Here is a 144,179-nt window from a genome sequence, read left to right as displayed (position 1 = left end):
TTTAGACTTAACCTGATAAATTGGCAAACTACTTGAAAAATTATGAGTTTTAGAGCCATAACTGGTGACATTCATGACAAGTTTCCATAGGAATTGAGAGTAGTACTCCTTGCATAGCATGTTCATCTTTTTTGCACATTTATGACATTCAATTTCTTGTCAAATGCACATATTCGGGTTTGTGGTCGGCGTCACATGCAGGGAGGTGCTTGCAAATTTTCCTTTCTTTATATTTTTCACCCATTTAGCTCCACATTAGCCAAAACTTGCCTTTTTTGACCCATTAGCTACATTCCAAATTAAGCCTGCCTAGTCAAACTAGTTTAGTATGTTCTTTTGGGTATGAGTTTTCATCTGCAGTTTGGCCGTATTTCTTGTATGGAGTTGTTGGAAAATTAAGGAAGGAGAAATAAGAAAAAACAAAGAATCGAAAAGAAAAAAAGAGAAAAACGTGAAAGGAAGAAAAAGAAAAAAAATGAAAAAAAGAGAAAGCTGGAAACGTGAGAGAAAAAGAAAGAAAGACAGTTTGAAAAAAAAAAGTTTGTTTATTTCAGTTAGTTCTTTCAGACGGTATTAAAAGAGGAAAGTTTGTGACCGTCTAACTCCTCCGTTCTTATTCTATATTTTTGAGGAGATTGTGTTTGAGTTTAGTGAGTTTTATGCCAAATGAAGGGCACTTGTACTTAGTTTTTCAGTCAGTTGAGATATGGATGGTTTTTATTATGGTCTTGTTAGGAACTAGCTTGACGCTTTTACCTCCACATTACCATAACATGTTTTTCCCTTTCTCACCTGAACCTCACTATTCCCATATTATTTGTAAGCCCTCGGCTATGACGGACATTATTGGTTGGAGTGTGTGCATTAGTACTTGAATTGTCTTTCATTTTTGTTGCATGCATGCTATGTAGGTCGCAGTTAGGTGAGTGACTGTCCTTTCTTCTCTCTTTTACATATAACATTCACCCTTTGCTTCATGAGAGAAGAGTGACCACGAGAGAGTCCGATTTTATTGGTCTTGCAAGGTCGATAGGTTGGCTATATTTACTCAATGACTTATAACTCGTTTGCGTATTGACTGCTTAGCTTTAACTGTTAGTTTTTGTTGCATTAAATTGGTTCAAGTAGACAAGTTAAGCTAGCTCTGAGTTATCATTTCCGTTCCATTAGCTGCATTTTAGTTTACTCGAGGACGAGTAAAGTTTCGGTTTAGGGAGATTTGATACGTGCATTTTGTATAGTCTTTTTAGCCTATTTCAGCAAGTATTTCTATGCATTTTTTATACTGTTTTTATAGTATTTTGCCCCGAATTGGCTACTTTGGTTCGTTTTGTCCATTTTGTAGAAATGAACGCGAAAGTAGTGGAATCGTACTTTTTTTCGTCCATTTTGCATGCATTTAGAGGAGACGGGATTTTCTAGAGTGAGATATTGCGATGGGAAAAGTGTTGGCACGGATTACGAGGTAGTCGGGCACGGACTTGAGCTGAAATGAAGATAAAGGACTCGATCGAGCAGTTTTACCACTCGATCGAGTGGTTTTTACGTCCTCTATTGCTCGATTGAGTAGTTTTCTACTCGATCCTTAAGTCGCTGAAACACGAGTTACTCGATCGAGTAACTTTCTACTCGATCGATTAGATGCTGCTGAGGGTTCGCTCGATCGAGTGGTTTTATTCCACTCGATCGAGTGGTTTTGCTGTTATGGGCTTTTATTTAGCCCGTGTTATGGTTTATTCGATAAAAGTTAATTATTTTCTATTTAAGCAAGCTTTAGTTAGGTCATTAGGATCAGATTTTACTCACTACTTAGCCTTTTTCAAACTTTACTGCGTAAAACATTCTTCTTCACTGTAACCTTGTTCTCGGATTTACTTTGCTCGGATTTTGTGTTCTTTACGCCGGATTCGCTTGATTGTAATTCCTTCCTCTTCTCTTAATAATAATTAATCTTTTGTTTGCTTTAATTCTTCGTTTCGTTACATTTAATTTCTGCCCTAATTTACTCGTTATGCGATTTTATTATAGTTTTAATATGTTTACTGCTGGAAATTTATTTGCTGATAGTTTTGATAGTTTAATTAGCATTATGAGTAGCTAAACCCCTTTCATGTTGGGATTAGGGGATCTGCGATAAGAATGTGACGATGTAGTAAATGAAATAGATGAATTTATTGTGAGACTGTATCACCATAGCAATTTAATTGTATTTACCGACTTAGTTGAGTGCACGCTTCTCAGTTATTTCTTTAATCTGGCTAAAATTAATCCTAGATCGAAAGATTGGACTAAATAGGCGTGCTATGAACAGTAGACTACCCTGACGAGAATGAAAGTTAAGTTAGCGGTATTTTAGGATAGAAAGTGGACCGAAAGGACCTTTCAACATCCGTCTTACATTAATTCGTCTGAATCATTTACAGCTGAGTCACTGGACTACCGTAGTGAACCGAAATCCCGACATGTCCCTCTCTATCTGATAGTTTAAACTTATTTCCTTGCTTTTACTGCTCTTATCCTTATTTGTCTTCCTTTAAACCTCGTAGTTTAGAAGCCAATTCAAACAACCCCCATTTGTGACCAAATAGAAGGACTTTTACAGATATCTTGCCTCCCTGAGGAGATCGACCCTACTTGCCGCTAGCTTCTGTTAGTTGTATTTAGATTTATTTTTGGTACAGAAACGACCGTATCAACAACCATCACTTTCAAGCCATCACTTCTAATCCCTTAAAACAACCCCTTTTAATCTCAACCATCACCATCAATCCTCAAAACCAACCCACTCAGCCGCAAACTTAATCCTATACCTCTTTACTGTGGGCTCCTTCTTGGAGGCGTCGCCCCATGTTTTCTTTTGCCAAATTACCACCTTCTCACTTTGGGGGCTTCTCTTCTGAGATGCTACCCGTCCTTCATTCTTTGAGTCCAACTAAAGCCCAAAATAAAAAACCTTTGGCCTAGTGCTCTGTCTGGATGATAGCAAGATGTTGGTTCTGCTCTCCGAATCATCACACCTCAAGAAGGGGTCTCAAACAAGAAAACGGTGGCGAGGATGTCCGAAGAAGATATGATTCCTGCTTTTGGAATTCCTCACCTGAGAATATCTACTACCTCAGGGATTTGATGCACGTTATCACCCATTTTTCATTTTTAGCTAGGGGTTGCACCTACATATGCAAAGTTTGTCATAGTCATTCATGTCTCATGTTAAACCTAAGTTTTATCACGTTAACGTGAGCATGTTTGTCACTATGTCAGTCAGCGTTCGTGTGAGCCAATGACATGACAAGTCCCACATCTCGAACCCATCAAATCATAGATTTACGAACAAAAAAAACTCAATCTTAAGCTTCACAACTTTCGAAACTTCCATCTCCTTTCACGCGAGATAGTACGTGCTAGTTTCTTTCATGATTATGTGCTTACATGCTTACGTGCTTATATTCTACGTGCTTGTCTATTAGATTGCAAATCTTTAGGGTCACTAACCATGCAGATAATCTTGAGAAGAAAAACGCACTCCGACTGAGTATTGAGTTCTTCCCAGCAACTGCCGACCCGTCAAGCCCAAGGGCATTGACCGCGTCAATTACTTGTCATAAAATACCTCTTGGCGAGCAGCAATGATGTGACTCATAATTGCGCACATTTAGTCCCCTAATTAAGCCTATCTTTCATACTATTATAACATTCTCTAGCCATTTTATCTATCAAATGCTTTCTATTTTGCTTTCCTAGTGCATTTTGTATGTTTTGTAGGAAAGAAGGTAATTAGGCGGAAATTCCCGTCTCTTGAGCTCATTTGGAAGGACATTGATGAATTTGGCTGAACGAGTATGGAAGGAGAGGCAAGAACTAAGACCAACATTGCAAGAATAAGAAGTATGCGAGAGGAAGAAGCTAAGCACACTGAAGAACAATCCGAGCGTCCAAAGCTCCAAGACGCTCGTCCTCTGCTCCAACAATCCGAGCGTCCAAAGCTCCAAGACGCTCGTCCTCTGCTCCAACAATCCAAGCGTCCTACCCTTTTCTACGAGCGGACCATGGCGTCTTCAGCAAAGATGCTCATCTTTTCGAAATACTTGCATTTCCCTACTTAGAACTTCGAATAGTTAATTACTAAATTAGTCTTAGTTATAGCCTAATGATGCACTACTATATATACCCCATTTTGATGATAATAAAGGGGGGAGAGCCTTCCACATTATAAAATCTTCTTAGAATAGATTAGGAGTAGATTAGAATAGATTATCCTTTAATCTTTCCACAAAAATTACACATTAATCTTTCCCTAATTATTGCTCAAGTTTATTATTGGGTAATTGAAGATTATTGGGTTATTATTGGAGAATTGACAACTCTTCATCAATAAATCAAGTTTTCTTCTATTATTCTTTGCTTTATTATTTGGATCATCTTAAGTTGGTACAATTCCTTTACTCTTTACTCTTTATTGTTTATTTCCTTAAACTCTTATCATGCTTATACTTGTTGTAATGATCGACACCATTAATGACATGTTCCCCATGATAATGAGTGAGTAGTTATTAAACTTGGATTAGTGGGTAATTAGGGGAAAACAACATGGGGAATAATCGTGCTTAATCTAATATGTTTTCATAATAAATTTGCTTGCTTGCTCTGAGGTCAACCTATGCACATGTTATGTTTGATGAAATGCTAAGCCTATGAATCCTTACATTTACAACCATCTCTTATCTATTCAACTTGACTTGTAAGATATAAACCAACTCGAGTCTAGTTAGACCATGCATAGAAGTGATTAGGGGGAAAGTAAGTCGACTTGTAGGTATTGTACAATCTAATCGATTCGGCTCCGGGACCCAACTCTTCCTAAGAACCGTAAGACATACACCAACTCAGTTCCTTTACAACATTAATTGCTTGCATCTTTGTGAACATGTTTGTATGACTAACTCCCATGAAGCCCCTATGAACCCATGATATCCTAGCACTTTTAATCATTTGTTTACATCCTTCCTTTTATTGCTTGTTTACTTTCCATTGCTTGCATTAGTTTAGACTCACCAACTACAAACCCAAATCAATTGTGACACTAGCATAAATTGAGATAGATAGACTTAGAACCCAAAGCGCACCGTCCCATGGATCGACCTCGACTTAACCACTAACTAGTTGTTTGTTGAGAATTATAAATGTGTTTGATTGAGAGCCCCAACGACACTCTTCATCAAAATGGCGTCGTTGCCGAGGACAGTGTTATGTGATTAAGTTCTTACTTATTTGTCTATTTTTATTTTTGCTTTAATCTTGAGGAACTTGTTCCTCAAGGTTTGTTCTTACCGTTGCTAGTAGTTGTTTCCTTGTCTTAGCTATGATGGCCCAAGACTTGACATATGGAGTATACGTTGGATCTTTTGAGTATGACTATGGGTATGGGGAGTTTGAGGATCAAGTCAACACAAACCTACCTTACTATTCATACAATGAAAATCCTAACTACTACCCCAAATTTTCCCACCAAAACTACCACACCCAATATCCACAACAACCACCCACCCAATACCCACTTCAAAATGAATTTCAATTGCCACAATACAACCACTTTCACACCCACCCACAACAAGACGATGAACCCATTCAAAATGTGATTCTCCAAATGATGGGAGATCAACAAAATTTCTTCAAACAAGTGCTAGAGGAGAGCTAAAATAGGGACAATGTTCTTCAAAGCATTGTTACCCATGGTGAGGAGTTAGCAATTCAAATTGCCCAAATAAGAGAAGCCCAAGTAACTACTCCTCACCATTCCCTAGACATTGATTATGAATGCGGGTTTGAAGGAGTTACCTTTGATGAGAAATAGGAAGAGCCAATATCCTTGAGCTCTTGTGAGTATGAAAGTGTGGTAATTGATGAGGAAGATATGAGGTTGAGTAAGCCAAATACTCTTAACCTTTGTGAGTATGAGGGTGTGACTTTTAATGTGAACATTGAGATGGTGGAGGAAGAATTGTTGAGGAGTGAAGCCCCCATTTATGATTCATATGAAGATAGTAATGATGACAAGACCATAAAAGAGGTTTATGAAGAATACGTGTCTTTCAAGGACCTTTGGAATAGGGGAGAAGAATGAACTTGTGATATCACCTTGCTTGAGGAGCATATCCTTGAGAAGTTTGAGGTATGCTTCCGTGAGGAAGATGAATGTCTCTTTCCTATTGACCATGAATACCTTTTAGCACCCACCATGGAGCCAATGATTGTTGGAGATGATATGGTGGACCTTCTTCAAAAAGTCAAAGCATCATACAAAGGGTACTTGGTGGAAAAGCTCAAGAACAAACTTGCAAATGAACTTGCTTGTGGAAATTTGGCACCCACAACATCAATTCCTATGGTATCCGGTCATCAATGTTATGAGAATTATCCTTCTACTCTTGAAGGATTGATAAATCTAAATGCTATCATCATCACCAAAATTGAAGAAAAAGGTAGTGAGTGGAAGTCCCCGGACAACCATGAACCATACTTCCTACCTTACGTTAACAAGAATCATGGGCTAATCGGTTTGAAGCATCGTAAATATTCAAGTGCCAAGAAAAGGAAGAAAACAAGAATGAATGACAAACTTCCTTGGCCAAGCTTCGTCATGAAGTTAAGCAAACCATACTTATGCTTATTTGGAGCTTGTTCACAAGCTTTTGATCTTCGTCTAAGAGCCTTGAGCTCTATGGACAAAGAAATTCTACAATTTGAACTAGTTTGGTGGAGTCCTATCTCAAACCACCATTTGTAAGATATTTCTTGAAACTTTACCATGTATAATATTGTACATTTTCGCACTTCTATTTACAATTTCTCGCATGAGAGTAGTGAGAGAGAGTTTTCTTACATTTTTATTGAGCAAAATCTCAGGAAAAGATAAGGAGGAATAACAAAAGGGTGCAAGGATACGATCTTGCAAAGAAAAGAAATAAAAGTACGAAAAACAACAAGGCACGCTCGTGCCGGGGGCAGGACACTCGTCCTCATCCTCCCTGAGGGTACTGTTTGGCGCTGACTTGATATCCGAGCAGATTATGGGACAAGACGCTCGTCCAGAAAAAAGACGCTCGTATTATCTGTTGGACGCTCGTCCTATAAGACATCTGAAGAAAAATTTCGCACTGGACTTGAATCCGAGCTGATTCTGAAGAGGACGCTCGTCTCAATTCAGCCGCTCGTCTCAAGCCCGATATGCTCGTCTTTTGTCCACCCCAGATGAAGCAGAATCCTTGGATTAAAATTCGAGCGGATTTTTTATAAGACGCTCGAACCACTTGCAGGAAGACGTTCGTCCCGACATGAAAGACGCTCGGATTCCTGCACTTACCACGAATAATCCACCGGAGCGCGACCCTCAGCCGCTTGTCCCACACTACTTTTCTATAAACCCCCCCCCCCCCCCCCCCCACCATCCCTCATTTCCTCACCTTTTCTAAACCTAATCCACTCATCTTCATCTCCAAACACTCCCATCACAACAAAAATCAACCAAACCCTAACTTTCCTAAATCAAAAATGATGAATCTCAAGGGAAAAGCCAAGAAGCTCGTTGAAGCCGCCGCCAAGAAACGCAAAGGCTCATCTTCTTCATCCCCTCAAGAAAGGATGCCGCCAAGAAACTTCTGTCCCGTTATAAGAGGAGCGGTGGAGCAACTTGAGTACTTTCCGGAGGTACTCTTCACATCGAATGACCACCGCATTAAGTTCATCAAGTTGCTAGGTAAGCATTACTAACCGACTCAATTCATTAACACTAAGGTGTTAGAAGTCCTAGGTATAAGGAATCAAACCGAAATGTTCTTTGATGGTTTGGGGATTGGGAAATTATTCCATGCCCATGAAGAGACATACCTTAGCCTTACCTTGGAATTTTTGAGTAGCCTTCGCATTGTTTGGAACACACGAAGCACCGTTGGTATGGAGTTATGGTTGTGCAACCTCGACCATAGTCTAACACTTGACCAATTTGCTCATATTTTTGGTCTTGTTGTACCAACAAGCAACATCAACAAACCCTCCGACTTTGATGTGGACCAAATTTGGAAGGCTATTTCCGGGAGGGATTTCATTCACCAAAAACAATGATATACCTTTGCTATCCAACACCCGGTGATTTGGATCACCGAACGTTTCACAGCCGGCACCAGTAATGGGAGATTCGAGCAAGATAGGTTCACTCTCCTCGATTTGACATTCCTTGAGTCCTATCTAAATGTTCGGGGGACAAGGCGATACAAATTCAATACCCCCCTTGAGATGCTTACAAGATTCTACGACTTCTCTCAAGGGAACTCCCAACTTAAGACCTTCATGATGGGAGGTCAAATTACTATCTTGGCTAACTACCTTTGTCCCGGGTTCAACACCAATGGGACTTATGCACCTCTTGAGGGTAGTACTTTGATTGATGAGGACGCCGTCTTTAACCACCACCGGTGGTGTGCCTACACCCAAAGCAGGAGTGTAGAATGGTTCACAAAAGGGTGTTCCTCTATCATTCTTTCAAAGTGGAATATACCCGGTACCGACCTAAGGTTGAGCCCATATTCACCTAGGCCGAGTTACCTCCTCGACATTGAAATCCACCCTAACCCCCCTCAAACAGAAGAAGTACCCCGCCACCCTCCACAATCTCGCGGGATACTGGCTAGGGCTAATGCCCCACCTTCCTATGTACCTATCCCACCTTACCCCACTTCTCATACGCCCTTCACACCGCGACTGCCCAATGCTCCAAATGTGAATGACTTGGTAGATATTATGAAGAAAGTTTATCTTGTAGTGTATGACGGGAGGGTCGATAACTATTTGGCCCTTTATCCTCAATACTACCAAATGGCACAACAAGGGTATATCGACCCTAATGGCCCTCGACCATCTTGGGCTCAACCACACCTTTTGTTCCCTAATCAAGGGAACCAAGCCGGGAACTTTGATGGTCAAGGTGGAGGATACTTTGGTCAAGGAGGAGGGTATGACCAAGGAGGGAGTTCTAGCGGGTATGGCTTCCACCATGATGATGATGATGACGAGTGAGAGATGTCTACCTCACCACCTCCATTTGTATGATACTCATCTCTGCCTCTCTCTTTTGATAGTGCATTGCATTTAGTTTAGTCTCCACTTGCATTTGTATTATATTTCATATTGCACTTACATTAGTTAGTTCATATAGTATAATTTGCATTGTATTATATCTCACATGATTCATGTAGATAATTGCATATAGATTAGAATTCATGCATAGTCACTAATGACCAATCCTATTCTTTTCTACACTAGAAATAGTGTTTTAATCGGTTTGGGGAGGTTTGATCATAGGTGACTTAAGCATTTATCATGCATCATCTAGTATAGTGTAGATTGTATTCATTTGTTATATATGTCATATAGAATTGCATTTAGTTAGAGCATGCATTCATATCATATCATTGCATTTGTACTTTATTTCAAAAAATCCAAAAATCCAAAAACATGTATTTCCTTTTTATTCCTACTCCTACTTGTACATTGAGGACAATATCCAAAATAAAGTGGGGTATGGGAATTTATATTCCCAAAATGATAAAAATTGAAAATTTTTGAAAAATACAAAAACATGTCTTTTTATTTCATAATCATAAAAACCATAAAAATTTGAAAATTTTGAAAAACCAAAAAACATGCTCATCCCTTTTTAGTATAGAATTGTATATATTGTATATACTTGTTTGTTTCCGTGTTTGTCCATCCTTTCTCACATTAATCGACTACGCCACATCCGAGACATGAGGATATTGAAGACCGCATGGTATGATCTTTCCAATCTCCTTTTTCCTCTTTATGTTGATAACTATGTGGCTTTATTTTGATTGATGCGGTATAAACAATGTGATTATAGGATTGTATTTAGATTATATGGCATAATAGTTTTCTTCTTAAGACTTTGCTTGTTAGAATACTTGTAAAACACCCTAGGATGTGTCATGCTAGTATCCTTTGACCCATGGATTAAGGCCTAGTCAAGAGTACCTTGTGGTGTAATAACTCCTTGGCTACCGTTTATTCCAAGGTGATCCTTGAAACCATGCAACCATCATCCATATTCTACCACATTTTATCATCAAAGGGAATGGGCACAAAAATTGTTCAAGATTTGAGTTCGAGAATTGAAATGAAAGTCAAAAAAGTTCGCAATCGCATCAAAAGAAAAGAGGAGTAACAAAAATGAAAACTCCTATGCTTCAAAAATAAGCACCCTCACTAAAAATGGGGTGACTATGAAAATGTTCAAAAAGAAATGCAAAAAAGTTGAAAAATTGTCAAGTATTGAAATGCCAAACATCAAAGAAATGGCAAAACAAATGTTCTCAAAATGTCAAATACAAGAAATTGGGGGGGGGGGGGGGGAAATAACAACAAAGCAAACTCCCATATGAAACTCAAATACATCGTGATCCCTTTTCCATCGTATCCACTTTTTTGCATGGTAGAGAGGGGACGACCCTTCTTCTTCTCAAGGCAAGAATGGGAATTCCGCGATCCTCCGGTGTTTCTAACACCATAGGGAGTCTACTCTTGACGAAAGCATTTAACAATTGAGGAAAAAGGTACCCTAGCTTGACACAACTTGGAGGTGATTTATTGGTATCCTTCTAGGCTTAGTAGTTTGAAGAAACCATATCTATAATGGAATGTGTACCCTTAGATTGCTTCCCCTTTAGATAATTTCCACCACTTAGATGAGGAAAGTGGCTATTCTTTTGTAGATGCATCCATTACTTGATTTTGTGTGTTTTAATGCTTGGATGTGTCGCCATTTTGGCAAGCCCCTCCTTGCCTTGCAAGAAGGCATCCTACCTCATAATTGTCTTGTTGTGAGTTGAATGGGCAGAGTGAGACCCGCTAATTGTCTCATATCGGTTATATTAGTAGGATAGTTTAAATAAAGGTCTACTTTTAGTCACCTCTTTACTCGGGACGAGTAAAGGTTCGGTTTGGGGATATTTGATGTGACTCATAATTGCGCACATTTAGTCCCCTAATTGAGCATATCTTGCATACTATTATAATATTCTATAGCCATTTTATCCGTCAAATGCTTTCTATTTTGCTTTCCTAGTGCATTTCGTATATTTTGTAGGAAAGAAGGTAATTAGGCAGAAATTCCCGTCTCTTGAGCTCATTTGGAAGGACATTGATGAATTTGGCTGAACGAGTATGGAAGGAGAGGTAAGAACTAAGACCAACATTGCAAGAATAAGAAATATGCGAGAGGAAGAAGCTAAGCACTCTGAAGAACAATCCGAGCGTCCAAAGCTCCAAGACGCTCGTCCTCTGCTCCAACAATCCGAGCATCCAAAGCTCCAAGACGCTCGTCCTCTGCTCCAACAATCCGAGCATCCTACCCTTTTGTACGAGCGAACCGTGGCGTCTTCAGCAAAGATGCTCATCTCTTCGAAATACTTGCATTTCCCTACTTAGAACTTAGAATAGTTAATTACTAATATATATACCCTATTTTGATGATAATCATGGGGGGAGAGCCTTCCACATTAGAAAATCCGCTTAGAATAGATTAGGAGTAGATTAAAATAGATTATCCTTTAATCTTTCCACAAAAATTACACATTAATCTTTCCCTAATTATTGTTCAAGTTTATTATTCAAGTTTATTATTGGGTAATTGAAGATTATTGGGTTATTATTGGAGAATTGACAACTCTTCATCAATAAATCAAGTTTTCTTCTATTATTCTTTGCTTTATTATTTGGATCATCTTAAGTTGGTACAATTCCTTTACTCTTTACTCTTTATTGTTTATTTCCTTAAACTCTTATCATGCTTATACTTGTTGTAATGATTGACACCATTAATGACATGTTCCCCATGATAATGAGTGAGTAGTTACTAAACTAGGATTAGTGGGTAATTAGGGGAAACCAACATGGGGAATAATCGTGCTTAATCTAATATGTTTTCATAATAAATTTGCTTGCTTGTTGTGATGTCAACCTATGCACATGTTATGTTTGATGAAATGCTAAGCCTATGAATCCTTGCATTTACAACTATCTCTTATCTATTCAACTTGACTTGTAAGATATAAACCAACTCGAGTCTAGTTAGACCATGCATAGAAGTGATTAGGGGGAAATTAAGTCGACTTGTTAGTGTTGTACAATCTAATCGATTCGGCTCCGGGACCCAACTCTTCCTAAGAACCGTAAGACATACACCAACTCGGTTCCTTTACAATATTAATTGCTTGCAACTTTGTGAACATATTTGTATGGTTAACTCCCATGAAGCCCCTGTGAACCCATGATATCCTAGCACTTTTAATCATTTGTTTACATCCTTCCTTTTATTGCTTGTTTACTTTCCATTGCTTGCATTAGTTTAGACTCACCAACTACAAACCTAAATCAATTGTGACAGCATAAATTGAGATAGATAGACTTAGAACCCAAAGCACACCGTCCCATGGATCGACCTCGACTTAACCACTAACTAGTTGTTTGTGTTGGAATTTATAAATCTCATTAATTTACATATTCATATATGAATTGATTTATTTAGTCATAAAATAAAACTAGATCTTATGCATGCAAACATAAATAAGATAAGAGAAGAAATCATCAATCTTACTATATGATTTCGGTTTAATGGGCACCAACAAATTCACCTATTTGTTAGTTCTTGAGCTTTCCTTAAAATGGATAAACAAAAGGTCCAAATTAGAACCTCTCCCAAATGTGAATACCCAAGGAAATCTCTTAATAACTAATATTATTTTGTACTAGAAATAATATAAGTCTTACTATAAAATTGACACAAAAATATTGTGTATTTCCTCTTGAAATAATTGGCCAAGAGGAGAGATTTGTGTGTATTTATCTCTCTAAGTTTTCATAAATTATGGAGAGATTAATGTTTATTACACTAGAAAACATGTTATAGAAATGAATGAATAATTTTTAGAATAACCCTTGGCTTCTTGTGAGGGAAAAACCGGTTGGAGGGAGTAAGAGTGCCCAATGCATGGGCTAGTTTTTCTACCCAAGAAATCATAGGCATGCAAGGCTACAAGCAAGGTCTTATCATTGTGTTTTCCACTTAAAAATAATTAACACAATTTTAAAGACCCTAACCCTCCCATTTCGGTACACTTGATAAAATGGGAGCTACATTTTATTTTTTGTCATTTGGCAATTGTAACATATGTGACATGTTATTTGACATACGAAATTGTAATGTATTTTTAACATATTAAAAATCAACATACTCATAAAATATGTCATATACAAAATCGACTAGTAATTCGTAATTACTTGTACCAAAACGGTTTATCAAAATATATATTACAACGTCTTTTATTTATAATAAATTATTCATTCAATTTCAATTTCAATTGTTTCGTAAACAATATTTTTTATCCAAGCAATAAAACAATTCAATTACTTACACCGTATCTAATATAATCGAATTACAATAAGACACGTTAATTTTAATCACAAAATCATCCGTCAATTTTAAGCAATTTAATTAACTCGTATCGGCATACGATTAATTAAATAATCAATTAAGAGTATTTCCCTATAGGTATGACCTGAGGGGATCAACTGATCACCACCGTCGCACGACACTAATGTCAAACTCTAGTCAGCCAATCATTACCGATATGTGTGGACCAGTTGACTGTAAAATATTACATCCCACATGTTCTTAAAATGAGATTTAAACATGTGATCATCATGATCAACAGTTGTGATCGCATTACTGTGGGAGGACACATATTCCAACAATCTCCCACTTGTCCTCGACAAGTGTGCGTCACCAATTCTCTTGTCCTATTACTATCTCCTACTCATTGCAAGGTGTCTTTCAGGTCGTACTTGCAAGTGATCATATCGAGAATGGTTTCCTCGATCTGGAGAATGACTGATTGACCGGAATTATCTACCATAGATACCTTCCGAGCGTGGCCACGCATTTCCAGTTCATTTCTCCTCGAGTGGCCTTGAGATATTGTTATAACCCTGACAAGGGGTGGACAATTCATATCGCACTTATTCCCTTCGACTAGCCACAGCTATCATAACCCAAAATATGCCCATTTGACCCCATTTACGAAGGTCGTAGTAACAAAAATCAAAGTTAATCACAGTGTGCGGGATCCATCCTCTTGCACATCTCATGATTGCAAGTGTACTCAATTTCCGTTGTAAATATCTCTCATTGTTCTTTATTGCCTAGAACGATTCTAGCAAATCTATTTCTTAAATAACATAGCCATAATGGTTCCTTAACCATCTTCACGTGTTTTGAATATGGTTTTGTCTGAAACCTTTCGCAATCTCAATTGTCATTCGTGTAACACCCTTACACAAATTAGTTAATTGCATCAAAAACACTTAACTTTCCATCCTTAATGCTTCTACAAGCACTTAAGGATAATCTATATGGCTACTATGTAACTATTACTTAAATTCGATTTGAAACAATTCATCATACTCAAAGTATATGAAGTGTTATACATCATTACTTATTTAATTGATCCGGCAGCGGAAGCAAATGGAATCAATCAAATATGTTCAACTCGTTGAAGTAATCATGAATCTTATCAACATAAGACTTCTTTTTTGGCGCTAATATCATGTGGATTTATCTCCATAAATCTGGATATTAAAGATGTATTATAATACTCCAAAAGTCTTAAATCATTCCCAATGATCAATATGTCATCCACATATAAGACTAATTAAAATTACCGTAACTCCCACTAAACTCCTTGTATAAACACAACTTCTCGACTTATCGAGAAAAGTTTTATAACATGATCAAAACATTGATTCCAACTCATTGATGTCCTACTTAAGACCCTCTCTTAAGTTTCACATTATCTTAGGATGGCAAGAATCTACAAAACTCAAGACATGTATTGAATACATTCCTTCTAATTGAAGAAGTGGGTTTTAGATTCACTCGCTATATATATCTCATAATGAAACACAATCCCTAAGAAGATCCAAATAGCCTTAAGCATTTCAACTAGTGCAAAACCCTTTGCTACCAATCAAGCTTTGATATCTAACAATTCACTTGGAATTTATTTCTGATTTTCATGGCTCTAAGCCTTGTATTGAGTTGTGACTTAAACACTCTCATGTAAGTCATATGTTCATTACTTTCTAGAAGTAATCAACTTGAATCAAACAATTTCTTTGTAAGTTGCAAGCTCTTTACTTTCTAAAAGTAACATTAATTCATCATCTTCAACAAGTGATGACTTTAACCTCCTAGGTTTTGAAGAAACAACGTCTTACACAAAACGTCTCATGTAGCCAAGAAATACCAGTTTCTTGCGACATAACATTCTTTGTGGCTCTTGAATAATTTCTCCCACTCTGTCTTCTAGAAATAAACTTGTATTCTAGAAAGACAGCTTCACGAGCCACAAACCCGTTGTACTCGTGATTATAGTACGGAAAAATGAGCATTTGTTTCTTTTGAAAACTTACAAACATGGTACCATACCATTTCATATCTCATATGATTCGTTTTAGATTTAGTGGAAAAATAATTTAGACAAAATGATAAAATCCCCAAAAGGATCAAGTAACTCAAAGTAACTTGATTGAAGTCCAAACCATATCGAATAGCGTTTGATTTCTTTATCCAACCACACATTATCCCATAATGCGTATTAAGAGAGATTAATTTATGATACTATATCACATTTCCTTTGGCTTATATCAAAGTCTTCACTTTGATAATCCCATCACGACTAAATCGTGATTCTTTGAACTCTTTGAACTTCTCCAAAGATTTGTCTATTTACCTTATTAAGTGAACACATTAGCGTCAACTTAAATAATTGGTAAAAGAAAATGATCAACCTATTTTAGATCAATGATTTACAACCTCGATCTCCTTTTAAACCAAAAGGCACGAGACATCTTGCTTTGAATACAAGATACGCATATACCATAAGATCTAATGGTTCCAAGAGTACTCGATAACTCTTTGCGTTCATCATTCCATAATCTAAGGTTTAATCTTGGGTTACCAATTTGAGTCTTGCATCATCTACATGATGTATCATTCCAGTTTGGTTTAGAATATATTCACCTTGATAATGGGCTAGCCATACATCAAATCGTGGTGTATAGGGTCACATAAGTGAAACCACTTTTGTATCATAACAAGTTTATATTCTTATTTAGAGTTTATGCTCTTAATAGTCACAATTAAGTACAACTTTACACTCAAAAACTAGATTGTACAATGACTCTATCTCTCAACATCATTGTTGCTAGTCGTCATATTCTAATCATCCTATGTATCAAATACAACGATGAAAACCACCATCGGTTTCTAATATTGACGAAGTAGTATTAGCAAAATTTATGTCAATCAAACAAACATTTAAAGAAGAAGGTCCCATTAGATGTCCCACAACTAACTTGTTGATTGTTCAATAATTTGGGGTAGTTTCCTTTCTAGTGTCCAACAATTAAGACAATGAAAACTTTATCGGTCGGGATTGATAGGTTTAGTATCGTTATTCTCAATAACTTTACTTTTAACATTACCTTATATCAATTCCATTCTAATTTTACTTCTTTAAACCTCACCCTATTCTTAACGGTTTAAGATAATGCACCCACTCATTTCAATGAGTTTTTGCTAAGAGAAGCAAAAATTGAAATTCATGAAGACTACTCTTCATTCGTTTGTTTAGTCTTAAAACTTTCATTGATGTGGTTGCGGTATTTTGGTCAATTTTGATTTCCAACAAATCTAGTTACCAAAATGATATAACGTTTCAAAGTACTTAACTCAATTAAGCATATGAGAAATAATTCATTGTAAGTAGATATGTTAGTCAAGGATAAAAAACCCTCTTGATCACAAATAACTTTTATCTATACTCTTCACAAGAGATCCTTACAATGGATAATATGAGGTTTTAGAAGAAAATTTAAATTTTGTCTTTAGTTACGATGTTTTAATGGAGATTTGAACTAAAATCGAAATGATATCGTATATAATATGAGGTAAAGAAATAGAATAATATGATAACGGAATAATGAAAACAAAACATTTATCGTTATATTAATACTTGTAAATATAATAACAAGTAAAGCATTTACATAGTGACCTCTACCCAACTATGATAAATGATTCCAAGATCCAAATTCATATTAACTTGGGCACGGTAGGGCCGATTCATCCCTTATCAATATAACTCGGTGGATTAACTCTTTAATCGAGTCTACTTTTAGAACTCTTGGTCGATAAAATTACATTAAAATTTATCTTTAGCCCAAAACACATCCGGCAATGGTCGAGAATACTTTTGTTAAGTTCAACCCAAATTTCGAATAAATGTGTCCATGATCCAAATCCACATCAACTTGGGCACGGTAGGGCCGATTCATCCCTTATCAACATGAATTCGGTGGATAGACATTTATCACCCACTTCCCGTACGTAACAAAGTTTTTACCCCGGTAGGGCCGAGCGCACTCCCTCATGAAATAGGTTTTCATGGTTTCTACTTTTTGGTAAGGCTAAGTCTCAATTGTTTATTTTAGCGAGAGGTCATGTCAATTTATTATCTATCACGTTTTAAGTGAACTACGATAATTGTAATCGACTGTAAAACTCGATTTAAAATGCATGTTTAGTTATGGCGATTTAGCGATGCATGTAACATATAAATAAAATACAAAGCATAAAAATCCTAGTATGGCCTTCCTAAAATAGTAAATCTAATAAACTATTACAAATTCGGAAACCAACTCCTTTGGTCCTTGACCTTCGGTCTTAGCACGCATTTCAAGGCAACACTTTCTCTGATGGATCGCCTTCTCGAGTGGCACCGTCTTTAAGAAACTCCGGAATAAATAAATTACAAAATGAATTACATAATTTCCTATTATACATTTGTAATTAAAATAAAATAAATCTATTAAATTACAAAACGGTGATACGAGATCACAATAATTACAACCGAATCGATATTCCCATGCATTTCGGGTAATACCAATTAAAACTAAGGTCATACTAAGTAAAATTACATAATTCAAAAATTACATAAAGTTAAAATATGACAATCATAAATAAAATGCAGCATTATAATATGTATGAACATGCTAGATTTTATGCTAAATCGCCTTTAAAGAGCCAATATCATATATTAATCGGTTTTTACGGATTTGCGTGATTTAACCTTTTAAAATCACAATAATTACATAAATTCATATTTATGTACAAGTTAATTACCCTAACCATCTTAGGACTCAAAATTAGTCTCCACTAACATTTGACAATAATTAAACTTGATTTCTTAATATTGTTCATAAATGGACCCAAAAATACAAAATAATGCTATAAACTTCAAATTAAATTATAAAAATTTCAAATAAATTCGAAATTTGAAATTTAAACTCATGAACATTCTGGAAAAAAATCATGACACTCATAATGTTCAAAACTTAGGTTAAAAATTTCGAAAAAATATCGAGAAAAACAATGTTGCGGTTTATCGGTTTTAACAATTATAACCATAAAAATATGAGAAAAATTATTTTTATCAACTGTTCACTTTTAGATCTGAAATATATGATAAAATTCAATATGTGACGTTTTTCCTTAAGTCATGAAGTATGTTCTAGCATTATTACTAATTTTAGTCACTATTTATGTGATTTTTCATCAAAAATTCATAAATCATGCATAAAGACTTCATTATAGCCAAATATTTTACACACATCTTGTAAAATTGCATGCGACAACATACTAAATTTTCATGACCAGATTCTGGAGTGAAACGTCAAGGACTCGATTTCTGGACAGAATTGGACTCGAAAACAGGTTGTGTTTGTGACTGAAATGGACACAAAAAATAATGAACTAAACAAGGATATGACTTAGGCGAGATCACGAAGCAAGTCTAAGCCTAGGAATCTCGTCCAAAATCACGAAGCAAGGACTATATTCCGCCCCAAAGCACTAAGCAAATGGAGGGTTTTCCGCACTAAGCAAGAAGAATTCTAAGTAGAAAACTCAGTTTTTAAACTCATAATTTTAATTCAACTCAAATCTGAAATTCTCATTAGGTTTACTTGGTTTATATAGACCAAGCCTTACAATATTGACCCTTGATTACAAGCTATATCTAAGGGCCACAAAAGGCCTACAAAATACTACAACAAACAACTAAAGTATCTTACACAAAGTTGAATACAAGACAGGCAAACTAACTAGAAAACAATAAAGCATAAAGTAATAAAGGTGGCTGGTTGTTCTTGTTGTTTTGGGATGTGAGTAGGTGAGGTCCTTTGCAGCACAAGGGCTCTAAGATCATAGAAGTTTTGCGGCTTGGGGCAGGTGCAAACTTAAAGTAAAGGAAAGAAACAACAACCTAAAAGGAGGACCACAAGAGGTCACTTTCAATGTTCAGAAATTGTTGTTTGTTTTTCATATGCAAAAAGTCTTCTTATTCTGAAACAAGACTTCTCTTACTCCACTCCATGACATTAGGACTCTTTTAGGATCATATAATAACTTGGACGTGCCCTTTAAGACAAGGAAAGTGGACTTGCAAGCCCTTGTTGCACACAGGTATAAAACAGTCTTATAAATGACATTTCAGGATTTAGCTCTATATTGTAGAAGCCATAACTCTTAGCTCCTCTTAAGAGAGGATGCCTTCCAGATACCATATGAAAGCTAAAGGAGTTAGATTTTCTCTCCAATTGGAATCACCCATAGACGTAACATAGAACTCCAGATATCCAAGTTTGAGTGACAATAGGTCAATTCTGGATGTTCAGCATTCTTCCCCTAGAAAAGCAGTCAATTTGAACCCTCATATTTCCTAGATGAGGTTGAGTCAAGATGCCAAATATGATTAAAATCAAAGCCAAAAAAGTTAGCTTTTATATCCAAAAAGAATCAACTTTAAACATTGAGTAAATCTTGAGTTATTGAACTTTTAGTGCACATAGGTCATGGGTTGTCCAGTAATGCATAGTCTGTTTGCAACGGCTATAACTCAAGCTATGGACCTGATATGGTGGTGATTCAAAATCCATTATTCAGCTAAGATCCCAAGATTTCGAAAGACATAACAATCAGAAGCTTTGCATGAGCACAACTTGAGATATGAAGCTTCGATATTAGGCCTGCTGGAATGATATTTCTGAAAGCTATATAGAAGCTTGCTTTCTTCCATTGAAATGTACTCAAATGTGGACTACTTCTTGGATTGTTTTCTTTGGAAATTCCATGATAAACCTATGCTTCAACTCCTGTTGCAGATTCGAAATATAACTCATATTAACCTATTTACCCATTTAAATACGATTTTAACTTGAAAAATCCATATTTCGAGCAAAACAACTCATTTTATCATGAACATTTACAGGCTATCAGTAGATAATATATGTAAAAACATATCCAAAAATCACTGAAAATTTCGAAGTTTAGCTATTTTTCGTCCAAAAATGACATTTTTATCATAAAAATCACATTTTCATGCCAATATTATATAAAATGAACAATAAAATCCATAAATAAACCAAAATATCCTAAAAATCACTTAGGAGCAGAAAATTTTAACATGAAAGGTTATTTTTAGGTTTATCTTCATAAAACCAAATTAATTAGTTTTGTATGTTAATCATATAACTCTTAAAAACTATAAACCGATTTGCATGCAAACAACCTAAGGCTCATGATACCACTTGTTGGAATTTATTAATCTCATTAATTTACATATTCATATATGAATTGATTTATTTAGTCATAAAATAAAACTAGATCTTATGCATGCAAACATAAATAAGATAAGAGAAGAAATCATCAATCTTACTATATGATTTCGGTTTTATGGGCACCAACAAATTCACCTATTTGTTAGTTTTTGAGCTTTCCTTAAAATGGATGAACAAAAGGTCTACCCAAGGAAATCTCTTAATAACTAATATTATTTTGTACTAGAAATAATATAAGTCTTACTATAAAATTGACACAAAAATATTGTGTATTTCCTCTTGAAAAAATCGGCCAAGAGGAGAGATTTGTGTGTATTTATCTCTATAAGTTTTCATAAATTATGGAGAGATTAATCTTTCTTACACTAGAAAAATGTTATAAAAATGAATGAATAATTTTTAGAATAACCCTTGGCTTCTTGTGAGGGAAAAACCGGTTGGAGGGAGTAATAGTGCCTAATGCATGGGCTAGTTTTTCTACCCAAGAAATCATAGGCATGCAAGGCTACAAGCAAGGTCTTATCATTGTGTTTTCCACTTAAAAATAATTAACACAATTTTAAAGACCCTAACCCTCCCATTTCAGTACACTTGATAAAATGGGAGGTCCATTTTATTTTTTGTCATTTGTCAATTGTAACATATGTGACATGTTACTTGACATATGAAATTTTAATGTATTTTTAACATATTAAAAATCAACATACTCATAAAATATGTCATATACAAAATCGACTAGTAATTCGTAATTACTGGTACCAAAACGGTTTATCAAATTATAAATTACAACGTCTTGTATTTATAATAAATTATTCATTCAATTTCAATTTCAATTGTTTCGTAAACAATAATTTTTATCCAAGCAATAAAACAATTCAATTACTTAGACCGTATCTAATATAATCGAATTATAATAAGACATGTTAATTTTACTCACAAAATCATCCGTCAATTTTAAGCAATTTAATTAACTCGTATCGGCATACGATTAATTGAATAATCAATTAAGAGTATTTCCCTATAGGTATGACCTAAGGGGATCAACTGATCACCACCGTCGCACGACGTAAATGTCAAACTCTAGTCGACCAATCATTACCGATATGTGTGGACCAGTTGACTGTAAAATATTACATCCCACATGTATTCTTAAAATGAGATTTAAACATGTGATCATCATGATCAACAGTTGTGATCGCATTATTGTCGGAGGACACATATTCCAACATTTTTTTGAGAATTATAAATGTGTTTGATTGAGAGCCCCAACGACACTCTTCATCAAGCAACTAATATCCCCAGTGAGTCCTGGCAAGTTTGTAACTCTCTAGCGTGTGCCGGTTTTCAAATGGATGTCACACGGGTCTTTTAAAGATCCTTGCAACATGATTCATGATCCCGAAGCAGCGTTCTCCCTAAATGGTTTTCCAGAGACCCTTGCTAAGATGATTTATCCCCACCGAGTTTGTTTAGGTCCCCGAGAAAGCTGGAGTTCATTGCTCCTTAGCCAAACCTCTAAACGTCAACATGACAAAGAAGTCAGTACTTTAAAACACCTAGGATATTTATCCCCAACCTAGAACCCAAAGAAACTTTTGGCCACACAGTTAACCCTTAGGTTGTCTAGCCTAGACACTTTATATTCCCCTTAGACTCCTTAGTCTTTGTTTAAACTTCCTAACCTCCTTTGAATTGTTTTAGAGAAACCTCTTTAAGCCCCTTAAGCATATCCAACATCAACCTAAAATTTAAGATCCTTAGTAACCCAAGGTTTTCAAACTTTGAGCTGTTAAGACTTTCCTTGAACACTCTAATTCTAACCCTTTAGACTCTTGAGGTTACCATATATCAGCATATTGCCTAGATTCTTTAGTCTAGATCCACTCGATGTTATCCACTATGCTCCCTACAAAACATCCAACATGAATTCTTTAAGAAATCCATAGCCTTCTCGCAGCACCCTTAGATTATCTAGTCTAACCCTTCGGTAATCAAGTCTCTACTATGCATCCTCAAGAAGGTATCCCATGTATGATCTCTTGTTATTGCTGGCCAGCCTTTATACGTAGTCTAATGGACTTTAAACGGCCCTCATCGGCAGTCGACAGACTTTCAAATGTTCCCGACGGCAGGTTCTTTACTCGAATCCCCGAGCCGCCTCGACATCGCCCTTTCTGATGGTAGGTCCTTGGCTCAAACCCTTTTGAGCCGCCTCAATGTCGCAATAGTCTTCAGGTTGTAACCTTCGATTGACCTGAAGGCTTTACTTTAACTTTTGCCATGTCCAAGCCTCAGTCAAAGTGGGGGCTCTGTAGATACCCGGTATCTTCATCTTCTAAAAAAACACCCGATGATGATCAGACTATAACGTGTTTTGATACGCGTGCGTGGATTGGCTATACATGAGAAACTTTAATGCATTACTCGGATATTAAAAACAATTTCAAAAATGGTTTTCTAACGTCATTTCCATTAAAACAACACTATTTAGACTTAAAACTGACTTCTAACCTAAACTTGACTCAGAAACTCGCAACCCGAATCAACCAGAGTCAACCCAAGTCTCGAACATCTAAAATAATGTCATGAATGGTTTTCTCACACCATTTGCATTAAAATGACACTAATTAGAGTCAAAACCGACACCGGGCCAAAAATCGACTCAAAATTCAAATCCCGACTTAACACGAATCAAGCACAAAATACCCACCCCAAATAACACCTAAATATCACTCCACAACCATCTTGCATGACATCATCGTAAACACCACAAATCAAACCAACCAAATATTAGATAAAGCAAAGGCCACGTCCAAATTGAAAAGGACAGGACACCCCATTGAGGCACTGGGTAGCTCGCGCCTCAAGTGGCTATCCTTAGCCAGCAAGCAAACTTGCTTTCATGACTTTCTAAACATGAACAATTCATAACACGATTAAATACATGGAAAGATCGAGCAAAAACCGAGTTTTGGTCTGAGGCAGAGACTCCTTATGTCGCCCCCTGACTCGCGCCCCAATGGATTCATCCTTAACCCTGAAACAGCTGAAAAAGTATTAAAGGCTCTCAATAACAACATGATGTAATTTGTTTCTCCTCTACCAAAAAGAATTAAGCCATCTGCAAAACAGCAATAAGTAAGCTTAAGTCTCTTGCATAGATAATGGAATTTAAATCCCGCATATTGTTGGATGACATTTAGCACTCAGGTGAGATACTCCATGCACACAGTAAAGAGTAAAGGCGATGAGGGACCCCCTTGCCTCAAACCCCTTTGGACTCTAAAAAACACAAATATATCTCCGTGCCAAAGAGAAATGTGATGTAGTAACACACACCATAATCATCTTTATAAAGAACTCAAGGAAATTCAAAGTCTGCAACATCTCCTCCAGGTAGCTCCACTTAACAGTGTTATAAGCTTTTTGTAAAATTAACTTCATGATCACTCTATAGGAACAAGAAGACCTATTGTAAAGCTCTACTAAATCCTAACAAATCAAAATGTTCTCTACGATAATCCTGCCCCTAATAAAGGCGCTTTGATTTTGACTAATTATCTCAGGTAATACTTCCTCAAGTCTATTGCATAAGAATTTAGCGATGGCCTTGTATATGACATTGCAACATAAAATGGGCCTTAATTGAGATACAAATTTGAGAAAATCCACCTTAGGAATGAGGGTAATAATGGCGTTATTAATCTGCTTTAAGAGTTTACCTGTTGGAAAAAACTTGCACTACTCATATAACCTCATTCCCTATAATAGGCCGGACATCTTTATAAAACTGACTAATAAATCCATCTGGACCAGGTGCCTTAATACCAGGAATTGAAAAGATATATTGCCTCATCTCCTCCCCTGTTACTCGTATAAGAAAAACTGAATGATGTTCAGCTTGTAATATCTTCCCCTTACAAACAGTAGCTCTAAGGACTGGTTTCACAAGTTACTGCAATTTTACTTAACAAAACTCCCCACATTGTACATAAAGACATTATAGAGGCCTTAAATTCATAGAAGGGATTTGGATGTATAATTAAGGGGATATGGACCTGTAAGAAAAACTCATGTATGCCTTTTTTTTTGGAATATATGAGGAATACCTTTTCTTACAAAGTAAATAAAATAATAATAATAGAAATAACAACAAAAACGACAATGACAACGACAATAATAACAAGAAGAACAATAAAACAATAATAATAATAATAATAATAATAATAATAATAATAATAATAATAATAATAATAATAATAATAATAATAATAATAACCGACTCTCTCTCTCTCTTATTTCTCTCTCTAAAAAACCTCTCTATTTGCGATTGCGATAGGTTAGCTTTTTCTCTACGCATCGATGGCCCAAGGCTAGCCGCAAAGGGAAGCAAGGCCTTCTATCCCTCCTGCTTCTATGGATGAGTCACATGTTTCAGTCGAGGATGAGACTGAAGTGTTAGAACCCACACATGTGCAATTGGTTGATTGTGTGGTAGCCGCGACTAGGACGGATATGGGGAAATCTACGGTTTCTCTGGCAACCATTTTGCCTGGCGAGGGTTCTGGTACTAAGATAACTGCGGTCGCTCCACAAAAGAAGACGTTTTCTTAGGTGTTGAAGAACTCCTCGAAAGGTATGAATCTTTCACTTGTGCTTGTGGTTGATTTTTCTGTCACAATTGAGGAAGATTATATTGTTAAGGAGGTTGAGTATTGGAAAACAACATTGGTTGGTACTGTCTTAGGAAGGCAATCTACTTTGGCACAAATAGAAACCCTTGTCTCTAAGTTTTAGACTCATATAACTTCTCCTGAGGTCTTATACTTTTCTAAGGGACGGTACTCCTTTAGGTTTGCGTGTGCTGAGGATATGCAAAAAATTAGGTCTGATATTTGGAATGTAAATGGATTTCCTCTTGTTTTCAAACCTTGGAGCCCTACGGTTATTGATGAACTGTCAATTACCCATGTTCCAGTATGGGTTCTGTGTCCCAATCTAGACCCCTGTTTTTGGTCAAATTCTGGGTTGAGTAAGGTGGCTAGTACAGTGGGAAATCCTATTTGTGTAGATGAATATACCACCAATAAGAGCAAACGAGCTTTGGCTAGGATTTTGGTGGATGTGGGTCTCTTGAAAGAGCTACCTAAGGCAATTCAGATAAATTCCCCTTATCGTGGCACTTTACTGCAAAAGGTGGAGTATTAATGGATCCCTCATTTTTGCTCTTTCTGTAATAAAGTTGGACACACCAAGGATAGATATAACCCTGCTGGAAAGCCTAAGACTAAAGCTGTTTTTCGTCCAAAGAAGCATGCTCAGACGGCTACTGTGGCTGAGAGCAGCAAAGCTAATCCCACTCCTCAGCAGAAGGATAAGGCTCTAGTGCAGACCCATGCAAAGAGTATTGTTGCCACAAAGCTGGCTAATAGATTCTCTGTACTTCAGCACGAGCCTATCTTGGAGCCTGTTGCAGGGAGTTCTACTATTGTGGAGAGTGATCCTGAACCAGGTTAGGATCTTCACTCAGACACTGAAATTGTGGAGACCGTGGTTATTGATATGGATCCGGGTAGGGTTACTCCATCTCATGATCCTCTCCTCTTGGAACATTAGGGGTCTAAATGACCCCTTAAAGCAACAAGAGGCCTTAAGTTTCTTGTTGGCAAAAGTGGATTGTGGGGCACTCATAGAGACTCATATCAAGAATAATGCCATTAGGAGTGTTAGTAGTATTTTCTCTTGATTTCAGTTGGTTCATAATAATGATGTTCATTACCATGGGAGAATATGGATTTTTTTTGGAGCCCCAATGTGCTTTCTCTTACTATACTAGGTAAATCTGCCCAGCATATACATTGTGCCTTACTTTATCATGCTACACAGAGGCATATTGAGGTGACCTTTGTTTATGCTTTCAATGTAAGAAGGGATAGGAAAGAGTTATGGAGGCAGCTTCAAAATATTTCCTCTCAGGTTTCAGTACCTTGGATTTGCATGGGTGATTTTAATGTAGTTCTTAAAATGGAGGAAAGATTGGGTAGTGATCATGTTCATCTGGCTTATATGAATGAATTTGGTCAGTGCTTGGATACTTGTGGAATTGTAGATCATCCTACTATTGGATGTCAGTTTACCTGGAACAACAAGTAGGGCAATGGACTTAGATGGGCTAAACTTAATAGAATTATTGCATCTCAACAATATCTCAGCAGTATCCATTCTACTGAGTCTTTCCTGAATGCTGGAATTTCAGATCATTCCCCCTGTCTAGTCATTATTGCTGATGTCAGTTCTAACAGAAGTTCCTCTTTTAGGTATCTGAATTGTTGGGCTCTCTCCCCCTCTTTCCAGGCATGTATTAAGGATTGGTGGTCCCAGGAGTATTATGGAGGGAAAATTGCTTCTTTATTTTAGAAACTTAAAAGATTGAAGGGTTTTGTCAGAGGGATTCACACTTCTTCTTTCTCAAACCTCTCTACTAGAGTTTCTGGAGCAAAGCAGGGTCTTATGGCTTGTCAAGACCAACTTCAAGCTAATCCTTTGGACCCTGTTATTCATGCTGAGGAGAATATTCTTCTACAAGATTATCTATTGACTAAGAAAGCTGAATTGCAAGCTCTTTCCCAGAGAGCTAAAGTTCATGAGCTTCAATCTAACGATCTGAGCACTAGATTTTCCTATTCTAAGATAGCAACTAGGAGGGCTAGAATTAGCATTGGGAGTATTTTGGATGACTCAAGAAAGCTCTGTACAGGAACTCAGGAGGTTTCTTAGGGGTTTGTGTCCTACTATCAGACCTTGCTGAGCACTTCAAGTCCTGTCATGCCTTTACCTGATGATCTCTTTGAGCATAACTTGGTTCCCTCTGAGTGTTGTGCTGATCTTGTTAAGTCTGTTCTTGTTAGAGAGATTCTGGATGCTCTTAAGTCTATTAATAGGAATAAAAGCTCTGGTATTAATGCGTATTCTTCTGGATTTTTCCTAGATGCTTGGAATGAGGTGGGCCATGACTTTAAAGCTACAGTGATGGAATTCTTTCAAAAGGGAGTGATGCCTAAGGCTTCAAATTTACACTACTTGTTCTAATCCCTAAAATGGACACCCCTTCAACTGTTAGGGATTTTAGGCCTATAGCCTGCTGCACAACTTTCTACAAGGTGGTCAGTAAAATTCTTGCCAACAGATTAAAGCATACCCTGGACACAGTCAAAGGCCCTGAGCAAGCTGCTTTTGTGGCTGATATGGATATTTTTGATAATAAAATGGTGGCTCATGAGCTTGTATCCAAATATGGGAGAGCCTATCTTACCCCTAGATGCCTTCTTAAGGTTGACATTAGGAAGGCCTTTGATTCTGTAAATTGGGATTTTTTTAAAGCCTGTATGCTGAGAATTAGGTTCCCTCCTTCTTTTGTGGACTGGATCATGGCTTGTGTCTCCTCACCTTACTATTCTCTTCATATTAATGATGGGATTGAAGGGTTTTTCCCAAGAAAACGAGGTTTAAGGCAAGGGGATCCTCTCACCCCTTTACCTATTTGTAATTTATATGGAGATGCTGTCAAGAATCCTAAGAAGGCTTCTTACGTTTGATAATTTTTCCTATCATCCTAAATGTGTTCAGCTGAATCTCACTCACCTAATTTTTGCATATGACTTATTAGTTTTTACTAGAGGGGACTTGCCCTGTGTCACTGTTGTAGCCTCTTGTTTGGACACCTTTGATAGGATTTCAGGGCTGTTAGGTTCATATACCTATTATTAGACTTTTCTAATGGTGAACAAATTAACATTTTAATATTAGTTCTTAAGATCTAGTGCATGAATACCTAAATTAGATGTATAATAAGAAAACAATGGTTCTTACATTATTGTTTTTGGATTTTTGGGCACAAGGAAGGTCTCCTACCTTCACTTGTTCTTGAGCTATGAATAGTAGGATGATCTTCCAACCAAGAGCTCAAATAAGAACACCTCCTTTAGAGAACACCCAAGATTAAACACAAAAGTACTACAAGTTTTTAACTAGAAAGTTGTAGTAATAACCCTTATAAAATATTACTACACTAGTAATTTATGAATAATATCACCATATTATTTTAGGGAGTTTATAAGAGAGATATTAGAGAGAGCTTATGAAAAATACAAGTATGAAAAATAGAGCAACAAGTGCTCTATATGAAGAGCACCAAAACCGGCTCCCCTATGTGGATGAGTGGGTTTTGCTTTTCAATTTTTTATTGTATGCATTAGACTACGTGTAAGAGTAGGCTTGTGATAATAGAGAAAGTGCAATAATTATGTTTTCAAGCATCTTTTCCAAACACAAAAGACAAAACCCAATGGAGTCCTAAACACTCCTCATAACAAGTTATGGGGTGTTTACGGGTCCATTTCGGTTTTCGACATTTGTTCCGTAAATGCTTATAAATCGTGCGTTTAATTATCTAGCATAATTAAATATTAATTTGACCAAATAAATATTATGTGATAAATTAATAACCGATAAATATATACTCAACTTGTTGAGTAATATTCTATTATTATCACAACATATAATGGGTATCACAATGCCCATTTTAATTAATTTACAACTTATTGTAAATATAATTAACTTACTACCTTTACCTCAAAATAATTATAAATCTCATTTACAATTAGGAGTTCCAAACTCATATAACTCAATATTTATAAGGGATTAATTAACTTGTATCAAATACAAATAATTACTTTTTCCATTTGTGCGTCATCCTTTAGGTGTGACCGAAGGGATCAACTGATCATCACCGTCAAACGATAGTAATGTTAAACTCTAGTTAGCCAATCATTACCGATTAATGTTGATCAGTTGACAATATAATTGAATCATCCCATCCGTATTCTTATTATGAGATTTAATTATGATTTTAAATCATGCGATCGCACTATTGTTGAGGACACATACTCCAACAATCTCCCACTTGTCCGAGACAAGTTTGCGTCACCAATTCTCTTGTCCTATTACAATCTCCCACTCAATGCAAGTTGTCTTGTTGGTCGTACTTGTATTTGATCATATCTTGAGTGGTTTCCTCGATCTGGAGAGTAACTGTCTGACCGGAATTATCTACCGTAGATACTTTCCGAGCATGGCCACGCATTTTCAGTTCACTACTCCTCGAGTGGCCATGAGATTCCAAACAACCCTGACAAGGGGGTGGACAATTCCTATCACACTATTCCCTTCGTTTAGCCACAGATCATCATGACCCAAAATACACTCATTTGAATTCAGTTACGACAGTCGTAGAGTATAAATTAAAGCCAATCGGAAACTTGTCACGACCAGGCTTTATGAATATCCAGAACTCTATAATCGGTCACTGCCCGACAGAGTGTCTCATACAGTCTGTCTATGTGATCGACTAGTCATCCCATATGACCCTATGGCACTTAAACTTGCCATCAATCGCATCACACTCTAGTCACTTCAAGACGTCACCTCCTATAAGTAACTAGAGGCACATACTATGTCAAACCAGTTCACTTCAATGGGGTTCAATATTATCTCAACAATCCATTTGGATATAACATAGTATTGGGTGAGCTTAAAGTAACTCAAACGATAAATGCGATTATCATATATGAATAGTCAATACCCTATTACTACTTCATATCTTATAATCTATAGTGTACCATTTACAGTAGTTAAAATGCAATAAAAACTTGGTAAGTAGATATACCATGTATCCATACATTCCAACTTTATGAATTGATATTTCCTTCTATTCAATGTTATTTCTAATGACATGAATTTATCTAAGTAAATGTCTAGTCTTATTACTAGATTTGGGTTCTTCTACTTGGAGATGCTCCCACTGTTATCATATAACTTGTGATAAAGACTTTGGTAGAGGGATCTACTCTTACTCCCTATGTTGACCATCTTATCACAATGTACTTAGATTCTATTTGTAGAATTTTCAATGATTGATACTAAAACATCTTTCAAGTCACTTACTCCTAAGTCAATAAAATCAGCTTAGGATTTCAATAAATCCTTATAGGTTTGGAAACTAGAGTTTGTGTAACCCTTCAACACACAACTTAGTATATCATCCAAACATAAGAACGAATCCTCAATTCTCCTCAAGAATCTTAAAGGATGTTCTTTAAGGCTTTCAAAAGACCTTCATTCGAATTAACTTGTTATTGACTTATTTTGCTCCAAGCATATGATTCATCACGGCATGTAAATTTAATGGCATACATAATCGTTCTAATGGCGGAAACATTAGCAATTGATTTCATGTGATCAACAACTTATTAGGTTCAGTGTACGACTATGACTCTATCATAGTAATTCCACTTTCATCAATATGAATAACCTACTCGACCTTGTTGATGTTGAAATATAGGATACTTATCTAAATGCTAATCCGGAATTCCCTATTTCATAATAGATTTAGAATTTTGGAATGCAATATGTCATCTTTCATTGAGAATTGAAAATTTAAACACTCCTTCATCAATGGTAGTGTTAGCTTAATATCTTCAATGAGAAATATGACATCAATATGGAAGACAATTTCTCCCACTGAATTTCATGTCTATACATGGCAATCTTGACTCCCACTCAAATCCATGTCTACATATGGCTTCTCGACAACTCGAGTGAAAACTATCTTCTTAACATATGATTGAAAATATCATTGCAGTCTTAAGTGTTAATTAAAACCGTGTGCTTATGTCACATACACACCCCTTTCTAAATACCTATTTAGAAATTGGTTTTAACATCTAACTTGATCATACACACTATGTGGTGTAGCAATGATGGATCTTAGCATAGTTACACGTTAACTTAGCTTTTGTAGACATCTCTTATGTCTGTCTGTGCAACTTGTAAACAAATTTACCCTTTTGCACATATTTTACTTTGGTTCATTCGGCTCTTATGTAAAATAGAATTGAATTTACTTGATGCAACTACTTTATAATCTAATTGTCTAAAGAACATTTTCTTTTGGTCTCCTCACACGTCTAAAGATTTACCTACGAAAGCTTTATTTTGGTCTCCTCACTAGTTCTCAACTAGTTGTATGTTTGTTGCTATTTTTCTCCCACTCTAACTTTTGAAAAATACATCTATTTTTCTCGAAAGATAGCCTTATAGGCAACAAACAATTTCAGACTCATGTTTGTGAAGGAAGAAAAAAATATCGTATATTGTTACCTTAATTGATGATTCTTATGTAAAGACATTATAATCTAGCTTCAAAGTAGATTAGTCCTTATAGAGTAAAGGATTGGACTCATATCCATGTCAAACACAATCTTAAGGTCTTAAGCCCTCCCATAGCTCGTATGGGGTCTTATAAGTGGTCTCAAGTCACAGTTATAAGTGGTGTAGCCAATTGGTTTACAAAATTTTCCTTTTAGAGTTCAAATAACTCTTTTTGACTTTATAATCATTCTTTCTTATATCAAATAAGATGTGATATTAAGTCACAAAAGCATAAGTGAGAATTAAAGTCATGGCTTATGAACTAATTACAATGATCCCATCGTTGTAATTCTTTTATGATTAATTAAAGTCAACATAATTCATGTTTTGATTGGTAAGGTGTATAATGACAAGTTTTAGAACGAAAAATTTCCACAAACCGAGAACTTTAGATTAAAATTTAGCGAATAAAGATTTTATTACAATTTAACCCAACCAAAATAAACTTAAAATAAAATTAATTACAATTCGCAGCGGAATTAAATAAACTGAAATATTAAAACTATGTGATCTAGACTTCTAGGTAGACTGACCGAAATTCTCATGCATTCCCATAAACTCTCAAGTCAGCTAACTCAAGTACCTGTCAGTCAATCTGCTCTCCAATAATTGGTTCATCACAGGAGTTTAACGAATACACGGTCAATCAAATGGTTGAGTAGAATAACTAACAACAATATAAGATGAAGTCAATGAAAATGTATATTATGATATGAAATGTCAATACAGCTGAGCTCGTCACCCAAAACACATGTTCATCCCGCCAATCCTTGGCCCGGGGAAAACAATGCAATCGTCCTAACCTTAAGTCGGGGTAAACTCATCCCGGAGAGAAGTCTGCAGAACCAGCCATGGGAAACCAATGCAAATGCCATGACATGGTAATAATCATCCTAGAATGAGTCTGAGGTATCCAATGCAAATTATATGCAACAATAATAATAATTCGTCCAAGAACGAGTCTGAGGCAACCAATGCAAATGATGTGCAACAATACTAATAAATAATAATAACCAACCAATTCATCTCAGACACGAAGCTGCGGCATCCAACCGTAATAATACATAATAAATTGCACAAGTCGTTAATAATAAGGCGAGTTGAGTAGTTATCCCACCTAATAAGCAAATACTCCAATTAAAGCAAAGCAATCCAATTAATAATGCTCCTTAACAATTCCGTCACCTAAGTAAATATAATAAATATAATTACTAACTAATTCTAATTATATTACATAATAATTAAACTAATTATAATTATAATTCTTTAATTATATTTTCCGTAAATTATTTAATAATACAAAACCCGAATAACTCAACCAATCCCGTCACCCAATCCCGTCAACACAAACCCATGACACCCCTAGTTAAACACGGTTTTCACCCGTGTTCAAGCCATCCTCAAAACCCGTGTAACAACCTCCCACAGTCTCCCTAGCACCACCAGTTCAACCACCACTAGCCACCACCCTCAGCTCACAAACACTCGCCCTAAACACCCCATTAACCTGACACCACCAACAACACCAACAACACGCAACCCACATAAAACCGCCACCAATTGCTACTAGCAGCCACCACCGTGGTCTTCTCTAACCCACAGTGGAGCCACCAACAGCAACGGTCGAAATCCCTGCATAAAAACACGGCTTTACAGCCAACACCCAACAACAACCAAGAGACAATTTCGGCAACCACCCCACAAACCGCCACCTTAAAGCACCCTACCGCTACCTCTAACGCCGCCCAACCACCACAGGCCCAACCAACTCAGACCCGAGTCAGGTCGAGTCACAACAAAGGGTGTAAATCCGTCTTTCCTCTTTATGCCCTAACCCGACATACCCCCTAAAAACGCCCTATAAACCATCCCCACGGTGGTCAACGACGGTCAAGGGCTATCCTATTAGCGTCGTGGTGGTCCACGGCATATCTATGGTCAACGATGGGTCATACGCTGGTCTAGAACGCGAGTTATAATAGTTATAAAAACAATACATTATATTATAAGACGGTCTTACCTTAAGACGATAACAAAGCTTATTTTTCTTCTTTTCCTCTAGATCTCCCTCTCTCTCTGTAATTGTGAGCTATTGTGTTTATAAATTTTATGAGTAAATAAGGGTCTATGTCTTCTTTTTATAGTGACAAGGTAATCTTATATGAAAGTATTAGAAAAGAGCATATAGAAGGGTATTAGAAAACTATTATTATATTACATATTACTACCAATTATATTACTATTACTATTATTATTATTATTATTATTATTATTATTATTATTATTATTACTACTACTACTCTACTACTACTACTACTATTATTATTATTATGAAATACAATTATTACTATTAATAGTATTACTCGGAAATTCCGAGCACATGGCCCAAGGTATCACACGCCTATCATCACTTCCCGATCCACTTATTATTTTATTATATTATTCCGTGTTATTCACGATTATAAATTACATACTGTTAGAATTAACGCATTAAAATGCCATTAAATTACAGGTATAACAAAACCTGCATCAGTGTCAGGAAGCTATTCAGGGGAATACTGGTTCTGTTACTCTCCTTGAACATGAGACGACTCTTTTGGACCATTATATGAAGTTGAAAAAAGCTAAGAAGAATATTCTTAAGCAGAAGGCAAACCTTGAGCATATCTCTCAAAATGAATTTCTATGTCAGGATACAGGAAAAGAGAACCCAACAAATAATTGGACAAGTAAAGACAGGAATGGGCAAGACAGAATTGGGCTTGATAATGTACGGCATGTTTTTATTGAATACTATGAGTACCTACTTGGCAAAGTTACTTCTATTGATCCCCTGGATATGAATTTCATTCAGCAAGGACCCTGTGTACAAGCTGCTGACTATGAAGGCCTTACCAAGCCAATTGGGCAAGCTGAGATAAGAGAAGCTCTTTTTGAGATAGGATCAGACAAAAGTCCAGGGCCAGATGGTTTTTCTTCTGCTTTCTTCAAAGCCTCTTAGGATTATGTGGGCTTGGACTTCGGTAATGTTGTTCAAGCATTCTTTAAAACTGGGAGGATGTATAAGCAAGCCAATGCTAACACTAATCCCTAAGTAAAAGGTTAGCTCTACTGTGCCTGAGTATAGACCTATCTCTTGCTGCACTACTCTCTATAAGACCATTAGTAAAATCCTCACTAAGAGACTGAGGCCTCTCCTCCCAGACCTCATTGGGCCTGAACAAGCTGGTTTTGTTCAGGACGGGAGTCTCCACGAAAACATTATGCTCTCCCAGTCTTTGGTAAAGGGTTATGGTAAGAAATACTTGACCCCAAGATGCCTTATAAAGGTTGACATAAAGAAAGCCTTTGACTCCTTGCAATGGGAATTCATTGAAAATATGCTCAGTGCCCTGAAATTTGTACCTCAGTTCATTACCTGGATAATGGGATGCATTTCCTCACCCTGGTTCTCTCTGAAAATTATTGGTAGTATTCATGGGTTTTTTCAAGAGGAGTGGAGTTAGGCAAGGTGACACATTATCCCCCTATCTGTTTGTTTTAAGTATGGAAATCCTTTCAAGATATATCAGGAACCTCTACTTGCAATAACATGTATCTTATCATCCTAAATGCTCCAAGCTTCACCTAACACAGCTCATCTTTGCTGATGACCTGATGGTGTTTACTAGAGGAGATGTTCCTTCAGTCAAACTGTACTCAATACACTAGCTAACTTCTCTTCTTGGTATGGACTGCATCCAAATAATGAGAAAACCGACATTTATTTTGGGGGAGTATCTGATAATGTAAAGAAGCAAACTTTTCTAGCTACTGGTTTCTCTGAGGGGGTTTTCCCTTTCAGATATCTTAGGCTTACTCTTAACACTGCCAGAAATACAAATGACAGGTATGGTCGTCTTCTAACCAAACTGCATAACACTGTTCGGCATTGGGCTATTAGATTTCTTTCATTTGCTGGGAAAGCTGAGTTGCTTAATTCTGTTGTGTTTAGCTGAGTCTTTCTAGTGCGGAAATGTTCTGTTGCCTAAGACAATTATTAAGAAGCTTAGCAAAATTAGTAAAAAAAAATCTGGGGTATGGAGGAAGGTCAAAGGAAATGGGTTCACAAGAGTTGGGATAACATTTGTTCACCCTGGCAGGAGGGGGGTTTTGACATTTTTCATGGAATAAAGCTACTCTAGCAAAATGGATTCGGATTTTATATGTGCAGCAGCATGGACTCTGGTATGACTGGACTAAGGCTTATCAGTTCCCTGATACTACATTATGGTCTTTTACTTGCAGAGACAAGTATACTGAAAGTTTCAGGAGCATTCTTGCAGTGAAGTAGGAACTCTTAGAAAGAACAGGTTCAATAGCTAATGCCAAATTATTACCGCAGTCTTGGATTTTTAGAGGTAAATTTAGCATTGTTGCTGCCTATGAGTCCCATGCGCACTTGTTTTTCGAGTGCCTATATGTGGAGGAAGTGTGGCATTGAGTCCTGGATTGGCCGGATATGAATACCAGATCAGATAATTGTGAGACAGAATTGGTATGGAACAATAACAGATCATCCCGTTGCCGTTGGAAAGCAGCTTGGTACACCAGTAGCATAGCTGCTACTGCTTATCACATCTGGCAGAAAAGGAACTACAAGCTCTCTCGTGGGGTTCAGTGCTCTCATAGCCAAGTCCTTCGCAAATTACAATTGTTGGTTAGTAGTAGAATGCTCAGTAAAGCAAAACCTAAACATTATGACCTTCTTGTATCTTGGCTGAACAAAGCCTGGGTTGCTCTAGGCTTGTAGTGGTTATTCTTTGTATGAAATCTTCTATCTTCTATTTTTTTTCCCCTTGGTGGAGGAATAAGAAGATCATGAACTTTCTTGCAAAAAAAATAAAAAATAAATAAAAAAATAATAATAATAATAATAATAACAATGATGATGATGATGATAAAGGTTTTGATTGATCTTAATAAAAGTTCCGATTTATAACAAATAATAATAATAATAATAATAATAATAATAATAATAATAATAGTGATAATAATAGTAGTAATAATAGTGATAATAATAATAATAATAATAATAATAATAATAATAATAATAATAGGCTTAGAGGAGTTTTAGGTACCATTGTTAGCCATGAGCTAGCAGCCTTTGTCCAAGGTAGGGATCTCTTTGACAGTTCTCTGGTTGTCCATGAATTAACGCACAAATATAATAAGAAGTATAACGCACAAATAATAATAACAATGATGATGATGATGATGATGATAAAGGTTGTCCATGAGCGTTTGATTCTTTAAACTGGCAGTTCCTCAAGAATTGCTTAATTGGGTTTGCTTCCCCCACAATATATATTCAATGGGCTATGGGTTGTATCTCTTCTACACATTTTTCTTTTAACATTAATGGCAATGTGGAAGGTTTTTTCCCTCGTCGGAGAAGGCTTAGGCAAGGGGATCCGCTCTCCCCTTACCTTTTTGTGCTTTGTATGGAGGTTGTTTCACGTTTGCTGAGACAGTTGCCTACGTACTTTGGGTTTTCTTACCATACTAAATGTGTAAAATTAAATATCACGCACTTAGTGTTTGCTGACGATCTCCTGGTGTTTACTAGAGGTGGCTGCCTTCGGTAGCTGTTGTGGCTCACTGCTTGGGGGTATTTGCTGGGTTCTCTGGTTTACAGGCTAACCCCTTAAAGGCTTGTCTCTAATTTGGTGGGATGGAAAGTGAATTTATAGAGGATATCTTACTGACTAGTGGTTTCACTCAGGGTGAGTTCCCGTTCAGATATTTAGGCATCCCGTTGTACCCTGCTAGACTTTAATCAAAACATGTTCCAGCCTCTTTTGATCAAGATTGCTAGAAAGCTTTCCCCCTAGGCTAATCACACGCTTAGTTATGCTAGGAAGGCAACTGTTTTAGCAGGATTTCTCACAGAGATAATGTCCTGCCAGGGAAGAATTTCCAGGGTAATCTAACTCAAAACAAATTGCCTGACCGGTACGATAGAATAAATAAAGGAATAAAGTCAAAAGTAAGACACGGAGATTTATACGTGGAAAAACCCTGAGAATAAGGGAAAAAACCACGGGCACCAAGCCACGAGGGATTGTTATTATGACTTTTGATACCCTGACAGGGAATATGTATGTCAGGCAAAATATAGAGTGCGGGTGCTTAGTAGAAATACTAAATATTGTGTTGAATACAAGTACAAAAGTAAAGTGAGAGTGAGTAAGTGTGTGTTAAAAGTGATCCTCTTCTTTTCTTCTTCTCTTCTATTTATAGTAGCTTTGCAACGGGTCTTTCAGGGTAGTTTAGGGTTTCCTGTAAAATAGGACTCGTGCCCTATTTACCCGGGGGTGGTTGTGTAATACTCCGTATTTATAAGTCTTTGGGTACTCTATCGAGTAGGCCTTACTCTGTCGAGTAAGGGTAAGTTGCGAAGTAAAATAGTTTCTGACCTGTTGGGTACTCGATCGAGTAGCTGGGGTACTCGATCGAGTAAGGGGGTACTCGATCGAGTGCCTTGGGTACTCGATCGAGTGTCCGGTTTTACGGGGGAGTTTTCTCGGGTTTTGTTAGAACTTTATGAGTTTATGAGACAACATCGTCAGTTTTTTTTTACGGAATATCCCTTAAAGTTCAAGCTCTTTTTGAAGGTGTTAATTATGTGTACTGATTGTGGAGCTAGAGAAGACAATCTTAAATGTAATACTCCGTATTTATGAGTCTTGGGGTACTCTATCGAGTAGGCCTTACTCTGTCGAGTAAGGGAGTTTTGCGAAATAAAATAGTTTCTGACTTGTTGGGTACTCGATCGAGTAACTAGGGTACTCGATCGAGTAAGGGGGCACTCGATCGAGTACCTTAGCTACTCGATCGAGTAGCCGGTTTACGGGGGCTGTTTTGTCGGGTTTTGTTAATAATGCGATTAAAGTATAAAACACTTCCGTCATTGTTTCCATATCACTTTTCCAAAACCTAAATTTCTGTTTAAGAGAGAAAGCAAACAAGTTCATCTTATTAATCGCATTCTTAGCAATTCCCGGAGTTCAGACGGTCAGTTCTTGTCGTTGTTTATATCGTTGAGTTCCTTGCGTCGAGGGTAAGATCTATGTACCCTTTTTATTGTCTTTCCTTTGATTTGGTTAAACCCTAATTTTGGGATTGGGGGTTTTTATGATTTGTTAAGGTTAGATTGTGATTATGTGATTATGTGATAGGAGAAGGATTTGTAAAGGAGAGGTTTTGAGACAATTTGCTAGATCGTCGATGATTGTGTTGCTTTCGGGTAGGATTCCCTACTCGCATTAGTCCCATAATGGGATGATTGTTGATGTATTGAGATTGATTGTTTGATATAGTAATTGTATTGTGACGGCCGTGATTGTGATTGATTGTTGTTCTCTGGTTCTCGAGATGCGTTCTCGGTACCGAGTGGAGTCACTTGCGGGAGTGACTTCACGCCCTAGTTTCGCCCTTCGTGGAACCCGCCACGGAAGGGATGTGCACATTAATGGACAGGGTTATCGCTCGGTATGATGAGCGGGGCTTAGGTGGGAACGGCCGCGGTCCCCCATCGGCGTGGTAGTCCGGTGGACGATCGGTGATTGAGATGATTGGAGTTGGGTTGGTTGTGTATGTGTGACGCTTAAGTCGTCATGCTTATCTTATTGTGACATGTATGTTAATTGTGTGATTAGTCTGACCCGTTTAAATGTTTTAAAAATCGTGGTGATCCATTCGGGGTGGTGAGTAGTTGCTTGGCGGTATATCTTGGATACGCGTGGGATCTAGTGGGGATGGAGTCATCACATATCGAGTCTTTAGTCTTCCGCCGTGTTTTGTTAGGACAGTTCCTTTCAGTTGGTTTATAGTTTGAGAATAGTTGTATTTTGCTTACAATTGGTTTTGTAATGTAATCACTTAAACTTATTTAATAAAGTATGTTTCTTCATTGTCTTATGATTATCATGCCTCGGGTAACCGAGATGGTGGCATCCTTATACCCGAGTGGTTCCGGTAAGGCACTTGGAGTATGGGGGTGTTACAAATGGTATCGAACGACGATCCCGAAACCTCGTAACCAATGAACCTAATGAACATAGGGAGTCAACTAAAATGAACCCGGGTAAAGGTTGTAGGAGCTAATGCAAAGGCTTGGGAGACGTCCTAAAGTCGCGAACTCGCCCTACGATTTTGAACCGGTCACCATGGGATATGAGTCGGGATCGCTATGTGTTTATTTTGTGAATTGTGTAACAATATGGTGATGTGTGGCATGTATAAGGGTGATTTTGTATGCTGTTGGTTGAAAGCATGTTGGATGATACTTGGTTTACCATGTTGATTGGAATAGTTGGAAAAGTATGTGAGAATGACGAATGATGTGGTGGAAAAAGGAAATAGTTTATATGTGATGAATAATGATGTGTAGGATGAATGATTTATAATGAGGCAATCCTAATAACATGTGGTTAGGGGTGTGAAAAGATTTGTTTTCATAGTTTTGTTTTGCGTAAAGCTATATATTAAGTTCGTATAATTGTCTACTATCGTATCATATGCGCTTGTTAGATGAAGTATGTGATTGAACTAGATGAATTGATTGGAAAAGATGAAGTGGCAATTTCGTAAGGATATGAATTTCTTGATTATGGGAGTGTTTATGTGATGAAGTGGATTTGTAATGTTGTTGTATTAGCAACATGGAAATAGGATTTGTAGTGTAAGGGTGTGGTTTGTGTCATGAAAAGTTATGAAAATTAAAAACATGCGGGTAATACATGATTGAAAATTGAATGTTATATGAGTGATACCTGTCGAAGTGAGTACCAAAAATAATATTTATAAAACCAAACTACTACTAGCAAGCGGTAGTAAGGGTTGATCCTCAGGGAGGTAGGGAGATAATAATTGTTATTAATTCTAGTCTAAGGGTAACAGTTGTGGGGGGTTTTGGAGTGGATTATGTCTAAGTCTAAATGCGTAAATAAAAGGGCAAGTAATAAAAAGAGATGTAAGCAATAATAAAAAGAATGCTAAGACGGTCGGTTCACTGCAGCTGCGACGACGGTATCTAAGTAAGTCTGATAGATCACAATAGGTGGGCAAATAAGAAGTCCTCTCGGTCCATTCTTAACTAGTAGCGCCTCTCAGCCTATGCTACTGGTCCCTAGGTCTCACTAATACTAGCTCTCGCCCTGAAAAGTGATTCCTAATGCCTAAATTACTTATCTTTCGATCTTAGCAATTTAGTCGTCTCAATTTATTAATCTATTTTCCCTCCCCTATCTCTCGATCTTGTGGGTTGGTCAATTCCCAAGTATTTAACAAGTCTCCTCTCGGTCTCGTTGTCAAATATTGCAATTAAAACATTGAAACGGTGCTATTCTATCGCGCGTCAGTCGATCGACCAGCTAAGCTAGTCGATCGACCAACAGGTCCAGTCGATCGACTGACTAATCCAGTCGATCGACCAAAGGCCGACATCAGGTCTACTAATCTACATCGTCTTCGCCGCAGGTCCCCTCACATCTTAGCACGGGGTTTCTAGCTACGCATGATAGAATTGATAACAACAACTAAATTAACAATTAACGGAAACGAATACATAATTAAACTAACTAAGCAATAGAGATGCAAAGGACGAAATATTGATGGCTTTGGGAACTAATCTAATCAATTCTAAACTAACAAAATAATAAACTTAAAGACTGAAATTATGATTGAGCAATACCGAAACTGAAGGCAGAAAGGAAATCCAGATGCAAAATAGCGAACATTATTGAGAAACTAAAATATTTGAATTGAATGTAAACTATGCTAAAATCGAGACCTAATGCCTCTCCTAAAAACTGATGATTATTCTGAAAACATAGGTTAGTTTATATAGGAAAAATCCTGTGTAACCTTTATTCCTAACCTAATCACAATGGGCTTTGGAATTCTCGATCTTTTAAATTTGCGCATCAGACCCGTTGTTCAGTCGATCGACCATAAGCATCAGTCGATCGACTAAGTAGCAGCGAACATTAGCTACTGGAACCCGTGGGGTGGTCGATCGACCACTTGGACCAGTCGATCGACCAACAATACCGCATTGCACTGCATTGCATTCGACGAATTCTGCATCGCGCACCGATCTTAAAACAGCTGCCATTTCTTCGTTCCTTGGTCAAATCAGGCGTTCTACGCGGCGTTGGAAAGCTAAGAGGATAAGCTTTCACCTCCAATTGGAATCACTCGACTATCAGGTCTAGAACTCAAGATATAGCCATCTGAAGCAGGCTGCAATGTCGAGAAGCACTTCTTTGCTTGTTAAACTCGTACGCACCCATGCTTTTGCTATCTTTAGGCCTTGAAATGCGCACCAAGCTCATTCCTCGAGTCAATACTTCATGTCAAATGCAATGTCAATTACTTAGGGATGGATTCGGCTCGATTTCCGCTCAATTCTTCATATTTCTGCAATAATAGACAAAAACACAAAAGTAGAGGAAAATAGGGAAATAATGGCATATATTGCATATTTGAGCTCTGAAATGCGTGTAGAATAAAGTGTGAAACATCATATTTTAGACACGCATCAAATCTCCCCAAACCGAACCTTGCTTGTCCCCAAGCAAGAACTAGACTCGATCCTAAAACCTAATGGAACGAGTTCAATCTCAGAGCGAAATGCAAACCGAATGGCCTAAACCAATTTAATGCGACAACTAACAATCAATTAGTGACGTGAATCATGCAAACGAGTTATGGAGTCGTCAAAGACATGTCAACCGTCAAATCGTAGAGACTTATCAAATTGGACTCTCACGGGTCGCTCAAATCACTCAATAAGCACAGGTGAATAATGTATAAGATAGAAAGAAGTAATTTTGTAGTGACTCTCACCTAACTACGACCTATGAAAACATGCCAGCAATAAAATATGAAAATGACCTCTACGACCGTACATACGCATTCCAACCAAACAGATGACCAATCACACATGCCGAGGTATATATGGGATATGTGAGGTATGGGTAAGAAGAGGCAAAACATTTTATGGTAAAGTGGAGGTACAGGTGATCAAGCTAGTACCAAAACGGAACCAAGTGGCAACATCCAACTTCTTGCTCATAATCAAACGAAACAGTGCTATAGCAAGCACAAATCTCACAATCTCCAAACTAACAAATCAATAAACTCCCCATAGGATATAAATGAAACATGGGAGCAAAAATCGCCAAAAAAATAAGGATTAAATTATGCGAATTGACTTCTTCCTCGAATCTCAGTCGATCGACCATATTTGGCAGTCGATCGACTACTTAAACAGTACAGAACCTCTTTTTTCATTTCTTTTTCGAATCATTTTTTTCATTTTTTTTCTTTCTTTTTCTTTTGTTTCTTTCTTTCCTTTTTCATTTTCCAAACATCATCTCAACAGAGCATATGCCCTCAAAAACGAGTAACAACCCCAAAAACACAGACTACTAGCTTGACAAGGGATAGGCTAAATGTAGGACGTAGTAATGGGACAAAAAGGTCATTTTTTTTGGCGGTGTGAAGCTTATGGGTAAAATGAGAAAAGGGAAACCTCTACCACATGTGTCAACAAACCACAAACCGAATGCATACAGGTATTAAGTAGATCAAATTCATATTCATGCAAATTAAGGAAACATGTCTCATAAGGAGTACTACTCACATTCCTAATTAAACCGGTCATGAATGTCACCAGTTATAGGCTCTAATTCTCAGAAATATGATGTAGTTTGCCAAAAATCAAAGTCAAGTCTCAAGTTCAGCAAGAATGTAACGAAAACTCGTAGATATGCATTTACGATTCTACTAATAACATGTTGATCTAGCAAGGCTCAGGCGAAACAGGTGCAAATGCAAAATCATCATAGAAATACTACCGTTCCGACTCGACCTATATGCTAAAATAAACGTGCATTTTATGGAATTTTTTGAATTTTTTTTCACTTTTTTTGGATTTTCGGTGTATATGAAGAAATAAACAACAATAATGCAAAACAAAAAATAAACGTGAATGCAAACAAATATGCGACGCAAAACCCTTCCCCAAACCAAATCGCACAATGTCCCCATTGTGCAAAATCATGTAATGAAGAAAAGAGAAATGGGAATTTGCGAGAAAATGAAGTAAATAAGACATGAAGTAAAGAAATCAGGAACTCACAAGACTTTAAGCGCGACAAAAAGGAAACCTCCCAAACCAGCGTGAGCTAGGAGGTTTCAAGAGTTAAGGCAATGCTACTAAAAGTACCCGAAAAGACAAACAAAACCACGCATAAAATCGAGAAAACAATTTTGGGACGGTAAAATTACGTGCAAAATGAAGACTATGGAAGAAATCGAAATAAGACGGAAAATAAAGTGGAGGGAAGACTCCTCAATTCCGCAAAACGATCAAACACACAGCAGGGGAATGATCGCGAACAGTCTGACAAGAATAACTTGGTCGATCGACCACATCACCCGGTCGATCGACCAAGGTGAAAGGAACAGAGCTCTCCTGAAACTGCAGACCATCGATCGACTATAGAAGGCGATCGATCGACCGGGAAAACCGAACTTGATTTCTTTCTTCGAATTAGCTTAATTACTCGAGCTAATGAGGTCTACAAGCCTGCAAATGCACAATAATACGCGCCCAAAATTGCGCATAACCCAAAGCAAAAGTCTATAGACGGAAATTAAACTAAGCACACACTAAGAGTTTTTATTTCTAAACAACTATTAGGTTTTATTCAAAACAAAAACAAAACACATCCGGGTTGCCTCCCGGCTAGCGCCTGTTTCGAGACGGTCCCGCTCGACCTCTTTTTCTTGACTCACTCTAATTGAGCCCAATCAAAACAACTCAAGGCTCTCGGAACCTATCATACATCTGCGCATGTGCTACTTTGCAAACTGTAAGTAGCACCATAAGATAGAAATAACATAGGAAATCAAAATGTAAAAATATTTAAGCCTAACAAATTTCCTATGGCGGCTCCTAAAATTGTCCACAAAGTTATTCTCCCTCCACTAAGGGCGGAATATAAAAGCTCAAGTTAACCGCAGTGATAAACAAAGGAGCTCGTAGCATTTGACTCAAAAACAACGCGAGTAGAATCCGGATGCTCGGACGGGTAAGAAATGTGAGGTGGAGGAGTCTGGTCAACTAAGGGAGAAGGTGGATAATCGTCCCAAATGCATGGGGCGGTAAAGTCAAATGGGTCAATCGGGTCCTCTATAATAGGTTCATCTATAATATCGTCATACACATCCCAATTAACCTCAAGACTGTCAAAATTTTCCTCCTCACTCTCCTTATCGCTAGACTCGTCAAGTTGGAGATTCTCAAAGAGATCCTCCAAATCGACCTCACTATCAGTGCAAGAATCATAAAGGGGTTCTAAACTATCCTCATAAAAGGATTGTCAACCACGCTAATGGTCTCCTTTATGTCTCCGTCAAAGATTTTCTAAAACGGTTTCTAAGGTCTCACCCACCCCCTCATCCGAGTCAACATGAAGAGAAAAGTTGGGTTTAAGAGATTCAGAGCAAACCAATTAAAAATTCTAATACCTCAATGACGGGGATTCCTTCGAAATCCCACTTACCTATAGACTCGAGGTATGCTCGCGTAGGGTCATTCATTTGCCGGAAAATGGTCCAAAGATATTTGGAGATCAGAGAAGGCATCTCGTCTGGGCTCAATAAACTCCCAAAGTCTGGCTAAATAAACACCAAAGATTTCGTTCTCTTCCTGCGGAAAACTCAGAAGGAACGACATGAGAACGGTCTCAAGGAACCGAAGTTCCCTGAGACTAAAGAAAGAAAGACTAAAATTAAAGACAACTAAAACTAGCGCTGCCTCCCCGGCAACGGCGCCAAAATTTGATACCTGTCGAAGTGAGTACCAAAAATAATATTTATAAAACCAAACTACTACTAGCAAGCGGTAGTAAGGGTCGATCCGCAGGGAGGTAGGGAGATAATAGTTGTTATTAATTCTAGTCTAAGGGTAACAGTTGTGGGGGGTTTTGGAGTGGATTATGTCTAAGTCTAAATGCGTAAATAAAAGGGCAAGTAATAAAAAGAGATGTAAGCAATAATAAAAAGAATGCTAAGACGGTCGGTTCACTGCAGCTGCGACGACGGTATCTAAGTAAGTCTGATAGATCACGATAGGTGGGCAAATAAGAAGTCCTCTCGGTCCATTCTTAACTAGTAGCGCCTCTCGGCCTATGCTCTTTGGTCCCTAGGTCTCACTAATACTAGCTCTCGCCCTGAAAAGTGATTCCTAATGCCTAAATTACTTATCTTTCGATCTTAGCAATTTAGTCGTCTCAATTTATTAATCTATTTTCCCTCCCCTATCTCTCGATCTTGTGGGTTGGTCAATTCCCAAGTATTTAACAAGTCTCCTCTCGGTCTCGTTGTCAAATATTGCAATTAAAACATTGAAACGGTGCTATTCTATCGCGCGTCAGTCGATCGACCAGCTAAGCTAGTCGATCGACCAACAGGTCCAGTCGATCGACCAAAGGCCGACATCAGGTCTACTAATCTACATCGTCTTCGCCGCAGGTCCCCTCACATCTTAGCACGGGGTTTCTAGCTACGCATGATAGAATTGATAACAACAACTAAATTAACAATTAACGGAAACGAATACATAATTAAACTAACTAAGCAATAGAGATGCAAAGGACGAAATATTGATGGCTTTGGGAACTAATCTAATCAATTCTAAACTAACAAAATAATAAACTTAAAGACTGAAATTATGATTGAGCAATACCGAAACTGAAGGCAGAAAGGAAATCCAGATGCAAAATAGCGAACATTATTGAGAAACTAAAATATTTGAATTGAATGTAAACTATGCTAAAATCGAGACCTAATGCCTCTCCTAAAAACTGATGATTATTCTGAAAACATAGGTTAGTTTATATAGAAAAAATCCTGTGTAACCTTTATTCCTAACCTAATCACAATGGGCTTTGGAATTCTCGATCTTTTAAATTTGCGCATCGTAGACCGTTGTTGATCGATCGACCATAAGCATCGATCGATCGACTAAGTAGCAAATAACATTAGCTATCGGAACCAGGGGTGGTCGATCGACCACTTGGACCAGATCGATCGACCAACAAATGTATCAGAATTGCATTCTGACGAATTCTGCATCGCGCACCGATCTTAAAACAGCTGCCATTTCTTCGTTCCTTGGCCACTTCTTTGCTTGTTAAACTCGTACGCACCCATGCTTTTGCTATCTTTAGGCCTTGAAATGCGCACCAAGATCATTCCTCGAGTCAATAATTCATGTCAAATGCAATGTCAACTACTTAGGGATGGATTCGGCTCGATTTCCGCTCAATTCTTCATATTTCTGCAATAATAGACAAAAACACAAAAGTAGAGGAAAATAGGGAAATAATGGCATATATTGCACATTTGAGCTCTGAAATGCGTGTAGAATAAAGTGTGAAACATCATATTTTAGACACGCATCAATGAGCATGATAGATGGTAATGTTTGGCTTTTGGTAAGTAGTAACATGAAGAATAGAGGTTTAATGATATGTGTTTTGTATAACAAATTGGATGAAAAGCATGATGGTTGTTTATAACGTGGCACTTGATAACACGAAGTAGATTATTATGTTGATTGTATGAGGAGTCGCGCAGATTTGAATGCATAGTTGTAATCATAATGTTGAAATAATAATGAATGCATAGTACGTTGGGGGTATGTGAGATAACATGCGGGTAGTATTCACGAGTCTACATGATTCGATCGAGTGGGTATTTGTCGTTATTTTGACCAGAATCGTGTTTTTGGGCACTCGATCGAGTACCTCGGGCACTCGATCGAGTATGGGGTCACTCGATCGAGTAGCCTGGCTACTCGGTCGAGTAAGTCGAAGATCGAAGGTCTGTTTGGGTTAAGGTCGGGGCACTCGATCGAGCATGTTGGGCACTCGATCGAGTAGCCTCAACTCGATCGAGTAAGTTCAGTACTCGATCGAGTGGGTCTGTGCAGTCATATGCGTGTTTCGGGTCATATGTTTATTTTTTGACATTCGTTGCATATTACGTTTAATCCAAAGGTGTTGTATTACTTCTTTATGCATTGTTTTACGTATGTGTTGGTCCGAAGCGTAAGTTACCCAATCTTATGATGTAAAGAGTGGCACTTATGATGAATATGAGTTCGGTGGGGAGGACATGAGTTATATGTGATTATGATAGATGGTGGAAAAAGAAAAGGAAGATTGGTATAGTTTATTGAGGCATAGAGCACATTTTGCGAGACGGGATGAGTGATATGATTGTGTGTTGAGTAATGTAAAAGTAAGAGAATATGGGCAAGGGATGATGTGAGTATAATGAACGTGAGAATAAAAAGATTGAAAAGTAAGGATGCGGATAGTGGCGGCTTGAGATGTGTAAAGAATTATGGAGGGAGATGGTTAGAAATAGAGTTGAGTAAGGATATATGTAGTGAAAGTGCGTTTTAAAGGAGTTGAGAAGAGTAGTATATAGTGAACTTTGTGGAGACATGTCGCGAGGTGGATTTGGGAGATTTGGTTTATTAAGAGATGAAACTATTGTGTGATTTCCTTGGGCAATTAATGGTACAAAAGGAATTCTGATTTCTAGAGAGGTACAAAGGAGATGCAATTGTTAGAACAGTGAACGTTGATTTTATGGATAAACTAGAGGCAAGGGTGATTAATGGCATAATAAGATAATATTTATGGTAAGAAAGAGTGAGATGATATCGATATGAAATAATGGGATTTGAGTTTTGGAGCAATGAAAAGATAATCGGAGCACTAAAGAGTTAGATAGAAGTAATAAGGAGCTGAGCTATTAATGGTATTTTTGAGTATAACGAGAAAAGAAGGATAAAAGTAAGTTGAGAAAAAGTTCACCGGAGTTATGTGACATAAAGTAAGGAATCGTCGAGATGTATGATACTATCAAGAGTAAGTAAGTTAATAGTTATACAGAAGTTTCGGGACAACATGATTAATCATGAGTTTCGAGGAATTAAGGGAGTATGAAGTTGGTGGAGTATTTGCACGATACGAGATTTTGGTGGAGAGTTAGATGATGATACAATTAAGGATAGTATTGGGAAGAATGTTGAGGTAATTTTGTTAATGGATTGGATGTTCGTTATTTGGGATGTCAACCAAAGATAGGAAACAAATCGTGATGTTTAGAGATGAGTGTAAGAGGTTTGATGCCCGGACAGCGGTAGTGTTATGGTTTGTGACTAGTGGTTAAGGGTAATGGTATATTAGAAAGGTAACAATTCTAAAGAGGTTGATTTTGCGGAGACCGATTGATAAGTACGATTATGAAAGAGTATAAGATGTGGTTATATGAGGCGGTTGTTAGTAGTTGAGTATTAATGGTGTGGCTACATTTGGCAGAGGGTGATGGATATGCGAAAGGGAGAATATGTTATGAGGTGTATACGAGTTAAGCTCGGGCGACAGGTAACCTATGTTGAGTGGTAACTTACGTGATCAGGATTGACTAGTTGGTTGTGATTACGGGTCTATGATATGTGTAAATGTTTGTGTGAGGTTCTGACCTCACAAGAAGTGGTATGGTATGATAATTATAAAGTTGTTTTATGAATGTTCTATAATATATAGGTTGGACACGGTAATTTAATTGAATAATATCCAAAAAGGTAATAACTTGATTAATTTGACATGGCTAGTTATAATTTTATGTGTATTAATAACACATGTGTATTCCGTGAAATGGTAGAGATGATGTTCATGAGATGCTTATCTGTTTATCCATATAATATGTTGCGTGGTGATTTAATAAAGTGGATTTGAGTAAGTTTTCTTGTCTGAGAAGTTATGCTCAGTCAGTGTTTATGGGAATCGTATGCAGTTGTGATGTCTATCGGTGTGGTTGTGGTGCCTCGGGTGGTGATCCGGGCATGGTACATAATGTTGTGATGCGGGTATTTTCGCACTACGGTGTGGCTGTTGGTGGCGGTGTTGTGATGCCGTCACCGGTTGTGGTGGAGTAGGCGGGATGATTATGATTCGAGTTTCGAAAGTGCATACCCGTTATTCATAGTTTGTTGTTTTGTTTGATGTTGCTCCCTGCGAGTTTCAGTTTCTGCAGATAGACAGTTGTCTTGTTTATTGATGTTTTCTTTACCAAGTTAAGTTGGGAATGAGGGTATAGTATGATATGAAATAGAGTCGTATATGTTTTCGTTGTTGTCATGGTATAGTGATGTTCTATTGATGGGACACGGTTGTGAGAGGTTGTTACAGTAATTTTGATCTTGTTCTAGATAAGGCTTTAGTAGACATGGTAATGACAAGTGGTCCGTAGGACGTGTGTGGTAATGATCCGAAAGTCTGCAGTGGTTCATAATCTTTTGTTGGGACAGTGAGTGTAGGGTGTTGGGGGAATTAGTGTCATATTAGGTTATGTATGAGTCTTGCGGTAATGAAGGAAAGAACTGGAGGATCTAGTGTGAGTGTACGTAACGAGTGTGGATCGTGAGTTATGCGTTTGGGGAGATAAGTGCTTTATATAGAGAGGTATGTCATGTTGCGGTAATGTGGAAAAGTGGAAGTTTTGGGTTAAGATAAAGATTCTGAGGTATAGGTTAGGTGGTGTGACGAATGAGTTGAGGTATGAGGAATGTTTAACTAAGAGAGCCTTGGATATATGCATGGCGAGTGTTTAGATTATAAGTGGTTATCTTTGACATGCGGTGGTGATGAGGATAATGACACGATATAGCTAGAATTTAGTATTAGTGAGTTACGAGGACGTAACATTTGTCTTAAGAGGAGTAGGATGCGATAAAAGAGAGTTTCATGGTGGTGCATGTTGTAATATAATTGGAAGTGGAGTGTTAGCGTAGCGTAAAGGAGGGATTTGTTTTGTGGATGATACTTATAAAAGGCCATTGTAATACTCCGTATTTATAAGTCTTGGGGTACTCTATCGAGTAGGCCTTACTCTGTCGAGTAAGGGCAAGTTGCGGAATAAAATAGTTTCTGACCTGTTGGGTACTCGATCGAGTAGCTGGGGCACTCGATCGAGTAGGGGGGTACTCGATCGAGTGCCTTGGGTACTCGATCGAGTGTCCGGTTTTACGGGGGAGTTTTCTCGGGTTTTGTTAATTACGCGATTAAGGTATTTAAACATATTCGTAATTGTTTTAAATCACTTTTTACAAAACCTAAAACCTGTTTAAGAGAGAAAGCAACTAGTTCTTCTTCCTAATCGCGTTCTTGACAATTCCGGAGTTCGGACGGTCGGTTCGTATCGTAGTTCGTGTCGTTGGATTCCTTGCGTCGAGGGTAAGCTTTTAATATAATTTCTATAATGTTTTGTTAAGATTGATGAAACCCTAATTTAGGAATTGGGGGTTTTTATGAGTAGTATTTGAATGGTAGCATCTATGTGTTGTATGGTAGGAGGAGAATTCGTAGAGGAGCGGTTTGATACATTTGTAGATACCGTCTGCGTGTTGTGCTTTCCAGGTAGGATTTCCTACTCGGTATTAGTCCCATAATGGGATATTGGTGATGTGTTGTAGTTAGTTGTTTGATATGATGATTGTGATTGTGATTGTGATTGTGGTTGTGTTTGTTGATGGTTCTCGAGATGCGTTCTCGGTTGAGTGGGGTCACTTGCGGGAGTGATCTCACGCCCTAGTTTCGCCCTTCGTGGAACCCGCCACGAAAGGGGATGTGCACATTAATGGACGGGGTTATCGCTCGTACGATGAGCGGGGCTTAGGTGGGAACGGCTGCGGTCCCCCATGGCGGGTGGTCCAAAGGACGGTCGATATTGAGATGATGGGAGTTGGTGGTGTGTGTATGTGTGTGTGACGGTTCAATTGTATGTTTGTCTTATTATTGTTATTTATATTGATTGTGTGATTAGTACCGACCCGGTGTTGTTTTGTAAACCTGCGGTGATCCATTCGGGGATGGTGAGCGGATATTGAACAGTATAGAGATGAGTCTGGGATAGGCTGGGATGGCCACGCCATGACGATAGAGTCTTCCATTGTAGTTTAGCATTTATTTACGTTTCGATTGAGAACAGATAGTTTGGAATAATGTATTGTACTTTGGTTTGGTTTTGAGGATTGTATTTATCATTAAACTATTTATAATAAATATTGTTTCCGTTTTGTCTATTTGATTATCATACCTCGGGCGACCGAGATGGTGATGTCTTCATACCTGAGTGGTCTTGGTAAGGCACTCGGAGTATGGGGGTGTTACAAATGGTATCAGAGCGACGATCCTGAAACCTGTAACCAATGAATCTAATGAACCTAGGGAGTCTAATTAAAATGAACCCGGGGTAGAAGTTGTAGGAGCTAATGCAAAGACTTGGGAGACGTCCTAAAGTCGCGAACTCGCCTACTACATTTTGAACCGGTCACATGGGATATGAGTCGGGATCGCTATGTGCATACTTTGTGTGTTGTGTATCTATATAGTAAGGTGTTGTATGAATCAATGGATGTATACATGTGGAGGATGTGAGATGTGTAGTGAAGGATAATGATGATATGATTATAATTGTCATTGATTGAATACATGAATTGCAAGACGGTTGGTTTATAATGTTGTTTTGAATTGGTTGAAAAGATGAGTTAAGGAATTGCATGAGAATATGAAATTCATGTGGAGGACATGTTTATGTGATGGAAGTGGATTTTCTACTTTTGCTATGTTAGTAACATGTGAATAGGGGATTTCATGTCGTATATTATGTTATTGTGTACGTGAAGTTATAAAATAAGAGCATGTGGGTAAATCGTGATTGACAAGTTAAATAATCTATGTGCATGATGAATGTTGATGCTTGGCTTTGAACATAGTAACATATGATTAGCAATACTGGTTTTATGAGTACTGAGTCGTTTTGTCTACCTGGTGGTTGTTTACGTCGTTTGGGAAGTAAAAATCAATAGTTGTGTTTTTCGATTATAAAGAGGTTGTCTTTAAACTGTTATAACTTGAGATGCATAAATGATTTTGATGTGATTTCAATTGGAGGTTATAGCTTTTTCTTTTACGATTCTAACGATAGGTCACACGCCCAAATCGACCAAGTAATGAGTGAGTTATGACTGTTTTTCTGAAACCGGACAAAGTCTTGAGAATTGGGGTACTCGATCGAGTAACTAGGATACTCGATCGAGTAAGGGGGCACTCGATCGAGTACCTTAGCTACTCGATCGAGTAGCCCTGGTGATTTGTTTTACGTGCTTCTGATCTTCACCTACTCGATCGAGTAAGTCCCTTACTCGATCGAGTGGCCTGTACTCGATCTAGTGACCCCTGTTTTGGGTCATATGCTTATCTTTTGACATTCGTGCATATTAAGTTTAATTCAAAGTTGTTATTTTACTTCTTATTGCATTGTTTTACATGTAAGTTGGTCTTGATACGTAAGTTACCTAATCTATGGGGTGGTGAGTGGCACCTTATGGTGAGTATGAGTTTGGTGGGAGGAGATGAGCTATATGTGGTTGTGCTGAGAAGTGGAAAAAGAAAAAGAATATTGATGAGCTGATTGAGGCATGGTGCAAGTTTTGGTGAGACGTGGTGAGTGATTTATTCGCGAAATTGAGTGATGTAAAAGTAAGTGAAAGTGGGTAAGGGATGATGTGGGTCTAATGAACATGAGAACGAAAAGATTGAAAGGAAGGTTTGAATAGTGGCAGCTTGAGATGTGTAAAGAATTATGGAGGGAGATAGTTAGGAGTCGTGTGGGTTAAGGATATATGTAGTGAAAGTTCGTTTTAAAGGGGTTGAGAAGAGTGGTATACAGTGAATTTTATGGAGACATGTCGCGAGATAGATTTGTACACAACGAGTAAGTTTGGGAGATTTGGTTTATCAAGAGGTGAAACTACATGTGATTTCTTTGGGCATTTAACAGTATGAAAGGAATTTTGATTTCTAGAGAGGTACAAAGGAGATGCAACTATTTGAACAGTGAACGTTGATTTTATGGATAGATTAGTGGCAAGTGTGAGTGATACCATAATAAGAGAAAATTCATGGTAAGAAAGAGTGAGAAGATATCGATATAAAATAATGAGATGTGAGTTTTGGAGCAATGAGAAAGTAACCGGAACACTAAAGAGTTAGGAAGAAGTAATAAGGAGTTTTATGGTTAATTGTTTCGTCGAGAGTAAAAGAAAAGAATGAGGGGAGTAAAACTAGGAAGATGTTGACCAGAGTTATGTGACATAAAAGTGAGGAATTGTCGAGATGTATGATACTATCAAGAGTAAGTAATTTAATGGTTATACAGGAGTCTCGGGACAACATGATTATTCATGGGCTTTGAGGAATTAAGGGAGTAAGAGGTTGATAGAGTAGCTGCACGATATGAGATATTGGTGGAGAGTTAGATGACGCTACGGTCAAGGATAGTGTTGAAAAGAAGGTTGAGGTAAATTTTGTTGGTGGATTTGATGTCCGTTATTTGGAATGTTAACCAAAGATAGGAAAGAAACCGTGATATTTAGAGATGAGTGTAAGGGGTTTGATGTCCGAACAGTGGTAGTGTTATGGTTTGTGACTAATGGTTAAGAGTGATGGTATATTATAAAGGTAGCAATTCTAAAGAGGTTGATTTGGTAGGGACCTGATTGTTGTGTATGATTGTGAGAGGGTATAAGATTTGGCTAGATGAGGCGGATGTTGATAGTTGAATAGTAATGGTATGGTTATATTTGGCAGGAAGTGAGGGTTATGCGAATGGAAGAATGTGATGAGGGGCATGCGAGTTAAACTCGGGCGACAGGTAACCTTGGTTGAGTGGTAACTTACGTGATCAGGATTGACTGGTTTGATGTGGTTATGGGTCTATGTCATATATAAATGTTTGTGTGAGGTTCTGACCTCACAGAAAAAAAAAAAAAAAAATGGTATGGTGTGATAATTATAAAGTTGTTATCTGAATTTTCTGTAATACATGTTGGATACGAGAACGTAATGGAATGATGTTTTAAAAGGTAATAATTTGACTGTTTTGACATGACTAGTTATGCTTGTCCGTATTCATGGTACATGTCAATCTGTGATATGGTAAGGGGATGATATTCACGAGGTAATTATCTGTTTAATTCATAAAATATGTTGTGTTATGATTTAGTAAAGCGTATTTAAGTAAGTTTTTCTTGTCTGAGAAATTATTCTGAGTCAGTATTTATGGGAGTTGTATGAAGTTGTGATGACTATCGATGTGGTTGTTGTGCCTCGGGTGGTGATCCGGGCACGGTACATAGTGCTGTGATGCGGGTATTTTCGCACTGCGGTGTGGCTGTTGGTGGCGGTGTTGTGATGCCGTCACCGGTTGTGGTGGAGTAGGTGGGATGATTATGATTCGAGTTTCAAAAGTACATACCAGTCATACATAGATTGTTGTTTTGTTTGATGTTGCTTCCTGTGAGTTTCAGTTTGTACAGATAGACAGTTGTTTTGTTATTGATGTTTCTTACCAGGTTAAGTTGGGAATGAGGGTAGAATATGATATGAAATAGAGTGGTATATGTTTTCGCTGTTGTCATGGTATAGTGATATTCTGTTGATGGGACACGGTTGTGAGAGGTTGTTACAGTAATTTTGATCTTGTTCTAGATAAGGCTTTAGTGGACATGGTAATGGCAAGTGATTCGTAGAACATGTGTAGTAATGATCTGATATATGCAGGTGGTTCATAATCCTTTGTTGAGACAGTGAGTGTAGGGCGTTGAGTAATTAGTGTCGTGTTAAGTTATGTATGAGGCTTGCGGTAATAAAAGAAAGGAACTTGAGGATCTAGTGTGAGTGTACGTAACAAGTGTGGATCGTGAGTTATGCTTTTGGCGGTAAGAGTTTTATGTAGTTTATATAGAGAGGTGTGTCATGTTGTGGTAATAGGGAACAAGTGAAGTTTTGGGTTAAATTAAGGATTTTGTGGTATAGGTTAGGTGGTGTGACGAGAGAAGTGAAGTATGAGAGTTGTTTAAGTAAGTGAGCCTTGGGTAGGTGCATGGCGAGTGTTTAGATTATAGGTGGTTATCTTTGACATGCGATGGTGATGAGGATTATGAAAAGATATATCTAGAATTTAGTATTAGTGAGTTACGAGGACGTAACATTTATCTTAAGAGGAGTAGGAGGCGATAAAAGAGAGTTTCATGGTGGTGCATGTTGTAATATAATTGGAAGTAGAGTGTTAGCGTAGTGTAAAGGAGGGATTTGTTTTGTGGATAATACTTATAAAACGCCATGGCCGTGCTTGTAGTAGTGTGATGCTTCGGAGTATGAGAATATTTTATATAATGTTGACAGTTGGAGGATGATGTTATGAGTCTGAGTAAACTTCGAGGACGAAGTTCATTTTAAGGGTGGTAGAATGTAACATTCCGTTTGATGTCTAGGAGTGTCTTGATTTTGGATTTGATAGTGGATGATATTATGGAGCTAGCAGTGTTAGTGGATGGTGGTTGGTTATGTATGAAGTTGGTGTCTTGAGAGATATATATGTGGTGGATACGATATCGTGAGTCATGTTAAGGAAGTAAACATAGTTGGTGGAGTGGGTGTTAAGAGTTCATGTTTTATGTTTGGTCGAGTTTTTGAGTTCTTAGTTATGTTGTTGTGTCTTGGTCGAGTTAGTATGGTTGTTTTTAGAGTATGGGTTGAACTTCGGGGACGAAGTTCTTTTTAAGGAGGGAAGACTGTAATACTCCGTATTTATAAGTCTTGGGGTACTCTATCGAGTAGGCCTTACTCTGTCGAGTAAGGGCAAGTTGCGGAATAAAATAGTTTCTGACCTGTTGGGTACTCGATCGAGTAGCTGGGGCACTCGATCGAGTAGGGGGGTACTCGATCGAGTGCCTTGGGTACTCGATCGAGTGTCCGGTTTTACGGGGGAGTTTTCTCGGGTTTTGTTAATTACGCGATTAAGGTATTTAAACATATTCGTAATTGTTTTAAATCACTTTTTACAAAACCTAAAACCTGTTTAAGAGAGAAAGCAACTAGTTCTTCTTCCTAATCGCGTTCTTGACAATTCCGGAGTTCGGACGGTCGGTTCGTATCGTAGTTCGTGTCGTTGGATTCCTTGCGTCGAGGGTAAGCTTTTAATATAATTTCTATAATGTTTTGTTAAGATTGATGAAACCCTAATTTAGGAATTGGGGTTTTTATGAGTAGTATTTGAATGGTAGCATCTATGTGTTGTATGGTAGGAGGAGAATTCGTAGAGGAGCCGTTTTGATACAAATTTGTAGATACCGTCTGCGTGTTGTGCTTTCCGGGTAGGATTTCCTACTCGGTATTAGACCCATAATGGGATATTGGTGATGTCTTTGTAGTTAGTTGTTTGATATGATGATTATGATTGTGATTGTGATTGTGGTTGTGTTTGTTGATGGTTCTCGAGATGCGTTCTCGGCTGAGTGGGGTCACTTGGGGAGTGATCTCACGCCCTAGTTTCGCCCTTCGTGGAACCCGCCACGAAAGGGGATGTGCACATTAATGGACGGGGTTATCGCTCGTACGATGAGCGGGGCTTAGGTGGGAACGGCTGCGGTCCCCAGCTGGCGGGGTCCAAAGGACGGTCGATATTGAGATGATGGGAGTTGGTGGTGTGTGTATGTGTGTGTGATTTCAAATTTGTATGTTTGTCTTATTATTGATTTATATTGATTGTGTGATTAGTACGACCCCTGTTGTTTTGTAAAACTGCGGTGATCCATTCGGGGATGGTGAGCAGATATTGAACAGGTATAGAGATGAGTACTGGGATAGCTGGGATGGCCACGACATGACGATAGAGTCTTCCGCTGTAGTTTAGCATTTATTTACGTTTCAGTTGAGAACAGATAGTTTGGAATAATGTATTGTACTTTGGTTTGGTTTTGAGGATTGTATTTATCATTAAACTATTTATAATAAATATTGTTTCCGTTTTGTCTATTTGGTTATCATACCTCGGGCGACCGAGATGGTGATGTCTTCATACCTGAGTGGTCCTGGTAAGGCACTCGGAGTATGGGGGTGTTACAGCCATGGTCGTGCTTGTAGTAGTGTGATGCTTCGAAGTGTGAGAATATTTTATATAGTGTTGACAGTTGGAGGATGGTGTTATGAGTTTGAGTAAACTTCGAGGACGAAGTTCCTTTTAAGGGTGGTAGAATGTAACATTCCGTTTGATGTTATGAGTATTTTGGTAGTGTATGGAGTTAGTGTTGAGAGAGATATAATGGAGTGGATACGATATCGTGAGCCATGTTGTGGAGGTAGGAATAGTTAGTGGAGTTGGTGTTACGAGTTCATGTTTGGGTTGGAGTTTTGTTTTGAGTTCTTAGTCACGTTGTTGTGTCTTGATCGAGTTAGTATGTTTGTTTTCATGTATGGGTTGAACTTCGGGGACGAAGTTCTTTTTAAGGAGGGAAGACTGTAATACTCCGTATTTATGAGTCTTGGGGTACTCTATCGAGTAGGCCTTACTCTGTCGAGTAAGGGAGTTTTGCGAAATAAAATAGTTTCTGACCTGTTGGGTACTCGATCGAGTAACTAGGGTACTCGATCGAGTAAGGGGGCACTCGATTGAGTACCTTAGCTACTCGATCGAGTAGCCGGTTTACGGGGGCTGTTTTGTCGGGTTTTGTTAATAATGCGATTAAAGTATAAAACACTTCCGTCATTGTTTCCAAATCACTTTTCCAAAACCTAAATTTCTGTTTAAGAGAGAAAGCAAACAAGTTCATCTTCTTAATCGCATTCTTAGCAATTCCGGAGTTCGACGGTCGAGTTCTTGTCGTTGTTTATACCGTTGAGTTCCTTGCGTCGAGGGTAAGATCTATGTACCCTTTTTATTGTCTTTCCTTTGATTTGGTTAAACCCTAATTTTGGGATTGGGGGTTTTTATGATTTGTTAAGGTTAGATTGTGATTATGTGATTATGTGATAGGAGAAGGATTTGTAAAGGAGAGGTTTTGAGACAGCTGCTAGATCGTCTGATGATTGTGTTGCTTTCCAGGTAGGATTCCCTACTCAGTATTAGTCCCATAATGGGATGATTGTTGATGTATTGAGATTGATTGTTTGATATAGTAATTGTATTGTGACGGCTGTGATTGTGATTGTGATTGTGATTGATTGTTCTCTGGTTCTCGAGATGCGTTCTCGGCTGAGTGGAGTCACTTGCGGGAGTGACTTCACGCCCTAGTTTCGCCCTTCATGGAACCCGCCATGGAAGGGGATGTGCACATTAATGGACAGGGTTATCGCTCGGTATGATGAGCGGGGCTTAGGTGGGAACGGCTGCGGTCCCCCATCGCGTGGTAGTCCAGTGGACGATCGATGATTGAGATGATTGGAGTTGGGTTGGTTGTGTATGTGTGACAGTTAAGTCATCTGCTTATCTTATTGTGACATGTATGTTAATTGTGTGATTAGTATCGACCCGTTTAAATGTTTTAAAAACTGTGGTGAACCATTCGGGGTGGTGAGCGATTGCTTGCGGTATATCTTGGATACGCGTGGGATCTAGTCTTTGGGGATGGAGTCATCACATATCAGAGTCTTTAGTCTTCCGCTGTGTTTGTTAGGACAGTTCCTTTCAGTTGGTTTATAGTTTGAGAACAGTTGTATTTTGCTTACAGTTGGTTTTGTAATGTAATCACTTAAACTTATTTAATAAAGTATGTTTCTTCATTGTCTTATGATTATCATGCCTCGGGTAACCGAGATGGTGGCATCCTTATACCTGAGTGGTTCTGGTAAGGCACTTGGAGTATGGGGGTGTTACATTAAACCTCTAGCAGTTCGATAGACGAGTGCCTTGAAACTTTTAATATTTTTCAATGAAAATTCAACAAAAAATGAATCTCTCTCTCCAGGCCATCACATGTCACCCTCTCCCTTTACCATTGTGTTTGAATTACCTTAATAGTTTTAGCTTAGTTCGTATTTAACTAATCTTTGATTAACTGCAGCTAATTTATATTTAATAGTTGATATGTTTACTGTCTGCATGAGCTGCTCATATTCTAATATTTGCATTTGCACTAATATTTCCTTTTTTTTGCAGGTTGAAAGACTAAAACAAACTTTGCTTACACTATGCTGCTCAGGATGAAAAACGTACATGTAAGATTTTAACGATTTAGATCTAACGATTACCAACATGGATATATAAGAATGATGTTCATTTAAAGCTCGGTTAAGAATTTGTTGGTAGTGGAGTAATAGTAATCAGGCTTGTGATATTTCTAGCCTGATTACCAACATGGATATATAAGAATGCTGTAAAACGGTTATTGAAACATAATACATTGTTTTTCGGTGGGGGGGGGGGGGTGTTAGCTGTTCATTTAAAGTTCTGTTAAAAATTTGTTGATAGTGGAGTAATGGTAATCAGGCTTGTGATATTTCTAGCATTCTTGTATATCCATGTTGGGGATGCAGTATCAAATAATCATAGAACAAGCCTCTGACTGGTAATTTCTCCCTTGCCAGGATGTGTATCAGTTTTCTGAACATCTGAGCCTACTACTTTTCTAGCTAAACTAAAAAGCCTCTGACTGGTTATAAGCAAGAACGTCTTACTGTGTCCTGTGAGTATAGAGTTCAACCCACATGGTTGTCAACATGTCATTGGTTCATCAAACTAAAACCTGTCTTTTACTTGATTCCTTGAAAATGAATTTAGCTTAAGCAGTTTGATACTTTGATGCAGTACACCAAATGAACTCGGATAAGCTTCGTTTATATATTTGAATTAGTTAACTGACATTAACGTCGCACACTAATATTTTAAAAGGTTTCTCATGTGTTAATCTGTTGTCAACATTTGCATTCTTGCAATTATTCTACACTTTTTAAACTAATATAGGCATCTACAGCTGTGGGCGAGTTTAAACTGGCTCATTCCTGGATGTGGCAGCTCCTAATGGTTTATTTGGACTTGGTATGAAGAACATATCAATACCAAGCATACTATCTAGAGAAGGTTTCACATCCGATTCCTTCTCCATGTGTTTTGGGCGTGATGGGGTCGGAAGGATTAGCTTTGGGGACAAAGGCAGTCTTGACCAGTACGAAACTCCGTTCAATGTGAACCCCTTACAGTAAGTGGTAATTTTCCTCATACTTGCAGCTTTTTTTTAAGCGATGACTTGGACTATAGGTCTATCTTTTAATTGCTTAAACGTCATCTCTCTCGGTTTATGCTCTTATATATGTTTTGTTTTGCGACTACTTATAATGTAATCAGAACTCGATTCGGATTGGAACAGTCCTCAGTGACACGAATTTTTCTGCTCTTTTTGATTCCGGGACATCTTTTACATATCTGGTTGAGCCAGCTTACTCTAAGCTCACAGAAAATGTAAGTACTCTCATATGCATTTTTTTATGCTTCCTTTTTTCTCTCTTGATATGTTCTATATGTTCTTCTCTCTTGCGTTGGCAGTGTGATTCACAAGTTGAAGATAAGAGGCTTCCAGCTGATTCAAGAATACCTTTTGAGTATTGCTACGAGATGAAGTTAGTTTCTAGCTTCAAATTTCTAGTTTCTAGTTGTCAAGTTAGATCGTGAATTGTGCTATTTTTCTTATTGCTTACTTTTATTAGTTTTTTTTTTTACACCATCAGCAGTCCAGATGCAAATACTAGTTCAATACCTAGTGTGAGTCTTGCTATGGATGGAGGAAGTCGATTCTGATTTACGATCCTATCATAGTCATCTCGACTCAGGTAAGAGCCTTATTTGGCCCTGTAAACATTATATCAACATTCAAGTTCCAGTAACAAATTCTAAACTATGAAAATATACTGAAGTTGTCTTTTAAGCTACTCCTAATTTTTCCAATTTAAATTTGTTGAATGTAGAAAGAACTTGTATATTGTGAAACCTTCTCTAGATAGTAACAAACATTCTATCAACATTCAAGTTCCAGTAACAAATTCTTTGTTTCAGATACTCAAGGAACCTTCTTGGCTGTGGTTTCTCTGGGACAATAGAAGGTAATATTGTGAAAATTGGCTCATTCCTCCAACAAATATTACTTGTTTCTCTGGGACAAGAATATTGGAGCTAAAATAGAAGGTAATATTGTGAAATTTGGTCACAAAATGGTCGAAATTACCTATTTTGCTCTTTTTATTATTTTGTGAATCATAGACCTTGTTTCGTGAATCCTAGGCCTTATATTGTGAAACATGGTCATAAATGGTCAAAATCGCTTATTTTCCTCTTTTTCTTATTTTGTGAATCATATACCTTATTTTGTGAATCTTAGAGCTTGTTTTGTGAAACTAGAAGGTAATATTGTGAAATTTGGTCACAAACTGGTCGAAATCACGTATTTTGCTCTTTTTATTATTTTGTGAATCATAGTCCTTGTTTCGTGAATCATAAGCCTTATATTGTGAAACTTGGTCATAAATGGTCAAAATCACCTATTTTGCTCCTTTTATTATTTTGTGAATCCTATACCTTATTTTGTGAATCTTAGAGCTTGTTTTGTGAAACTAGAAGGTAATATTGTGAAATTTGGTCATAAAATGGTCGAAATCACCTATGTTGCTCGTTTTATTATTTTGTGAATCATAGACCTTGTTTCGTGAATCCTAGGCCTTATATTGTGAAACTTGGTCATAAATGGTCAAAATCGCCTATTTTTCTTTTTTTCTTATTTTGTGAATCATATACCTTATTTTGTGAATCTTAAAGCTTGTTTTGTGAAACTAGAAGGTAATATTGTGAAATTTGGTCATAAAATGGTCGAAATCACCTATTTTGCTCTTTTTCTTATTTTGTGAATCATAGACCTTGTTTCGTGAATCCTAGGCCTTATATTGTGAAACTTGGTCATAAATGGTCAAAATCACCTATTTTGCTCCTTTTATTATTTTGTGAATCCTATACCTTATTTTGTAAATCTTAGAACTTGTTTTGTGAAAATAGAAGGTAATATTGTGAAATTTGGTCACAAAATGGTCGAAATCACCTATTTTCCTCTTTTTATTATTTTGTGAATCATAGACCTTGTTTCGTGAATCCTAGGCCTTATATTGTGAAACTTGGTCATAAATGGTCAAAATCACCTATTTTCCTCCTTTTATTATTTTGTAAATCATATACCTTATTTTGTGAATCTTAGAGCTTGTTTTGTGAAACTAGAAGGTAATATTGTGAAATATGGTCAAAAAATGGTCGAAATCACCTATTTTGCTCTTTTTCTTATTTTGTGAATCATAGACATTGTTTCGTGAATCCTAGGCCTTATATTGTGAAACTTGGTCATAAATGGTCAAAATCACCTATTTTGCTCCTTTTATTATTTTGTGAATCCTATACCTTATTTTGTGAATTTTAGAGCATGTTTTGTGAAAATAGAAGGTAATATTGTGAAATTTGGTCACAAAATGGTCGAAATCACCTATTTTGCTCTTTTTATTATTCTGTGAATCATAGTCCTTGTTTCGTGAATCCCAGGCCTTATATTGTGAAATCACCTATTTTGCTTTTTTTATTATTTTGTGAATCATAGACCTTGTATTTTCAGTGTTTGTGAAAATTAGAGCTAATATTGTGAACCTTGAAGCTAGTTTTGTGAACTTAGTACCTGATAATGTGAAATCTCGACTTGATTTATGAAAAATGATTTTGTGAAACCTGGATTTCATTTTGTGAAACCTAGATCTGATTTTGTGAAACCTAGACATGATTATGTGAACTCTAGACCTAATTATGTGAAACTTGTTTATGTGAAACCTGAACCTGATTTGTGAACTTTGTACCTTATTATGTGAAATCTCGGCTTGATTTTGTGAAACTTCATTTTGTGAAACCTGGATTTTATTTTGTGAAACCTAGATCTGGTTTTGTGAAACCTAGACATGATTATGTGAACTTTAGACCTATTTTTGTGAAACTTGTTTTTGTGAAACCTGGACCTGATTTTGTGAAGGTAGGACTTAAATTGGTTAATTTCATAGTAAGAAATACTTGTATAAGCCAATGTGTCATGTTTCACATGTACATGAAGTTACTAATGTTTTCATATCTTTGTTACTTGTTGATGCATAATTTAATTTTGGTACAATATCAAATATTAGCTCAAAAGGTAGAGCATTGTGCTATTGCGCAAGGTGTGGGTTCGAGACCCACATAGATGAACAAATATAAATATACGATTATTATATAATAATTACCATTGCCAATGTATGTCTAAAGTCACCTATTCAAGTCTTAGATTCACAAAATAAGGTCTAAGATTCACAAAAACATGCATAGGGTTCACAAAATCAGGTCCAAGCTTAGATAAATCAAGTAGTCTCACAAGCTGTAGCTTAAGAATTTTGTTTGTTATATTTTAGAGACATAGAGTAAAGTATTTGGGCTTTTGTGTGTGAGAAAATATTTGGGCCAAAAGAAAAGTTATGAATGACCCTAAGTTTCCAGCCCAATAAACATTGAAAATCAGTCCATGAAGGAATATGGTGAGGCCGACCTCCTTCTTAGCATAATTAGCGGCCTCACCGGATCCGGCCTATATATATATATATGGGCGAGATCCCGTACGAACTAAAGTTCAGTACGAACCGTACGAACTAACTCAAAACCTTATCTAACAGTTAAACACCAACCCCACCACTCTCTCATTCTCTCTCATCCCGTATCCTCAAATACTGGCTTCTGCTGCGAGCCCAGATTCAGGCGCAATGCCGGCGGCCACCTCCGTCCACCATAAGTCACCTAGCGACCAACTTTCTCCAAATACTTTCTTATCCCCATCCACTACCACCTGACGACAGCCACCATTGCCTGATGTCGGCATCAACCTCGACTACCCAAAAGCCGGAGAATCGACGAGCACCTGCGTCACTACTATTGTCATTGTCGGTCACCGCGCGCTTCTCTTCTTTTCCCATATACATTCCTATTAATTCCTAGATCTAACAATAAAACCGACTTCTATGGGCATGGCGTTTATTAGAGATTGTCGTGGGTTGGTTGGTGGCAGTCTACAACCAGATCTATTTAGGTAAAATGGAACGGTCATCTAAGAAGAAGAAAGTCGACAGGAATGATTGTCTATTACGCTCCAAGTACACATAATTCTACTCTAAGATGCACAAATCGACAAGTGTATCTGAATGTATAGTATATGTATCTAGACTAAGTAATATGTGTATCTAGGTAATAGTAAAAAAGATTGCATCGTTCTGTTAAAAAAGGTATGAAATTTTCAGCTTAAAATAATGCTATTGCTTTGAAGAGATTAATTTGGAAGGGAATTCCTCCTGTTTTAAGGCCTAAGATTTGGTTTGCGTTGTTGGGTGCTGCAAAGAAAAAATGTATTGTGCCTGGGAGTTAGTGTGAGAATTTGATTAAGGCTACTGAGGGCATATCGACGCCTGCGACTAAACTAATTGATAAGTGAGTTATTGTGAGGAGTGACTATCATGGTGTGGATCAGTGATAATATTGGTTAGGATAAGAGCTTTTAGGGAGCTGCATTCTAATAACAATTTAGATTATGATTCTGGCTTTTAGGGAGCTTTTAGCCGTCGTATTTCTTGAACTATTTTAGGACAGACTCCAAATAATTTTTCGGGAGACAATTTAGATTCTGATTCTAGCTTTTCACCATAATAAGGCCAAGTATCGCTGTGAACTATTTTAGGACAGGCTCTAATAGGATCCTTATCAACCACTAAAGCCATAGTAACCTCAGGTTTAGGAGATGTAAGAATGGGATGACGGAGTCTACCCTTCTTCAATTGCATAAGCTGGGATCTGTTTTGGTAGAAGTTTCGTAGAGGTGGTTTGTCCAACACATTCTGGGCGTCGAGTGGTTGGCTATCTTCTGCATCCTTATGATCAGTTTGGGGGACATGAACATCTCCACGAACTATAATTTCCCAATGATTGACCATTAACATCTGAATTCAAGAATGGGATAATGGGTATGATCAAGTGACTTATTGTTTTTCTTTGATTTGAAATGCTTTATAAGTTGTTGGCAGTAGTGTGGAGCACTTAAATAGAAAGAAATCAATGACTTCATCCAATTCCTAATGTGAAATCGATAAATGTATAATATCTTCGAGCAAGTTTAAGCTTGGTTAAGAATTAAATTTTGATACCTTTATTCATTGATTTTTTGTATCTCAATAGGATTTGCCTCGAACGTTTCCTGGCGACCAATGGCTGGATTTGACATACAGCTCTCCGATATGTACTTGTTGAATACTCATGTTGAGTGGCGGTTGCAGAGTTACGAGGCAGTAGCTAGTATTGAATCATCTAGTAGAGGTATGTATCTAGCAACATGAACAATATAGGTTTGGGATAAAAATAGTATGTGTATTGTAACTTATTATTAGACGGCTTTGATTTTCACGAGCAACTTATAGTTCGATATATTTGTGTATTGTAGAGGTATGTATCTAACAACATGAACAATTCGATCCATGTCTGTGTAAGTCTCTTGTATATTCCTTCAAGTAGTATGTGTATTGTAACTTTTTCTGGAAAGTTGGTCTCTAAATGAAAGTGATGGTATGCAGCTGAAAAGATGTCGATAAAAATAGATGGCGTCAAAGAGTTCACCTTCAAAGAAATGGCACGAGCCACCAATAATTTCAATAACTCGTATCAAGTTGGGCGAGGAGGATATGGGAAGGTTTATAAAGGCACATTAGCTGATGATACGGTTATCGCAGTTAAGCGCGCAAAGGAAGGATCTCTTCAGGGAACACGAGAATTTCTTACTGAAATACATATATTGTCAAGGTTACATCACCGCAACCTAGTTTCACTGGTTGGATATTGTGGTGAAAATGGTGAACATGTACTCTTTTTTCCAATTTCGACAACTTTCTTTCAGAAATACAATAATATGAAGATATTTCAATAAAGATTTCCTTTTATTTACCCTCATTTTTGCATTTAGAAAGTGTTCATTAAGTTGCTAGAACTTCTATGAATAAACTAGATCCCCCGATATTCCAAATCGCTCAAGTTGTATGTAATTTGAACAAATCTGTTATTGCTTCAGTGGAATCTGTTTAAACATAATTGAAGGGATCTTATCCGAATCTACGATTGATGATAATAAGGTGTAAATCCTCAATAAAATTTTGATACTCAGACCATAATTGCTGCAGAACAGTAGTAAATGAGCCATACGAAGATTGTTATAAACACTAGAAGTTAAGCATGACTTACACAACAACATGACAATGAGTCATAAAATTGTGACAGTCACTCAGGTGGTCTTGTTGGTGTGTGGTGACGGCAATATGGGTAGTAAGTGGTTGTGCGTGGTGGTAGTCGTGGGAGTAAGCGAAGGCGGTGGTGGACTAGTCATGTGTGGTGATGGGTCATGGGTTCGATGGTGATCGTATGTGGATACATAGATTAGTACTTCTAGATACACTTATTTATTACTCTGGATACATGTATATTTCTAGCAATGACCTATTCAGAAGGCATGACATCCGGATAGGAGATTGTTGGATATCGTCTTTGTTGACCGGAGTATTCAAGATAGTGTGAACCATTTCCGATGGGGAATACCGGAATGGGATCATAATAGGGAGACGGGTATCCTTAACTATAGAAGTAGAGGTATGTATCTAGCAACTTAAAAGAATGTATCTAGCTAATTAGAGGTATGTATCAAGCAACTTAAAGGAATGTATCTAGCTAGCTAGAGGTATGTATCTAGCTAGTTAGAGGTATGTATTTAACAATTTAAAGAAGTGTATCTAGCTAGTTAGAGGTATGTATTTAACAATTTAAAGAAGTGTATCTAGCTAGTTAGAGGTATGTATGTAGGAACTTAAATGAGTGTATCTAGTGGTACTCAATTCCAATATCATCGACGATCTATGAATCTATGATATAATGTTGTATATGTATCCTATGTCACTGTGGCGCGCATCTAGCCTATCCTTTCAAGTTTAACCTTTGCATCCGATGGCATCTAGCCTACTTGGATACACATGTTACTCCCTTCGGATACACATATGAGTACCCTGGATGCACAACCTCAATGTGTGTATCCAACCATATTCATAAGTGTACCCGAAGTCATGTTAAGATAAGCTGCATCATGCTTTCTACTGCTAAGGTAAGCTGCATCATGCACTAAGAATACGTGTTTTTGCTTAAGTTTTGTCTTCAAGACGTTTCAGAATGATAGTCAACTTGTGGACATGCCAATAGATGCCGTGAATTAGGGATAAGAATTGGTAGGAGCTTAGATATCTTTCTGCAGTAATATTAATTTCAGTATTTAGATCGTGTTCACTATATCAGTTAGAAATAGTTTTGACGAGTGACTACAAATCTAAAAGAATGAAGATATATCTAGTTTCCCTTCACGTCTCTTCTACATACGGAGTAGCATTTATAACTCAATTGTCCTGGGAGCAAAGTCCGACCATGGTTTCCGGGATTGGAATGCCGGAAGTCCAAAGTGGTACAACATGAGATGTATGTTGTGTTGCTGAGAAATAAAATATAGCTGCATGCCACATTAGCATCATGGCATTGCGTCTAAAGCAGCTTTTGATTAGAGTAGTAACAATAAAAGGGAGGGGAATTAGCACCATTATATTGTATGAGAAGTAAGTAGTACGAAGTAATATTGAAGCGGTTTTTTATGCGTCCTTGATTAGTAATGCAGCAACTCTGCTCCCTTCGATTTAGAAGTATCTTTTACTTTGTGTATATATGCAAGAATTAAGATGTAAAATTTGAGGTACTAATATTCGTAATTAGCTTTTTTCTTTTTTACCCATTAAGAACTTTAGAAATTGTTGTTAGTGAAAGAACCCTTCAGCTGGTGGCTAGTCCCCCTGCCAACTTTATTATTGTAGGAGTTCAATTGTGTTTGATGAGTGTGCTACCAAGCTGCTTCTATTTTGAACTGGAAAAGTTGCTCTGCTCTGTTAACATTTCTTGGATGTTGGATCATATTTGCTGCATATAGATTAGAATTATATTTACTCAACTAATAAGATGATACTGAAACCTTGGTGTGATATGACAGGAACGAACCTCAACAAAGGTCCATGTTGCTCCTGGCGGCGGATCATCGCTAGGTTACCTTTTCGGTGGTAGCAGCAATTACAGGCTGAAGTCATCGCTCTGGTCACGAAACATCATACCTTCCGACAATTAAAGATGTTTGTTCTGTTGCGCTGTGATGCTATGTAAATCAAGTTTATAGGCGGAGTGTGTATAATACTACTACTAATAAAACAATACTGGATTCCTAGGGTGTAGGTTTGTTAGCCAAGTCGAAGAGGAAAATAAAATACTAATAAACTATTTTTTTGGGTAAACTTATGTTCCGTTCACTCAGTTTACAACCACTTTTCTTTCTTTGCATGCTTTCGACTTTTCGAGCCCTACAAGAAACTAATTGGAAAATTAAACTACAAAAACAAGGAACGAAAATAATAACCGGAAAGAGGAGCTACTCGGTACCGGAGAAGTTAAAAAGTGTTTGTACGCGCTAATAACAAATGGACAATGTTGTGTAACAATCAATCTTTCGTAGTGCAGGGAATACTTATTAACTATGGACGAGGATCATGTTACATTTGATCCAATTAAAATTTGACAAATTTAAGTGTAATTCAGTTAATTCGACCTTTAACCACGCCGTCACCGACTCACAGTTTACACCATCTCCGCCTATAGTCTCTCATACTCTGGTCTATAGCTCAATAACCTTGCCTTTGCTGCTACATTAAATTTTTAGTAGTATTGAACTAATGCCCATTGCAAATTTGCATCTGACGATTAGCTAGATACATTCCCATGGCACTCATCTAGCCTATCCTTTCAAGTGTAACCTTTGCATCCGATGAGAGCTAGTTTACTTGGATACACATGTTACTCTCTTCGGATACACGTATGAGTACCCTGGATACACAACCTCAATGTGTATATCCAACCATATTCATATGTGTACCCGGAGTCATGTTTGATGTATCCACCACACAACCTGAACCACTACTGCCCACCACCACTAACACACCCACCAAATCCACCACCCAACTGAACCCACTACCAATTTCGCCACTGCCCCAACAAGGAGCATAACAAAGATGCCCTCTAAACACAGTATAATACTTTCGGATACACATTGTATTACTACCGGATACACATGTTATACTATCGGATACAGATGTATCTAGTAGTAATGGCATGTGTATCCGGGAGTAATAAAATGTGTATCTGGGGGGTGGTATTTTGTGTATCCACTGCCACCGCCTTTGACCGTCACCACCACAAATCGCAACTACCACCACTGCCACAAGCACCATCACAACCAACCATCAGATCCACCCATTCGACAAACTGAACCACCATCACACACCACCACCATCCACCCGTGACCAACACTACACTACTACCTCCACCACGACCACCAAACACCCCTGAATAACACCATGCCGACCTTCACAACTCGCTTCACACAACCAGCAACCACCACACTCTCCAATGTATTGCCAAATGAAATCTATTTCCTAAAAGAAATGGAGAGGATCCTTGACTCCTTGTGCGTTCGTTAGGTATTTATTATATTGCCAAATTAAATTTTTTCTTGGAAGGACATAACAGAATAAAATCCCTTTCTATATCCTTCAATCACTTGTACAATACATAGAACACAAAGCCCAGTTACAATCAGTTACAATTAAATATGTTCTATATTTTTTTCTCTACAAATTCCTAGCTCTCCTGCATAATAAAATCAAAAACAATGATGTGGTTACACACTGCAAACTAATAGGATACTCTCTACCTATATAAGCTGGAAAGCGAAAGGGAAATGCTAAAAGAACCATATGAGAAGATATTAATGATAGAAGCCGTCAGCACTCAACTGGTGAAGGACAACCTTATACAGGGACTTCGGAAATAGCATCACCAACTTTGGCGGTCTCTATTGACTAGCTTGGCAATACACTTCCTTAAAAGATGTTCCCTCATGGCTACTCAGCTCTGGAATTATGAATATTAACGCAATCCAGCTCACCAACACTATTCCGACTACTAGATACACAAATCGATTTGTGTATCTAGAAGTAATACCATGTGTATCCGGCCTGCTATTTTGTGTATCCACCGTTCCACCATGACCCATCAAGCCCACCATCACCACCACTACTGCCGCCTACCACCACACCACCCATTAACCACCGACAATACCACTATCCAACCCATTAACTACCCATAATACCACTCCCTCACCCATTAACCACCGACAATACCAACTTAATAGGTACGAAAACAAATGTACGATAAAAATTCAGCTTTGAAATCATAGATCTACACATAATAACAAGAAATGTCAAAAATAAATTAGATAGGTGAACTCGTTGCATATTTTCGTACATAGTTTGCCGGGAAATCCATCATTGGCGCCGACAACGAATTCTGCAAGATTAGAGCTTCGCCGGCGTTGTCAAATGTCGCCTGAGCTGTAACCGTCGTGGTGAATGACGGTGTTCTTGAGCATATCAACCGAGTCGCAAATCACTCTCTTCACAACTGCCAACCAATCACTCTCTTCACAACTGCCAACCGAGTCTTCACCGTCGTGGTAAATGCTGCGTGCTCCGGTGGGGTTGCGGACGCCGACAGCATGGGAGGAGTGGTGATGCGAGAGGATAAGGGAGAACGTTGGGGTTAAATGGGAGTAAATGTGTTAACATGAGCAATTTCCGTGTAAAACGGGGACCATCGATTTTTGTAAGATAAGGGTTATAGGGTTATTAATCAGTTCGAAAGTTCGCACTGAACTTTCAGTTCGCACGAGATCCTATATATATATATATATATATATATATATATATATATATATATATATATATATATATATATATATATATATATATATATATATATATATATATATATATATATATATATATAGATTTAGGATCCTATGAGAACGATCACTCGGTGCAAACGGTGAGAACGACCTATAATAGTAGGATTAATGGAATTGTACGGGCTGAGTCTTTATGTCAACGCACCCGATTATTACGCGGGATTATATCACGCGTATTTTTTCATTTCCTCAAAATTCTTTCTCTCTCATCTCATTTTTCCCGTCCACTTTCTCTCTCCACTAACAGAACCCTATTTTTTCCCCCAAATTCATCATCTCGTCAAATTTACTAAAGTCGAAGAAATTCAACGACGATGATAATGGACAACGATTAATAGTCTGTATCTGTATCATTATATCATCTTCAATTGTCATATTTCTTTCAAATTCGTAAGTATTTTTTCGGTGTAAATTAATCATAACTTTCAGTTGTTTTTATCGATTTCTTCTACTTGTTTGTAGTTGAGCTTAATTATTTCCTGTATTTATACTTCCTTGTGATTTTAATCAATAATACAGGTCCAGTTGAGCTTAATTTGTGTTATCGTCGACTGTGGTTGTGATTAGGTAATATTCCCGATGTTTTGCGTTTAATTAATTGTTTAATTTAGTTTTTGTTTGTGATTATATTTTGATTTCAGTTGTGTATGTGATTTGCAGGTTCCTTGTCTGTTTTAATTAACCTGATCGAAATCGTTGATCTGAGGTGCATCGTCGTCTATATTCTTCAGCTAGGTATTGTATTTCTGTATCCATTTGATTTTTACCGTTTCAAATAGTTTTGCATGTAAGCTTAGTTATGTTCATTTCACAGCATTCCATTTCGACTTTCATTTGTTGTGGGATTTCATGTGTATTCTATTTTGTTAGGACTAATTTTGTTGCGTTTTTAGCGAGTTTTTTGTTATCAATGTTGCTGTTCTTGTGATTAAGTCCATTATCTGTATAGTTTGTATGCTTTATTTATACTTTTTGTTGTGTATTGGCTGCTGCTTTACTTATTGTTTTTTGTTTTTCGTTCACTACAACTTGTAGTTCTTCGATTTCGCATAATTTTACTTACCAGTTCATCGATTTCGTTTGTCTATTTCAGTACTGACTCTCTTGTTATGATTAAGAGTTCAACAAACAAACATTCAATATAAAAAAAAACAAAAAAAAAAAATGTGATCATACCTATGTTTTTGGTTGAATTCTTTTTGTTTTTCAACAATTACGGGCCCTTGTTGTCAATAGGTACGTTATTCCGGGATATAGGTACGTTTGTATAGCTACTAGGTACAACTTTGTCATTCGGTCGTGATACGCCATGTATTTTTCAAATAAACTATCAGCTACTGCATTTATTTGATTAATGTGCCATATATTCAGTGTGTGGCATTGTTTGTGTTATGTTGTTTTATCAACACTTAAAGGGGGCTCTTGTTAGATACGTTATACCGGGTTTTAGGCACGCTAATTTAGATACTAGGTACCTATCTGTCATTTAGGTTTTTATATGCTACGTATTTTTCCAAATATACTATCAACCATCACCCTATTTTTTAATGTGTATTTTTATTGTCGAGCTTTTTTAATGTGTGTTTCCACGTTCTGACCATGTGGTATCATCTAAGTACGTCCCAACGGTTATCAGTCACACTAAGTCAGGTGCTAGGTACATTCATGTGTTATGTTTGACGTGACGATATGTGCTATGTTTTTGTGGCATTTTTTGTATGCTTGGCATAAGGTGTTTGATATACGATTATTATGCTTTTTGTATTTCTTCTTTTGTTTTGTTGTGTGTTTTCGGTGGGGATTTTAAGCGTGTGTTGTGTAATCGTGAGTTTTCACTTTTTTTTTATAAACCCAAGGGCTACATATCAGCTAGGTACGTCCCAAGGGACTGTAGTCATGTTAAATTACCTGCTAGGTACGTCCTTATGTTATATGTGGCGTGTTGATTTGTATTTGATGTTGTATGAAACTACCTTTTCATCTGTATTCTGTTGTCCCTTTTTAAAATTATATACCACATTCACTATTTATTTGTATATGGAGTATTACTATTCCGTTTTTTATTTGTATTATCGTATACGTTGCTGCATTTTAGTGATTATTGGGTACGTCATAATTATTTTCAGTTACATCTTACATGAATGCAGGTGTAATAATGAAGCGATCTAGGCCTGAACCATCTACGGTAGATGTAGGTGGCCTAAGTAATCATCAGGAAGCCCCTAGTACAAGTATACAACAGGCTGGTTTAGATGCTACCGATGATTTGCCGGTATTAAAGACAAGAATGAGTCCCAAGCTTCTCTTACAATTTATCAACAAAATGGGTGTCGATAATCGATTTCGATATTCAGGATATGGGATTTGGAGGCATCTTGTGTCTTAAGACCGACATGCTTCGAGGGCGGTGGCGTCGGGCTTGTTTCTCGCTTTGATCCATTCACGTCTTCTCTCTTAAACGGGCAACTCCCTATTCGTGACGAAGATGTTCATCTAGCCACAGGGTTACCCATGGGTGAGATAGCAATCTCACAAGCGACCCGATTTGAGCGACGAGTTTCTTAAACCTGGTTAATGAATGGAAATCCCAATACGAGGGAGTTGACAAAGTGACCAATAGTCATGTCTTGTCTAAGATGGCTGAACAAAGAGAAGGTGGGGCAGATTTCAAGAGAAATTTTATCGTGTTTATCGTCGCGGCTTTACTTATGGGAGTTAAGGGTAACGTCCCAAGTATTCGGATACTTAAGTGTTTGGGGGATGTCTCTCTTATACCACATATGAACTGGTGCGACTTCACCCGAAGAAACTTAATTGCAAGTGTCCAACAGTGGTGGGCTGATAAAGAAAAGGAAGACAACGGTGGGTGCAAGAAGATCTTCAGAGGCCCTATACTGGTTCTAATCCTCATTTATCTGGATAGGTCGGTATTCAAAGCTAGAACAGTCGACCGCGTGTTCCCAACACTTTGCACATGGACAAAGGATGCAATATCTTTTCGTATATCAAAAGAAAAAAAGGAGGCTCGTAGGTTTGGTTCCGGGTTCATCGATAACCAGCTTGTAAAGCATCCCGGGTGCTTTGGTTCTGGGTTTAGGGAACGCAGTACCAGACCACAACCTGATGTTGTGATGGAGCAAGAGGTCGTCGAGAATGAGAATGATGCGCCCAACAACAACGAGCCTGACAATCACGATGATAACGTGACACGTGTTAGTAATTGTATTGTGAGGATGGCAACCACGGCGAAAGCACTTGCTGCTGCGTTTCACAACTTTGCAGATGCAATTAAGAGTGCTAAACTTGTAATGCCGGATTCTAAAGTTGTCGGCCAGCTTTCTGCCATGGCAGATTCTCTACTAGGCGGGTTCCAGTTGACACCACCTGTTATCCCTGAGGCAGGGGTTGGGGCTAATGCAGACCGCGGTAAAGTCGACCCTACTGTTTGTCCCGGTACTGCAAAGAATTCAGATGATCCCGGTACTGCCAAGAATCCAGATGTACATCCTACAGTCCATGTTGCTCACGAGACGGCCGCTACAGTTGGTAGGTCAGAATCTGATAATCACGGTGTTCGGGCCACGTTATCAGCAGAGGGTGTTAATGATGACCCATGCTGGAATGACCCTGCTTTTGTGGCAGCGGCTATCGCGTTAAGTAACGCGTTCAATGAACCTGTTGCACCAAAGAGAAGACGTGTTGCTCCTGAGTGTCCGACATTCAACCTTTTTCAGTCTCAAGACATATCAGATTCCTATGGTTCACAAGGACCTCCCATCAAACCGGTTGCTTCTCCCCAAACAGAAGCTACTCGTGGATTCCCGTTAAACTCTTCTAAGTCGGTTCATAATGTGGCAAAACCAGAGAATAAGAGGGATATCATTGTTCCACAAATATTCAAGTCACCTTATGTTCAACGGAATATATCTATGCTTGCTGAGTTGAGCCAATCTGAGAAGGATTTTTCTGACTTTGTGTTTAGGGATGGATCTGATGAGAGGTACAACTCATATTGGTTCCTTGTATTTACATCTAATGTTGTGTTATCTGTCAAGCGTACCTATAACATTTTATAACGTATATATACCTCTGACTATTGTACCTACCTGTTATCTTTTTGTTTCAGTGAGGTACTATTCCTGAATCACCGTTTTCAGCTAAGACGATGTGATTTTAAGACCTTTATTGCCAACACCAAGATAGCTGCAAATGTAATCAATGTATGGGCTAGTATTTTGAATAAGAGAGAGGAAATAAGAGCTGCCTCCTCCCCTTTACGATTATACGCGTTCGTCACTCACAATGTACGTTGTCTTATGCTCTTTTTTTAGATTGATCAAAGGTGTGTTTGCTTTTCCTTGTGTTTAAATTTTTACCTTTTTGTTTTTTAATTAGGGAATTATATGTGAAGATAGCACTGAGTATGATAAAGTGAAACTGGTGAGCTTGCAATATATTTATTGCATCTAAAGTTAAATTAGCATGTGTATGCCGTTTTTGTGTGTTCACTAAGGTACATATATGTTTTTCCAAACCCAGATGATGTTTGCTTTCACACTTCGTGAGCCGATCCTGATCTGTGTCAACTTTGTTGCCCGTAAGATTGAGGTCATCCACCCAATGCAACCTAAATCAGTAGACTTTGCTGAATATGTCCTTATGGTGGTGAGCATTTTGATTTTACAAACCTTTTTAAGTGTTGAAATGATGATGCCTAATTAGTTCTCCAAATATGTTTGCTAATTTTTGTTTGGCTTTTTTTTTTTTAGAGGGACTTTATTCGACCGTCATGGTCTCTCGTTCGTACATATTCAAGTCGATGCAGGGTTCAAATGTGAAGAGTTCGTGCCAAGTCACATGCGCTTGATATTGTGGATGATGGCATTTACCGATGTGTTACATGGAGATATATTCAGTCGTCGTCAAATGCTCAAGACCCAAGTCATAAACGTAAGTTACATTTTTATGTCGCCTAAATACGCTATATACTTTAGTAGTTACATTATCCATAATAAAAATGTAATATATCTTGCACTTTACAGTTAGGACAAAGAAATTTTGCAGCTTGGCAAGATCCTTTTTAGGCGTGAAGTTGAAATATTGTTTTGCTCTCCTTTCAAGTGCCCGAAATGATCTGTCACAACAAGTTTCAACAAATGCAAGGCGTCTTAATGTCGGGATCCGGTAAGCAAACATTTTTAATTTAGTATAAATGTTCACGATCTCATAGTGTTTTTCGATATCAACCATTTACGTGTTTTCATCCATCTTATAAAGGAAGCAAGCGGTTGAACAACAAGAGGTATTTTCTGATTCGCATCTCTTGGATTACGTGTTCCTTCCATCAAAGGGAGATGCAGCTAAATAGTAATAATATGCTTACAATATCAGCTTTAATTTTTGACTTTTTTTGTTTATTCCACATAATGACTTTTTTTTGTATATACTTTGTATATTTGATTTTGTAGCGATGCGATGAGTTGTGACAAACTTTGGGGAAGCAACAAAAGAAGGCATGTCCTCTTTGAGGCCTCGGCAATGGGTCGCTGACATGGTATATTTTCATGCTATCAAGATCATATTTGTCTCTTAGTATTTTTATTTAGTACAAAACAACATTTCATTTTTATCATTGTAGGTAATTGATATGTTCGGGATCTATTCAACCTTACTCAAGCCAGAATTGTTGTATATCCCAACAACTGCACGAGTTAGTATAATTTTTGTAGCTGTTTATCAATTAACATTTTTTTAACGAATAATGTGTCATAGAATTATGATGATGTTTTTTGTTCATTGCAGCACCTTAATCCAAAGCGAGATCGAACACTTGGCCGCAATTACATTAAAACATCCTATATGCCAAATGATGGGACGTGTGTTAAAGCTGTAAGCACACTATTTGTTTTCTTTGGATATCTAAAAACTGCATTTTGTCTATTTGAATATAACCCATGGTTTTATTCATCTTACACGAATTTTTATTTTGGCTTTCAGATGTTTATACCCATTATAGAAGATAGCCACTGGTTTCTCATCGTGTGTGATATGGAAGAGAAGAAGAACTATATCTTAAACTCACTACGTTCCAAGGATATTCGGCCTGACACAGAGATCGCTGCGGACGTGGTACATATCATTAGTTTCTATCTTTTTGACTATCATTAGTTTCTATCTTAAACTCACTGTTTTCTCCATATATAGTACATACCATTAGTTTCTATCTTTTTTATTCTCCTTTTTCAGGTTAGCAATGTCACTACGATTTTATGCCGTTCCAAAGGGTACAAACACTTTGTAGGTGTTCCCCTCTTTCCATTTGAGACTCTTAATGTTCCTCAACAGACAAACATGTAAGTTCATCATTCTTACTCCTTTCCACTATCGTTATCATCAGTTATTTCCGTTCAAGTCAGCCTTTAATGTTAATTATTGTCGCTATGCTTGTGAAGACACGATTGTGGTGTCTATGTACTTGAAATGGTTGGAGGTGGCGTGACCGATCCTTGTGGACAGTTGCGAGCAATTTCAAGGGTTTGCCTTCATTCCGAAGGGCAGTTGCGTTAAGCTTGTTACGATGGCAAGAAAATCAGAGAGAGGTCTTACATTGGTTTCCTTTATTTGTTACCCTCATTTCTAGTTTTACCTTAAAACAACCATTTAAATTACGGGTTATTAGATTTTAATTATTGTGTTTGACATGCAGATGTTTTAATGGACGACAAGTGTTTGTTCGGAAGATGTGTGGCTACTAGCAATCAACCAAGGAGTATGTGTGGTTCATTTTATGGAAGGCGTAATGGCGTAAAATAGGACTTGGTATTTTGTTGTGTCATGTAAAGGCAAACTGAGCCTATTCAACCGCTATGTCCATTAAACACCAGTTTATGTTATTTGTTGTATGGCATAATTGTCTAGAATATATTCCCACGAATGCTCCGATGTTCTAAACTCGGCAACGTGTAATGCTAGGGCATGGTCCCTCATTTTGACTGTCTTTTTCGTGTTTAATGTTTATGTAGAGGTCTAATGAAAAAATGTAATCTGATCTTTTGTTCAATAGTTGTGCCAAGTGACAGACTTTTATGCCAATTTGATAGACATCATTTTGGATAATCCATCTTTATTGAGTTGGCGTGTGCAAGAATGGTTACACATTCTGTTTTGTTTTAGTTGATGGTTATGTTTCAAAAAGTTTTTGGAGATAAAAAAGGTGTAACTCTGGCTTATAACTTGTAGCGGGAATTATGTTACTAGTTACGCCATCTTATCACTGACACACACCAATTATATTTTCAGATACGTCAAAATCATTTGCATACTCAACTTCGAATCATCGTTTATTAACTCACGGGTTTTTATCTACTCAGAATACTAGTAGATACGCTTTTCACGTAAAACATGTGCAGCAATCATGTTAACATATATGCTTTTTTAAGTTTCCACTCAAACTCACCAATAAGTGTATCCATTTTTGTCGTTGGAAAATTAGACGTCCCCAATATTAATTTTGTCAATCTATTGAACTTTGACATGTAAGTTCATCGTTTACGCTATTTATTTTCATATATAATACTGTCAGGTACGCTTCTAATGTAAAAGAGCTGCAACAATTGTGTTAATATACACGCGCTTTTATTCTCACACAACTGAAATTTTCAGTTAATGGAAACTAGCTGTCAGTTCATGTTTATCAATTCATCATAGCTATAACAAAGATACACAATAACTCTTCCTATCAAAACCTATTAATGATCATCCATGTATTGTATAGGTTAATATGTATAGTTTCCATTCACAACTCCGATAGATACACTTTAAGCCTTGACAGATACACATATAATACTTTTTGAAGTTACGCTCATAAATCATAACAAAAATCAAAATAAAAAATGTTCAATAATCTCATATAACAGCTCAAGAAATGAAGTCTCAAAATCAGCTCAAAAAATGAAGTCTCAAATCCTCCTGCCATTATTCATTATATTTGTGTATGTGATCCGCAACTCTTTTTGTTGTTCATTCCTGAAACGAAAAAAGGCTATAAAACATTAAAGGTTATAAATTTGATTAGATCCAACAATACTATTCCTTAATTATGTACCAACTAAACAAATTCAATCGTCCATCAGTATTCTCTAATAATGAATGCACCAAAATTATTAGCGTACAGTATCATAGAATCATACTCTCCCAGGACAATTCCGACTATCATGGAATCCTAATTCTCCGCAAGCATTGCATTTCCTGCCGCTTTCTTCTTCTTTTTTGTAGCTTGTTCCTTTTGGGACATCATTCTTTTTCCGCCCTTTTGTTTTTGACTGAATAGGAGGTAAGACAACCACTTCCTTTGGTATTTTTGTTCCTAAGAGCATCTCAAGTTCCCTATTTTTCTTTCTCACCTATCACCCGTGTTACTACTACTACTACATTCTCGTCAGACTGGTTTGTGCGCTTATCTTGTCTTTAAAACCTTTCGAATGCCCACAATTCATCAACATACTCGGGTTTTTGTTCAATGAGCGTCACACACGAGAACACCTCGGACCATAAGGTACCAATTTTGTGCCGTCTAACATCTAATGAGTTACAATCTTCAATTAAAGTATGTGGCACATTATTACAAATCGGTGACATGTTGCCAATTTGCTCCACCTACTTAATGATCTTTACGGAACATTGTCAAGGCCTTGTTCTTTCAACACGTAAAGCGCATGACGGCACAAAATTCCATGTCTCTCGAACTTTTTACAGTGCGATTCACTTTCATGTCGTCGGAGATAAAGTTAACATAGTAAACCTTGTCTTTTTCACGATCAATAATGGGGATGCTGTCACTGGTAGTAACCCCTAACATTTTAACACCACAAGTGAAACAAGCACCACCCACTCGTTTTAAATTCGAAAAACATCACCGGGTGTAGAACTCGAGCGTGTTTTCCAACGGGTGAGGCGTTTCTAGATCGGGAAGGAGTTTTTGACTCGGCTATTAATTTGGATTGTTTCCATCGCTGAGCGTCCATAGCACTTTCATACCTCATAAGAAACTCAACCAAAGTTAAGTGTGGGTTCATGAAATTTCCGAAAAAGCTATTCTCGACTCGGACACTGACGTGGTTCTCATTAGTCCACCCATAAATAAATCCCTGAAATATGCTGGAATCCAATAAGCCCTTTTGTCAAACATGGTATCTAACCATTTATTGCCGGTCAGCCCGTATGAAGATATAACTGAGCACCACCGTTCCTCAAACTCAGACGGTTCGATATCTTCTGCCCAAACACAGGAGCACAACTCTTTCATGAAGTTAGTTTCCCGATATAGCGTAGTTCCGATCTTGTCTGGCAGCTTTTTCATGATATGCCACATGCAATATCTGTGCTGAGTTTTGTCCCCGAACACTGTTTTAACCCCTGATCTTATGCCCCTATCTTGATCAGTAATTATGCATACGGGATACTTATTGCTCATTGCACTTAGAAAATTCTGAAACAACCATACAAAATCCTCATCAGTCACTTTCCTTATAAGTCCTGCTCCAAATGACACGCATTTCTTGTGATGGTCAACCCCCGTGAAAGGTGCAAATATCATTTTATACGTGTTCATATTAAACGTCGTGTCAAAAGACGTCATATCACCAAAAAGACTGTAATTCTTTATAGCTATAGGGTCAAACCAACAAACCCTAGATAGTCGACCACGATCGTCAACATCAAAATCAAAGTAGTACGAACTACACATGGCTTTTTTGTGCATGAAATTTTCAATCATCATTTGCGCGTCATACCCTTTAATAAATTTTTTCACATCCCTCCAAAAATTTTTGAAGTCCTCAAGTGATGCCCCGACATTTTGATACCCTTTCACGTATTCTTTGAACATCCTAAAGCTTTGCACAGGCCCTTTATTCACCTTAGAATTCTCAACAATCATGGATTTATGTATAAGGGTTAATTCTCGTGACTCAGTCAAATGCACCACGGTGTTTGGTGTTGAGAGGAGATGGGTATGTCCTTCATGAAAGTCAACAATCACATATTGACCTTTTTCATTTCTACGGAAAAAAATTTTTGCATTACATAAAATTGTAGTTCTTTGTCTCTTTTTTACCTTCCCTCTAGGCTTACTTTCTCCAGCTTTACTGCACACACAGTACTTAGTCATGACAACCCCATCCACGTTTCGTTGCGTCGACTTTCTCATTTTAAAACCGGAGTTAGTAGCATAAGCCTTATAGAAATCTAGCCCATCATCTAGTTTATCAAAGATCATACCCAAAACAAAGGCTTCAATTAAGCGCACATACGGGTATTCTTTCCTTCGGGTTTGTCTCAATGATTGGTGAGCCCGCATCTATGCACGCTACACGAGAGAACAATAAGGGTATAAGCGTGAAGCTCAAATAACTAATGCACAACAAATATAATTTTCGTGCACGCTATTTTAGTCAAAAGCACGAAATCAATTCGAAAACAAAAACCCACGAAATTATCTCGAAAGTTGTGCACGAACGCAAAATTTCGTATTTTTTTATTACTTGTCTACTTAACGTAGACGTCAAGATACATCAATCATGTCTTATAATTTTGTCACAGGCAGAAAGTCAAATGTTTATTATGACACGAATCGGTATATCCCTTAATTATAATTCTAGATACGCTGTGACAAAAACACAAACGCATCAACTATACTAATATACATGTCTTTCATAAACGTTGGTCTATAAAGGGCGGTTTCGTTCTTCTGTCAGGCACGTTTTTCATATAAGGCAATTACATCAATTATACTAATATACATGCTATTGAACTAAACAGAATACTGTATAGCGTGCATAAGAAATATGATCAGCAAGTGTAATAATCAACTCTAAAACAAGCTGCATATCACATACACCAACTCTGGCGTAAGACAACTGTTCATATCCGTCGGACTCATCAATTTATGATATCAACCAGGATAACGATACATGAGAAGCAATCGTAATAATTTGTCTATCTATGTTTAAATTAGTATGAATACGCATCAAAATTATCAATAGATACATCAATCAGACGATTTTATTGAAACGATTTATAAAAAAGGCTATATCAACTGATTTGCGGATGTACTTACCTAGATGAGATGATGATGACGCACGATATCATTGCTAACAGCTGGAACAATCGCATCAGTATGTTCCCCTAAATCGCTAGAACCTTCAACATCCATAATTTTCTACGATTGAAATAATTCTGGAATGCCAATCGAAATCACAAAAATCGATTGTTCATGCATCAATCACACCAATTCAATCAGAAAAATATTATAACAGTACATCAATTAGATGATCAACGCCATTGATTATGATCAATTTCGTCGATTTTTGGCGGCTGTAGTTTTAAGGATTTCGCGGAATTTTCTAGTTCTTCGCGGAAATATTTGTTTTGATTTGGGGGAAAAGTTTTGGAAAGTAGAGAGAGAAAGAGAATTTTGGATTTTTTTTTGTCAAAACAGTAAGGTTAGTCGCGCGTAGGATTTTCGAGGTTTCCGTGTTATTTTTTGTTTAAAATCCTACTATTGTAGGTCGTTCTCACCGTTTGCACCGAGTGATCGTTCTCACCGGATCCCGCCTCTCTCTCTCTCTCTCTCTCTATATATATATATATATATATATATATATATATATATATATATATTAGTTTTAAACCCGTGCAATTTAGAAATTAGTCTTAACTCCGTGTAAAATATACAGGTCTGATTTTATATTTTTAATTTTAAGATAATTTTAATATTATAATGTTAATATTAACATATTATTTCGACTATGCTTCGTATATACCTAACATTTATATGATTTATATGATATACGAACAACTAAGAATTCGGTTTAAAGTACACTTCGAATTAAAAGAAGGATGACAATACCCTCTCTATACCATTTTTATTTTCCCAATATTCCTTTGAATTTAAGCATCTTATCCTACCACATTACTTGAACCCGAAACTTTTATTTGGCCCATATTCTGACATTTACCCGACTCGTATTCTAAGCCGCCCCATAATCTGACCCGCTCCACCTGCTTGAAAAGTATACTTGTATTAATTGTAAATGAATCACATTTTATACGTCTTAACCCTTAAAATGAAAACGGGTCATCTTAAAGGAGACTTATTGTGTTTGTTAAGTAGATTGACCAACAAATTGTAAATATTTATTGAAGCCCGACCCATTACTACTTGTGAGATGAGATGAGTAATACTAATGCCTCTTGATAAGCAAAACACCTATAAATCTAGAATCCAAGTCCTCTAAACCCTAAAACACCAAGACACCTCAAACTCTTCATCATTTTATTTATCTGGATGCCGCAACACTTGGAGTCTGATAATGGTTTATGCCTCTATTCCTCCCTATTTATCCTCCTCTCTTACCCTTAAGAATAAAAAATTATTGCACACCATCTCACCGCAAAAGTTGTTTAATTACCTGATAACATTGCACTCCACAACGTATCAAGTAATTTTAGGGACTTAATTGTCGGTATGTTTAATCCAATATGGTTTGTGTTTGTTAAATTATGCATGTAATATTTGTTGATTAATGAGTCTAATTGTAATACTTTACTATTGTTAATTTTTTTAAGAGAGTTCTTCATTTTATAACCAAATTTCAATGTATTAGTATTCAAATTATTATTTAATCAAAAAAATGTTGTTAGATCTAATGATTATTAAAGCTGTAATATTGTTATTTATTAATGAATTTGTTGATTATTTTGTAAATAAAGTAAAAATGTGTTGTTATTAAGTTGATTTCTTTTATGTCATGATTATATTTTCAATTTTGAGTAATTCTTGATGATACTCAGTCTTTGTTTTTATATGACCCCTTGAATTTTTTTCCTGATTTTTCAAATACTTTTTTTTCTATTTCTTTTATATATTATACGGGGTATGTTTTTTTTAATTAATTCCTCAAATATTTATGAAAGTTTATTTAATGATTTTATTTTCGAAATTTGGGTCATATTGGTTAAGTTCTAATTGTTGATTCTTATTTTCTTTTTGTTTAACATAAGACTATTAAATTGAAATAAATGATAGTTTTATATCAAAGAAAAGTCAGACTATTGAATCATGGTTCATGAATCAATTGCAGACTTGCAGTGACATCAAATTTAATTGAATAAATTGATAAATGCGTTGATTGTATTGAAGTAATGATCAACGAAATCAATTAATCAATGAAATCCAAAGTAATTTAAAATCAAGAGAAAGGGTGATTAAATAAGGCAAAGAACATGGGAGTCCCTTCTAAAAAAAAGTTTTTTTAATCCCTAAAATTGATGGACCAATAGGAGAGCTCTAAATAACTCATACTAGTTTTATTCCCGTGCAAAAAATGCACGGGTCGTAATAGCAGACGCTATCATTAGATACATGAACATATAATTGAGCGTGATTAAGCGTTCAATACCGTGACAATATAAAGTCCATATTTGGAGATTTGAATATCAGATTATATTGTTAGAATTATATTAAAGGTATTTGACATGTTAGACCCGTTAAATGTATGTAAAATTGTAAATTGCAACATTTATGTAAATTGTGACATTTTAACTTATATTTTAACGTAAGAAATTAAAATAGGATAAGAGACATGGCGGGAAGAGGAATTGGCTTGAGGAGAGAAAGTAATTAAATAGGATAAGAGACATGGCGGGACCCATATGTAGAAAATCACCAACCAATCAAAAGCCTAGAAAAAACTTGGCTTTTATACTATGTAGATTTTATATTATGTAGATTTATAATTATGATTATTAATTTATCTCCTAAACTTTTCAATAATTTACAATTAAGTACTAATATACTTATCTTATTTTAATACTTTATAACTTAAATAACTACTAATATATTTATCTTATTTTAATATTTTATAACTTAAATAATTCAGAAAACTTGAACAATTAATATTGCTCGAAAAGTTGAACCAATAATATCGTTCAAAAAATTTCTCTTTTAAATATATACTAGATTTAATGCCCGTGCGATGCACGGACCTACTTGTAATATCTTGTGATATATGATCCAATAATATTCTGACTACCAATAAACTTACATATTTTCAGAAAATTAGTTACTTTTTTATATGACCTTGGCGAGTTTCGTTGATTTTATGAATTGCTTCTAATTATTTAGATTCAATCATTACATTTAGAATCATTCTCTATGAATCAATCTGAGTTCATAAGCGCAATGGCCAACCCTGATTATAAGTGATTCAAACGAATGCAATACTCTAACCTAAAATTTTGAGTTCAAATTTATAAGACAGTAAGACGGTTAAAGTTTCAAATGTAGGGCTCTCTTACACTCTTGCTCATAGAGTGGTAGTGCAACCTGACTCAAGTATATAGCTATAGCCGATCGATCTGTAACTTATAAGCCTCAGAGTTTTCGCTCAAATACCTAGTACAGTCACCTTATAGCAACTTGTGCTAAATAAAAAATTTTGTTATTTTGTTCAGTTGTAGGAGTGACTTTGTTACATTCTACGTCTACAAAGATATTTCGTACTTAATATCAGTCCACTAAAAATTAATTTGTCAATTATCAATATTTTATTTGTGAATCGTTACCAATTAAGTAGTTCAAAAGTGTTGCTATGAGATGTAAATAATAAAAGGCTATTTTTACACCATGCGATTAGTTTTTTTCATTGCTAATCTTAGTGATTCACGTAAATTAGTTTGTAACAAATTGCGTCTCTTCGGGGTCTGCCTTCTCTCGAACATAGTGTCGTTGCGCTCCAAGGGCCTCAACAGGGGTATCCCCTAATTACGATTAGTAAATAACAGAACATCAATTAGTTTGAGTAATTCTATATATTTGAATGTAGTCTTTCATATTGGATTTGTAATACAACTTCACTTTTTAATTTTACTCAAATTCCAATTTTGGTAGCAATAGTGAAAGAAGACCTCAATTTTTCATTCACCATAATGGTAGGTGTTTTTTCTTAATAATTTTGTGCCGACCTCTAATAAAAATCGTTCCAAACATTTAGTTTTCTCATAAAAATTGGACTCTTATTCAAGTATTTGTTTTTCCAATATATAATAAAAGTTGGATTCTTCTATTTGACCTCGATTGAAAATCGAATTTTATTAGCTACGCAAAAGGTGGTAATCTAAAACTAGAAATTTTATGAAACGATCAGGAGTCAATTGCTTACTGCGTGCCTGCAATTTTCTCCGTCTTGGATTTAATTTTATTATTTGAATTTACAAATCTCTATTCAAACATAACTCGAACACCTACCAAACAAACACGTTTCAATTCATTAGAAATAAAACGTATTTCAAATTATTATCGCTTACAACAAAGTACTACTGATCCAACACAAAAAAGTACTAATGTATACAAACCATTCTAAACAATCAATGAAAAGAAAACAAACAATTAACTAAGAAAACCATAAATAAATTATACTGACAAACAATCACATAATCAATTTTACTTTGGAGTAGAGTTTGACGTAAAGCTATACATGTATGGGTGTCAATTTTTTGTTTCTTGAGGAAAAAGCTTTATATTTTATTCTGACTCAACAACATTAGCAATTACCTCTGGGCCCAAGTTTACCCATATTCTGGTTGAATAAGCAAGAGGACGGAGGTGCACCATATAGTGAGCTACTTGGTTTAATGGTTTCCATCCCTACGTACAAAACTAAACTCGACAACTGCAAAATAGCTAGCCAAATCTAGAATTATTCTCTCCATATTCCCAATATAATTAGAAGGTAGCTTCTTCGATTTCAGCATCCGGATCATCAGCAACAAGAAATCCGATTCGAGCACCACATGAGACATCTCCAATTTGCCTAGCCATAGAGTCCTAGACAAACCAAACTCGCTGCCCTCGCTTCCACTATACTCGGACACCACAATTCCTTTGTTTGAACCACACCCGATCGATAGCCTTCCGCTTCACTCAACATGGCAGTATCCACATTAACATTATAAAACCCCATTCACATCCCAAGCACACCAAAAAATTCCATGATTTATCGAGCATTCCCTACGGGTCGCAAGCAGCCCCGCCATGAACCACCGTATTAGGGGAATTCTATAATACTACGGATTTTATAGGGTGGTAATCGACCGAGTATGGCCTACTCGGTCGAGTAGTGTGGGTCGTGTAGTCTGTTTGGCTACTGCCGAGGAACACTCGGCCGAGTATGATGAATACTCGACCGAGTAGAGGATACTCGGCCAAGTATACACTATACTCGACCGAATATCCGGTCTGGCGAGTAATATTTCGGTGGTTTGATTCAGGAGTAATTAGAGGTTATATAATTTCGATAATCAGTTTCTAAACATCATTTTACAAAACCTAATCAAAAGTACGACGCTCTAATCACTCCCAATCTCTCATGTGTGTATGTGAACAATCTTAGCAATCGTATTCAACCCTTCATCCTTTCGTCGGTAAGTCTTTGTCCCCATGTTTGTTGATGGTTAATTCTAGGGTTTGCCTTTAATCATGAATTGGGGGAAATGGGGTTTTGCAATTAGTGATTGTGTTATGTGATTATTGTTTAGGCAAGGACTTCGTAGAGGAGCCGTTCTAGTGCCTAATTCTCTACATTGTTGTTGTTCCAAAGGTAGGGTTTCCCTACTCAGTTTCTGTTGATTGAATTAAGATGTGATTGTATTGTGTTTACTGTCATCTACTGATCATCGGTGTGTTGGTGTTGTGGTGGTGGTTGTGATGTGGTGGTGTTGTGATGATTGTGGTGGAGTCACTTGCGGGAGTGGCTTCACGCCCTAGTTCGCCCTCCGTGGAACCCGTCACGGGAGGGGATGTGCACATTAAGGGACAGGGTTATCGCTCGTTGATGAGCGGGATTTAGGTGGGGATTGGCTGCGGTCCCCCACTGGCGGCGAGGATTACCTGTTGCGATGGGTAATATGGCAGGGCTATACACTTTGGTGTGTAGTCGGTTACTGTGTGAGATCGGGAGACTGGGATGGACGATGATCAGCTGGTTACCTTGTGCTTTTGTCTTATTTTGATTGAGCAGTACTGACCCCGTTGTTGTTTTATGAAATCTGCGGTGATCCATTCGGGGATGGTGAGCAGGCTGTGACAAGTATTGCATTTGGTGAGCTTGGGGCGGTCATGGGAAAGTCATCACGCCAGATGTAGTGTCACCATCATGAGTCTTAGAATATGATTTTGTAGTTGTTAGCATTCATATTCACTTTTATTGGTTTTTGGAACTCTGTAACCTTTTTACATTTACAGTATTTTAATAAATGTGTTTGGGACAGTTGCTTTTGATATGTACTAACCTTGGACAACCGAGATGGTAATAGCCTTTCATGCTAGGGTAGTCCTGGTAAGGTACCTTGGTATGAGGGGTTGTTACAAAGTGGTATCAGAGCCGACGATTCCGGCACCTAAAACAAATGAACCCAATGAACTTAGGGAGTCTAAATAAAATGAACCCGGGGAGAGTTTTTTGGAGCTACCGCAAGGACTCGGGAGACGTCTCGGAGTCGCATTATGGCCCTCACGAACTCAAGCCGGTCACGGGGGGAATATGTTGTGTGTTAGTTTAATATATGTGTGTAGTATGTTGAAATCGGATGCTTGGAATATGTGGTAGGAGGTGTAATGTATGAAATTGAGAAGGATATTAAAATTGGTAAAAGGCGTGATGGAATTGTTATGTGACATAATTGGAAACGGTTTTGGTTTGAAAATGATTGGCATGTTACGTGTTTACTATGTGGCATTCAGATTTATAACGTAATGTGTTTGATTTTTGGGTAGAAAGCATGATAGGATGTATTCCTTATTGTTTATAGCTCGTTTTGGCATGACTCGGCCACGCAGGGCAGGTACTCGATCGAGTAGGGGGTACTCGGCCGAGTAACCACGCACTCGACCGAGTGTTGTTTGACAGTGAGTAGCAATGGCTACTGGATGTGTTTACTCGACCGAGTACTTAGGTGTACTCGACCGAGTAGGGCATACTCGGCCGAGTATGGTTTATACTCGACAGAGTATGTTTCGTACGAATTTGACGTTGGCGACTGGAGTGGATTACTCGACCAAGTATCACTGATACTCGACTGAGTATTACTGCATACTCGGCCGAGTGCTTCTTTGGCGGAGGGTCATTACATTTTGAGCCGTAGGCTTTTGTGCTTATGTTTCCTTCCTTCTTATCAGCTCAAAATGCCGCCAAAACGAACTGTCGCGCATATTCAAGCTTCTGAGATGACCATAGATGAGATTGCTCGTATGATCGAGCAACATGAGGCTCTTCTTGAGGCTCTCAAGAATGTGGGAAAAGGGGCGGAGAAACCTGTGGATGCTACCCAACTTAGCATCATCATCGCCCGCTTCAACCCACCTACCTATGAGGGCGTTGTGGAACCTAAGTTGCTCGAGAATTGGCATCGTGAGATGGAAAGTCTCATGAAGGTAGTCAAGTGTCCGCAGGATATGATAGTTGAGCAGGTAGTGTACTACCTAAGGGGCGAGGCCGCTGTGTGGTGGAAAAATGTCAAAGAGAACGCCAGAGCTTACTACCAAGCTGAGGGTTTAGGGGCTATACCATAGTCGGGTTTGAAAAGTGCTATGAGAGAGCAGTTTGTGCCGGAGCATATTCGTCACAAGTTGAGATCTGAGTTTGATTCCTTCACTATGACCGATTATATGACAGTCACCGAGTACTATCACCGGTTCCTTGAGTTGTCTCGTTATGCTGAGGACATGCAACTAGGGCAGAGGGGTTTGGCTCTTCGCTTTGAGAGAGGTTCGTCAGCCATGATCATGAACCGTTTGCCAGCTGGAGTCATCACTGATCTTAAGGATGTGTACCTGAGGGCTGGTCAAGCTGAGAGGTTGGTAGATCTCTCAAAGGAAGCTACAGAGAGGGCTGCTGCTGAGAAGAGAAAGGCTGATAGTGGAAACAACAATCAGTCGGGTAACAAGATGTAATACTACGGTTTTATGAGTCTCTGGGTACTCTATCGAGTAGGCCTTACTCTGTCGAGTAAGGGTGTTTTGCATTTTAAAATAGTTTCTGACCTATAGGGTACTCTATCGAGTAGCCTTAGGTACTCGATAGAGTAGCCGGCACTCGATCGAGTAGGTCAGTTACTCGATCGAGTAGCCCGGTTTACGGGTGATGTTTTGTCGGGTTTTGTTAATAATACGGATTAATATATATAAATCTTTCCGTCATCTTTACAATACACTTTTACAAACCTAATCACATTGAAAAGAGATTCAAGTTACGTTCTTCGCATTCATCCGTGTTACTGACAAATCCCGGAGCTTGAGAGGTCGTATTTCATCGTTCTTTGTATCATTGTGATTGCGTCAAGGGTAAGTCATACGTACCATTTTTATAGCATTTGGTTAAGGTTGTTTAAACCCTAATTTTGGGATTGGGGTTTTCTATGTTTATGTTGATGTGGTAGTGATTGTATGATTATGTGTATAGGAGAAGGGTTCGTAGATGAAAGGTTTTGAGACAGCTGCTAGATCGTCTGATGTTTGTGTTACATTCCAGGTAGGGTTTCCCTACTCAGTATTGGCTACATAATGTGTGGTGATTGTTGTTGTGATTATTAGTTAATTATATTGTTGGTTGATTTTGACGGTTGTTGGCTGTATATTGTTGATTGATTGTGTAATCGTCTCGTGTTCTTCGGGCGCGTCCCTGGCTGAGTGGAGTCACTTGCGGGAGTGGCTTCACGCCCATTATTCGCCTTCTGTAGAACCCGCCACAGAAGGGATGTGCACATTAAGGAATTTGGGTTTATCGCTCGATGGAGATGAGCGGGGATTTGGTGGGTACGGCTGCGGTCCCCCACTGGCGGCGTGGAGTACTTGTTGCGATGGGTACTCTGGCAGGGCTACACACTTTAGTGTGTAGTCAGTTGTGTGGAGTTTGGAGATGGAGACTGGGGATTTGTGTGAACTGCTTGAGCTGTTTGTGACGTTTTTCTTCGTGGCATTTGTTTTTATGAAATCAGTACTGACCCCGTTTAATGTTTTAAAAACTGTGGTGATCCATTCGGGGGTGGTGAGCAGTTATTGAGCAGGTATTATATGACGCACATGGGATAGCTGGGATGAGTCATCACGTGGCAGTTAGAAGTCTTCCGCTGTGTCAGACGATGTTTTAAAGCTTTGATAGTTTTAGTAGTAGACCGTCTGAGGATGTTGCATTTCAGTTTATCAGTTTTGGTTTTGATCATGTAATCATTTAAACTATATTTACTTTTAAAGTACGTTTCTTTATTGTCTTATGATTATCATTGTCTCGGGTAACCGAGATGGTAGGACTTCCATGCCTTAAGTGGTCCTGGTAAGGCACTTGGAGTATGGGGGTGTTACACAAGAAGGGCAACTTCAATCATGCTAAGGCTTTTTCTGGTAGGGCTGGTTTATCTGAGGGATCCCGATGTTGGGGTAGAGGTGGTGGTCGGAGTATGAGTGACAAATCCAACCTTTCTTGCTTTAACTGTGGTGGCATAGGCCACAAGAGACGCGACTGCACGAGTGCCAGGACTGGAGTAGGCTCGGGAGCTTTTCAGGGGAACTTCTCACAGGGTCCGAGTCAGAGCTTTGCTAGCAACCGGCATGGTGGATAATGGGGTAATAGGGGTGGACATAGTAACAATGGCGGTTTTAACCGCAACAATGGAGGATCTTATCAGCGCCCGAACAACAGTGTCACCCAGGATTCGGCAGCCAAGTTGGGTACTTCTAATGCTTTGGTTCAAGGGGGGAGGGGGGGGGGGGGGGGGGAGAAAAGCAGCGGGAAGCTCTTCATGATGGATAAGCAGGAAGCGCAGAATGATGCACATGTAGTTACCGGTACCTTTCTTGTTCATAATGTACCGTCTTTTGTTTTGTTTAACTCAGGGGCAACACATTCTTTTGTGTCTAGGAGTCATGCTTTGTCTATAGGCTTGGGGGAGTTTGAGTTGGTAAAGGATGATGTGTTTATACCTTCTGGGGAGTCCGTGTCATGTGTTAAGTTGTACAAGGGAGTATCTATGCTAGTTGGAGGGGTAGATTTACCGGTAGACCTGCTAGAGTTTCATATGGATGGGTTTGAGGTGATTGTCGGGATGGATTGGTTCAGTAAGTATGATGCCAAGATAGATTGTCGGCAAAATAAAGAGTCTTTAAGGGGTCCCAAGGGTATAAGGGTGTCTTACAAAGGGTTTGTTGTGAGACCTAAGTGTAAGTTCATAGATGTGATGACCTTAAAGTCATGCTTAAGAAAGAAGTGTCCTTTGATTCTTTGTCAAGTAAGAGATCATCAAGTAGAGCCGCAGACAGCTGCTGATATACCTGTGGTGGGAGAGTTTGATGATGTTTTTCCCGAAGAGATACCGGAGTTGCCACCAAAGAGAGATGTTGACTTCAATGTGGAGGTTAAACCAGGAACAGGTCCTATATCTGAAGCACCATATCGTATGGCACCTTAAGAGCTAGCTGAGTTGAAGAAATAGTTGCATGAGCTGTTAGACAAGGGTTATATCCGGCCAAGTGTGTCACCTTGGGGAGCTCCAATGTTGTTTGTGAAAAAGAAAGATGGGAGCATGAGGTTATGTATCGACTATAGGGAGCTTAACCGTGTCACAGTGAAGAACAAGTATCCTTTGCCTAGGATTGATGACTTGTTTGATTAACTGAGTGGAGCAGGTGTGTTTTCCAAGATCGATTTGAGGTCAGGTTATCCCCAATTGAGGATAGCAGATGAGGATATTCCAAAGACAGCTTTCCGGTCCCGTTATGGTCACTATGAGTACGTGGTGATGCCTTTTGGTTTGACCAATTCACCAGCAGCTTTCATGGATTTGATGAACCGGATTTTCAGTCCGTTTTTGGATAAGTTCGTGGTTGTCTTCATTGACGACATTTTAGTCTACTCTAAGACTAAGGAAGAACACGAGGAGCACCTGAGGATCGTTTTGCAGACTCTGAGAGAGAACCAGCTTTATGCCAAGTTATCAAAGTGTGAGTTATGGTTAGAAGAAGTGGCTTTTCTGGGTCATGTCATATCTAAGAAAGGAGTGTCCGTGGATCCTAGCAAGATTGAGGCTGTGACCAAGTGGGAGTCACCGAAGAGTGTTGCTGAGGTTCGGAGTTTCTTGGACCTTGCAGGCTACTACAAGAGGTTCGTGAAAGACTTTTCTACCATAGCATGGCCTATGACTACTTTGATGAGGAAAGAGACAGTTTTGTTTGGGATGGGAGTTGTGAGACGACGTTCTAGACCTTAAAGGAACGTTTGACCACAGCTCCTATTCTAGCTTTGCCAGAGGGATGTGAGAACTTTGAAGTATATACCGATGCTTCAAAGAATGGTCTGGGTTGTGTTTTGATGCAAGAAGGGAAGGTTATAGCTTATGCTTCGAGGCAGCTGAAGCCATATGAGGAGAACTACCCTACTCATGATCTAGAACTGGGTGCAGTTGTTTTTGCTCTTAAGATTTGGAGGCACTACCTTTATGGGGCAACTTTTAAGGTGTTTTCAGATCATAAGAGTCTGAAGTATATCTACACCCATAAGGAGCTTAATATGCGACAAAGACGATGGATGGAGCTGATTGGGATTATGATATGGAGATCATCTATCATGAGGGTAAGGCTAATGTTGTTGCAGATGCCCTGAGTAGAAAGAGCATTGATTCGCTATGTACAGCCATGTCTTTGCTGAAGCTAAGGGATAAGATATCTAAGATTGAGATCTTTATGATAAGGAAAGGGGATGCCATCGGAGATTTGACGATCGAGCCGGATTTGTATGAGAACATCAAGAGTAAGCAAGAGTTTGATCTTAAGATCTAAGAGTGGAAGTCTAGAGTGGAGAGTGGCACAGTTTCCAGGTTTTATATCCACACAGATGGAAGTGTTCGTTTTGATGGGAGATGGTGTGTCCCTGAGGATGCATATTTGAGGAGAGTGATCCTGACAGAGGCTCATTGCACTCCTTATTCGGTTCACCCAGGTGGTGATAGGCTTTATAAAGACCTTAAGAAGACTTTCTGGTGGCCAAACATGAAGAGGGATGTAGCTGAGTTCGTGGCTAGGTGTTTGACCTGTCAGAGGGTCAAGGGTGAGCAGCAGAGACCACAAGGTAAGATTCAATCCTTGGAAGTACCTGAGTGGAAGTGGGAGTCGATATCTATGGACTTCGTGGTTGGGTTACCTAGGTCACAACAAGGTAATAACATGATCTGGGTAATTGTTGATCGGTTGACAAAGTCAGCTCATTTTGTCCCTATGAAAGATACCTGGTCCAAGATGCAGCTGGCCTTGGGTTATAGGAGGCATGTGGTTTGGTTACATGGCATACCTAAGGATATAGTGTCTGACTATGATGCGAGGTTTATATCCAAGTTTTGGCAGGAATTGCAGGAGTTGATGGGTACTACCTTGAAGAAGAGCACAACTTTTCATCCTGCAACTGATGGTCAGACTGAGAGGACTATGAAGACCCTGGATGACATGTTGAGAGCATGTGCCATGGAGTTTGGGGGTAGCTGGGAGGACAGGCTTGATCTGATCTAGTTTTCGTATAACAACAGTTACCATACCAGTATCGGGATGACACCTTTTGAGGCTTTGTATGGCCGGAAGTGCCGAAGTCCAGTTTGTTGGGACGACAGTTCAGAGGCAGTAGTTCTAGGACCACAGATGGTACAGGATATGGTTGAGCAAGTTCGGGTAATTCGTCAAAAGATGAGAGCAGCTCAAGATCGTCAGAAGAGTTATGCCGACTTGCACCGTAGAGACATAGAGTTCGGAGTAGGTGACAAGGTCCTTTTGAAAGTGTCACCTATGCGAGGGGTGATGAGATTTGGAAAGAAAGGCATGTTAAGACAGAAGTTTATAGGTCCTTATGAGATTTTGGACCACATAGAAGAGGTAGCCTACAGGTTAGCTTTACCACCAGCTTTGGATAGAGTCCACAATGTCTTTCATGTTTCACAGCTCCGGAAGTATGTGAGTGACCCGTCACATGTACTTGAGGTTGAGAACATCAAGCTTGATGAGTCTTTGTCTTATTCTTAGGTTCCTAAGGAGATTCTAGACCGCAAAGTACGCAAGACACGGAATGGTGAGACCGTCTTACTCAAGGTCCTTTGGTCCAATCATAATGTGGAAGAGGCCACATGGGAACCAGAGGAGGCTATGCGAGAGCGTTTTCCTAACCTTTTCGAACAGGTATGGTTGGTTACGGGGACGTAACCGTTGTCTTTTTAGGGGGTAGGAGATGGTCGCATGTGTGTTTTGTCTTAGTTTGAGTTGGATTAGTTGGGTTTGTAATGTTTTGTATTAGTATTTTGTGTTGGTATGTGCGTCGAGAAGTCGTTTTGTTGTGTTTTTTTGGATAGAATGTGAACTTTGGGGACGAAGTTCTTTTTAATGAGGGAAGCCTGTAATACTACGGATTTTATAGGCTGGTACTCGACCGAGTATGGCCTACTCGGTCGAGTAGTGTGGGTCGTGTAGTCTGATTGGCTACTGCCGAGGAACACTCGGCCGAGTATGATGAATAGTCGACCAAGTAGAGGATACTCGGCCGAGTATACTCTATACTCGACCGAGTATCCGGTCTAGCGAGTAATATTTAGGTGGTTTGATTCGGGAGTAATTAGAGGTTATATAATTTCGATAATCAGTTTCTAAACATCATTTTATAAAACCTAATCAAAAGTACGACGCTCTAATCACTCCTAATCTCTCCTGTGTGTGTGGACAATCTTAGCAATCGTATTCAACCCTTCATCCTTTCGTCGGTAAGTCTTTGTCCCCATGTTTGTTGATGGTTAAGTCTAGGGTTTGCCTTTAATCATGAATTGGGGGAAATGGGGTTTTGCAATTAGTGATTGTGTCATGTGATTATTGTTTAGGCGAGGACTTCGTAGAGGAGCCGTTCTAGTGCCTGATTCTCTGCATTGCTGTTGTTGCTAAGGTAGGGTTTTCCTACTCAGTTTCTGTTGATTGAATTAAGATGTGATTGTATTGTGTTTACTGTCATCTACTGATCATCGGTGTGTTGTTGTTGTGGTGGTGGTTGTGATGTGGTGGTGTTGTGATGATTGTGGTGGAGTCACTTGCGGGAGTGGCTTCACGCCCTAGTTCGCCCTCTGTGGAACCCGTCACGGGAGGGGATGTGCACATTAAGGGACAGGGTTATCGCTCGTTGATGAGCGGGATTTAGGTGGGGATTGGCCGCGGTCCCCCACTGGCGGCGAGGATTACCTGTTGCGATGGGTAATCTGGCAGGGCTACACACTTTGGTGTGTTGTCGGTTACTGTGTGAGATCGGGAGACTGGGGATGGAGGATGACCAGCTGGTTACCTTGTGCTTTTGTCTTATTTTGATTAAGCAGTACTGACCCCGTTGTTGTTTTATGAAATCTGCGGTGATCCATTCGGGGATGGTGAGCAGGCTGTGACAGGTATTGCATTTGGTGAGCTTGGGGCGGTCATGGGAAAGTCATCACGCCAGATGTAGTGTCACCATCATGAGTCTTAGCATATGATTTTGTAGTTGTTAGCATTCAGATTCACTTTTATTGGTTTTTGGAACTCTGTAACCTTTTTACATTTACAGTATTTTAATAAATATGTTTGGGACAGTTGCTTTTGATATATACTAACCTCGGACAGCCGAGATGGTAACAACCTTTCATGCTAGGGTAGTCCTGGTAAGGTAGCTTGGTATGAGGGGGTGTTACAAATTCCAATCCAATAGCCTAAACCATCATAAGCATCTTGCTCTGTTCCTTTCCTTCGTAATAAGGGAGAACCCATTGAAGCCAGTCCGCAACGAACTTGATAGTCCCCAATCCTCCTCGACATCCCATGAATAGCAAATTATAGGAGGTATGTATATATATAAATAGTGCATGTATATTTATAATTACTGATTGACATGGCTAAGACTCCAACGCCAATTAATTTTGCTATGCAAATAGGATTGTGTATGGTTTATTTGGAGTAGAGTCTTACCGTGATTTATATTTTTATCTCCACTGCATTATTTTATTCTTATTGGTCGAAAGTGTTTAACATAAGTCAGAGTCTCTATAATCGCTTGAAAAAAGCTTCCTTTAATAATATAAATAGATAGATATTGATTGATATATATATATATATATATATATATATATATATATATATATATATATATATATATATATATATATATATATATATATATATATATATATAGGATCCTGTACGAACCAAATTATGGTGCGAATCGTACGAACTCAATAAGAACCCTTGGATTAAGATAATCTACGATCCCCATTTAATACTCCAATTACTCAGGTTCTCTTAATCCTCCCGCACATCTAACATACCCAATCCCAAACCATAACTTCCATATCTCTACTCTATTATTACCTGCCATCGCCGCTAACGACGGCGACGATCATCTGCTACACCGATGAGCTATCAACGACCAGTTAATGGCGGACTTCTGATAATACGCCTTGCGCATCCATGGTCACACATCTTTCTCAACTCCACCACCACCACGCGAAATCGCCGCCACAACCCATAGCCTCCAACGACCACCACTAAGTCACTAACGCACATATGGTTGTCCCAAAGCTCACCTCACCTCCGTCAAGATCTCTCCGGCCATCACCAACTGACGGGATTTATCCCGGCAAAACCTCCGTCGAACATGCCATCGGAGTTACCTGTTTCCATCTCCTTCCCTTTTCTCACTCCACTGAAACTTTCCCCTCAACCTGCTGCCGCCCCGACGACGAGCACCACAAGATCGGCACATCTCCGGCGACAAATCAACACCATTTATTGAGAAGTAGCGAAAACTTTCCAAGGTATTTCAATCAATTTCTCGATTAAATTTCATTTTATTCTGTAATTCGTAAGATCTAGGGTTTACATTTACTGATTATTAACTCCGATTTGTGTTTTTTTTTCCTTTGAATTTGAAGATGTAGATGTGGTATTTTTGCGTATCTACTACCAACAAATCAGAGTTGGTGATCGCGCTGGTGGTTGGTGTGGGGTTGTAAATGGAGGAGGGTGGTGTAAAGTGAGTTAGTGGCGTCGGAGACGGTTGTGTGGTTGTGGTGAGTGGGATGTTGAGTGTGTGGGTGTTGGTGGTCGTGAGCAATACGACGGCTATGCAAGGAGGTGGAAGTGGTGGTAGTTGCGGTAGTGGTATGTGACGGTCAAAGTCGGTGGACAATGGTGGCGACAACGGCAGTAAATTTCTGCTACCATTTAGATCTGGAACTTCTTTTTATGAGGTTAGTGAACCACAAATTTCTGCTAGTTAGGTAACCGATTGAAGGTTTATGGTCGTAGGATGGCGGGGTCGGTGGTGGTTGTGAAGAGTGGCGGTGATGTCGAGTTTATGGTGGTGGTGGTGGTGGCGGTGGTGATAGTGGTGGCAGTGGGGGTGTCAATGGTGGTGGTGGGGTTAGTGATGATGGTGGTGGCGGTGTCAGTTTTGGTGGTGGGGGCAGCGGTGGTGGTGGCGGCGGTGTCAGTGGTGGTGGGGGGCGGGAGGCGTGGATACACAAAATACTACCCCGGATACACATGGTATTAGTACGGGATACATGTGTATCTAGTAGTAACACACGATATTAGTAAGGGATACATGTGTATCCAGTAATAATATATGTGTATCTAGTAGTAATACAATGTGTATCCAGAAGTATTATACTGCGTATCCGCAAAAAATATAAAATGTATCCACAAATAGCAGTGTTAAAACTTGTATCAATTTACACAAAGTGTATCCGCATATAATATAAAATGTATCTGTAAATAGTATAAAATATATCTTGGACTTAGTCTTAAAACTCCAAAAAAAAAAATTAGTGTCAACAAAATGTAAAAGTGCATCTAGAATTTTAGTGTGGAAAAAGTGTATTTTACATATGTTATAAAATGTATGTGAATAAGAGGTGTATCTGGTAATGAAATAAAGTGTATCTGAAAAAAAAAAAAAAAAAAAAAAATTGGTTTGAAGCTAGTTCGTACGTTAAGGTAGTTCGTACCAACTCCGCCCCTATATATATATATATATATATATATATATATATATATATATATATATATATATATATATATATATATATATATATATAGAGAGAGAGAGAGAGAGAGAGAGAGAGAGAGAGAGTTTGTGCTCACAAATGGGAAATAGATGGCTTAGATTTAATTTAGAGTAAATTATCAATTACACCCACGTTAAAGGCACTTTGTTACATTTACTCCCACGTTAATTTTTTTTTAAATTACACCCAAGTTAACAGCTCAGGTTATAAATTGCACCGAGAGCCATTTTCAGGTTAATAACTTGATTAAGTGACGAAAATGTCCCCGCGTTTATAACTATCAGTTTTGCTATGACTCTTCATTTACTTTCCCCATTTCACCTGTTAACCTAATTTCATTCCAAATTTTCCCCAAATTTTGTCCTTAAAAATTGCCCCAAATTTCCTTAATAATCCAAATTAAACCCTAATTATTGAGAGATTGTTCATCCATCACCATCTATCATTGCTGTAATTTATGTAAGTTGTCCTTCAATCTCTTGTTTAATTTCTGTTATTTTGATTAGGCTATTGAGAGATTTGTTTGTAGACTATTGTTTGATTTCTGTTATTTTGATTTATGTCGTGAAATTCATTATTAATCATTGCTCGAAAATTTTTCTTTGTTTTTTACCCTAATTTCTTGGTTTATAATTGATGGGCATTGAATTAGATTAATTTTGGTCATCCTGATTTCTGAGTTTTCAATGTCTGTGTTTATAATTGATGGCTATTAAATTAGGTTATTTCTGGGTTTTGAATATTTGGGTTTTAATTAGTTTAATTTTGTATTTTGAATTTCTGGGTATTGTATTTATGGGTTTAGTGTTTATGAGTTTTGCATTTCTATGCCTTAGTTTATGAGTTATGGGTATTGTAGGAAAGATGAGCAGCAACGCGTCTATAGTTCGGGGTATACTGGATAAGATTGATCGCAGATTGGGCGAGGCTCCAAAACTATTTCAGCTTTTAGATGTTGTTTTGGCACCAACCGCCGTGTGAGGTATGTTGACTGGCCAAGACTCGGTGCTCCAACTTCTGCGGCCTCTTTTCGTGAATATTTCAGGTCCATCTCAAGCTCCAATCCTGGGTGGTGTCGTCTCAAATAGTAAGTTGCAGTATACATAGAAGTTAGGTTTGTTGTGATATTTGTGATTTGCAACTACCAGTTTCATGAAACGTTCGTATGTTTGGTCTGTTGCAGGAATGGTTGCCGATAAACGGGAGGAACTGAAACAACTGACTAATAAGGTGGTCCTTATATTTGAGAGGATCCGAAATGTCTTGTCCTGGGATGCAGTGGTGGATATATGTCGTGCGAGTAGGAGAATTGTGAACCTCCCATAAGGACAGCATGAGTACCTCAGGATTCTGGATGTTTATTGTGATTATTTAGAGTCCCTACACAAAGACAAGCTTAGAGAGGAAAGGCTTCGAGAGCTTGACTCTTCTCCTTCTTCTAATGACAGCTACAGCCGATGAATGAGTTTATTCAAAGGGGGCAGGCAGGGTATGGAGGCTGGGGGGGTTCTAGCTTGCTGTTGAACAATATGTTGTATTTGCACTGATGTATGTGCACTTATATAAGGGTATGGACAATATGTTTCAATTAACAAATTTCTTTCACCCATCTTTATCTGATTCATCAATTCAGTATGCCAAGTGCAGTATTCGTTTCATTTCCGTCTGCTAACCAAATGCAATGCCAAAAATTGCAGTGTGTAATTGCCATTGCCATTACAAAAATTGCAGTGTGTAATGTTACAAAAATTGATGATGCAAAAGCCCGAAATACAAGGAGCATATATTGTGATTAAAAACTTGTTACTATTGCACTATCATCTCCTCAAATTTACTGATTACTAAACAACCAACATTAGCTCAGTCTATAGTCCCAATTAATCTACTCTTAACTCACCAATTACACCCTAATTAACCTACTACTAATTAATTAAGCAGACACTACTAGTTACTACTAATCCCAATCCTGTTTTCTCATGTTTTCTACTTAACATCATCATTGGTTGGTGTGGAAATAGCAAGCTCCGGCATAGACGAATAATACTCCCCACCACCAACACCTTCCATATGCCATGTTGGAACACCATTACTCATGCAACCACCTTCCCCACAAACTCCCATTAACATTCATGGGGTAGGGGTACCCAGAATCTCGCATTATCCACTGCACACTACTCCCAACATACCTACTACACCTATCTTCCTCCAGGCCTAGCCCAAGCCCATACCCGCCCAATGCCAGTAATGTCGTGAACTTCCCACACGACTCCCCGCCAATCTCCCCCGAGTAAATCGGCATGCTGTCCACCTCATTAGTCAGTTGTTAAACATCTAACAAGCACAAAGTTAATAAAGAAAGGCAGAAGGGCAAAATCGTCCTAAAAAAATATGTTTTAACCCAAAAAATTTGAAATTTGACGGAAATGTGGTCGGATTCCGATATTTGGTGCAATTTATAAACTGAGTTAACTTAGGTGTAATTTATTAAAAAAATTTGACGTGGGAGTAAATGTAAAAAAATGCATTTGATGTGGGTGTAATTGATAATTTACTCTTTAATTTATACAAATAACTGTTTCCGGTCACTTTAATCTATACAAATAACTGTTTCCGGTCACTTTAATATTCTTTATTTACTCACCCAACGTACCTACCTTATCAAAGCTCCATCAATGGCGGGCAACTCCATAACATCACACCATAACCAACACCACTCAAACTCCATTTCACACCTCCTCCCTAAAACCGCATACTCCTATTGCAAATCCCCTTCCTTCACTGTCTCAATCTCCGCCGTTTTCATTGGCGGCGACGCCTGTTTTTACTGCGTTGCACTGGTCACAATTACGCCGTCTCACCTTATATACTTCCCGGAGCTCCGTCGAAGTTACTCATCATTCTCGACGACTGTCTTTCAGGTTCAATTCGTTTCTTTGCCTTATTCAATGATTTTCCTATTTAATTGAATTCATGGTCTATTTTGTCTGATACAAAGCCATCCATTTGCCGTATGAGTTTGTCTAACATGTGACTTTGCCTTATTCAATGATTTGGCCAATTTCTGATTTTCATAATTGTCTATTTTCCATTCAACGCCTTTTTGAGTCAAATACTGGATAAAGAGAGCAAGCTCAATGAATTGTGCCTTACATAAGTAGAAACCATGTTTAATATTGTATGAATCATTGAGATAGTTTAATTATTTTGGAAATCCTTTTGGCTTTTGATGTACTTTATTTTGCTACAGTTTGATGTTTGGGCCAGATCTATGCGGTACACAGACAAAGAAATTTCATGTCATAGTCTCCTACAAGGGCCAAAGTTACCCAATCAGGAAGGATCTCGAATGTGAAACAGACAAACTAACACACTTCTACACATTTATAATTCGACCTGATGCAACATATAGTGTGCTGGTCGACAACCGTGAAAAAGATTCAGGAAGTCTGTACACGGACTGGGATATACTCCCTCCTAGAAAAATTAAGGATGTTAAAGCTAAAAAGGTGAGAACTTGCGAGAAACTCAAATATTTTTGGATGATTTTTGGTATTTTTTATTGTTGTTTAACTGTTAATTCACCTGCCTATGATTTGGCTAATGCCTCAGCTAAACTTTTGTAAGGACATTACTCTAAGGGTCCGTTTGGATACAATTTTAGGAGGGAAGGGGAGGGGAGGGGAGGGGAAGTGAGGGGAGGTGAAGGGAGGGGAGAGAAGGGGAGGGTTAATGGGATGTGGGTGTTTGGATAACAAAAATTATGAAGGGAAGTGGAAGGGGAGGAAGGAGGGAGATGAAGAATGGATGGAGGATTGAAGGATCTTCTTTGATAATTAGAAATCAAATAATATTTTCTTTCCAAATCTTGTCACCCTGGAAAGATTATAGTTTGTTACATGAAGGAAAATAAGTCCTCTCATTTCTCTCCCCTTCCATTTCCTTTCTCCCATATTTTTTATCCAAACAAAGGAAATTAAATCCCTCCCTTTCCCTCCCCTCCCCTTCTCTCCAATTCCTTCAATCCAAACGGACCCTAAAAGAAAAAGTTGCTAAAGATGACTATTTCCAAGGTCACTATGAACATGATGTAGGCACAGAAAATTTATTAATGTGCCGAATAAATAAAATAAATCAATTGAATCTGAGTTAATATTAAATTTTAGCTCAATTTAATTAATTTGCCCCGATTGAATGAAATACGGATCGATTCGTGTTACAAAATGGGTTATCCGGATCATTAAACCCGAAAAAGATCAAATTTGGGCCAAGTTCACTAATAAACCCATAAATGGGTCTGTGAATGTCAAAGTCCACCAAGGGGAATTAAAACTCTATAAATAGAGCTATTCCCATTCATTTCAAAGTTAGAGAAATCATAATCATAAAATTCAGAGAGAAGAAGACACAAAAGCTCTATAAATTCCCTCTGCAAGACACCTCTGCAAGCAGTCAACAAGCACACCAAAAACCGTGCCGCCGCCCAAGAAATTCAAGTTCAAGCTACAACATTCAAGAGAGAACAAGTCGCAGTGACCCTCTCAAGAATACAAATCGACACCTCCTACAGAGTGCATACAACCTCTACAGGTGTCATTCAAATACAACGTTCGCGCCTCTACTACAGACATCATTTTCGTGATCTACTACGACATTTAGAATCAGAGGATACATTAGAGATTGTACACATAAACTTTCTGATATTAATAAAAATTCATTTGTTTCTTATTTTGTATTACATTTATTTTGCGATACAAAATTTGTTGGTGAACCCGACGTGAAGATCTCTACCTCTCATCTCTACTGCTGTTTTATTCAAGTCTACCAAAACAAGAAGATGTCTACTAAGCAAAGCATCTCCTCCAGTCCATCCAAGAAGACCTACGCAGATATCCTGCAGGGTACCCCCATTCTTGTCGCTACCTCCTTGCTACGCAACGCGATCGGTTTAGGCATCTCCACAAGGGGAATGGCGAAGAAGGTCTATCAATGCCGCTTTTGCCGCTGCCTACGCTCGCACACGTCCCAACTAGGCCGCGCAAGTTCTATGTCGCCTCCATAGTCGCTGCAAGCACTCTGGCGCTTCTAGCTGCCTCTTCTCCTTCACGCGAGGAGACTAGAAGTGTTAAGGTTGACAAGAAGGCTTCTCCTTGCAAACCCAAAGCATCGCCAAAGAAGAAAAAAACCTCAACTCCTAACGTTGCTTCAGTCATGGTGATAAGTGGCGATACTCTTGAGGATCGAATGCAGAAAATGAATGATCTCCTTGAAAAGATGATGAAGGAGAATGAAGAAAAGAACAAGAAAATTGATGAGCTCCAAAAAGAGGTGGTGACACTCCGTGACAGGAAGGCCGAGAGCGAGCATGGTGACACCGATAGGGATGTTGATAGCGATAGAGAAGTTGGCGAGGATAGGGAAAAGCCAAAGAATGAGATCAAGAACTTCACCAAGAGAAGTCGCAGGAGTTAATAGCCAAGACGATCAAGTGTCAGTTAGATGATAGCTCGACAAGTAGTGAACGCTACATCAAGCCTTACACTAAGAGGATTGACAACTGCGCATGCCATCCGGCTATCGGCCTCCAAAATTTCAACAGGTTCGACGGAAGGGGAACCCAAAGCAACACATCGCCCACTTCGTCGAGACATGCAATAATGTTTGGAATGTAAGGTGATCGTTTGGTGAAGCGGCTTCGTTCGTTCGCTCAAAGGGATCGCGTTCAACTGGTACACGTATCCGGATTCGAGTCAATTGACAACCGGGGTCGCATGGAAGATGAATTCCTCAACGATTCTACTGAAGACCGGCGTGTCGTCGGATGAGCGAATTGACAAAGACAACTCAATGGCGGGATGAGCCCGCTGTCGATTACATCAACAGTGGCGTGCGCCGAGTCTGGAATGCAAGGATCGCTTAAGTGAAGCGTCAGCAGTTGAAATGTGCGTCAACGGGATGAAATGGGACATTCTTTACATCCTGAAAGGGATCATGCCAAAGAGCTTCCAAGACCTGGCTACCCGCGCCCATGACATGGAGATCACAATCAAAGAACATGGTAGTGCTCGACCAAGTTCTTCTAAGGTGCCAAGTGAAAAGAAGGAGTTCAAGAAAACTGATAAGAACTCCAAATTATCGACAAAGGAAACAATGGTCGTCGAAACCAAAGAAGGTGCACTGTCAAAATCTCGTCAAAGCCTAAGTATGAAAAGAAGAAAGAGTCATTCTCTTACAACTACCAACGAGACAAGCCTACATTGAAAGAGTTGCAGGCTAAGAAATATCCATTCCCGATTCGACTTGTCCTAATGCTTGATGACCTCTTGGAAAAGAAGGTTATACAATTGCCGAGTCCAAGCGCCCGAGCAAGCAAACAAGACAAACGATCCCAATTATCATCGTTATCATAGGTCGGTGAGTCATCCTATTGAAAAGTGTATAACACTCGAGGAGAAGATCATGCAGCTCTCCAAGGAAGGGAAGATCATTCTTGACTTGGAGGACACAGTAACCACAAATCAAACTACTGTAGTCCTGGAGCAACTTGACGAGCCAATTATACGGCAAGGATAATGTGTGTATATGTTGCAGTTCAGAAGTTTTGAGCATGTGGCATTACAGATCCAAGGGTCATTGCCGTCGCTACCTCCAATGTCATTGGAAGAAAAACTACCTCCTCAGAATAAGAATGAGGAAAAGAAGCATGAAGATGACGATGAAGGTTGGACTTTGGTTACGCGCAAGAAGTCAAAGAAACAAACAAGACAGATAGTGCAACCTGTTCACCGTCGAAGAAAACAATCAAAGAAGACTAAACCTCGCAAGACGAAGGGAAAGAAAAAGCCCAAAACAGTGATCAAACCACATGTCTTGCCTATCGATGTACTTGAGCAAAAACCACCGAGTCCCGTCACCTTAAAAGAATTCTTCCCACAAGACTTCTTAAACAAGGTTACCGTGTGCACCGTCTCAGCTACGGAAAGTGGTGATGATAAAAAGAAGATAGAGGAAGGAGGCCCGGATGATGCGGTATTGCACAACATTGCATTCTCGAAAAGGAGAACGAAATAGTGGCTGCTCTTGACGCCCTTCCTACAAACATGGGATGGAAGCAAATCTCTCATCTAACTAAAGAGAAGCGTCACCGATAATTCAAGGACTTGAGAAGCCCGAGTTGTATGCGGCAAGATGAAAGAAAAAATTGAGCCTCTTGAGCAATCAACTGGATGTGTCTCATGCAATGCAGCCTTGAGTTTTTCAGATGAGGATTTACTTCTTGGATCCAAGCCTCACAACAGCCACTTTATGTGTCCGGTACATACGGGGCAAAAGGTCAAGCGCATTTTAATAGATGGAGGCTCAAGAGTCAATCTCATGCCAAAAGCTACCATGAACGAATTAGGGATCACGATGGATGAACTCTCCGGTGAGTCGAACAATGATTCATGGTTTCAACTTGAATGGGAGCGCGCGATTGGCATGATCCGCGTGAACCTTACCATGGGTGATCTTTCTTCCGACACATTGTTCCATGTCATGGATGACAAGACATCGTTCAAACTATTCTTTGGGACGACCTTGGAAGCACGAAAACGGAGTTGTCGCCTCAACCCTCCATCAATGCTTGAAATATTATCGTGGTGGTGAAAGGAAGATGATGAGCGGAGACGCCAAACCCTTCTCTAAGGTCGACTCTTTCTTCGCTGATGCAAAATTCTTTGAAGAGAATGGTACTTCCAGTGAGTTCATGCCAACCACCATCTCTTCAACAGGAAAAAGGGGTAAGCGGGAAAAGAACATTATCAAAGAAGATAGTCTTTGCAAGTCCCGCTAAAGAAAATGATGTTAAGAAAGATGTAGACAAGGCCAAGAAAACAGCTACTCTGTTGCGTCACCCAAGAAGCAAGAGACGCCGCAGAAAACTACACCACCAGTACTACGCTACATCCCAAAGTCTCGCCGCAAAGATGGGGAGAGTCCTTTTGCAGAGTGTCTAATACCAAAGATAGAACCTAAGGATAAAAAGTCAAGTCTGGTGTTCAAGCAGGAATGGGTGGCCAAAGTCGTTACACCTCTACCAAGTGCATCTCAAACGAAGATTGTGAGACCTCCTCCGAATGGTTTCGTCTGTTCATCCAGTCAATCATCAAGTGAGGAAAACAAGGGGATATTTGATTCCAACGCTTACAAGCTACTTGCGAAGGCTGGATATGACTTTACAAATCCGACTCCTCTCGGCAAAGTTATAGAAGTTGAGCCGTACGGTCTTAACAAAGCGCAACATGAAGTGTTCAAGCAAGATGGGAGCTTCATGGTGACCAGGGCCGGGCTCGGATATGAGTCTCCTGCGCCTGTGAAGATTGGTGCTCGTAGAAAAGGGGCTCTGCGTCTTCTCAAAGACATCTCGGAGAAGAGGTCAAAGAAAATAAAGGAGAGGAAAAGATACATCCATCTTCAGTCTTCGATCGAATAAGTCCACCTGCAGAGAAGTGTCGTCCTTCTATATTTACAAGGCTAGGGAGACCAAGTGTTTCAACCAAACACATTTCTGTCTTTACCAGGCTTGGCAATCAAGGAGAAAGTAAAGTCAAAGTATCAACACTTTCTTTGCGCACAAACAAGAAGGGTGCAATACATGAACGCTTGGGCGGTCCATCAAAGACAGTCTTCAGTCGACTAGGGGCTCCCAAGAAGAATAGCGGTGAGGGTCGTCCTCTCTCAACTTCTACAACACCAAATGAAGAAGAAGTAAGAGTAAGCGATGACTTGAGAAGCGCAATACCATCTCGCATGAAGCGTATGCAAGTAGTGGATATCATCCAAAGATGAGCCACTCAAAGCAAGGAGGCGCATACTAGTTCTCACAGCCCGTCAAAAATGTTGAGCCTATTCCTTCATCTTCACGTCCTTCTGGTGTAAAGAAGCCAGGAGATTTAGAAGTTACAACGTCGTCATATCACATCACAAGAGAAGAGATACCCGACGAGAATGAAGAAGTTGAGGCCGATGAGGCCCCGAAACACTTGAAGACGGGGCAATCGATTGGGATGAACTCAAGGAACTCAATTTGGGAACTACAAGATCCTCGCCCCATTTATGTCGATGCTCTGTGACTAAGGAAGAAGAAGAGGAGTACTACAAGTTGTTGGTCGAATACAAGGATGTCTTCGCTTGGAGCTATAAGGAGATGCCTGGACTCAACCCAAAAATTGCAGTTCATCGTCTAGCAATCAAGAAAGGCACCAATCCCAAAAAGCAACCTCAACGTCGTTTCAGTAGAGCTTGTACTTAAATTGAAAAGGAAGTCAATAAACTCATTGAAGCAGGTTTCATTCGAGAAGTCAAATATTCTACCTGGATAGCAAACATTGTCCCGATCGAAAGAAGAATGGACAGCTGCGCATATGTGTCGACTTCAGAGACCTTAATGATGCATGCCCGAAGGATGACTTCCCTTTGCTAGTTCTGAGTTGATGATTGACGCAACCACCGGTCATGAAGCCCTATCATTCATGGATTGTCTTTTGTTACAATCAAATACATATGGCACCTGAAGATCAAGAAGCAACAGGTTTTCGAACCCCAAAAGGGATCTTCTGCTACACAGTCATGCCGTTTGGATTGAAGAATGCTGGCGCTACGTACCAACGCGCAATGCAAAAGATCTTTGATGACATGCTGCATAAAACAATAGAGTGTTATGTTGATGACGTGGTTGTCAAATCAAAGAAAAGAGAAGACCATATCAAAGACCTTCGAACCGTCTTTGAAAGACTTAGAAAATGTCAACTCAAGATGAATCCACTCAAGTGCGCATTTGGAGTCACATATGGGAAGTTTTAGGTTTTGTGGTCAGGCATAGAGGCATTGAAATTGACCAAACAAAAATCAAAGCTATCAACGAAATGCCGGAACCAAAGACATTGAAAGAGTTGCGCGGATTGCAAGGACGTTTGGCATACATCCGAAGGTTCATCTCTAACTTAGCCGGGCGTTGCCCGTTTTAGCCATCTCATGAAAAAGGATGCTCCATTTCAATGGGATGAAAAATGCAAAAATGCTTTTGATAGCATCAAGAAGTACTTGGCCGGTAGCGCCGATCTTTGGGGCACCAATTCCGGAAGGCCACTTGTCCTCTACATTGCGGCAAAAGACAAGAACGCTCACCGGGGTGCAATGTGTGCTCAAGAAATTGAAGACCGCAAGGAGAGAGCACTCTACTACCTAAGTCGTACCTTGGTTGGAGCTGAGTTGAACTACGCGCCTATAGAGAAGATATGTCTTGCTTTGGTGTTTGCCATCCAGAAGTTGAGGCACTACATGCGGCGCATACCATACATGTGGTCTCAAAAGTCGATCCAATCAAGTACATACTCTCAAGACCGTCTTGTCGGAAGACTTGCGAAATGGGCAATGTTGCTTAAGCGGATGACTTGGTTTTCGTGCCTCAAAAGGTCAGAAAGGTCAAGCTATCGCCGACTTCTTTGCTTTGATCATCCGATTACCCGGTGGAGTGGGAAATTTCAGATGACCTCCCAGGAGAAGAAATTTTCTACGTGGATGTTCTGCCTCCATGGCAGATGTACTTTGATGGTGCTGCAAGGCAAGATGGAGCTGGAGCGGGAGTTGTGTTTGTAACTCCACAAAATCATCTCATGCCATATGCCTTTACACTTACTCAGTTGTGCACGAATAATATGGCAGAATACCAAGCTCTTATACTCGGCCTTCAAATGGCGATTGAAATAGGCGTCAGGGATATGGACATCTACGGAGACTCGGAGTTAGTGGTCAACCAAGTCCTTGGTGAATATGAAGTGAAAAAGGAAGACTTGATTCCCTACCATCAACGGGCATTACGACTACTGAATCAACTTGACGACATCCATGTTGGTCATGTACCAAGGAGTGCCAATAAGTTGGTGTAACACCCCGGTTTATAAAAGAAGTCCTCGTCAAGACATTCTCTAATAAAACGGACTGTTACCATCTCGGTTTCCCGAGGTAGTGAATAACAAATTAAACTCCAAGGCAATTTATATAATATTTTAACTTAATTATTACAAATCCTCTTTTCAACTCAAATTACAAGAACTGACATAAATAAAAGTGAAAGTCTTCTAAATGATGATCTAGCTACTAAGCCGTCTGATCCAATGTCTCACGCCCATCCAGCTCCCGTTCCATCTCTTAAACCTGTCAAGTCTGCTCCCCATAAAACGGTTCATCACGGTGTTCGCGAATACACGTGGTCAACCACGAGGTTGAGTAGGGAAAACAATAAAACAATAAAATATGATATGCATGATACTCCGTCACCTCCATCTCCATCTCAACTCATCACACACATCTCATACCCCGAACGCCCACCATACCGATCCCTAGACTATATATCGACCAAAGTCGATCGCGCTCCTTGTTGAGGACACCAGGCAAGTCTGCGAGAACCCGCTTTGAGGGCCTTATCACAACATCATCATCACCGCACCACATCACCACAACATCCTCCATCTCCAATGCATATGAATGCTCAAAAGAAATGAATGCAACACAATATATATATATATATATATATAATGAACTGATAAATCATAAAATCATGCCAGTTACCCGATGTTGCGATATCATACTCAATATGATCAATTCAGTCAATCACCTTCCGTATATATAAATCGTACTTAAATCAACAACCAGAAATCAAGTCAACACAATTCAACAACAACGATAATAGGACAAGTGTATTTCCCTACCTCAAAGTGCCAAAATTCCAATTAAGCGATTAAGCGATCCGTAAAGTAAAGCAATGAATTTGATTATCGATCCTTCACGAATCCGTCACCTAAAACAATTATAATATTTATAATTACTAACTACTAAATATAGACATCTCCCAAAATAGAAGCTTTCCCGAAATACATTCCCAACACCAACTTATGCCCAACTGGTAACTAAAATAACCCGATTAGTATCTCAATTCGACTTCCCAAGATAGAAAGTTATTAAAGTATAATTTCTTAAAATGGAAACCTTCCCGATATAGTAACTTTCCACTTTAACCATCCACTCAAAATCCATCTCTAATTATTTAAACGACTCGGGGATTAAATTAAATAAATTATTTAATTGACTCGGGAATAATTTATTTAAATGACTCGGGAATTAAATTAAATAACTAATATGATAATAAAATATTAAACGAATTAAACGTTTTAAGAAAACCCGAATCAAACATAAAACAATTCAACAACCCGACTTAAAACCCGTCTTTAATCATTTTCATTAAATAACTCGGAATTAAATTAATTAATTAAGCATGTGACCCATTATCGAAATATAACGATTAACTATCACGAACCCGTTTCAAAACTAAAAACAACTCGTCACCTACACCACCCCCTTCACACGCACTCACCCACCACCACAGGCCACCGTGAGGCCGTGTCAACCACCAGCCTCAACACCCACTCGACCCGACCACCGGAACCACCCCCACTGGGTCGACCCTTGCTTAGGCGCGTCAAAACCATGGCCGCCATTTGGCCTGGTTCACCACCACGCCTCACCAAACACCCTCTGAACCTCTTCCTACAACCACCGCAATTGTTACTTAACCCCTGCCAAACCACCACGACCTTGCTCTCTGCCAGCCCACGAACCCAGACACCGTGGCACCACCACTTCGACCTCCCCCGAGTCCACGGTGGTGCCACCCCAAACCTAGCCATTCTAAACTCCCCTGAAAACCGCATCTGAAACCCGTTTGCTACCCCTGTCAATGCCGCCTTTCACAACCATTATCACCACCTAAAACCACCTCAACAACCACCACCCTACTCGACCCTTACCACCCTACCCATATACCCCGACAACCACCACCAGAAACACCTCTAACAGACACGCAACCACCCACAGAACCCGACATAAAAGTGAAAACAGAGGAGGGAGTTTAAATCCTTACCTTGCCGCCACCACAAAAGCCACCACGGCCACCCACGGCCGTCGACAAACACCTCTAGCTCATCCTTGCTGCGCCGCCAACACCTATGCTCTCTCTCTCTCTCTCTCTCTCGTTTTGCGTGAAGGCTGCCATTTCAGCTGAGGAAAGGAGGGAGGCGGGTTGAGGGAGGCGGGTTGAGGGAGGCTGTTTAGGGTAGTGTACTATTAGGGTTAGGGTACTTATTAGGGTTTAGGGTTAATTGGGCTTTAGGTTTAATGGGCTGAACATATATTGGGCCAACTTAAATGGGTCAGTTCACAATTCGTATTTCTTATAAACCCGTCTCAATTAACTCACGATAGCTTAACGTAATTATCGATTAACATTTAACCCGACATAATTAGTAATATAAATTGTATAATAATTAATATATAATAATATCCATTTAATTTATTATATAAAAATACGGGGTATTACAGTCTTCCCCCCTTAAAATGAACTTCGTCCCGAAGTTCGCTCCCGTACCCAAACCTCAAAAGGGTATTGTATATTGTACATACGGACGTCACGTATTTCTAACACGGTTAACACACACTTTTGACACATCAATTAAACATAACAAATACGGAATGTTACATTCTGCCCTCCTAAAAATAAACTTCGTCCCGAAGTTTAACTCATCTTCACTTAACCCAATTAACTACAACTAATAACTACCTGCGAACACAAATATATAACAACTATATAATCATCTGAGAACACCGTCATCTTCCATCTAAATTCCGATCTCAAACTCAAATAACTCAATCACCATGGTCTCACTGGACCGCAAATGTAACTCGGCACAAAGGCCCCACAACTCATAACTCAATACCAGTAGTTTAACTTATACTCTCCTTTTACACATCAACCAACTAAAGAAGTAGGAACAAAATATATAGAACGCATTTGCATAGGTACCCCCACAACGAAATATCCACTTGATCAAGACTACGATCTACAAACAAGTGTAACATAAACCTTAAGATTTTACAATCCTACCCAACTAAAAACATGGTTACGTCCTCGTAACCTTCATTATTATAACTAAAGTTCTCAACTACTGCTAATAACTGAAAGAGGATAAGAGATTCTCAACTCACGCTCAAGTTAACTAGTCCTTACCAAAGACAATCGATATACAAGCTCTCACAAGGAAGCTACTGTTACCCGTAAAAATCATTAGTAATTATTCATCTCACCAGTCCTTGTAATCTCCTACTTTTAGAAACATAGGGGATCAATCAAAGATAAGGAAAGAATTAGGGTCAACACTTTGATAAATCGATTTATGAAAATTTATAACCTAATAGGTCCATCGACTTTCCTTTACATAATTGTACTGATTTTAGGTCAAGACACGAATCATCAATAAAATGAAGACAAACCCGGTTTAGTACATATCATCTTTGAAATATTTTTAATCCTCATAACAAAGGGTTTGGTATTTATTCATGAATGACGAAAGCACATTGCTTGGCAAATTTTTACAAACTTATTGGTCGAGTCAAACAAGCGAGTAAACAAATGATATTTGGAAAGTTAACATACAAGACTATCTTACATAAAATTTCGTTCTTGGTTTTAAATATATTTTGACTGCACCCGACACAATGACATAAAAAATTAATGTATTTAACTACGCCAATTTACAAATATTTGTTACCTGTCATGCTAATATTAACATACCATGTTGACACACAACTCACTTAATTCACCACATTACATTTCCCGTCTTGACATTCGTAACTAACCACAACCCACCAATTCGCTACATGAACAAACCACATGACTAGATTAACTCACTACTTGTGACTCCGTTCTAGTTTCATTCCCCCCGACTAGCAAAATTATGAACCATGCAACCAGACATTGGCTGGAAATCTCATTCTGAATTTATACTCATACGACAAAATTGAACTTCATTTTAAAAACTTTTACTTTCTTACTGGACGGTGAATAATTTGCTTAACATAATCTTATAACAGGTAGTCATAGAATCCATTTACGACACTACGAAACTCAAAATCAGATAAACTTAATTCAATTCCTTTAAACAAACAAGTTTAGGTGTCGACTCATATATCGTAATTTACGGTTCATCTTATTCATTTCAGTCCTATCTTTATTAGTAAACGACTATTACCTCAATCATCGAGATTTTAGTTGCACTTCTTTATTCGATTATATTCACTACTCAATTAAACGTAACTATAACGACTATCATTTAAACCAACGCATATCGTGTGAATCATCAAAGGGTTATTCCATTATAATTGCTAATATAATTATCATAAACAATTTTATTAAAAATATAATTGATAGTAACGACTCGAGAATATAGATATGTCAAATGTCGTGCTGAAATTGCAAAAATCATTTTAGCATTTTATGACAATATAATAACAAACATATTCAATAATGAATAACAACACGGTTTATTATCATGTTATAGGTTTTAGGTTCAATTGAAATAATTTAATGCAATGAAAGTAATAAGTATAACTTTAGGCACACAACTCACATGAAAGTCTTTAAAACTCAGATGACATCCTACATGGGTGGACATTTAGACACGATCATTACTACCATCCATGTGTAAACATTTAAACATAATTATTATAATTATTCATGTGAGTATATTAGCACAATTAAATTAATATTTAACGCCATCAACTTTACCAAGATATGACCATTTAGTTTTATATTTATATATATCCGACCACTATGCAAATATGATGAATACGCCAGAGATATTACAACATGCCAAATGTATATAAAATATGCAAACAACTGGACTCGTATAAAATATTTCACCCTTGATTAAAAATTAATTTAAGCTATTCAATTTTTTTTTTTTTTTTTTTTCTCATACTATCATGCCAACCATGTTATCAACTAAACTTTAATTGTATCACTTGTTAAGATACATAACTACTGGACATGCGTGCTACTATCATCATATAAGGACATTATCAATTCACATTACTAAAGCTCATGAATTAACCAATCAATTGTATGAAAATTCAACATAGAACGCACATTTTAAATGTTTTGATTTACGTTGTAACTTCCAAAAATCACGAATAAATAACTGTTCGATTAAAACTTGATTCATATTACTTTTATAAACACGGTGAGTTCAAAACACAGGGAAAAGAGTTAGGTTTAAAGCACAAGAATTCCATTTTTTTTAAAGAATTTTACAACTCAGTTGGTCCAACCAAACATGTGACAGCTATTGGTCCAAAACTTGGGTCAGTTTGCAAAACTTATTATTTAATATCGAGACATCAAGATTTTTCGTGGCTTATTAATTTGAAAACATATGCGACTCTTTTGATCGATGGAGTTGGAATTATGCAAAAATTATTAATACAATTTAAATGAGGATTTTTACAAAATCGTTGGTCGAACATTACTGCACAGGAACTTCCTAACCACAGCTCACTAAAATATTTATTACTCCTAATCCGTGTATCATATAAGCATGACACCAATCGTCAAATGGACACTAACTCCCAAGGCTATCTCTCATATAATTTTCATCCATAGGCAATAAACAGAAAAGAAATGGCAGTAAGGTCAATTAATGGGTAACATCAACCAAAACGAGTTTTATCACTAAGTCATTCATTTTCTATGTCCCAATTCTTACAACTATACTATCGATACTAATATATCGTAACTTAAATCTAACACTGTATACTTCGTAACATCTACCCCATAGAATCAGTTCGCATCTCGACCTACTCCTCACGTCTAATCATGATTGCTATGACTAAAAACATGCAATTCAATAGTGTTTCTAATTACTATCACAATACTATACTAGCATGGCTTTGGGATCACATAACCGCATATTACTTAGTCATAGTAGTGCTATCAACACATCATTCATACAAATTACTTACCGTAGCGTTGTCCTGCAATAATCAATGTATCAATCAATTAACACTTAGGCAACGATAGAGGAATTTCCTGTTCAACCTCAAGCAACTTTTCTACCCTTTCTCTCATATACACTCGGGGTTTCCGGTCAACTGAGAGGGCCACATGTTCGGTGTGAGGGGGCCCCTAACTCATACCTTACCTTAGTGTGCTCCTACAGTTCTATCCCGGGTTCATTTTATTTAGACACATCCTATGTTCATTGGGCTCATTGGTTTAGGCCTGAGGATCGTTCGCTCTGATATCACTTTGTAACACCCCGGTTTATAAAAGAAGTCCTCGTCAAGACATTCTCTAATAAAACGGACTGTTACTATCTCGGTTTCCCGAGGTAGTGAATAACAAATTAAACTCCAAGGCAATTTATATAATATTTTAACTTAATTATTACAAATCCTCTTTTCAACTCAAATTACAAGAACTGACATAAATAAAAGTGAAAGTCTTCTAAATGATGATCTAGCTACTAAGTCGTCTGATCCAATGTCTCACGCCCATCCAGCTCCCGTTCTATCTCTTAAACCTGTCAAGTCTGCTCCCCATAAAACGGTTCATCACAGGTGTTCGCGAATACACAGGGTCAACCACGAGGTTGAGTAGGGAAAACAATAAAACAATAAAATATGATATGCATGATACTCCGTCACCTCCATCTCCATCTCAACTCATCACACACATCTCATACCCGAACGCCCACCATACCGATCCCCGTAGACTATATATCGACCGAAGTCGATCCGCGACTCACGGTGAGGACACCAGGGCAAGTCTGCGAACCCGCCCGGGCCTTATCACAACATCATCATCACCGCACCACATCACCACAACATCCTCCATCTCCAATGCATATGAATGCTCAAAAGAAATGAATGCAACACAATATATATATATATATAAAATGAACTGATAAATCATAAAATCATGCCAGTTACCCGATGTTGCGATATCATACTCAATATGATCAATTCAGTCAATCACCTTCCGTATATATAAATCGTACTTAAATCAACAACCAGAAATCAAGTCAACACAATTCAACAACAACGATAATAGGACAAGTGTATTTCCCTACCTCAAAGTGCCAAAGAATTCCAATTAAGCGATTAAGCAGTCCAGAAAGTAAAGCAATGAATTTGATTATCGATCCTTCACGAATCCGTCACCTAAAACAATTATAATATTTATAATTACTAACTACTAAATATAGACATCTCCCAAAATAGAAGCTTTCCCGAAATACATTCCCAACACCAACTTATGCCCAACTGGTAACTAAAATAACCCGATTAGTATCTGACCCGACTTCCCAAGATAGAAAGTTATTAAAGTATAATTTCTTAAAATGGAAACCTTCCCGATATAGTAACTTTCCACTTTAACCAGTCCCGACTCAAAATCCATCTCTAATTATTTAAACGACTCGGGGATTAAATTAAATAAATTATTTAATTGACTCGGGAATAATTTATTTAAATGACTCGGGAATTAAATTAAATAACTAATATGATAATAAAATATTAAACGAATTAAACGTTTTAAGAAAACCCGAATCAAACATAAAACAATTCAACAACCCGACTTAAAACCCGTCTTTAATCATTTTAATTAAATAACTCGGAATTAAATTAATTAATTAAGCATGTGACCCATTATCGAAATATAACGATTAACTATCACGAACCCGTTTCAAAACTAAAAACAACTCGTCACCTACACCACCCCCTTCACACGCACTCACCCGCCACCACAGGCCACCGTGAGGCCGTGTCAACCACCGACCCAACACCCACTCGACCCGACCACCAAAGAACCACCCCCACCAAGTCGACCCTCGCCGGCGCGTCAAACCATGGCCGCCATTTGGCCTGGTTCACCACCACGCCTCACCAAACACCCTCTGAACCTCTTCCTACAACCACCGCAATTGTTACTTAACCCCTGCCAAACCACCACGACCTTGCTCTCTGCCAGCCCACGAACCCAGACACCGTGGCACCACCACTTCGACCTCCCCCGAGTCCACGGTGGTGCCACCCCAAACCTAGCCATTCTAAACTCCCCTGAAAACCGCATCTGAAACCCGTTTGCTACCCCTGTCAATGCCGCCTTTCACAACCATTATCACCACCTAAAACCACCTCAACAACCACCACCCTACTCGACCCTTACCACCCTACCCATATACCCCGACAACCACCACCAGAAACACCTCTAACAGACACGCAACCACCCACAGAACCCGACATAAAAGTGAAAACAGAGGAGGGAGTTTAAATCCTTACCTTGCCGCCACCACAAAAGCCACCACGGCCACCCACGGCCGTCGACAAACACCTCTAGCTCATCCTTGCTGCGCCGCCAACACCTATGCTCTCTCTCTCTCTCGTTTTGCGTGAAGGCTGCCATTTCAGCTGAGGAAAGGAGAGAGGCGGGTTGAGGGAGGCGGGTTGAGGGAGGCTGTTTAGGGTAGTGTACTATTAGGGTTAGGGTACTTATTAGGGTTTAGGGTTAATTGGGCTTTAGGTTTAATGGGCTGAACATATATTGGGCCAACTTAAATGGGTCAGTTCACAATTCGTATTTCTTATAAACCCGTCTCAATTAACTCACGATAGCTTAACGTAATTATCGATTAACATTTAACCCGACATAATTAGTAATATAAATTGTATAATAATTAATATATAATAATATCCATTTAATTTATTATATAAAAATACGGGGTATTACAGTCTTCCCCCCTTAAAATGAACTTCGTCCCGAAGTTCGCTCCCGTACCCAAACCTCAAAAGGGTATTGTATATTGTACATACGGACGTCACGCATTTCTAACACGGTTAACACACACTTTTGACACATCAATTAAACATAACAAATACGGAATGTTACAGTTGGCTGACGCGCTTGCTAATCTTGCAGCCACTTTGGCACTGGGGGCAGAAGAGTCTATGCAAGTCCCAGTCTGCAATCGCTGGGCAGTATCTTTGCTTGAAGGAGAAGAAAATGTAGACACAACCAACATGATATGCGTCTACACAGCTGATGAAGATGATTGGCGTCAACCTATCATTGATTTCTTGGACCACCAAAAATTACCTGATGATCCCAGACACAAGGTGGAGATACGTCGATGTGCTCCAAAGTTTATTCACTATAAATGGACGCTCTACAGACGTTCTTTCTTAGGCCAATGGTTGAGGTGTCTAAGCATGGACGAAGCTGTTGAAGCAATGCATGAAGCTCACTCTGGAATTTGTGGCGCTCATCAATCTGGGCCTAAACTTCATGATCGCGTAAAGAGAATGGGGTATTACTGGCCAACCATGGTACAAGATTGTATGGACTTTGCGAAAAAATGTGAACCCTGTCAGTTCTACGCAAACTTCATACACCAACCGCCGGAGCCGTTGCATCCTACTGTTTCTTCTTGGCCCTTTGAAGCTTGGGGACTTGATGTTGTGGGACCTCTTACTCCAAAGGCCTCAAATGGACACGAGTATATCCTCGCTGCCACTGACTACTTCTCAAAATGGGCAGAAACCATCACACTACGGGAAGTGAAGAAAGAAAATGTTGTGGACTTCATTAGAACCCAAATCATCTACAGATATGGTGTACCTCAACGTATCACAACTGACAATGGGAAACAATTTTTCAACCATCTGATGACAAGTCTGGGAGAAAAATTCAAGTTCAAACAATACAAGTCATCCATGTACAATGCCTCTGCAAATGGTTTGGCTGAAGCCTTCAACAAAACCCTTTGCAACTTGTTGAGAAAAGTAATAGCAAAGTCAAAACGAGATTGGCATGAAAGGATTGGTGAGACATTGTGGGCGTATCGTACCACATACAAAACACCTACTCAGGCAACCCCGTATGCATTGGTGTATGGAGTAGAGGCCGTGTTGCCATTAGAATTGCAGATCCCTTCCTTGCGCATTGCCATTCAGGAAGGGCTCACAGAAGATGAAAATGACAAATTGCGTTTAGCAGAATTAGAGGCTCACGATGAAAAAAGATTAGAAGCTCAACAAAAACTCCAGTGCTATCAAGCAAGGTTGTCACGCGCATTCAACAAAAAGGTGCGCCCTCGTTCTTTCCAAGTAGGAGACCTTGTTCTTGCGGTACGAAGACCAATCATCACCTCTCACAAGCCAGTTGGTAAATTCACCTCTAAGTGGGATGGTCCATACATAGTACAGGAGGTCTACACGAATAGTGCTTAAAAAATTGTGGATGAAGATGGCGTTCGTGTAGGCCCAATCAATGGGAAATTTCTGAAACGTTACTATTCTTAAGCCTCAACAGTGAGGGCTCCTAAGCAAGAGTTTAAACTGCACACCAAAGCTCCTAAGTAAGAGGTTAAACTGCATACCCAAAAAAAAAATGTCCTTCCCTTTTATGAACTACGTCGGCTTGATCTTGTAAAGTGCTTCGTGCTTTTGCAGTACGTAGGCGCACTTGGTGAACATGTAGCTCAAGTGCAGCCACACTTCCAAACAAACATCATCCCTCTTTATGAACTACGTTGGCTTGATCTTGCAAGTTATCACCCCCGTCGACTTTGTGAGTACGTAGGCAATTTGGACAAACACTTTGTTCAAGTGCAAACACACCAAAATAAAACAAAAAAAAAATGCTCCTGGCCTGCAAGAGCCTAAATCAGAACGCGAAATCAAATTCATATCATGGACAATATAAATTTGAAGATCAACGAAAAATGAGCTAAAATGAAACAATCACACGCAGGTCTGCAATAAAAGAGATAACGATCAAGTTACATAGTAATAGTAATCTAAGCCTAAAATCTATGGATCAAAGTAAATTGAAGCACACATTTGCTCAAGAGACGCCCTTTGTTCTTCAATTGAAGCCTCCTCTTCGGCACTGGGGTAGCCTCAAGCTCTTCCAAAGTCTTTTCCGTAGTCTCAACCTGTGACTCCAAGTCGGTCAGGGTTCCAACTTTAGTCGCTATACTTTGTCAGAATCTCGCTTTCCATTTCTGCTTTGTTTCACTTCATTTCAAAGGCTAGTTATCTTCTTCTGAGTATCTGATAGTCGAAGAGATTCTGCTTCAAGGTCTTCTTGTACTCTACTATGATGTGCCTTCACTTCTTCAAGTTTACGGTGTTCTTTGAAGCTTATCCCTCTCCAAAGATTCGGGCGATGACGTTCGACCGCAAGTCAAGTCAAGGTAAGCATTGACGGCACCTACGTAAGAGTTAACTTGTTGTTCCAACGGGGTAGGATCGCCTTTGAGCCGCCGTATGCCCGCATAACACGCCTTAGCCTTCGCGCCACCGTTGCTTCCACTTCAAAAGTCTCGCATTCTTCAATTTTGTCGTAAACACAAGTGGCTACACCACGCAAGGCCTTCGTGAATATTCCCTCATAAGGTGAAGATGGACGAAACGAAGCTTCGGGAGGATCAAGGACATTCACAAACTTCGAAGGAGTCGATCCCGTCCTCAGGTTGCAAGGTGAGACCATGGTGATAGGAATAGGAGAGCGTAACACCGACGCTCACGGCACCCACAACGGAACTCCCTGTATGACCTTCTCGAGAACCAGACTCGTGAGCTTCACTGGAAGATGATATCTTTTTAAACTTGGAAAGTTCTTTCCCCTTTCGAGGCACGTACTCTCGAGTAGGCGGATCTAAATCTAATCCAGGATAATTGCAAGCTGCAGTTGACGCTCCCACCTCCAAAGCCACGTCACCTTGCTGTCAAAGATGCAAGTTAATTAGTTTGTTTCAAAAAAAAAATGTACCAGTGATAGAGAGGGCACACGTGAAGCACTAGAAACCCCGACAAACATCACTTCATCATCATTCGTATCTATGACATGTGCTTTCCTTTTCTCGCCACGTCCGTGCTTCGGATCAACATCAGATGCTGCATCACTATGGTATCCATCCCTGGCGCGGATACTTGTCTTGTTACATTTTTCATTGTGGCGTGATTTCAAAGGACGTTTGCCGCTGGGACCTTCCTTGTCCACGTGTGGATCACTCCCTTGTTTCCCTGGACAGGAGGTGAGTAGAAATTTTTTTATGTCCTTTCGAAGCTCGCCTATACCGGAAGTCTTCCACCATTCTCTAAATTTAGTGGTGGAACGTTCATACCAACGGATTGAATAAGTAGGAAGGACCACTATAGAGTAACTTTTCGAGAATAATAAAAGTTGCCAAAACTTCAATGCCTCGCGGCTGCTAACTCTACGTTGACTCGAAGCACGAGCTAACATATCAGGAACGTCTTGAATAAAGCCGAATATTCTGCTAAATCGGTGAGGATTATACGACTCTAGATAAAATGATTCACCCAGACGAAAAGGTAAATACGAAGAACGGAGAGAGACAAGATAACCAAACTTTATGGAATCAAGGTTGTCATCGTCACGGAGAACTTCAACCTTGTTTGGGTGTAATATGAAACAGTTATGTTCACTTCTCGGCCACCATAAATAAGGTCACGCGCTTCATCATCCGTGTAAGCTTTGGCTCCTTGAACGCGAGAATAAGCAACCATGGAAGGACCCGGAGGAGGTGATTATTTTGTGGTAAGCAGAAAAATAGTGTGCAAGCCAACCATATAGATAATGAGCCGGGAAGTATGATCTAGAGAATGCGGGGCTTGAAGATTTGACCATCTCATTTAAGCCTCGATAAATGCTCGCCAGAACGGGGATAGCTAGGCTGAATGTATTCCCCTTAGCCACAAACTAGCTATCTCAAAGGTACATGGCCTCGATTTTTCTTTCTTCACTCTCGGAAGGACGAACACGCACAACCAAAGATGACGTAAACGCAAAATAAATAGACTCGTCCTGTAAGACTTGTTGACGCCAACCTTATCAAACATAGCTTGCTCTGCAGGGGCCCATTCCGTTGGGCGCGTCGGAAGTTCTCCACTAAGATTTTGTGTTTTCTTTGGAAGGCCGCTGCTCTTTCGTGCTTTAGTATTAGGAGATTTATAAGTAATCGCTCTCTTGCACCAAAAGCTGATCCAATCCTCCGCTGTGACCTTGCGTTCATTTTTTGCTCGTCTCACAAGACGGCGAAAGGCGATGAATAAATAACTACGAGGCCCCTAGAACCGCCATTGCCTTGACCATCTCTCTGCATGAATCTTTTTAATTGCGGGACTGTTTCATCATAAATTTCCCATTAATAGGCAAGCCACCTAGTTTTTGAAGATCCCATAAAGAAATTGATAGCTCGCCCTCTTTGGTGTGAAGCGTATTGGTAGTATGACACCAACACTCGCAAAAGGCGCGTATGATGCGTGCATCCTTATTGTATGTGTATAAAGAAGCATAGATCATGAATCAATAGAAGCAGATGCCAAAATGTCGCTATAGCGGGATAACACGTCTTCGGTCCATTCCCAGTAACCTTCAATATAAGAGAATCCGCCATACATCTTCACATAGTTGCCACTCCACTTCGCACAACCTGATATGATATCTCGGCCAAGCAAGGAGAAATAATTAGAGGAATCACTTTTCGCTTCAAAAGTACTCTTCAAAATATGATTAGCGACGACGTGTCGCAAACGATCTCCAGTTTCTTTGACATATCTTTTTCAAAACATTTCTTGCTAACAAGGCTTGCCTCAGAACCATCTAAGTTGCGCAAGGACTCGCGGTTGATCAAGCAAGTTCCAGAAGCAGGAGCATCATTCTCTTCATCGACCAGAGAGAGATAAGTGACACTGTTTTGGCGTAGCTCCTTGAGATGTACCATTGTTACCTGCAAATAAAGGGGGAACAAGTCACTAGATGTATAATGAAAGTCAAAACGAAGGTGACATTCTTCTAAATCTTCATGCGGTCGACGAATCAGGTACATTGCATGATAACTCCAAAGGAGAATCGAAATGATCCGACCGGAATAGCTTCAAATCATCAAGCGGTCGACGAATCGGGTACATTGCATGATAACTCCAAAGGAGAATCGAAATGATCCGACCGGAATAGCTTCAAATCATCAAGCAGTCGACGAATCGGGTACATTGCATGATAACTCCAAAGGAGAATCGAAATGATCCGACCGGAGTAAATCCACGTTGGTTGATAAGCCAGATTTGAAATAACAATATAACCTGCGACAATGTTTCCAGCAAACAAATATACAAGAAAAGACGTGCCAACATGTACACATTACGTCCGAATAGTGTGGAAACAAGATAAAGGAACGTAAATGCTACCTTGAAAAAAAAACCTCGAATCAGCGCACACAAGTAGCGAGCTTGATACTGTAAAGTTCAACAGGAAAATTGGATGTTAGCAAAAGACAAATAAAGAGCACTCATCGGCCAAAATTTTCCACCTAATTAAATTAATGGTGTCAATTGTGGCCCACGCTTAATATCATCTAAGCTCATATTCAAAGACACTTTTAGATCAAATTAGCGATTTCTAGGCAAGATTTTGGTCAATCCGAGTCAAGAGCAAGCTTGATTTACAAAGGAAACGCATGAAATCAGGGGTGTAAACTCATATGATCGATTTCGGCAAAGCATAGTCAAGTTTACTTGATTATTAAACATGTACAGAATCACTCAGCGTGTATATATATATATATATATATATATATATATATATATATATATATATATATATATATATCACAATTTAATGATTCACAAACCAGATGCTGTCAAAATTACCTTGGCGAATATTCGACGGAGCAGCTCGGTATTTTCAAAAAAAAGGGGACAACTAAGTTGATAATCAGTTGAACAGACGGTATTTATGATCAAAATTACCATGCGTTTAGCGATACATGTCCAATTTTGTGCTCACGAGTGCAAATGAATCATTAACACACAAGATAAAACGGGTTCGAGAAGACAAAAGTAATGGCGAAAAGAACGAGATGAGCATACCTCAGCAACTCTTAATTGGGATTGTCGCAAAATTCGAAAAGCCTGGAAGAAATAGTTGTCTGTGAAATTCAGTCGAAAGCATGGTCAGTATAATGCAAAACCATGAACGTACATAAGCAAAGAGCATTAAAACCATTATCTGACACACACGGCACACCTACTAGCAATCAAACTTTGACGTGTAAAAGTAGTTAGTAGATATGAGAAATTGATTAGTACTCTTGTTTTACCATGGTAATATTGAAATTTTACACAAGAAAGAATGGAATTTTACACCTAATGTGCCGATCGGATGCCCTAATTCATACTGCTGAACGAAGTCGAGTTTTCAGGAAAACAACTTACTTGAAGTTTGCTGAAAAGGTTGAAAATCCAAAAGAAACAATTGGCCGTGTTAAGGAATTCAAAGTATATATTGTCAACATATTTCCAAATCAAAAAAGCTGAGATATACATGGCCACACTCAAGCAATATGAAGAAGAAAACTAAAAAAAAAAAAGACAAAAAGGAGTTACCTGTAGTCTAGGACGAAGATGAAAACACAAGATGGTGGTGTTATGTCGTTCAAGACTCAAGGCTGCAAGAGTATTTATAGGTATGGGCTGACTGTAACCCTAATCCCAACACAAAGCTTGTGGCCGAAGGTATAGAAACAAAGGAAATTAGGAAACGCCTTGGTGATAGAATTTGAGTTTTCCTAAAGCACCTAAGATGAATTTTGAGCCTAGCTATGTACGGGTCTTTCTTGTGAGCTTGGGCCTATAATTCACTATGCGAGATTGCAATGGTACGAACTTCATTGGACTATTATTAGCGAGCCGCGTCATGTGAACCAACGTTATGAAATTATGAAGGTGGCACACAACAAATTATAGGTTACAAAATGTATCTGCCAAGTCATAATGACAGGATGACGTCAAAAAAAGCTACCTTTACGACAAGTTTAGGTACGCACGACTTTCAAGTCAAAGAAAAAAGTCACTCGACAAATCAAAATACTGATAGAGTGACGTTTAAAACAAATGGGTCATCCTTACGACAAGTTTGGGTGCGCATAGACTTCCAAGTCAAAGTCAAAATGAATCGAGACCTCGCCACATCAAGACACTAAAAAGTGCACGTGACAAGGTCCCGAGGGGGCAATTTGTAGGCACAGAAAATTTATTAATGTGCCGAATAAATAAAATAAATCAATTGAATCTGAGTTAATATTAAATTTTAGCTCAATTTAATTAATTTGCCCCGATTGAATGAAATACGGATCGATTCGTGTTACAAAATGGGTTATCCAGATCATTAAACCCGAAAAAGATCAAATTTGGGCCAAGTTCACTAATAAACCCATAAATGGGTCTGTGAATGTCAAAGTCCACCAAGGGGAATTAAAACTCTATAAATAGAGCTATTCCCATTCATTTCAAAGTTAGAGAAATCATAATCATAAAATTCAGAGAGAAGAAGACACAAAAGCTCTATAAATTCCCTCTGCAAGACACCTCTGCAAGCAGTCAACAAGCACACCAAAACTGTGCCGCCTGCCCAAGAAATTCAAGTTCAAGCTACAACATTCAAGAGAGAACAAGTCGCAGTGACCCTCTCAAGAATACAAATCGACACCTCCTACAGAGTGCATACAACCTCTACAGGTGTCATTCAAATACAACGTTCGCGCCTCTACTACAGACATCATTTTCGTGATCTACTACGACATTTAGAATCAGAGGATACATTAGAGATTGTACACATAAACTTTAACTATTTACAATGTAGACTACTTGTCCTTAAAAGCTTCATGCAAAATATATAATACGACACATAATTTGATAAATTTGTGAAAACTTCTTTGTAAAGAATGTCCTTCGTTTGGCCTTGATACATTTGGTCTCTATCACGATAAGAATCTTAATCCCTTGGATGACGTTGTTTTTGACGCTTCTACGTAAAGGTGGTAATTACTAAAAACTCGTTTTAGCACTTAAATTCCAACATGATTAAGTGATTATCCCTGACTCTTGTTTATTGTCTAGCGTAGCATAGCCTCAATGTATATTGTCTTCGCTTAAGAATGAAAAGAATCTTTATATCCGAGGAAGTCATTCCTATGCTCGGTTCATTACCTTTTGCCAACTTTGGCACCCGTAATTATCTTCCTTTCTATTTCGAATTTCCCAAGGCGATTGATAATAAGACAATGTATCTTTAGATAGTCCTCTTACGGAGTTGATGTTCCTCAACAACATAACCGACATACCACACTTGGTAGAACATACCATTATGAGTTATGTTAAAAAATTCATCATGTATACTCCCTTCCCTTCTTAATAAACATCTTTCCATCAATTGCAAAACGTCGTTGATAACTTTGATTATTAATATGTCAAAATCATGGTCAAACTAATGTATTGACGACTAAAAAGCAATCCATAGGATTATTGCGAAGAGGATGACGTACATTAGTGTGAAATTACTAAAAGATAATGAATTTTGCTCCAAAGTCTAACGGGACAAAATACTCTACCAAGTCTCGAATAATAGGAAACAAAACGACTCCTAAAAGCAATGATGTTATACGAGCGAAGGGTCAAGATGAATGTAGGCTTTCTCATACCCATATTAATTAGAAAAATTACATGCCCTTAGTTGTCACAAGTAGAAATTTTCAAAACCATAGAACAACTTGTGTAGATCTTAAAATAGTTCGTTCTATATAAATGTTATATTCTCGCTTATTCTATAGTTTTCAAATATTTCTGATATTTTATTTACCCATATCAAGCTAGCACCCATTGTTGACATGATTTAAAATTCAGTTTGAGTCTGAAACTTTATTTATATTCGCTGCATCCAAGACAAAAGAGATATAATTGGACAATTATGATAGATTTTCCTTTTGATCAAAGTTGTTTTTTTCTTATTGTAGAGTTAACAATTTTCTTATATGGAACACTATTTATTTTGAACCAATTGCTTATTTATTCTATTTTTCATGATTATGATATATACGTACTTTGTGGAACAATGTCTCATTGCTAATATTTATTCTGAACCAATAGCTATTTATTTTATTAATCAAGTTTATAAAATTAAAAATGGAACATGAGATTAACTCCTAACAATAGGTTCAAAAGTAAGTAAACAAGGAACAAAAAAATATTAAAAAGAAATTAATTTGGTATTATGAAGGTCAAGAGATCATGAAATTAAAAATATCATATTTAGGCTCTGTTTCGAAAAAAAATAAGCTTAAATTTATCTGAACAAAACTTCATTTTTCTTTTTTTATTGTAAGTATTTTGTGGATAAATTATTTACCATAATAAGCGAATATGTGAGAAATAAGCTACCTGTTTTTTTTAATACTTCAATTTATAATATTAAATATGGAGTACTTACTATGTCCTTTTATGTCATATTATCAAAAAAAGCTATCTTTCGGTTAGTTTAAAAAGGAGTTTTTTATTTAATCGGTTAACTGATCGGTTCCGAATTTTCAGTTATCTTTTATGCTCGTTTTTTAGGTTTCAGTTAATTTTTATAATGAAATCTGAGATATAATACTCCGTATATGAATAAGGTGTATTGACATTAATATACCATATAATTAGTTACATAGTGTATTTTGAGTATGTAGTACCTACTATTTCGTGATGGTTAAATTACTTGGATATATGCTGATGGTATATATGAAATTTTGTAGTAGATGAAATTAAGTAATACTACTAATGCGTGAGTCTATAACCAATCATCAATTCATCATATGAATAACACTTGAGTTGTTTCATTGTTACACAAAAGCTTTGAGTTGTTTAAACCCCCAAATTCTACTTCAGTTTTTCTCGATTTCATTCCCCCATCTAATGATCTCCACATTCTTATAGAAAGTAAATTAGTTAAACAAAAATAGTACATATATAGATTAGTGAAATGTTTTATGTATTGATAACTTGAATGTATATGAAGGCATTTATGTTTATGATTTCTATACACACACTCCAATGATTAATTAGTGATAATATTTTGATGAAATCGTAATTTATACTTCGTGTAATTACATAAGATTACATTACATCATCTTAGCATAACACTTTAATAAATAAATTCATCTTTTATTCGCCAACTTCTTGAATTTTAATGCGAGAATACAAACTAAAAATGTATGAGACCATAAGTGGGGAAAGTAAATGTGATAACTTGAACTATTATGAATTTCTATTATCTATTTGATAATTTTAATCTACTTATATTAGGATAATTTTATCAAAATATATTTGATCTACTTATATTAGGATAATTTATTAAAATTTGTTTTAAATTACTAAGAAATTTACTTTTATTAGGATAATTTTATTTATTTAGCTTTTTCCGAAATCTACTCTTGTTAGGATTTCTAAAAAAGTTGGACTCTCTAATATCGCTTAAAAAGTTTCTACTTTATATATATATATTGATTGATTGATTGATTGATAGCAAAGGAGTTCTATATGCTTTCAAACATGTATTTAACATAATACTCCGTATATAAAAGAGATTATATTTAACATACAAAGAACTCCAAATCCGTTTACTCTCATCTTATTTGTTTCTTAGCCTTTTTATTTATTTTTCAAATACGTTAAATAAACTTTTATTTTGTTTATGATATTGATGTGTATATTTGTATGCTAATCGTAGCTTTGCTTATATACGGCCCAACGGCCGTATAAATATACTGATAGTGTAATTTGGTTAAAATTTCAGGTTCAATATGAAGTTGAGTGCATGTATAAATATATTGATAGTGTAATTTTGTTTTTTTTGTTCATGAATGTCGTGAAAAAAAAATAAAAAGCTGCTGCTGTTTTTTTTTTTTGTTCCAGCCGAAAGAAAAAAAAAGGATTTTCTGTTTTTTTAGGGTTTGCCGAGCCAAAAAGAAAAAAAATATCTGTTGTTTTTGTTGCTTTGGCTAAAACCGTGAGCAAATAATAAAAAAAGGCTGTTTTTTTTTTTTGCAAAATGCCGAGACCAACATAAAAAAAAAATTTTGTTTGTTTTGGCCAATTTTGATTATACATTAAATTTATAATGTATGATTAATTGTTGTGAAGAAGTTCACAATTATAAGATACCTAATTATTTTAAAGAAGTTTAAAATAATGTTGGATTAAATTCATATTACAAGTTTAATATGAATTAAGATTAAATTTATAGTGAGTAATTGAGGAATTGTCACTTAATTTGATCAATTAAATAGGTGGTTTGGGAAATTAATCTACATAATTAAAGAATTATGTCTTGCATGTTTAATTTTTTTTAGTTGATGCATTTTTTTTTGTTGAATGAATTTATTTACGTATTTTTGCAATCGGTTGTAATTTGTAATACCTAGTGTGGCCTTAGTCAAATTATGTTTTCGTAATGATGGAAACATAATTTTTAATGTAATTTGAGATCTCGTATCTCCGTTTGGTTTTCTTTATTTATTACGATTTTGAAATTAGAATGTAAATAGGTTTATTATGTAATTTTTAAATTGTAATTTTTGAGAAGACTAAAGATAGAGATTGGAGCTCACTCCCGCTACATGGATCAAGATGGAACATCAAGACAAGCTTCCCGGGTCCAAGGATGGATTCCAAAGTTGTATTTATGTTCATTTTGATAGATAGGCCACACTAGGACTTTTTATTGTTTTTACGTTTTCGTTCCTATTGCTTTTCATTCACATGATAGTTTATGCATCATTTTCCGCCTAAACCAAACTACCTACTAAAATGCATGAAAATTGACTCATATAGATTGTATGTTAGTTTTCATAGACATACAGATGTCACTCAGTTGAAGCCATCACCTTAGTTTATTCATTCACGCATGCTAGATATTAGTTCACTTAAAATGAATTAAAATGAAGATGATGGGATCTTCCTCTAAAACGGAAATTGAGACTAGTCTTTATAAGGTCAAACAACTATTAATCCCTTCTTCGTCGGTAGGCATAATATGACCCCTTCTACGTTGGGTAAGTAGTTTGTGTTGACATAGTTTATCTCAACATTATAGTCCGAAGAGTTTCTCGTGATTATGATGGACTAAAGATAGAATTTACAGAAATTTATCGACCAAGAATTCTAACAGTAGAATTAGCCAAAAGGTTGGCTTATCAATTTACAGATAATTGAGTCTTGGGATCATTTATATAATTCTTGAGGGAGGTCAATTGTATAAATGCTTGAGTCTTCGCTTATAACAGTTTTGCATTAAAACTTAAAATCAAAACGATACACATGCTTATTATTTTTATTCTTCTTTTCGTAGTGTAGAATTCATTTATTTCGATAATACTGTTACAACAAATGACTGGAAATAACGAAATTCCAATGCCGAGTGCCACACTTGGACGCGAGTCCTGGCTTAAAGTTTTTATGGACAACATGAATCTGTTCACTCGGCTTAAGAATGATGGGTCCAACTTTGCGGACTAGGAGGCAGCACTACGGAATGCTGCCATTGCTGACGGTAAGCTCAAGTACTTAACTGAGCCAATACCGGTAAACCCAGGCCCCAATGCAGGAGTTAACGAGTCACTTGCTTGTAGTAATTTCTTCATGGAAGCGGGTGCGATAAAGAACGTACTCATCTTTGCAATGGAAACCAATTTGCAGAGACGCTTCATTGCCCAAGGTGCAAACAAGATTTTCACCACGCTCACTAACGAGTTCTCAAAAGCACCGAGAATCGTTACTTATGAGCATACCTGTCGCTTCTTTGATGCGAAACTCCAAAAGGGCCAACCGATTAGCCCACACATTCTTAACATGATTGAGAATGTCGAGAAATTGGAGGCACTTGATTGCAAAATCAGTGAGAGCATAGTCATTGACCGAATGCTTCATTCTCTTCATGATGGTTTTGCCCTTTTCAGGCCGAACTACTACATGAATGACTTAAAGAAAAGTCCTCATGAGCTACACTCACTTCTCGTACAGACCGAGAAGGATATGAAATTGAGTGGGAGCATGAAGCAGGATGTTCTCACGATTTCCAACAAGAATAAAGGTAAGGGCAAAGCTCCGGGACGACCTAACTGTAGGTAAGCCAAAGTTTAAAAAGTCAGGAAACGGTAAGAGTGGGCCTGGTGAGACTAGTGGCTCACAGGGCAAGGCAAAGAGCAAGGGCAGTGACATTGAGTGCCACCATTGTCACAAGACTGGACATTGGAGGAGGAACTGTCCCGTGTACCGTGAGGACATAAAAGCAGGCCGCGTCGTTCCTGTTGGTATGTCATCTTATATTCATATGATTGAGATTAACCATGTAAGTTTCGGAACTTGGGTACTTGATAATGGTTGTGGTTCTCAACTGTGTAATCATTTGCAGGGCCTAAGAAACATCACACCTCTCGGAAAGGGTGATGTGGACCTGCGAGTCGGGAATGGAGCTAGAGTTGCTCCAGTCTCGAAGGGAACATACGTAATCCAACTCCCTAGTGGTTTTGAGTTATTTTTAAATAAATGTTACTATGTACTCAGTTTGTCTAAGAACATTATTTCAGTTTACGTACTTGATAAAGGCGGTTTTTCATTTTTAATAAAGGATAATAGCTGTATTTTCTCTTTAAATGAAATGATATATGGCAAAGCAGTTTTCATGAATGGAATTTACATCTTAGATCAAACCACGGAAGTATTACACGTGAATAATAAGAAATTAAAGGTTGGTGACAAAGATAAAACCTATCTATGACATTGTCGAATGGGACACATAAATGAAAAACGTGTGAAGAAACTCGTCGATAATGGGACTATTCCCGCATTCGATTTTTTTACATATGGCACGTGTGAATCATGTCTCATTGGCAAAATGACTCGAATTTCCTTCAAAGGTGTTGGAATGCGCGCTAGTGACCTATTAGGACTCATACATACAGATGTTTGTGGACCTATGTCAATTACCGCTAGAGATGGCTATAGATATTTTATCACTTTCACGGAAGATTTGAGTAGATACGGATATGTCTATTTAATGAAGCATAAAAGTGAGTCCTTTGAGAAATTAAAGGAATACCAGAACAGGGTTGAGAACCAACTGGGTAGAAAGGTTAAAGCACTCCGTTCAGATCTGGGTGGCGAATATCTTGCAAATGAGTTTGATCAACACCTTAAAGACTGTGGAATCGTTTTACAGTTAACTCCACCTGGAACACCTCAATTGAGTGGTGTGTCCGAACGGAGAAATCGAACCTTACTTGATATGGTTCGATTCATGATGAGTCACACGGTAGTGCCTGATTCATTATGGGGTTTTGCTCTTTTGTCAGCTGCTCTTATACTTAACCGAAGTCCGACTAAAGCTGTCGACAAGACTCCATATGAAATGTGGAAGGGAACGGTCCCTAACTTGTCCTTTATTCGGGTTTGGGGCTGCGAGGCTTATGTCAAGTGAAGACACGAGGATAAGCTCGGCCCGCGATCGGTCAAGACATACTTTATAGGTTATCCAAAAGGAACGTTTGGTCATTACTTCTATTCGCCTACCGAACATCGAGTTTTTGTTGCGGCTAGTGCGACGTTCTTAGAGAAAGAATTTCTCGAGAACAAGACAAGTAATAGAACCATCGAGCTGTCGGAGATTCAAGAACCAACAATTGAGGAACAGATGGAGGTCGAGTAGAGTCTCTAATCCTCCGGACAGATACATTGGTATGGTCGAGGAGAATGACGTTTTGCTCCTAGAGAGTAATCAACTCGCTACCTATAAAGGTGCTATGGCCTGTTCCGACTCAAAGCTATGGCTCGAAGCCATGCAATCCGAGATGCACTCCATGTATGAGAATGACGTATGGGATCTTGTTGATTTACCTAATAAGGTAAAACCTCTACAGTGCAAATGGCTTTACAAAATAAAGCATTCTCAGAGACGCGCAACCGTGATACCTATAAGGCACGACTAGTGGCAAAAGGTTTCACTCAAGTGCACGGATTGCATTATGATGAGATTTTTGCACCTGTAGTCACGCTACGTTCCATTCGGATAATCTTAGCGATTGCCGCATTTCATGACTATGAAATTTGGCAAATGGATGTGAAAACCGCCTTCTTAAACGGTTATTTGGAGGAAGAGTTGTACATGGTTCAACCCGAAGGTTTCATAGATCCTGAACATCCTAAGAAAGTATGCAAGCTTAAGCGTTCCATTTATGGACTTAAGCAAACTTCTCGGAGTTGGAATCATCGTTTCGACCAGGTGATAAAAGAGTATGTTTTCACTCGATCGGTCGAGGAACCATGCTTATATATCAAGTCGAGTGGGAGCAAGATTGTATTCTTGATATTGTATGTCGAAGAAATACTCTTGATTGGGAATGACATTCCTCTCTTATCTTCGGTTAAAGGATGGTTGAAGAACCATTTCCAGATGAAAGATTTGGGTGAGGCACAACGCATTTTGGGAATCCGTATCTATCGAGATAGATCACGACGGACGTTATCACTTAGTCATGAGTCTTATTTGGATAAGATTCTTGAAAGGTTCAGCATGACCAACTCCAAGAAGGGGAACCTTCCAATGACGTCTGGGATGCAGTTGAGCAAGTCTCAGTCACCCACGACGACTAAAGGGATTGAGCGCATGAGTCGTGTTAATTATGCATCTGCAATAGGATCAATCATGTATGCCATGATATGCACACATCCGGACGTAGCATATGCATTGAGTATGACGAGTCGTTACCAAAAGAATCCAGGTGAAACACACTGGATAGCTGTTAAAAACATCCTCAAGTACCTACGGAGGACTAAGGATAAGGTATTGACTTATGGAGGCGATACTAAGCTATGCGCAATCGGTTACGCAGATGCTAGCTTCTAAACGGATCGAGACGATTCAAAATCTCAGTCCGGATTCGTCTTCACTCATAATGGTACTGCGGTCAGCTGGAAGAGTTCCAAACAGAGTGTTGTAGCAGATTCTACCACTGAATCTTGGTACTATGCCGCTTCGGAAGCAGCTAAGGAAGCTATATGGATGCGTCAATTCTTACAAGGACTTACGATAGTTCCTAGTTCGAATGTCCCGATCACCATCTATTGTGACAATAGAGGTGACATCTTCCAGGCTAAGGAGCCAAAGTCTAGAAACAAATATAGACATGTACATCGGAAAGCTCACCTTATCCGTGATTACGTGGAGCAAGAAGAGATAGTGATTGACAAGATAGCTTCGGATGATAACATCGCGGACCCTCTAACTAAACCGTTGAATTTTGATATGCATGAAGGGCATGTTATTTCCATGGGAATTAAACGTGTTCCTGAGTTGTAGTAGTTGATTATGGATTTGATACATTATCTTTTTCATATACTATTTATAACTTCATCGTTTTAATATAATATTTTGTTTTTCATGTGGATTGTACCGACAACATTGAACGCCACAAAGTGAACTGAATTACATTATATTTGTTTTGGTCCGTAATCTCCCATATGAGCTGATAACTCTGGCTATTATATTGTGCAGTCGATTGATGGTGGGTTCAACGAGCCATAAGTCAATCAGTTGGCTGATCGATCACAAATACGGGTTATAACGATACCTCGTAGGACAATTATTTTTGTGACAACGTAATGGAGTCCTAAATGTTTAAAAACATTCGGTGCCAGGTCGTGGATAGGACATCCATTGTGTTCCTAGAGTCGATTCTTTTGACTATCGACTGTCTCTTAAGATTAAGGCAGTTTTTGGGTGACTTTGGTTTATTTCTCACGGTCTGCCGTAACTGGAGGCTAAGTAGATTTTTTTTGGGTCATTTCATACTGTGCTTACATCTGCATGATTCGAGTTGAGGAAAATATCCAACCTTTATCAGGTATAGTTATTTCTCAGGGCCACTCGAGGGGTTGTAACTGAAATGCATGGCCATGCTCGAATGAAGATTCGTTTATCAGTTAAGTTACTCTCTAGTCGGGGAAACCACTCTTGATATTGATCACTTGTAAAATACGACCTTTGTGAATACGGATTTTGCAAATTGTTTTACATTTAGTGGGAGAAATTTTAGGATATGAGAATCGGTTATCGCACATACACTTGTGAGAACAAGTGGGAGTTTGTTGGAGCTTGTGTCCTCCACAAATTAGTGTGATAACATTTGTAAATCTCTTACAGGTTCACATGGGTATACTTCGTATTTTATCAGTTGATTAACGATTACCTAATAACGGTTGGCTTCCTAGAAAGTTTGACGTTATTATCATATTGATGGCGGTGATCAACTGGTCCCTAAAGGTTACACCTAAAGGATGTGTTTGAGAGATGTGGTTATGGAAATGTAATCACATTGATGCCTTATATGACTAAACAGTTAGTCAATGTGTTGATGAGACGATTATTTAATGCCGATTAAATAATATTAGCTGAGACGAATTAACTGTCAATTCGTAAATTGAATATAATAAGTTATATTTAATTAATGTATATAATGTTAGCTTGGACGAATTAATATGTTAATTCGTAATTAAATGTAATCCGTTACATTTAATTAGCAAATTGTAAATATGCGATATTTATAATTAAAGTATATCTTATATATATATATATATATATATATATATATATATATATATATATATATATATATATATATATATATATATATATATATATATATATAAAATCTGGGTTGAAACGCTGTGGATGCGCCACGTGTCAACCCAGCCTTAAATACACGTATTAATTACAACTAATCATTAAATACGAACATAAAAAATGTTGCATAAATCTCAGCAAAGTGTTCCTTATAGTTTAATAAAAGTTATTATAAAATTATGTCAAATAATTACGGTTGTTTGATTCTAAATTTATAAAAAACATATTTGGACAAAAATTCTAAATGTAAATCATTACGTTTATTGCGAAAAATACTTTCAATTGAGTATAATTTCTATTATACTTATTGAAATATTTTTATATGCATCTTATATCTTATCTTATCTTATATCTATATATAAAGTTGGGTTGAGAAAATGTGAATATAAGGTGTGTCGTTATATTTTTTAAAAATAAATTATCTTATAAATATGAATACGTAACATTTGTTCTCATGTGAATGTACGGAGTATATGATTAGAAACCAAAGATAATAAAGATAATAAAATTCAAGTCAATCACAAACCAAAGTACGGAGTAACATATTCCATAGATACACATACATACATAGATACTTGGAATTGTACATATTCAACGAATCAACGTAAAAAAAGAAAGCAAAATGGTCAAATGTCAAAGCGCACAAACTCCTCTGTACACAATTCGAATTTCTCATACCATCATTTACACATAATATACATAGTATATGATGATACATACCCCTGTTTGATGTACGGTGTATTTATTCTTAAGTACATATAAATATATGACCTTTTCTTCTCATCACAATTCACAATTCACAACATACTATATACGAAGAACAAAGTACTACACCTCATGAGTTTCTTCCTAATACGTAACACGATATGTAGAAAAATATATGATACCATTACATTTACATCTAATAGTGTGGTTTTTCATGATTTGGTTTGTAGGTGTGGTTTTCTTCTCAAACTAAAGAAATGGTGCTCTACTAAGAAGTTTAACTGTAGAGAGTGATTGGAAGGTGAAAAAGCAACCGAGTATCAAGAGTGTGAATTGTTGTGAACAGAAAGACCGGAAGAAAAAACAACAAACGGATAACTGGGATAAGCTACAAATGTAATACCCCGTATTTTAATGATAAGTTATGAGAATAGTTTATATAATTTAATAATTAATTTCTAATAATGAATTACAAATAAGACGATAATTAAATAATAAAATAAGTAAAACAAGTCGGGAATTGGGCTTAGCTAATAATTGAGTATTGGACCATGTGACATTAAGTAATTGGACTGAAATTTAGTATAATAAGGTTAGAGTATAATCGGGATCTGCATCGGAAAATAATTATAATATAATATGGAAAGGTAGTAATTATATTATTACTAATAATAATTTATGACAATAATAAATTAGTAAAGATAAAATAAGGAAATCCTACCTATGATATATGTAATAATAATAATATAATTGTGATAATAATGATATAATGATAATTATAATAATAGTAATTCCTATATTAATTGGAATAGGTAAATTAAGATAGTTTCCTAATCGACCTCGCTTGCTCTTTAATCCTACACTATAAATACACAATAATCAATCTGGGAAATAATTTATAAAATAAGAAGGAAGAAATCTAAAGGAAAGAAGAAAGGAATTAAGGAAGAGAAAAGCAAAATGATTAATTTTTATTCTCGCCTCAAGGTAATATTTCGATTTATCTTATGTATACACTTTAACCTATTATAACTCAATAATTAGACCACCATAGGACTCGAGATTTGGACCTAAGGAAAGTTTGGACTGCCGAGATTATGACCTAACCTTATTTGACCGACGTTGACCTTGTTAGGGTGGTATTTGGGGCCGTTAAAAGTGGCTGGTCAGGGGGTTACGGGTTTTGGTTACGGGGATTGGGATGCATAATTGAACCCTTATTTGGACCCGTCGTGATCTGGGCCAGGGTTGGTTGTGATGGGGGAAGGTGGGCGGCCAGTTTGGTGGTGTTGGAAGGGTGGTTGGTGTTGGTTGGTGCTGGCGGTTGCCAGGTTTTCGCGAAACAGGGGAGAGCGGGGGTAGTTGTCGTGGGGTTTAGGGCGTGGGTTTGTGAGTTGCTAGCTGCGGTTTAGTTGGTGTTTAAGGGTGAATTGGTTGCGCTGGATTGCAAGCTGGTGGTGGCTAGGTCGGATAGTGACGGTGGTAGCCTGTGGTGTTGAAGGAAGACGGGTATATGTGTGGTAAGGGCAAGGTCGCGTTTGAGGAAGCTGTTTAGGGCGTGGGGTTGCGGGTTGGTGGTGGTGCTTTGGCTGGTGGTTGTTGGTTGTCATGGTGCGTTGGGTTGCGGGCTAGGAGGTGGTAGGTTTGGGTGGAGCCGATGGTGGCTAGGGGAGTCGTGAAGGACGGGTTTTGGTGGGGTGTTGAATACGGTTTCGACGGGTTATATGGGGTTGTGTTTGTGGGGTTTTCACGGGTAGTGTATGCTTAGGATGTTTCACGTGATTGTCGGGTTGGGGGTATTTCTTTATGGGTTGTTATATTTATTTATTGAAGCGGGTTTTTATGTAATAATACCTTAAACGCAAAATAATTAATATGGTTAAATTGTAATCGAATAAATAAATATAATGAATTGAATAATGAATAAATAATGAAATTATAATATTTTGTTTAGGTGACGGAATTGGTAGAACGGATTTATAGAAAAATATTTCTAATTGATTGCTTTAATTGCTTGGATTGCATAATTGGAGTGCTTGCTTATCAGGTAGGGATAAATCCTACTCAACTCTTACTCGATAATATTTGGTTTATTGGATGGCTTATATTAACATGAATTGATCATATGAGAATTGTGTTGGTTAATTATAATCGTAATTGTTGGAAGGGAGAATTATATATGTGGGATTAGTTATGATGGAGTTACTGTTATTGCATCGGTTATTCATTTTTAATCTCGACATCCCTTCGTGGTGATGTAGATTATTATTGAGGTTATATTGGCGTACGTCGTGTAAGAGCCTTCGGGTGACGTATTTCGATTTATTCGCGGACGATATTTTATCGTATTTACTGAGCGGGCCCAGTTGGTCCGCAGCCATCCGTGGATATTTAATCAACTATATGTTGAGGCAGACATTACCTTTGGTAATGTAGTTTGTGTTTACTCACCTTCGGGTTGAGGTCGCCCCGCTAGGGATTGGCGGGATGATTAGTGTAATGAGTAAGTGAAAGGAAGGAGCACGTTGTCGGGGGGGTTGTGCAATGAAAAAGGAAATTGGATTATTTATCGTATGTTTTTGTTGTTAGTATTTATTCCTACTCAACCTTGCGGTTGATTTGTGTATTCGTGAACACTGCGGTGAACCGTTTTATGGGGAGCAGATTTGACAGTGACTAAAGATTAGGCGACTTGGGAGCATTGGGATGAAAGCTTGACGTGGACCATAGTTGAAGTCTAGATCACATAGAATAATTATATCACTTTATTTATTTCCGCTGCGAGTTGTATTGTATTTCATATTAAGTTAGTTGGTTAAATTGTAATAAATATGTATTCACTAAAGTTTTAATTTAAAGTACTTTGGTATTGTTGTACTTTGTTATTCACTACCTCGGGAAACCGAGATGGTAACGCTCTCATTTACTTGGGAATGTCTAGCTAAAGGCTCCCGAATAAATGGGGGTGTTACAACAAAATTTGGTCGTAAATAGACGAAGTACTCAAGTAGCTGTAGAGGAAGAAATTGGCTTCAATGTTATTTGCTCCAAAATATTTAATCACAAAGTACCATGCAAGTTTCGTTAACTCGTTAATCTTGATCATGCTATGGATCGGATGTTAACTCATACGGAGTATGACTTTTCTAAGTAGCGGAAGAATGGCGCAGGTTTTCTACCGGTTTTCTACATATAACGGAGTACATACTTTTTATTGTACTTCGTATAAGATAGATAAAAACATGACAAGTATAGAATATAGATTATAATATTATATAGAATCAATTACTATATTAATATTTTATAGAAATTTGTATTTTTTCCATCCCATTTATTTGTTTACATTTTATTAAACTACTCCTAAATATAAAGGTTAACATCTAATCGAGACAGAAAGAATATTAGGTTAGAGAAAATCATAGAAATACACATGGAGTATAATCTCATACTGTATAGGATTTCAAGAGGTCAACCAAATTAAACATTAAAGAATAAACGCATCCCATCTACCTCCATGACTAACAATAAGTAAATAACAACCTAGAAACGTAAAATGAAACAAAGCTCCTTTATCAATGAATGAACAACACAATAAAAAGGGCAGATAGTCTCACTTCATATCCATAAGACTTCAATTGAATCGATTAGAGGAGAGATTTGACGTGTTAATGCGATAAATAGATTATGGCATTATATCCGAGTAAGGTGGAGCGAGTGAGAGAAGGATACGTGGGACGGCGACGAAATCCAAGTAGAGGATGGGATGAGTGTATTGGATAGGGCTCCTTAATTTTCTTATGAAGATGAAGTATGTATTAAGAAAACAAGAATGAGTAGTTATCAATTACGAGTATAATCTTTATGCATAGGTGAGTTAATATTCATTTAGGTGTGTCGACAAGTGTAGAAATTAACTTAACTTGAAATGAAAATGAAAGGAAACAAGGAAATATGAATACTACATCTTCTATAGAGTAATAAACATTTCATTCATAAACAATTAAACATAGTGGAGAACTCCGCAAATTTTTAATATAAAAGTATGAAGTATGCACCCACATATATTATAATAACTAAATATAAAAGCTGACCGTGCGAAGCACGGGATTCCACCTAGTGTTATACGATATTGTCATAATAAATTATTATTGACCCGTATTAATAAATCAACTGCAAGCTGTTGTGTGTAGACTAGTTAATACGGAATAAAATAAATGACAATTTAATTATACACTTTATATATTTTTTGTAAAATACCAAAATAAGAAGATTTAATTTCATTATTTTGGTAGGTGACAAAAACCGAAAATAAGAAGAAATATCCTCTTATTGTTTCGGTTGTATTGGGCCGAAATTAGGAGAGTAAAAATCTCCCCATTCACTTCTCTTTTTCGGTTAGAATAAGAGGAGTAGGGAGCTCATTTTTCTACCCTAATGATTCTAACCTAATCTTGCCTCTCATCAAAAACACAAAAACCGAAAAACCCTAAAAATTTACAGAAAATTGGGGATCGATTCTAGCAAGAAGCAAAGGGCATATCTCATATCATCTTGGGTGCAACTGATAGGTGAATATCATTGCGATATTGTTCTTAGGCCGATTTTGCTAGGACCGAAGATTGTTTCTTAATTCTCGACTATTTTGTTTATGTAATTTATTTTATGACTAGTTATCATCATAATAAATTCGTTATAATCCTTATAAATAAAGGGATGCATACAGATAATTCCCACACTTACGTACGATAATAAAAATAGATAATTACATAATACAACTGTGTCTTCGGATGCTATACAACTGATATAATTAATATAAAAAAAAAGGGTTAATTAATAAGAATAATCCAAACTATAGGCCATCTTCTCGTAATAATCCGAACTTCAATTTAACTCATAATAAACCCTATTATTGCTCTAGTAGTCTCATACTACACTAATGCAATTATTAACCTGTAAAATTCGGTTACCCACCCTCATCAACCAGTCTTTTTTTACTATTTAACCTCAGTTGCTCCTTTTTCCTCCATTGACCCTTGTCACCAACCAGGCAACCACCACGACACCACCCTCAACCACCCAACCACCACATATGCCTCTACAACGATACAACCATCTGCCATTACTAAAGCACGCGCCTAGGCCATACGTCTCAACACCATTCCCTTTGATCACCCATTTACACATACCTTTTATAACACCACCACCATCTCCGCGGCCTACGTCACCGTTGATTTCCTCAACACTACCGTCGTCAGCGAGTGAAGTTAGTAGTTAGGGGAGAGTTCTACAACTGGACCCCATTTCAGTCCCACAACCACCGTCTTCCCCAACTCCATCTCAAATCATCACCTTTTTTTTATCCTTTCCCCAAATCAACAATACGGAAACCCAAATTGATGAAAACTATCGTCAATGTACAAATTTAATTAGGTTAGTTATGAGAAAAGTGAAATATTCATAAAAATTTTAAGGGGTTTTAACGTTTTGATGATGGGACGATAGATTGATGACTACTACAAAGGTTTAATTAGGTTTTGAAAGAAAATAGAGAAAAGGGGAAGAGATTTTGTTGATGGGTTGGTGATTATAAAAGTTTGATATGATTCACTGTGCTGTTGGAACTTGGAATGACGATGGAGACGGGACCGCGAAAAGGAAGGAGGGATGTGCGTGTGATGGTGAGAATCAGAGTTTGGTGGAGGTGGTGCGGCGTGATGGGACGGTGCTGATATGAGGTGGGGTTGATGATGGAGGTGTACGGTGGTTTTGGGTAATGGTTTTGGTCTTAATTTTTTTTTTAAATAAATTATAACCTGACAAATAGGTAAT

At 38.0% G+C, this 144,179-nt stretch overlaps 1 protein-coding gene and 2 long non-coding RNA genes across 3 annotated transcripts; 2 read left to right on the top strand and 1 right to left on the bottom strand.

Moving 5' to 3' along the window:
- The first annotated feature begins 61,400 nt into the window (after positions 1 to 61,400).
- On the top strand, positions 61,401 to 61,871 carry LOC141628223 (uncharacterized). Its single transcript, XR_012537105.1, has 3 exons — positions 61,401 to 61,503; positions 61,588 to 61,661; positions 61,770 to 61,871. It is a non-coding gene; the product is annotated as an uncharacterized LOC141628223 (long non-coding RNA).
- Positions 61,872 to 81,116: 19,245 nt separating this feature from the next.
- Positions 81,117 to 82,403, bottom strand: LOC141629752 (protein FAR1-RELATED SEQUENCE 5-like). Its single transcript, XM_074442707.1, has one exon. The coding sequence runs from the start codon at positions 82,401 to 82,403 to the stop codon at positions 81,117 to 81,119; it is 1,287 nt and encodes a 428-aa protein (XP_074298808.1).
- Positions 82,404 to 102,851: 20,448 nt separating this feature from the next.
- Positions 102,852 to 130,851, top strand: LOC141627658 (uncharacterized). The gene is made up of 3 exons (XR_012537055.1): positions 102,852 to 103,122; positions 103,452 to 103,710; positions 130,764 to 130,851. It is a non-coding gene; the product is annotated as an uncharacterized LOC141627658 (long non-coding RNA).
- Positions 130,852 to 144,179: the final 13,328 nt, after the last annotated feature.

Source organism: Silene latifolia, chromosome Y (assembly GCF_048544455.1).
Source record: "Silene latifolia isolate original U9 population chromosome Y, ASM4854445v1, whole genome shotgun sequence".
NCBI lineage: Eukaryota > Viridiplantae > Streptophyta > Magnoliopsida > Caryophyllales > Caryophyllaceae > Silene > Silene latifolia.
Note: the sequence above shows the minus strand (reverse complement) of the source record. Positions and strands in the feature narration are given on the sequence as shown.

Coding starts and splice junctions, on each gene's coding strand:
- LOC141629752 (XM_074442707.1), bottom strand. CDS start 82,403: ATGCGGGCTCACCAATCATTGAGACAAACCCGAAGGAAAGAATACCCG.